This window comes from Coffea arabica, chromosome 2c (genome assembly GCF_036785885.1).
Source record: "Coffea arabica cultivar ET-39 chromosome 2c, Coffea Arabica ET-39 HiFi, whole genome shotgun sequence".
NCBI classification, from domain to species: domain Eukaryota; kingdom Viridiplantae; phylum Streptophyta; class Magnoliopsida; order Gentianales; family Rubiaceae; genus Coffea; species Coffea arabica.
Genome location: NC_092312.1, coordinates 15,585,322 through 15,723,080, shown reverse-complemented (window position 1 = coordinate 15,723,080; position 137,759 = coordinate 15,585,322). Strand labels below are relative to the sequence as shown.

At 36.7% G+C, this 137,759-nt stretch overlaps 21 protein-coding genes and 1 non-coding gene across 36 annotated transcripts in view; 12 read left to right on the top strand and 10 right to left on the bottom strand.

The window, feature by feature from the left end:
- Positions 1-10,435: 10,435 nt before the first annotated feature.
- LOC113731201 (bZIP transcription factor 29) lies at positions 10,436-14,125 on the top strand. Of its 2 annotated transcripts, none has more exons than XM_027256318.2 (5): positions 10,436-10,775; positions 11,001-12,444; positions 12,562-12,694; positions 12,792-12,876; positions 13,557-14,125. In XM_027256318.2, exons 2-5 carry the CDS (start codon positions 11,126-11,128, stop codon positions 13,787-13,789), a joined length of 1,770 nt encoding a protein of 589 aa, XP_027112119.1. In that variant the 5' UTR covers positions 10,436-10,775; positions 11,001-11,125; the 3' UTR covers positions 13,790-14,125. The 2 variants fall into 2 exon arrangements, with proteins under 2 accessions (XP_027112119.1, XP_027112120.1); XM_027256319.2 differs by having other exon boundaries at positions 10,967-12,444.
- Positions 14,126-14,964: 839 nt separating this feature from the next.
- On the top strand, positions 14,965-15,048 carry TRNAL-CAA (transfer RNA leucine (anticodon CAA)). The gene has a single exon. It is a non-coding gene; the product is annotated as a tRNA-Leu (tRNA).
- Positions 15,049-16,003: 955 nt separating this feature from the next.
- Positions 16,004-20,266, top strand: LOC140004105 (tRNA-dihydrouridine(47) synthase [NAD(P)(+)]-like). Of its 2 annotated transcripts, XM_072074564.1 has the most exons (9): positions 16,005-16,450; positions 16,689-17,036; positions 17,191-17,428; positions 17,510-17,769; positions 18,101-18,373; positions 18,643-18,924; positions 19,025-19,145; positions 19,499-19,668; positions 19,766-20,266. In XM_072074564.1, exons 1-9 carry the CDS (start codon positions 16,145-16,147, stop codon positions 19,862-19,864), a joined length of 2,097 nt encoding a protein of 698 aa, XP_071930665.1. In that variant the 5' UTR covers positions 16,005-16,144; the 3' UTR covers positions 19,865-20,266. The 2 variants fall into 2 exon arrangements, with proteins under 2 accessions (XP_071930664.1, XP_071930665.1); XM_072074563.1 differs by having other exon boundaries at positions 16,004-16,450; positions 17,191-17,769.
- A 536-nt stretch (positions 20,267-20,802) lies between these two features.
- LOC140035074 (amidophosphoribosyltransferase, chloroplastic-like) lies at positions 20,803-22,813 on the bottom strand. Its single transcript, XM_072074565.1, has one exon. It carries the CDS (start codon positions 22,712-22,714, stop codon positions 21,032-21,034), a length of 1,683 nt encoding a protein of 560 aa, XP_071930666.1. The 5' UTR covers positions 22,715-22,813; the 3' UTR covers positions 20,803-21,031.
- A 7,817-nt stretch (positions 22,814-30,630) lies between these two features.
- On the top strand, positions 30,631-32,975 carry LOC113731198 (uncharacterized). Its single transcript, XM_027256313.2, has 3 exons — positions 30,631-30,862; positions 30,985-31,050; positions 32,660-32,975. Exons 1-3 carry the CDS (start codon positions 30,815-30,817, stop codon positions 32,705-32,707), a joined length of 162 nt encoding a protein of 53 aa, XP_027112114.1. The 5' UTR covers positions 30,631-30,814; the 3' UTR covers positions 32,708-32,975.
- Positions 32,976-33,858: 883 nt separating this feature from the next.
- LOC113731197 (probable ribosome-binding factor A, chloroplastic) lies at positions 33,859-36,838 on the bottom strand. Of its 3 annotated transcripts, none has more exons than XR_003458512.2 (4): positions 36,310-36,838; positions 35,422-35,595; positions 34,205-34,528; positions 33,859-34,124 (listed from the first exon to the last, which is right to left on the bottom strand). XR_003458512.2 is itself a non-coding variant. In XM_027256312.2 (4 exons), exons 1-3 carry the CDS (start codon positions 36,655-36,657, stop codon positions 34,379-34,381), a joined length of 672 nt encoding a protein of 223 aa, XP_027112113.1. In that variant the 5' UTR covers positions 36,658-36,838; the 3' UTR covers positions 33,859-34,124; positions 34,354-34,378. The 3 variants fall into 3 exon arrangements, 1 of the variants encoding a protein (XP_027112113.1); XR_003458511.2 differs by having other exon boundaries at positions 34,310-34,528; positions 36,310-36,837; XM_027256312.2 differs by having other exon boundaries at positions 34,354-34,528.
- Positions 36,839-50,245: 13,407 nt separating this feature from the next.
- Positions 50,246-51,320, bottom strand: LOC113731192 (auxin-responsive protein SAUR50-like). The gene has a single exon (XM_027256308.2). It carries the CDS (start codon positions 50,960-50,962, stop codon positions 50,645-50,647), a length of 318 nt encoding a protein of 105 aa, XP_027112109.1. The 5' UTR covers positions 50,963-51,320; the 3' UTR covers positions 50,246-50,644.
- Positions 51,321-57,746: 6,426 nt separating this feature from the next.
- On the bottom strand, positions 57,747-63,890 carry LOC140035070 (transcription initiation factor TFIID subunit 14b-like). Of its 6 annotated transcripts, none has more exons than XR_011839038.1 (8): positions 63,214-63,890; positions 63,002-63,090; positions 62,696-62,917; positions 62,253-62,440; positions 62,043-62,164; positions 59,587-59,669; positions 58,488-58,577; positions 57,747-58,404 (listed from the first exon to the last, which is right to left on the bottom strand). XR_011839038.1 is itself a non-coding variant. In XM_072074556.1 (8 exons), exons 1-7 carry the CDS (start codon positions 63,331-63,333, stop codon positions 58,504-58,506), a joined length of 894 nt encoding a protein of 297 aa, XP_071930657.1. In that variant the 5' UTR covers positions 63,334-63,890; the 3' UTR covers positions 57,747-58,404; positions 58,488-58,503. The 6 variants fall into 6 exon arrangements, 5 of the variants coding, with proteins under 5 accessions (XP_071930657.1, XP_071930659.1, XP_071930656.1 ...); XM_072074556.1 differs by having other exon boundaries at positions 58,488-58,573; XM_072074558.1 differs by having other exon boundaries at positions 57,747-58,577.
- Positions 63,891-64,045: 155 nt separating this feature from the next.
- LOC113731189 (putative pentatricopeptide repeat-containing protein At3g23330) lies at positions 64,046-65,964 on the bottom strand. Its single transcript, XM_027256301.2, has one exon. The coding sequence runs from the start codon at positions 65,886-65,888 to the stop codon at positions 64,479-64,481; it is 1,410 nt and encodes a 469-aa protein (XP_027112102.1). The 5' UTR covers positions 65,889-65,964; the 3' UTR covers positions 64,046-64,478.
- A 1,327-nt stretch (positions 65,965-67,291) lies between these two features.
- On the bottom strand, positions 67,292-67,582 carry LOC140035522 (auxin-responsive protein SAUR21-like). The gene has a single exon (XM_072076783.1). The coding sequence runs from the start codon at positions 67,580-67,582 to the stop codon at positions 67,292-67,294; it is 291 nt and encodes a 96-aa protein (XP_071932884.1).
- Positions 67,583-71,409: 3,827 nt separating this feature from the next.
- Positions 71,410-72,666, top strand: LOC140035521 (auxin-induced protein X10A-like). Its single transcript, XM_072076782.1, has 3 exons — positions 71,410-71,737; positions 71,815-71,878; positions 72,513-72,666. The coding sequence occupies exons 1-3, from the start codon at positions 71,434-71,436 to the stop codon at positions 72,664-72,666; spliced, it is 522 nt and encodes a 173-aa protein (XP_071932883.1). The 5' UTR covers positions 71,410-71,433.
- Positions 72,667-75,616: 2,950 nt separating this feature from the next.
- On the bottom strand, positions 75,617-76,087 carry LOC140035072 (auxin-responsive protein SAUR23-like). Its single transcript, XM_072074560.1, has one exon. The coding sequence runs from the start codon at positions 76,015-76,017 to the stop codon at positions 75,700-75,702; it is 318 nt and encodes a 105-aa protein (XP_071930661.1). The 5' UTR covers positions 76,018-76,087; the 3' UTR covers positions 75,617-75,699.
- Positions 76,088-76,191: 104 nt separating this feature from the next.
- Positions 76,192-77,087, top strand: LOC140035520 (uncharacterized). The gene is made up of 2 exons (XM_072076781.1): positions 76,192-76,298; positions 76,565-77,087. Exons 1-2 carry the CDS (start codon positions 76,192-76,194, stop codon positions 77,085-77,087), a joined length of 630 nt encoding a protein of 209 aa, XP_071932882.1.
- A 60-nt stretch (positions 77,088-77,147) lies between these two features.
- On the top strand, positions 77,148-77,657 carry LOC140035519 (uncharacterized). Its single transcript, XM_072076780.1, has one exon. The coding sequence runs from the start codon at positions 77,148-77,150 to the stop codon at positions 77,655-77,657; it is 510 nt and encodes a 169-aa protein (XP_071932881.1).
- A 5,435-nt stretch (positions 77,658-83,092) lies between these two features.
- Positions 83,093-83,616, top strand: LOC140035073 (auxin-induced protein 15A-like). The gene has a single exon (XM_072074561.1). It carries the CDS (start codon positions 83,168-83,170, stop codon positions 83,465-83,467), a length of 300 nt encoding a protein of 99 aa, XP_071930662.1. The 5' UTR covers positions 83,093-83,167; the 3' UTR covers positions 83,468-83,616.
- Positions 83,617-86,236: 2,620 nt separating this feature from the next.
- On the top strand, positions 86,237-86,557 carry LOC113731186 (auxin-induced protein 15A-like). The gene has a single exon (XM_072076779.1). It carries the CDS (start codon positions 86,237-86,239, stop codon positions 86,555-86,557), a length of 321 nt encoding a protein of 106 aa, XP_071932880.1.
- A 3,065-nt stretch (positions 86,558-89,622) lies between these two features.
- Positions 89,623-90,250, top strand: LOC113731187 (auxin-induced protein 15A-like). The gene has a single exon (XM_027256299.2). It carries the CDS (start codon positions 89,777-89,779, stop codon positions 90,035-90,037), a length of 261 nt encoding a protein of 86 aa, XP_027112100.2. The 5' UTR covers positions 89,623-89,776; the 3' UTR covers positions 90,038-90,250.
- Positions 90,251-93,282: 3,032 nt separating this feature from the next.
- On the bottom strand, positions 93,283-110,146 carry LOC113731185 (pentatricopeptide repeat-containing protein MRL1, chloroplastic). Of its 2 annotated transcripts, none has more exons than XM_072074554.1 (19): positions 109,574-110,146; positions 107,908-108,634; positions 107,551-107,788; positions 107,037-107,100; positions 106,808-106,952; positions 106,573-106,688; positions 105,152-105,280; positions 104,807-104,980; positions 104,502-104,660; positions 101,001-101,141; positions 99,818-99,917; positions 98,725-98,833; positions 98,528-98,619; positions 97,448-97,538; positions 96,237-96,468; positions 96,069-96,158; positions 95,718-95,766; positions 94,632-94,725; positions 93,283-93,880 (listed from the first exon to the last, which is right to left on the bottom strand). In XM_072074554.1, the coding sequence occupies exons 1-19, from the start codon at positions 109,889-109,891 to the stop codon at positions 93,646-93,648; spliced, it is 3,303 nt and encodes a 1,100-aa protein (XP_071930655.1). In that variant the 5' UTR covers positions 109,892-110,146; the 3' UTR covers positions 93,283-93,645. The 2 variants fall into 2 exon arrangements, with proteins under 2 accessions (XP_071930655.1, XP_027112098.1); XM_027256297.2 differs by having other exon boundaries at positions 96,069-96,161; positions 109,574-110,145.
- A 1,949-nt stretch (positions 110,147-112,095) lies between these two features.
- On the top strand, positions 112,096-113,657 carry LOC113728641 (putative HVA22-like protein g). The gene is made up of 6 exons (XM_027253025.2): positions 112,096-112,176; positions 112,358-112,425; positions 112,525-112,623; positions 112,740-112,796; positions 113,259-113,322; positions 113,418-113,657. Exons 2-6 carry the CDS (start codon positions 112,394-112,396, stop codon positions 113,655-113,657), a joined length of 492 nt encoding a protein of 163 aa, XP_027108826.1. The 5' UTR covers positions 112,096-112,176; positions 112,358-112,393.
- Positions 113,658-114,457: 800 nt separating this feature from the next.
- Positions 114,458-119,333, top strand: LOC113731182 (uncharacterized). 5 transcript variants are annotated; one of them, XM_027256288.2, is made up of 5 exons: positions 114,458-115,083; positions 117,164-117,460; positions 117,780-117,995; positions 118,337-118,465; positions 118,751-119,333. In XM_027256288.2, exons 1-5 carry the CDS (start codon positions 114,823-114,825, stop codon positions 118,958-118,960), a joined length of 1,113 nt encoding a protein of 370 aa, XP_027112089.1. In that variant the 5' UTR covers positions 114,458-114,822; the 3' UTR covers positions 118,961-119,333. The 5 variants fall into 5 exon arrangements, with proteins under 5 accessions (XP_027112089.1, XP_071930654.1, XP_027112091.1 ...); XM_027256290.2 differs by having other exon boundaries at positions 114,459-115,083; positions 118,643-118,844; XM_027256289.2 differs by having other exon boundaries at positions 114,459-115,083; positions 118,637-118,844.
- A 3,059-nt stretch (positions 119,334-122,392) lies between these two features.
- Positions 122,393-124,134, bottom strand: LOC140035069 (uncharacterized). The gene is made up of 3 exons (XM_072074551.1): positions 123,935-124,134; positions 123,707-123,794; positions 122,393-123,474 (listed from the first exon to the last, which is right to left on the bottom strand). The coding sequence occupies exons 1-3, from the start codon at positions 124,024-124,026 to the stop codon at positions 122,674-122,676; spliced, it is 981 nt and encodes a 326-aa protein (XP_071930652.1). The 5' UTR covers positions 124,027-124,134; the 3' UTR covers positions 122,393-122,673.
- A 12,700-nt stretch (positions 124,135-136,834) lies between these two features.
- Positions 136,835-137,759, bottom strand: part of LOC113731183 (uncharacterized) — a 1,680-nt gene continuing 755 nt past the window's right edge. The window contains exon 3 of the mRNA XM_027256294.2: positions 136,835-137,759. This exon is cut by the window's right edge and continues 227 nt beyond it. Coding sequence (XP_027112095.1) covers positions 137,186-137,759 — 574 coding nt within the window. The 3' untranslated portion in view covers positions 136,835-137,185.

Genomic DNA, 137,759 nt, shown 5'->3' with positions numbered 1-137,759 from the left:
TTTCTAGTCTCAGCAGTTGTCGTCTCAAATAAAGGTCAGGTCAAGCAAAGAAATCTCGGCGAGTCACTGATAACTCGGACCTAAGTTGCATACAGATCATGAGGAATTGCCTGGAAGACTGGCGGATGCTCGGAAATCGAATGAAGGAGCCGCATCTCTTTACCATCATACGTCTCTTTCCAGCTCCGATCTATCCAATCATGGAGAGGTTTTGGACAAAGTAGCAAAACTCAACTCAACATCTTGCAATTATCCATTGCTCTCCGTGACTTTGAGCAAAGGCAGAATGTACGTACGACAAGTGTTTGATGCTCTTGGACTTGGTAAATTTGAGTTCAAGGCCATGCTCTGCGAAAATTTACCTTTTCTTCTTTTTTTCTCTTGGTGAAAATTTGCCTGTCTCGTTAATTTGTAGGACTGTTTCCTAAGAAGTGTTATCTCATCCTCAATTTAAGAAGTGTTATCCCATCCCCGATTTGAGCTACTGCTCTCTAACTCCAATAGGACTAATCGGTTACACGAATGCTTGCAGGAATCTTCTTGTTATCTTTCTTTCGCATTTCTAGTAAATTAAATAAGAAACATGAACATTTTCGTATCCTCCCATCAAAAACTACTAATGTCGTATTTTGATTGCAAGTCCGAACTGCCAGATTCGTAATTTTTTATCTTTAGAATTTTTAAGCGGGGGGAAAATCTGGGAGAAACTCCTGCTTCTTAAATTGCTTGTAACAGAGGAGTAATATAATTATATGCATCTATAATTAGCGCCTTTTCCCCGCCTCCTTCAAAGGTTACATCTAATGAGTTAGTCGGCATTAAGAAGGCCCAATCAAGTTCAAGATACCCTGATATGGCGTTGGAACAATCAGATATCATATTCTGCGTGGGGGAGATTGACAATAGGAAGAAGACTTGGTGGTCGCTCTAGCTCCCAGAATCCAACATCAAACCCCACCACCATAGCTGGTTTACTTTTTACCCGCTTCAAGTGCCACAGCGCTATGAGAAATGAGCCCGGGTGGTAGACTGGGGCAACATTTTAGACTCGCGACCCACAAAACTCCTTTCTCCGTCAATTCTGCTCATGCCCGTCCGCAAGCTAGAAATCGGAGGTTAGAAAAGGGCGGCCAAGGAAAAGATAGAAACTCTTGACAAATATTCTTTTCGAGTCTAGTCAATTGATTGTGGATGGCAGACCAAATTCCACCAAATTTGCGGGGAAGAAGTGAAGAACGAGTTTAACTTGTAGTAAACGTGTTAATACAAAATCTGCATGGCCGCAAACATTGACCATTAATAGGACAAGAAACTGCGCCTATTGCGTCCTTGGAACTCTCGCATGGGTCTGGGACTGGGACCGGGACCATAACCAATGTTTAATTAGGGTTAGGCGATGCAATAGTCTTCAGCTGTCTCCCATCATTCTCGGGAATTTAAGGCTTGTAATTTAGTTCTCATGCATGCAAAACAAAGAAAAATCATTTTAGATTACATGTACACAAATTATGTGAAGGCATGCAGCTGAATTATTTTGAAGCTGTAGCAGCTCCTAGTGTTAGTAGTTTGTTTGTTAATTAAGGACTAGTCTAGTGATAGTTGACGTGCACGTGATTGTAATATTTTAAAATATATATTATTTTTTAGATATTAAAATTTTTTATGAAATTTTAATCATAATATTATTTTTATGTTATTTATTTTGTTTAACTGGCTACTTTTTAAAATTTTTATTAAATAAAAAATAGATAGAAAGCATTTCAATGTAATTAATATGTTTATTAAGGTTGAATTTGGAATCATGAACCAAACACTTTTTAATTTATGGCTTGAACTATAACATATCAATTATTGATAAAATCATGTTTTACCAAAATGTTTGTGTGTTCATAATTCTATTGCATATAAACCACAATTGTTATAATTTTTTATAAACAAAGAATATAATTAAGTTAGAAAAATAAACAGACACGTATTTTGAATTCTTTGTATTATGTTAATTCTATTTTTGTCAATAATAGAATATAAATGATTCACCAGGTAAACATTTTTTTTTTTTTTGTACATTCTGATAATTGAAATTTCATAGATAGAAATAGTTGCTGTTTTTCTATTTTCCTTTTCTTTTATTCATATTTTTTAACAAAATCCAATGCAAAGCAAAAGCAACAGTACAATATTTTTTGTTTCAATATCAATATTTTTTATGATCATAGAATTGGAATGAGAATTATGACTAATTAACAATTTTAATATCAATTTTTAGCATATTGCAGTGTTTTATTTTTTAAATTGCCAGCTTTTAATCCATAACCTCTATTATTATTGTCAATTATTGGAATGCACTAAATTTGTCTAACTACAATTGTCACCATAAATGAAATTTACTTAATTTTAAAAATTTTCATTTCATAAATGCTACTATTATTCATTAATACTGCAATACAATACACATATGTAATCATTAGAAAAATAAGAGGCTATTTTCGACATTATTGAAAACAATTTGGATATCGTTTTCATTTTATCATTCTTCATTTAAAATTTGCTCTTATTATAATTCTCATTTTATCATTGAAGATAGGTACTGGCATGATGGATGTATTTGGTCTGCTCAAATCAACACAAATGAAACATTACTATATTATTGTTAATAACAATAATGTTTGTCTTCATTTGGATATCAGATATTTGGATGTTGTCTTTGGTATTATTTGAATTGTATTTTAACATTTTAATTCATTGCTATTTACTTTGTGTCATTTTATGAATAGTTTTCAGTTTTCAGTTTTTATCATTTTATTATGATAATAATAGTTTGTATGGTGCTATTTTAGATTTTTTTTTTTTCAATTTGACACTACTATTTCAGTATAAATTTTTTGCATTTTGAAATTCCATTAGCTGCAACGTGAAAAATTCTTTATATTGGTGAAAAGTGCATGATTGTGAAATTTACTTATGATATTTGCAGGAAAATGTATAGATAAATAAGGGTTTTCTTCTCCTTGTATATTTCTCTTTTTTTTATTAGAAAGTATCTATTTTTTGACAACAATTTTTTTTTTTTTTTACAATCCCATCTAATGATTAATGAGCAATTTTTCATGGTTCGATTAAGAAATTTTAATACGTAAAATAAGTGGAGATGGAGTTCAAGGGTAGGTAAATAGTTTTTAATGAACAATATTTAAATTAAAATTACTAAAACCATTGAGATGTAATTAATTGAAGTGTTTTATTTCTTTTAATTAGCGACATATTGAAATGTAATAATTCTAATTAAAAAAATATTAAGATAAAAAAAATACTCACGCTCACTAATGCCAAGATTGATACTTTTTATGTAGTATCGATTTTCCAGAAAAGCTTGTGGTCCGAAGAAGAAAAACATGTTTGTTTGGATAAAATAATTTGTCCACTGTATCATTGGTGAATGATTGATCAATTGCTTTTCGACGAAAATTAAAATGGATCGGACCGTGTCAATTCAGGTCGCATGAGTGACCGCTCATCGCGATAGCCATATCACCAGCACTAACAAGTACTCGCGAAGATGACGGGCATGTACATTACATGCTCCTGTGGCTTCCTCGATCGCATCACCAACCGAACCCCAGAGGCCCTCGCGCGTACCTTCAATTAAATTAAAATTATTGTACCTAGTTGCCGACTCCATTCGCCTTAGACAAATACTCTAACAGCATCCATATGTATAGCTCCTTTCTGCTTCCATTTTTCTCGTGAGGAGATGGTGGGGTTGTCGTGGGTCAGGGCATTCTTGGTTTGTTGGCCTAAGCGGAAACGTGGCATGTTTTTCTGAGTTCCTGTCCACAGAAGCATAACAACCTATCCTGGTATCAGAAGAAAAAGGCACGTTTTCTTTTTTTTTTTTTTTTAACAAAATAAAAAGGATTGTCCAACTTGGCAAAAGATTAGTTTGTGACGTGTCTCCCGTTGCTTGTCAACAACGTTGGGAAAGCTTGTCACTTCCTAGTAATTGGGACACACGTCATTTGAAGTTAGGAACATCCTCAGACGCCCTTCCCGATTTGTTCAAATATCCTCCTCAGATGTTTATAGACACAAATTTGGCCATTAATCAGTTTTTTCCTTTTCTCTTTCCTTTGCGTTTGTTCCACTCAATTTTCTTTGGGAACTTCTTCTGGAAGTTAGATATTAATTTTCCTTAACTACATGTGCAACAATTGTCAAGTGAAGTGCAGCCTGGCTAAAAGTTTGCCGTAGGTTCGGCTTGCAACTAGAAAATGAGGGATCATTTCACAAACCTCCCCTGAGGTTTCTCACAATTACAAAGAGCTTCCCTCGAGTTTTAAAAATTAAATATACCTCCCCCACTTTTACTGTTTAGTAACAATATAGGTCAAAAAATCTAGATTTTTCTTTCAAAAATCTTAAATTACCTTTTCGTGCAAAACTAAGAAAGAAAAATATAGTATATTCAATTATTTTCTTCCACTCTCTGCATTAATCAACAAGTCAAATTCTAACAACCATCCAAACATAAGTTCTAAAATCAAGCAGTCATCCAAAATATTCCAAATTGTATATACAGTATTAATACTTGTTACGATAAAAAAACATACACACAAAACCCTATTGACAACCAATTTTATACCCCTAAATTAAATATCAATGCTCAAATACTTTTTCAATATAAGTTCATAGAACCATCATTATAACTCTCCAATGGCCTTAAAAATATTAATATCTCAAAAGTAGAGAATAAATTCTACCTCTACAATAAAATCATAATAAAAAATTTCTAATCCAATGAAAGAAATCATTATGTAATTATTGATATTTTATAAAAGTTTTTCTTAACAATAAACAAAATATGTCAAATTCCGCATATTTAGTTTTTCTTCTTCCTATTTCAATCATAAATTTCATTATTTATTTAGTTATCATTGCGAGTCTCTCCATTTCATTCTAGTTTGAGACATAATCTACTCCCTTTGTAGATTTTATAATTTCAATTTGCTAACATCCACAACATAGAAGATAATAAAAATAGATTATATTAATCAGAAAATAGACAAGTGACAAAAAAATATATTATATTTTTTTTAGTTTTGTAAATTTATTGTCTTGAATTTAAATTTATCTACTAAATGGAGAGTATTATAGGTATTTTACCGTATCAAGGAATGTAAGTGTAATTTTTGAAACCTGAATAGAACCAAATGAAATTGTCAGAAACTTTAAGAGAGTTTTTTGAAATTATCCCAAAAAATAATAATAGGAATATATGTGTTTTTGAACATTCCAAGAAAATTCAAATAAAAAATTATAAGCTACGTACATCGAACTTCCATGAGTTTAGTTGTGAGTGCACCATTTGGCCCTTTAGCTATGGTTTTTTGAATGAGCTTGGGGCTCTTGTATTGTAGATATAGCCGTATACTTATGCTTGAAAAGGATTAATAGTGTAAAGTGATTTTTATCAATAGAAAAAAAAATATTAATTGCACCCTCACTATTTAATTTATTATATAATTTAATAAATAAAAATTATATGATTAAAATTGACATTAAAAGTGTGATTATTAAAAATGCGGGTGTAAATATTTTTTATTTATTATTTTTTTTAATGAAAAAGTAAAAAATTCACATGGGTCTGATCAAGTCATATTCGTAAGTGGGCAGGCCTAGCACACTAAGAGGGCCCATGTCAACTTTTTGCAGTCATGATTGATGTTTGACCGTTGCCAAATGGCTCTCCATCGGAGCGGATAAGTTTTCCCTGGGCCGTAATAGTACTCGCGTACAGCCACGTGTTTGCTAATCCTGGTCCACCAGCTTTAAAGTCAACCTATTGATATCTTTGACGACCGGCCTGATCTCAGCCACGTGGATGTAAATTTATTCTTCGTTTTTTGGGGTAAGAGTAAAATTCATTCACTTCCCACAGCTCTGCCTCTGCGGCTCTACTTTGAAATTGAAATTGTACAGAAATATGAATAATTCATTTGCCACTTGTACAGTGTGTGACTTTTACGATGAAGGTGAGTAGGGGACCGGAGTTTAGGCATTTCAGATCCTTGTTTACTTTTTCCCTCCTCCTACTTCTGTACCCATTTTGCCTAGTTAAGACAGCTAGAGTATGTCTCCTGTGCTGTATAAATATCCACCTAAATCCTCGAGATAGACAAATTCGAATTTGTTGAACCACGAAGCGGTCGGACAAAAATATCTTCTTAGAGCTCAAGCATAATGTGACTCGATATAAAGGCCAACCACAAAAGAATAATCATTTGCCATCTATAAAACTCGTTTGATTTTATACAAATGTCACTTGTTTTGTATAATCTTTTAAATTGACTTATGCTCAATTTTTTGTTTGCGAGACTATTAAAAAAAAAGATAGGATAGATAAAGTCGAGCGTCTCTGTTTTGTAAAATAAGCACTCGGATATATATATATATATATATTTTTTTCAAGTATTATTTTTTACTTTCAAATATTTTTTAATATTTTTAATCACTCTTTTTTATCTCACATGCATTGGAGAAAAAAATTGATATCTCATTTAAATTACTAACACTTGAAGCAGATTGGTGGTATTTCTAAGGTTTCTTCTCCTTATTTTTCTTCCTTTGACATTTCACTCTAAAATTCTTACCACCATTCGTGTTTTGATTGCAATTTTTTTTATTTTGTAAAAAATATACTGTAGTGATTTGATATAAGTGAGATAAAAAAGTGATTGAAAAATATGTTCACAAAAAACGTAGAGATTTTTTTATGAAAAATCCATTTTCAAACAGGGAAAAGACTTTGTGTCATTATTCTTCCCTCGCTTGCTTTTATCTCCATTTGTCAAACCGTGCATAGTCTAAATGACGGACTTAGATTTGGTCTGAATTTTGAAATGGAGAAGAGTTGAAAAAAAAGATTAAATGATTTTTTTTTTAGTAAGTACAAATTAAGATTAGATTTTTTATGTTTCATGTGGTAAAAAAAAAGAACATGGAAGAAGAAAGAATCAGTTGCGATCTAAATTAGTAAATCAATTGCTTGGTTTGCCACGTGCCTCCTCAACGAGCAAGAATGCATCGACGGTCAAGACAACGCAGCATGAATCTTGGCTTAAACTTCGTTAATCATTGAATCATGTATAAAGATCTCCATTTTTTACTGTTGCTATTCAACTATCTCGACTTCCGATGCTACAATATATTACTATTCAACTATCTCGACTTCCAACATTACAATATACTACTATAAAGGTTTTCCCTATTTTGCTTTCGCTACACGAGAATTAGGATGCCAAAATTCATAGAAGATGCAATACTGCATCTTGTTACGAAAGCTCTAATGGGAAGTATTGCTAATAATTGAAATTAACTTAACAAAAATCGCCTACTATTCCCCAATTTTATTTGCTTACATCATCTTTACAATTTCCAATACACCTTTTTATCTTCCCAATAACTTTTTATTTCACATACATCACATCACAAAAAGTGCTACAGTAAAAATATCCCAAATAATCCCAAATAACTTACGATCCAAACAGACCCGAAGTTTCCTCCCAAGTTTCATGTTCAATCCCTCCTCACAGATTTGGATGTCCAAGATGGGGTGGTAGGGGAACCCATGTGCGCTTTCAACTTGACATACTTTACCGGTCAAACTAACCAAAATTTTAAGATAAAAATAAGACATTCCCTCGCCTCCAATTTAGACAACCGAACCCAACAGGAGAAAAAAGAAACTATTGGACGTAAAGCATTGCACCAAATGTCAAATATCTGAGGGCTTGGCAATTGAGCTCTAACGTCGTTATTTGAAATATACTTATTTAGAATAATTATTATAATATTATAATATTTTTTATAATATAATATATATAAAATAAAAAATTTATTAAAAAATATATTTGTAATGTAAATAAATAATTTGTAAACAAATAATTGCCATCCAAATACACCTATGCTGTACATGCTTGTGAGTACAACATCATATGCTTCACGAGGTAAGCAAAAGACACATCGACTAGAGTCTTCAGAGCACAAGAAGATGCATCTACATGTTTTGGACCCATAATTATGTGGCATGTGTGTGATAAAAAATATTTTAAAAAATAATAAAAATGTTTCAAAAGTTCTTTTTTCAAAATTCACAATCAAACCAAGACCTTAAATTATTTGCGGATTTAAACGATTCTCAAGAAACACGAATTTGCACCCAATTATATATTTAAAATGGGATCGAAGTATCGAGTGTCTGCCTGCAATTCACATGTTTGTTATCCGAAAACTTTCCCATCCCACCCCTAAACAAGATTTAGTTAAGCGTGGGGCCCACGTAATCATTGCATGGATGCAAGAAAGATGTTCTTCCTTAACTGGAGATAGATTAATTCCACAAATAATTGACGTGGAAAAACAAAAGTCTGACATCTGAATTTCATGGACCTCAATTATCACAATACTACTGTAATTAGACTAGTCAGGGTAAGCCATGCAATGCAATAAAAGAGCCCCCTTCCAATGATACGCATGAAGGATTAGCAAGTTGCAATTCACTTGAATATTTGTTGGTTAAATTTTATATACATCGACGGCGTGTACACTATTACCGTTAGATTCATAATATATGTGTAAAAATTGGATTTTAATTTCAAATTTTATATAATCATCATTCATTTAAAACTGATAGTGTATACACTGTCAGTCAGTGTAAGAAAGATTGATTTATATTTGTTTGGTGAAACTGCAAACTCAGATTAATTGCATATTGTGTCCAAAATGAAGGTAACTGAAGCAATCGTTTAATGGTTTGCTCTTCTTTCTTCTCTCCGTTTTTTTTTCCTTACCATAATAATTAAACATGAAATTAACGTGTGTCATATCCAATAAAAGTCTTGTACACTCGTGACCAAGGACGGATTTAGGGATAATGTACTGTAAGTTTTATAAACAAAAAAAAAACATAATGTTATAATTATTGTCCTCTCAAAACTTTTTCATGTTTATCCTTTATTCCTCCTTCAGTAAAATTACAAGTTTTTGTAAATTATTTATGTTATGAGATAAATTAGGTAAAGACATAAATATTGCAGGTAAAATTTGTATGTAATTATTAAGGAACTAAAAAAATGAATAATAAATAAGGTAAATCTTGTAAATGTATAAAAAACAAACATTTTTCGAGCATACATCAACATACCTAAATTGCATTTAACTTACTATATAATAAAAACAATTTCATTTCAAAAAATTAACTATAAGGTGCGAGACCTAAGTTGATGAAAGAACCAATTTCATTTCAATGTTATGTCAATTAGAACCCAACTTTTGACTTAAAGTTTTTTTTTCCCCTTGGAACATTTTCAATTGATCAATATATTCCCGTTATTCTATAATATTGGATAATCTTTCTTTAATAGATTTTTTTTTTTCGTGCAAATCAAATTGACATGGATTAAAAAATGGTTTTAACACAAAGTCGCACACTGCTATTAGTCTTTTAAAAAACTCGAGAGTCCAAGAGGAGACTTGAAACTCTCTCTATAAGAGAAAGACCTGAAAATCAAATTATTTATGTGTCTCACAATTACTGCCCAACATCCTTCTCTTTTAATGCTTGTGCTACCCCTCAAAATTAATAAAATTTTGATTTAAAATGTGGCAGGTTTGTCGCAGTACCGCGACGCATGTGTCGCTGTTGCTTTTATATCGTTGAATGAAAGAAATGAAATAAGGACTTATCTGAATGCATTTTAAGATTGCTGTGAACCTTTTTTATTGATTTGTCTCTATCAAAAATTTGTTTTGAGAATTGAAGATGGCATGAAAGTACGTCCTGAAAAATAAATTTCATAATTTTTTTTTAATTATAAATAATGTCCAAATAATGGGCACAAGAAACGGATTAATTATTTGTTTATTTTACGAATAAATTTTAAAAAGTTTATTTGATAATAGAAAAAGTACAAAAAGGAGGTGGCAGTGCCATACTACTTCCATTCGGGAAAAGAAAGATTGGGGGAGTGCTGTTTTTTGTTTTGGGGGTGGGGACGCGAGAGGAGGGAGAGAGAACGTGAGAGAGATGGACGTGAGAGAGATTCGATGCAACAAAATCTGCGGTGATAGAGGGGGAAAGATTTAGGAAATGAAGTCGGAATGAAATTGAAATTCGGCCGAAATGCGGATTCCACCCAAATGAAAATGAAATTCATAATAAATTCACGCGTCTTTTTTGAAGTAGTAACTAGCAAGGATCACTGCTCCTTTTCAGTCCTGAGAACTAAAAGTACGTAAAAGACTTTCCCGGTTAGCTATACCTATACTACCGTAGCAGGACTGTACTCGTACACTATTCATTTGATCTCTTTGGCCAAGAAATCCGTGTTATTGTAAATATAAATATAATACGCTACTACTCAATCCTTTTTCTTTCTGCATCATCACAGACAGAAGTGTCATCGCCGTCCATCTCAGAGAGAGAAGCTGAAGGAGAGCAAAAAAGAACTTTTCAGAGAGAGAAGAGAGAACCCCCACCCCCTCTCCCCCAAAAAAAAATCAAAGAAAAAGAAAACGAGCAGATACACACTAAGCAGGAGAGAATAGGAGAAGAAGAAGAAGAAGACAGAGAGGCTATTTTCCCATCGGTGTCTCCGTCACCACCCTCATTCCTCCTCACTTTGGACGGCACATTTGGCAGCTTCAAATGGGCGGTGGATGTAGCCTGTCTGAATTGGCGGATTTCTTCTGAAAATGGTCGATTTTATCTCGAATTTCAGGTGCCCTTTTTAAGAAAGTATAGTAAAGTTTGTATCTTCCCCACTTGTTTATCGTTTAAGTAGCTACTTTTGGTGCTTTTCTGTTTAAATAAAAATTTTCTGGGGTCTGATCAAGTTGTTTTTGTTCACATGTACGCGACTCCGATTTTAGATCATTCCTGCATGTAATGGGGTTGAATTTTGCCTTGCAGATTTTGATATTATGTTGGGTTTTCTAATATTCAGGTGGTTTTGAACGCTGAAGTGAAGTGCTTGTTAAGTTAGGCCTTTTAGGAGGAGCTTTTGAATAAATTATAGCGAGCGGCGACCGTTTGAAACTAGTGTTAAAGCTGGGTTGTTTTGCGTAGCAAATGGGTGGTGATAGTGATGAGGCTAGCAGTGCTATGATGCAAAGGCTTCAATCATCATTTGGTACCTCATCATCTTCAGTTCCTATACAACAGCAACAGCAGCAACAGTTACTCATGTCCGTGAATCAAATTGAGGTGCCCCAGTTGAATTCCTCGCAATTTCGAGGTCAGATGCGGCAGTTTTCTCCAAGTTTTAGTGTTGATGGTAGCAAAAGGGCTGGCATACCGCCTTCACACCCTCAAATGCCCCGTGTTTCTCCCTATTCACAGATCCCAGTAACCCGGCCTGTAAATCAGCAATCGGGTATTCAAATTTTTGGTAATACTTCAGGTCCAGGGCCCTCGCACGCACGATCTTTGTCACAGCCTTCATTTTTCTCGCTCGATTCATTGCCTCCCTTGAGCCCTTCCCCTTGTAAAGAATCCTCTCCGAGCTCCATTTCTGAACATCATCTATCAGTTGATGTTTCTATGGAGGATCAAAATGCCAATTCACAATCATCATTATTGCCACCGTCCCCTTTCACTAGGGGTGCAAATTCTTTAAGGGTAGGTGAAAATCTTCCTCCCCGTAAGACGCACAGGCGGTCTAACAGTGATATACCATTTGGATTTTCTACTATCATGCAATCCTCACCGCCCCTCGTGCCATTGCGCAGTCCCGGTGCTGCCATCCCTCCAAGAGAAAATTCAGTTGCTAAGCCAGCACAATTGGTGAAACGCGAATCCTTTTGGGAGAGAAGTAGCGAGGCCAATGCAGAGGGTATGGGTGAGAGAAAATCTGAGGGGGAGGTTGTAGATGACCTGTTTTCTGCTTATATGAATTTGGACAACATAGATGCACTGAATTCTTCTGGAACTGATGAGAAGCAGGGCACTGAGAACCGTGAAGATTTGGATAGTAGAGCTAGTGGTACAAGGACAAATGGCGGTGATAGCAGTGATAATGAAGCGACGAGCAGTGTAAATGAAAGTAGTAATAGCATGCAGAGATTAGGAATCTCTTCTTCAAGTGAGAAGAGGGAGGGTTTCAAAAGGAATGCCGGGGGAGATATCGCTCCAGCTTCAAGACACTATCGGAGCGTTTCCATGGACAGCTTCATGGGCAAGTTAAACTTTGGTGATGAGTCACCAAAAATGCCTCCATCCCCAGGAGCTCGTGCTGGGCAACTGTCACCAAGCAATTCTCTCGATGCAAATTCAAATACCTTCAGCTTGGAGTTTGGAAACGGCGAGTTTAGCGGGGCAGAACTTAAGAAGATTATGGCAAACGAGAAACTAGCTGAGATTGCTTTATCTGATCCTAAAAGGGCCAAGAGGTACTCAGTCCCTAAATTCGTCTTTTGCATTTACCAGGGCTTTTGGTTTCTTGCTGCTGTTCCATGGAGTTTAGGATTAATTAGTCGAGCTTAACGAATTCGTACATCTTGTGACAGGATTTTGGCCAATCGCCAGTCTGCCGCTCGTTCAAAGGAGAGAAAGATGAGATATATTGCTGAATTGGAGCACAAGGTTCAAACTTTACAGACTGAAGCAACCACATTATCTGCCCAGCTAACACTACTGCAGGTAAAGAGCGGGACTGTGTGTTTGCACATCTTTCTTTAAAGTATTATCACCTTCTGTATGTCTGATCATTATTATTGCTTAAACGTGCATTCTTCAGAGAGATTCTGCTGGACTGACCAGCCAGAACAATGAATTGAAGTTTCGCTTGCAAGCCATGGAACAACAGGCACAGCTGCGAGATGGTAATGTCCTCCTGTTATTTCCAGAATTCAACATTCATGCATTTTTATTTTGAAATTTGTGATTTTTTTTTTCTTTATCTTCTTGCAAAGCACAAAGAGCCAGCATGTGTTTTGATTGCCAGGAGGGCCTTTTGTTCTCCTTTAATGACAAACTAGCTAATGTTTTTTTTTTTTTTTGAGGGACAAATTAATTAACTAATGGTTGGTGAACCAATTACCCCCAAAATTAATACATGTTTGCAGAAACAGAGTCATTTGGGAGGCTGAGTCCATGTTGGAAGTTACCCCCAAAATTAATACGTGCTGAAAGTACTCTTGGGTAGTTCGGATTTCTTTTTGAAAAATTAGTTTATGTAATCCTGTGTGGTTTGTGGCCATTTATATTGGAAGGTTTTCCTTTAACGATGCCCCCAGCTCCCCTGAAACTTGTACCAACCGTGTATTGCGTACTCTTGTGGCAGCCGTAAATTTCTCGGAGAACATACATGCGTGCCAGTGTTCCGTTTTATCATTGTCTGCTTGTTTTCTATGCAACAGTACTTACAATTGACATTTGGAGAGTTAATAATCTTCTGACACACTGTGTCACATATATATATATATATATATATATATATATATATGTGTGTGTAAACCATAAAATAAATATGAATTTGAACTTGGCTATGTTGTTGGCACAGCATTAAATGAAGCATTAACAGCGGAGGTTCAGCGCTTGAAGCTTGCAACTGCTGAGCTGAACGGTGATCCTTCCAAGTACCAGCAGCAGCTTGCCATGAGCTCTCAAATGTTTCAGTTGCATCATCAGCAGGCTGCCCAACTTAACATTCACCAGCTGCAGCAGCAGCAATCTCAGTCACCACAGCAGCAACAGAGCGGCAGCACGCCTGCCAAGCATGAAACCAACCAATAAATTTGGTGGATGATGGTGTCCTTGATATCCCTTTCTTTTTTTTTTGTTCATCTTGCGCTTTCCTCAATATGATTTCATTCATCAGTTTTTTTTAAAAAAAATTTTAAAAAAAAAGCATTCATTCATTGTTTTGCATTTCAAACCGAAAGGTACTTCTATTCTACAAGAGTTAGTAAGTATTTTGTTTCCATAGCGACCCTACGAATCCTGCATGGTTTTGTACTACTTCGTATCCGTGTAACAAACAGTAGTATATGAATATCTCACTTGGTGTTTCCGCTGCTTTTGAGTGGAGGAGGGGTTGTTCAATAATAATAGCAGTAGTATGTTTCTGGACGCGGCTGCAGCTCTTTTTTACTTTTAATTAAGATAGCAGAGAAGAAGATGTTATAACAAGTGTAGAAGATGAGTTTGGCAATGCGCGACAAAATAGTTGTTTACAAAGTGGTTTTCGCAATGCGATTTTTGCAAAGAGAAGTTTGGCAACGCATTCGTCTTGGTCTATTCGCTTTTGGACTGGGGATTTCGTGCTCAAATACCAGAATCGTCCTAACACGCAAACAGCCGCGGAATCTGGTCTGGTCTGGTCGGGTCGAGTCGAGGGCTTGCACGATCTCACACGACACAAAAAACAAAAAAAAGAAGTCACCGCCCCCCCCGTCGCCAAACTCTTTAGTAGAGTATTAAAATTGACAACCCCTTTTTCTATTACCATTAAAATCATCCAAACGTCCGTCCCGAGTATTCTATTAATTTAAGGGGAAACAATTAATAATAATCGTTCTTCCAAACTTGCATGTCATTATTATTGTTTCCTTTTTTTTTTTTGGAAAAAAACCCTGTCCAAAGTGCTTTTGCAGCAACTTTCAAGCGGATGGATAAAATGGTAAAATCAATAAACTTAGAAAGCCAAACGAGGAGAGAAGCCAGCTACCAATCGTGTGCGAATGAATATGTGCTTTAGGCCGTTTGGTGAATGGTCAAGGACTCCTCACGTGTACATGCTTTTTTAATTGCGTCGCCTTTGACTATGCTGCTTTCCGTAAACGGAGAATGAAACTCCCACGACCACTAACAATTAAAAAAATTGCTACTGGTATTTAGGAAAATCTGTAAGAGTTTATTATTTTTTTTATTATCATTATCAATATAGAGAGCACGATCAACCATCAACTGTCAGGATGGCCGAGTGGTCTAAGGCGCCAGACTCAAGTTCTGGTCCTCGTGAGAGGGCGTGGGTTCAAATCCCACTTCTGACAGGACTGTTCACTTTTTCATTTCTTTTAATCTTGGATCTCTTTTGCTTCTTACAGCTCTGTTTGGATTGTAAATTATTTGAGATTTTTTTACTGTAGCACTTTTTGTGATGTGATGTCTGTGAGATAAAAAGGTAATTGGGAAGATAAAAATGTGCGTTTAAATTCTACAAAATAACTCCTCTGTCTCGCGTTTAATGCCGATTTGCATAAAACTCAATAGTGCCATCTGATGACAACAAGAAAACATAGGGTGTGATGTTTTTTAAATTGCCTCTGTCTCGCGTTTAATGCTCATTTCAATTGTATAGTTTTTTTTTTTAATTTTTTTAATGCTCATTTTTATCTCACATACATTAAATCGATGCAGTACATTTTTTTTTCCTTTTTATACGAACTGCTAAACATAGTAATCCAAACTGACAGGAACTAAGGAGTTCATAAACAAAGTTCCAACGCCATAAACACCTAGGGTAGGCTATTTGATTGCTGAGTTTTCATGAAAGTTTTTGAAATATTTTCTTGACACATTTTTCAATTTTTTTTTGTTTAATTTCACATGCATCAAATCATATAATTTCTTACAAAAACTCCAAAAAAAAAAAAAAAGGGGGTTGCAATCAAAACGGCTTACGTGTGTTGGCAACGCTTCCAGGAGAATATTTGGACTCAAGGCTTAAAACGAGATATTGCAAGTAAAAGAGCTTCAGAAAAAAGCTCAGTGCGAAGATTTTATACAATACATAAAAATTAAAATAGGAGTGTGCCAATCTCTCTCTCGTTTTTAATTTCAAAACTCTAAAATAATGAGAGGACAGAAATTGCCAAAAACTAAATTGGGGTCAATGTTCTTGTAGACTTGTATGAAATGTGAAAAAGAAGTCCGACCAAAGGGCTGCGGCCCACTATACGAGCGAGCAGTTCTTGAATATTAAAGCCCAATAGTAGGACCAGATCATTCGTCCTGGACATTAGACGACGCCGTTCCTGGCGACACCTCCACATTCCACTGTTGCTTTGAGCTGTAGCATGAGCTAGAACCCAAAAACCCTACCTATTCCTCGCAGGCGCCCCCCTCTCGTTGCTAACCCGACCCGTTATGGACGGGTCTGCAGCTGAGGCCAGTGTTCTGGAGCAACCCTCATTCCGGGAGAATCCCCAAAACTCAAAACCTGATGATGATGCTTCAGCTCCAGCCGCGGCTCCGGCTCCGGCTCCGCTCACCCCAGAAGAGTTAGTAGCTAAAGCCATAGCTCCAGTTAAGAGAGAGTTCCTTCGCCCACCACCAATCAGAACATCCAACTCCACCACGTCCCAACATCACGACGCCGCAACGGAGCCCAACTCCGCTCCTCTTATCAAAGAGAAAAAGTCCAAACGCCAGCTCAAACGTGAACGCCGCCAAGTACTCGTACTTTTTCATATACTAGTATTTCATAATCCCTGAAAACGAGAGATTAAAATCTTTTTTTAGTAATGCAGATAAATTAAGAATAGAACGTGAATTGCTGTGATTATTATGTTCCTTTTTTTGTGTGTGCGCGCGGGTGTGGGGGTTGGGGGGGTGGGAATGGGCATTTAAGATGAGGAACACAAGGCAGTTAACTACTGGGTATATTGGTTAATGTGAATGCTGATTGCAGGAATTAAAATCTGCATTGCACTTGTGTCCGGAGGTTGCCAAGAGCGGGGATGTGGGTTCTTGTTGTTACGGTGAAAAGTGCCGGTTTAGCCATGATGTGGAGGCGTTCAATGCTCAGAAGCCGGCCGATTTGAAGGGCAGTTGCCCCTTTTTGAAGATTGATCAAGGACTTTGTCCTTATGGGCTGGCTTGTAGATTCTCCGGCACTCATACAGCTAATGGTGTTGTTGCTGCTGGGACTCTGAGGAATGAAGTTAATTCGTTGAATAAGGATGTCCAAAAGCTTCTCTGGAAGAATAAGATGAGGTTCCCCAAAGCTGACGCTACCCTCAAGCTTCTTGGCCTTTCAGTAAGGGGAAAAAAAGGGTCATTCGGTTTTCGTTTAATTATGTTTGTGCTTTGATGATAACTGAAGGATCATCCCTTGTGAGATTGGACTTCATCAAGTTCCCTTTAGTTTAGTCTGTGTAATGATTGAGAGTATTTTTTAAATGATGGGACAGGGTAAAATAAAAAAATTGGTGGACACCGAGGACAATCAAGTTGCTACAAATGGCTCTGCTGAGGAAAATGCTAAAAAAGATTCTGCTGAAATTGGTTCTGTTAGTGATGTGAATTGCTGTTCTGAATTGCTGGAAGAGGATAAGCCAGAGGATGCTGATGCAACTGAAGATATACGACCTGTCAAGAAGGCAAAATCTTCAAGTGATGAATCTTATGGCTCCACTGAAGTAAATGCTGGTTTGTCTACTTTTGGTATTGATTTATTTCATTTTCACCATATTTCTGGGGTACTAGCAGTTGAAAATTTTATTGGAATAGGTTATGGTGTGCATGGGAAGGAGGATATTAGCTCCAAACCAAATGGATCAAAATCGGTTGATATTGCTGATACTGTTACTGTAGAGTCTGATAAAATCCTAAAATTACACCCACGCGAGAAAAAGCTCATTGACTTCAGAGAAAAGCTTTATCTTGCACCTCTGACTACTGTGGGGAATCTACCTTTCCGAAGGGTTTGCAAATTGCTTGGAGCTGATGTGACATGTGGCGAGATGGCAATGTGCACTAATCTTTTGCAGGTTACCATGCTGTTTTACTGACTAGATTCTTATTTGTGTGATGAGATAACAATACAGATGATTTGTTGTTCTTGAATACGGATATACTTGTACAAGTACTTTGACTTTGATCTTTATTTCCCTAATTGAGGGTCATTTTTGTTTTATATACTCTGCGAACCTTCTTTTAGTCTTGAGTTACTCATGTCACCTACGTGTTGGGATTATTTTGTACACAAATAAAAGATACATGTGTTCATATTCTTTACCTGTATCAGGTCCAATTTTTTCTTTTCTGCAATGAAAATCTTTAGCTGCTTGGTACTTACCTTATCTTGGCCCATGGGAGCAGGGGCAAGCTTCAGAATGGGCACTACTGAGGCGTCATTCGTCTGAGGACCTCTTTGGTGTTCAGATTTGTGCAGCATATCCTGATACAGTTTCAAGAACTGTTGAACTCATAGAGCAGGAATGCTCGGTGGATTTTATTGATCTTAATATGGGATGTCCCATTGATATTGTTGTTAACAAGGGCGCTGGATCCGCTCTTCTTACAAAACCAATGCGAATGAAGAGTGTCATACAAGCAGCTTCTGGAACAGTTGATACCCCAATAACCATCAAGGTATGGTTTAATATAGTAAGTTGACCTTTTTTGGTGTCAATTTCAGCAATTTCTTGCCCTGTGATATGAAGATATAGATGTATTCTTGTCAAATCTTTCATTTGCCACTCTTTTAGACGTTATGTTGATGCACCTATAGTTTTGATGCATATGCCTTGTGTTTCTGCTATGGGAATCAATTTTCTGGAATCTTCTGATTTGCGTCTGATTACGTACTTCTTTCATAGTATTACTGAACACTTATCAGATGCATAACTTGTGTGATGTAGGTGCGAACTGGCTATTTTGAGGGCAGAAATCGCATTGATTCTGTGATTGAAGATATTGGAAATTGGGGAGCAAGTGCAGTGACTATACATGGTCGTTCGCGTCAGCAACGTTACAGCAAGCTTGCTGATTGGGAATACATATACCAGTGTGCACAAAAGGCCCCAGATTCATTGCAAGTCCTTGGAAATGGGGATGTGTTCTCCTATTTAGACTGGAATAAGCACAAGTTTGATTGTCCTCAGCTTTCTGCTTGTATGGTTGCTCGAGGAGCCCTAATTAAGGTTTGTGCTACATTTTGACGATCAACTGGAAGCGTAAAATGTTATCTTTTTTATTTACTGCAGTTTTGTGCTGAAATAAATGGTTTTTGAACTTGTGCAGCCCTGGATTTTTACTGAAATAAAGGAACAGAGACATTGGGATATTAGTTCTGCTGAACGTCTTGATATTTTCAAGGATTATGTGCATTTTGGCCTTCAACACTGGGGATCTGATTCCAAAGGTATGTACCATGCATTTGCTTAAAGTAAAATGGAATGCAAGTCTGTCCTCCTGTTGACTGCAAAAATGACTTTCCTGCTTAATTTTATTGTGCTTTGGCTTAAGAAGAAACGAGGACAACAAAAAATATGACTTTGACAGTGAATGCTAATTAAAATGTCAACTTTGTGGATTGAAAAGCAGTTTAATCCGATATTGGATGAACTACAAATTTGGGAAGGTGTCTTCATGGACTGAAAAGACATGAAGTTGGAGAGCACACAGCTACTAGCTATTTTAAGTTCTGAGTAGTTTCTCAAAGCATTTGTAAGGTAGGAGATTTGGCATCCTCATGTTTAACCTTGACTATCGCAGGTGTGGAAACAACTAGGCATTTCTTGTTGGAATGGCTAAGTTACTCTTGTAGGTATATACCGGTTGGTCTCTTAGATGTGATCCCCCAAAAAATAAACTGGCGGCCTCCCTCGTACTATGGTCGGGATGACCTTGAAACACTGATGGCTTCTGATTCAGCTGCAGATTGGGTATATCATCCTGATTGCTCATTTTTAATGAATTTTTCATTTCAGTACCATCTTGCTACAGCTATTCACCTGCTTTGGCTTTCCTACTCGTGCGCAGATTAGAATCTCTGAGATGTTACTTGGCAAGGTCCCAGCTGGATTTACGTTCTCACCAAAGCACAAGTCCAATGCCTATGACAGCGCTGAAAATGGCTAATATTAGGTTCGATCCACACAAGACAATAGCTATTCCTTGTTCAATGAGTTAGTAATGGGATAATGCCAGGACAGCAATCTGCTGCTCAAAAGCCGGATGAAATTTATCCCTTGTATTTTCTGCAATGGACGGCTTCATTGGGGAAAACGAGCCTTAAATTTGTGCGAGTAACATTTTTGTTCTGCTATTCATTCTAAAGATTTCCAGCGATTCTGAATTTGAGAATTTGCAAATGAGATTGCACCGTCCGTGTATTAATCTTATTTGAAGCATTTCGTCTAGGTTTTGTAGCTCAAATGCTCTCGAGATACATACTCTGTAAGGTTTCAAGTCACGTCCAACATTCTCTTGTATCAGCATATGAGATTTATACAGAAAAACACAGCGTCTACTTCCTTCTCATCTTTCAATTCAATTATTTATGTTGATTAAGGGTTCAGTATTTTATGCAGAATTGAATCATATTGTTGAAGAGCCTGGATAAGTAATGAAAGAAATATCGAATACGTTGCGTTCGAAACCGAATGTGCACAAACCATCCATCCTCCATGCTGTCATAAAAAATCCGAGCCTATCATTTGAGAATGAACTGTAACATAAATCACTGGCTTACATTCTCTGAAGACAAAATTGTTAAAAAGAGTCATACAGATTCCGCAGCAGGGGTTACAAATTTTCTTGTTGCTCGAACTCTTTATCTTCATCATTATAGAATTTCATCATCAATCACAACCTTGCACTGGAGCAACTTCAACTTTATTTTAACATTACAATTTACAACATTATGGTAGAGCATTCTCAACAGCAGTGATGGAAAAAAAAATTCTCTTGTTTGTGATAATTGGGTGGAGAAACAGAAGTGGAGAGAAATGAGATGGTTCAAAGGTTTAAGAAAGTTTGTTCAAACGTGAGACGGGAGTTTGTTCGACGCACACAAATGATAAAACAGAAGCTTATCCACAAAATGTTAAAAGAACAAAAGAATAAAATCTAGTAAGTTCAAAATCATCCTAAGCTCCCGTATAAGATGGATTACAAAGGTAGGTGTCAAAACTCTCTCTACTTTTATTTTCTGTAATAATAGTCTCTCCTCTTCCCCCCTCTCTCTGCTAAACCCCCAAATTGGACCCGATCAAACTAGGTGGGTGATCGGGTATCCTTTTGCTTCTAATTTCTGGTTCCAGAAAGCCAACCTCCATCAATAGACTCCAAACTCCCACTCAATCCATCATCAAGAAAATCACCCACCCTTTTCACCTTTCCCCTTGGCAAAACTGGGTACTTACCAGAAAAGCAAGCATAACAAAAGTTTGGTGCGTCTTCCCGCAAATGCTCTTTCAAGCTATCAATTGGAAGAAAAGCAAGTGAATCTGATCCAATGAACTCCCTAATCTCCTCCACACTCATTCTATTAGATATCAATTCTTCAGCACTGGGAGTGTCCACACCATAATAACAAGAAGCTATAATTGGAGGGCTAGCAATCCTCATATGCACCTCCTTAGCCCCTGCCTCCTTTATCAGCCGAACAATCTTGGAAGAAGTTGTTCCCCTCACAATCGAATCGTCTACAACCACAACTCTCTTCCCTTCCAAAACCGCTTTCACTGGCGAAAGCTTAAGCTTGACTCCAAAGTCCCTAATCCTTTGCGAAGGCTCAATGAATGTCCGCCCAACATAATGCGACCTTATCAACCCCTGTTGAAACGGAACCCCTGCTTTTGCAGCGTAACCAAGTGCAGCCACAACTCCAGAGTCAGGCACAGCTATCACCACATCACAATCAACGGGGAATACAGTGGCCAAAATTTCCCCAAATGCCCGCCTAGACTCGTAAACGGACTTCCCAAAAACTACTGAATTGGGTAAAGCAAAATAAATGTGCTCAAAGATGCAAGACTTGGGCTCCGGATGAGACATCAGACAAAGGGGTCCAACCCCGTCTTTATCCACAACCAATACCTCACCGGGCATCACCTCTCTCTCGTAAGTAGCTTCTATCAAATCCAAAGCACAAGTCTCCGAGGCAAACACCACGGCACCGTTGCTCCTCCTGCCCATAACCAGCGGCCTAAAGCCGTAAGGGTCCCTAACCGCAACCAACTTATCCTCCGTCAAAAACACCATCGAATATGCTCCCTCCAGCTCCCTGCACGCCTCAACAATCCTCATAAAGAACGGCCTCTCCTTCGATATCGCAATAAGGTGAAGAACCACCTCCGTATCGGAGCTAGTGTTAAAAATGGAGCCATTTTCTTCGAGCCGAGCTCGAAGGGATTGATAATTCACCAAATTGCCATTGTGGGCAACCCCAACCGAGCCGAATCGGTACCCGGCAACGAACGGCTGGACGTTCTTCAGCATGGACGCGCCCGCGGTGGAGTATCTGACATGGCCTATGGCCATGTCACCGGGGAGTTGGGATAGCTTGGACTCGTTAAAGACATCAGAAACCAAACCAACTCCAGTAATCGATTTGAGGACGTTGTCATGGACGGAGACGATGCCGGCGCCTTCTTGGCCGCGGTGCTGGAGGGCGTGGAGGGCTAAATAGCACATGCGAGAAGCTTCGGGGTCGCCATAGATGCCCACCACGCCGCACTCCTCTCTGGGTTTGTCGTCATAATCGTCGGAGACATCGGAGATGACGTCGGAGATAGGATTCTTGGAAGCGGCCGAGACACCGGTCCAGTGGACTTTGCGAGTGTGGGTGACGGGGTGGCAGGGTTTTAGGAGGGTTTTTGAGAAGGAAGAGCAGAAGGGCTTGTCATGAGGAGGGGTTGTAAGCGGAGAGAGCTTCTGGGAGGCCGCGGCGGCGGCGGCTGCTGCGGTGGCGACGGAGGCGGCCATGGGATTGCGCAGGGAAGAGTAAGGGAGGTGAGGGAAATCAAATGAGAAAGTTGGACTATGTACGAATAGCCAGGATGTTACGGCTAGGTTTAGGTCCTTTATCCAACTACCACTTCTAGTAGTATTACTACTTGGTAAATGACCGTTTGAGGGCGGCTCCTTTGTGGAGGTTGATTATCCCACATTGGGGTTGGGGTTGGGGATGGGTTTAGGTTAGGTTATAAGTCCTTGGGACACCCTCAAGAGTTGCCGGCTTTTGAGGACTGTTTTGGGATTAAATTTATGATTTTGACAAAAAAACAACAACAATGTTGAGAGAAGACAGTCAGCTTATCACGGGGAGTGAGGGTCCGAATAGTTACGGGCGAAAAGATTCGCGCCGAAGGGCAGGCTCCTTTGTGGAGGTTGATTATCTCACATCGGGGTTGGGGTTGGGTTTGGGTTAGGTTATAAGTCCTTGTGACACCCTCAAGAGTTGTCGGCTTTTGAGAACTGTTCTGGGATTAGATTTATGATTTTGACAAAAAAAATGACCGTTTGAGGGCGGGCGAAGCAACGGGGGAATAGTTTTTACTACTTACTGGGCTTTTAACTACAACTAACTTAATTGGTGGGGTGGGTTCGGGAACCTGTCGGTGAGTCACTGCTCAGTGCTCATTGGCTTTGCAACTTGCAGAACTCTTCCTGATTGAACTGATTGCAACTATCTACTTTTTAGAGTAGTTAGCTATCACAAAAATTTGGGTTAATAGCATTTTATCCCCTTTAAGTATGTGTCATTTTTCAATTTACCCCATAATATTTATTTTTTCACAGTTTATCCCCTTCGTCAATCCAGCTAAGTAATTGCACCGTTAAAAACGTCGAGATGCCGAAATTACTATGGGAAGAGAGCCGTTTGTTTTAGCCGACTAAAATGTCCCTCAATGAGCTATAAAATAGGTTAATCACATTTAATCCCCTTAAAATATATTTCATTCCTCAGTTTACTTCCTAACTTTTAATTTTGCTCACTTAAACCCCTATAGGACAAAATTGTTCTTGCATTATTTTGACTTTTTATTTTCCTTATTTTTTTTTCTTTTATTTGTTTTTCTCTTTCTTTTTTATTTAATTCTTTCTTTTTTCCACAAAAATCTTCACCTTAATGATTGAGATTAAAAAAGAGAAATTGCAGAGATCTATCTTCTTCTTAAATGATTAAAAAAAATATTCAATTTTGAATTTTCCTCTTTCCTTTCTAATTTCTCATTTTATTATCAAGAAAGTATCATAAGATGAAATTATTTTCCTTTCTTTTATTTCTTTTTCTCTTTATTCTCTCTTTCATCCTTCCCAATAGAAAATTTCATTTCAACGAAAATTTTTGTTTTGAGTTTGTAATTACATATTTTTTTGTGAAAATTTAAAAAATATCAAAAACTAATTTTGATTTTTGTATGATGCCACGTGTCACAAATTTCAATTGATGATTATTAATCAGGTCATAATTTCATTTTAAGATATTTTCTTGAAAATAAAATGAGAAACTAGAAAGGAAAGAGAAAAATTCAAAATTAAAAGAATTGAAAGGCTAAAAAAATTGTATTTTAGGAAAGTGATTTGAATATTTTTTTAATTATTTAAGGAGAAGATGGATCTCTGCAATGCCTCTTTTTTAATTTCAATCATTAATGTGAAATTTTTCATAGGGAAGAGGATGAATTAAATAAAGAAAAAAGAAATAAAGAAATAGAAGAAAAGAAAACAAGGTAAATGAAAAGTCAAAATAATGCAAGGACAATTTTATTCTATAAGGGATTAAGTGAACAAAATTAAAGGTTAGGGGGTAAACTGAAAAATGGGATATACCTTAAGGGTATTAAATATGATTAACCCTAAAAAGGGGTGTTTGATGCTTTTTAGCCTATTTTTTCTCTTTCATGCTTCCATCCAATTACAGCCTATTTTTTCTCTTTCATTTCAACAGATCCAACAGCTTTTAAAATTTTTCTTTGTCAACCAAAAGTATCATAAAAATTCCACAAAGTGCTTCAAATAACATTGAAAGATCGCCTTAAAAAATGTATGGATATGGTAAAGAAGCACCATGGTGCACCTCTTGAACACTTGAAAATCCGAGAAGATAATTTTACTGTTGCTCAAATTACAATGGTTTGTTTGGATTGCTTCATATTTCCCCAATTTTATTTGCTTACATCATCTTTACAATTTTCAATACACCTTTTTATCTTCCCAATATCTTTATATCTCACATACATCACATCACAAAAAGTGCTACAGTAAAAATATCTCAAATAATCCCAAATAACTTACAATCCAAATGTAAGAATTTTTCATTAATAATCTGTTATTATTGTCTTTAATTTTGCTCTATACATGAATAAATTAAAAAGAGTTTTAGATAGCTAATTTTCTTTTTATTCAGAGCCCGCATGCATGTGGCACTTTTTATGGATAGAAGAGGAGAGAGAAAAAATGAAGGGAAAAATGGCTAATAGAGGAGAGAGAAAAGATAATCGACAATGACAAAAGGTTCCGTACCTTTTGTCTTCCGAATTTCCTTTTTTTTGTCCCATGTGTCATGACTCATATGGAGGGAAATTTCCCTTCTCCATTATTCGAGGGTAATTTTGGAAACTTTTCGATTTGAATAATAGATTGTAAATGGATCAGTTTGACAATAAATGAATTATTAGTTGTAGAATTTTATTCTCCACAGACTTAAACCTAACTAAACTAAAAAAGGGTTTGGAAATTTTTTTGCCCTTTCGTCAAAGTAAATTAAGCTAAAGTTAAGTAAGAAAATTCGAGTTTGACCTGAATTTTCTCGCTTTTATTTATCATAAAGGAATATTTTCATTCCTTCTTTACTCTTGATAGTTACAAAATTTTCTTTTCTAGTATTTTATGTGTCACAACAATTAGGAATAGGGAATCTATATAAAAGAAAAGTCTAACAATTGGAATAGTGTTATTCATTTCCCGTTAGATATAAATCAAGAGAAAATTTCTGAAAAGTTTGCGTAGACATCTATTTAGATAGTGATCAGTGATCACCCTCCTTCTTTTTTAGCATGGAACAGGAGTAGATATAGATTAAAATCTATCGTATCTGATCCAAAAAAAAAAAATTGAAATAATAGTAGTGTATCAACTTTTCTAATACGGTGCTGATAAAGCTTTGAACGGACGCGGGACACGGACGGTTGCACCTGCAACCGTCCCTGCCAATTGTAGCCATTATCAACTGGCCGTAACTCTCTTTGTACATCGTGTAATTTTTTTTTCACAGGATATATTTTCACAACAGATAGTGATGGGTCCCACACACGACGCGGAAATTGAGTTACATCTTGTTATCTCAACCGCACAAATTTTTGAGAGAAAATCTGGACCGTTAACCCCTGCCCCATTTCCGCTTTGAACGATTCTGCTCTTCAAGAAAGATGCAAATTGCAAAGTCCTCTTGAATGTGAGGGTCGCAGGACAAGCATGGTGTATAAAGCTTTGAACGATTCTACTCTTCTGAAAGAAAGCTGCAAAGTACTATAGCCTTGTGAGACCCGTAAGACAAGCATGGGTGTCAGACGGTGAGGTAATACTACAACGTGGTAGGGTTGTAGCTTTCAATTTTCATAGGGCTTATGATTTTTTTTATAAAAGTAAAAATTTACGTAAGTAAATTTAATTTTACGAAGAAGTTGGTAACTTTTGAAGTCGCGTGAGGAACTTTTCACAGGGCTTATGATTGACTAGGTTTCCTTTCGGCTACACTGGTCAAACACTGCAGCAAATTACTAATAGGCAATTAGGGAATCCAGACCACCGGAGAGAGTTGGGGAACTTGGCACCCACCCCACGCATAAAATGATATTCACTCTGGAGTCTCTACAGGTTTCCGGAGAAAAGTATGCTCAGCATAGCCAATATTCAATACTTGCATCATCATTTCTGCTGTATTACTTAATTGATTTCTAATAATTAATCGACCTCTTCAATGAACCGCACTGCTCAAGTTTGGCGTTGGTCAGCCAATCAAATTGAATTGAACTTTCAAATTGTCAATCCATTCCGTTTTTTTGGACTCGAACTTGATTCAGTCATTTTAATATTTGATGGGCTTAAGCTTGAAAATGTACTTAATTATTTAGTTTTCATACTGGATTATCACAAATATATATCTATATAATAAAATAATAAATGTATAACTCTACATAGATTATTATTATTATTATTATTATATATTTTAAATAAAAGTATTATAAATTATTCTAGCCTTAACTAGCCGGATATATACAAGTTCGAACTCGAGAGCTTTTAACAAATCAAATCGAGCTTGAATTATTTATTCGTTAAGATATCCGTTCATTTACAGCCTTCTCAAGATGCCAATGTTGCCCATTAGAGTTCTTGATTTTTCAAGCTGAAATAACATCAGGTGCATGGGCCAAAAATTGGAGCGCCTTTTCAATAATTGTTGTTTGACTAATCTTTTTTTGTCCACACTCGATATTTATCTATTCTAAATCTATTCATACTTCTATTCTATCTTATTCAAGGAAAGGATTCACCAAGATCTATGAAGAGATCAACGAAAACTGAACTACTATCATATCAGACGAATATATTATACACCCATATAAATTTAAAAAATAACACCGATAACAATTAGTGAGAGACAGGTTTAAACCTTTGTTTCCCACCAACCAAGCCTTAAAAAGGCTTGACGGTGGCCTACTAATTTATGTCTCTCAGTGAAATGTGGAAAAAGCAGAGCATGAAGTTGTAGAAAATTGTAATTGGACGCCAAAGCGGGACGGGAGTCACGACGCAAGACGACTGGATGAGCAGTACATTCACTGGTCAAGGGGCCCAGGAGTCTAGTCAACCACCGCGCCTGTCTGGAAACACTGACGAAGACAGCCAGGAGGAGCATAGAATTGATATAAGAGTAGAAGGCAGGCTACAAAAAATCTCTTCTGAGCCAATGGAAAAGGGTAACAAACATATTGGATGAAGCGAAGGACAGCTCTCACGTTCGCATCTCTGGCTCTAGAGGTCGCAGATCAACCCACTTAACTAGATTTATCCATACTCGTCCATGAATAGATGGGTATGGGTATCTTAAATTTTTATATATGGGTATAAATGGGTTACCCAATAATACCCATTTATTAAATGGGTATTATTGGGTAACCCATCAAACCCAATTAACCCATTTAAAATTCTCTTCCCCCCAAGTCTCTTCTTTTTCTCTACCTTTTTTTTTTTCAAATTTTTCATTTTGTCATGATGTTAACATTATTATTATTATTATTATTATTTGTTGGTTTTATCTTATTATTTTATTTTTTCTTAGTTTGTTAACTTGCTCATTTTTTAGCATTACCAATTTATAATAAATTTTAGCCTATTTTCTTATCTTTATAAAATGAAATTTTAAATTTATATATGAAAAAAATGTTAGGGGTTCAAAATTTTTGGATTAAGTTTTTATATTAATTTTTATAGTACTTAATTCAAATTTTTATATTCGTATTATTCAATTATTAAATAATAGGTAATTTTGTGACATAGAGTATAAATGAAAAAAATTAGTATTTAAGTTTATTGAACATTATAAGTAAATATTTAAAACTAATGATGGGTACAAAGAGTGGTATAAATTAATAACTTAGTTTGCAAAAATGAATTTAAATGAGTTTGCAAAAAGTTAAAATAAATGAGTTATAAATGGGTAATTGGGTTACCCAATTCATTTTTTGACTTACCCATTTATACCCATCTAATTAAATGGGTATAAATGAGTTGACTCACTTATACCCATTACCCATTTTACCCAACCCAAACCCGCCCAAGTCACCCATTTTGACACCTCTATTTGGCTCCCACCTCCAAGATACCTGGACCATCATTCCTCGATCTCAAGGTATGCAAGATATTTCGTACGTCAAAAGGGAAAAATTGCAAAAAAAAAAAAAAATTAGTCTGTATTAATTCTCATGTTTGTATGAGAGAACATGGTCCAGTATATAAAGAAGTTAAAAGAGAAAAAGCTATTACATATGGTAACCTTAAGCTTTCTTTAGCAAGACCTGTATCACAAGAAGAGCAGTTGAATTACGCCTACAAAAGGCATATTGTTAAAATCTGAAAAAAGTGTCGCATCAAGATGCAACCTTAGAACACATCTAGCAGGATAATTTGAAAGGGGAAAAAAACCAGGTCAGTGCTTCGAACTTTCTGAAATACAGCTGCAGCTAAATCATCCATTTCAAATAAAAGGCGAAAAAACTCCAGGTGCAGTATCCGTCAACGATGAGCGGCATTTCTGTAACCAATCATTTCATTGGGTTCTGCGTGTTGCAGTTTGGAGCAATATTACCCCTTACCAGATAACAGTTTGGAGCTGATTTCCTGCTTGGTTGTTTATGTGTGTCAGTACCTGCTCGTTCAGTTGGGTTTTTTTAAGTTTGTCCATCTTAAGCTCCATTACCATTACTCTGGTGCTCATTGTTGTATCTTTTAAACCACAGATGAAGAGATCAACAAAACAGATGGTGCTCAATAAGCACAACGGTATCAGGACATGTATTGGACTTAACTGTAGCAAATATTAAAAGATCAAGATGTTTTCAGTATTACATGTTGACAGCCCTCAAAAGAAGGTAGAACAAATGATTCAAGCCATTTTAGGTTGCTTCTCCATTTGAGAATGATATGTTTCAGGATTGAGAATGCCCAGTATTTTTTCATTTTCTTTGATAATAATGTTTCCCCAGTCACACAGAGCAAGCTATCAGTTGTTTGGTGAAGCTACAGCCCCAAGCCCAGTATATTACATGATAGGGACAAAAATGAGGAACCAGCTACTAGTAAGATCAATCTGGAAAGGTTTCTAGGATACTGAGTGGCTGCCGCGTTAAAATGTCAAGTACAATATCACAGCATTGAACGCAGAAATATCCCTCGAGAAGGAGAGCTTGATCATGAGAAGAAAAGACGGCAACAAACTATCTGAAAGCCGAAACACAGATGTTAGTGTAGTGTTAATTGCATTGTCAAGTCTCAACACGCCCAGCTCATAATACACGAAGTGGTTGAGAAAAAAAAAGAAGCATCAGAATCCAGGCTTCCCTGATGATGCAAGCTTTAGAAATATTCTGATTTGCAATTTCATGCCCAGCTTTTCTTACAGCAAAGAAGGTCAAATACTACAGCAGCTTCTAATATCATTCATTCTAAAGGAATGACTTGAGTTAAGGGCCTTAAGCCCTAAGCCTTGCTTATTTAAAACAAAAGGTAATTAAATTCCCTTTGAATTTCAACAATCCAATCTCGGGTTTAAGCAGCTAATCTCTTCCATTTGCCCTCGTATCTATATAGTATATAAAACCAGAGGAATACGAGTTAGGGTAAATAATTTTAGTCGTCTTTTGAACTTCCAACTTCACCGTTATAAAAAATGAATAACTTTTACCCCCTCATTATCCAATCACAGCTTACCTTTATTTATAGCTACATATAATCAGCCCAGTCTAAGTATTAAATAACTATAACATTATAAACCAAAGTTCTTTAATAAAAAAAAATATTTTAACTTGATTTTTTTATATCAATTTGATTTATGTAAACAACAAAAAGTTTTTGTATAAAACCCAGTATATTTTTCTAATGGTAGGCCCTAATAAACAATAGTAGTACTTGTGGGGTCATAATGGTATGATAAATTGGGCCGGGGCTGGCGCCTGGTTATCAATTTAAAATTCTTAAGAGACGATTTACCATATTTTTGAAACCTTGTGGGCTATGAAACTACTAAAACAGCAATTACGGAAAGTTTAGCGTCTAAACGCTGTCGTTTGGACATGAGAGCGTAGGAGCATATACAATAACCATATAACAGTGGACCCGATCGCACTAGGTCACAGCCGGCACACTCGTAGAACCGCAAAACCCCATCTCCCCAACATTTCTAATTTTCAAACTGGTGTCCGACGAAAATTAGGGCTTTGAGTCTCAGAGAGACCTTAGATTTGGGGCGGTATTCGCAGCATCTGCACTTCTTCTTTCTTTGATTTCAGCGATCAGAAGCAAATGTCGCCTCCTCCTGGACTCTACTCCGGCACCAGCACTCTCGCCTTGGTAAACCTCCCCCCGCCGGATTTTCCCCTCTGCCTAGCTCCGCCGCCAGCTTTAATTTCCCACAATTTCATTGATGTGTGATTTAATTTGGATTTTTTTCGTTTGCGTTTAACTGGTGGCAGGTGGCTCGTGCTTCAGTCTTAACGTTTGGAGTCGTCTATGGAAACCTGAAGCTCAAGTATCTTAAGGTATTATTCTCTATTATTTTTCTATTTTTCTCTAATTTTTTGAAGTTTTCCTTTTGTTTACTTTTGTCTGATTTTGAGTTCTTTTTGTGTAATTATTTTGTGTCAGTTGGTGATTTGGGTTTACATAGTCAGAAATGAACATGTATGGTGTATGTAGATTTGTTATTTTTTGGGGAGTTTTACAGTCCCTTTAGGGTAATGTATGGATGAGATTAAATTCACTGTTGGATATAAAACAAGAGTTATCAACCCGTACATGATTTCAAAAGTTTAAATCACTTATTGATGTGGCAAGATGCAAGTGTATTAAAATCATGGGTATCGTACACAAAAAGGACCGTAGCATTTTGTTGTTTTTTAAACTGTGTTAGAGGGTGGTTTTAGAGGCTAAAGTAAAAAAGGCCCAGTAGTTGATGGATTTAACTTCTTTAAATTTATAAATGAAGATAAGATCAATAATAAATCCCCCCCTTCCAAAAAAAAGGGAAAAAGAGATCGATAATTTAATTGTTACGCTCACTATGATTACAATGGAAAATGAAAATTAAAGAATATGTGATAGTTTACAATTTCTGAGAAAGTGTGCAAATGTAGAACTAAACCGCAAAGATGTAGGATAGAACTTTTTGACTATCCTTTACTTTTAAAGATTGTGTACCTTTTGCCCTTCTCTAGTTTCCTTTAATTGCAAAGATGGGGCGAGAGTGGTACTATGTGTCAAAATAAGTTTATACCAAGTGGTGAGAATGTTAGTTGATGCTTGCTTCTTAGGTGCTTGTTGAGGTTTTAACCTAAAGTGGTGACAAGTATTGGGTAGGTGGTTTTTAATTACCTTTTGTTATTCCTGAAATGAGCTTATTCAGTTAATCATCTAGGTCTTGGATATCCTTTACTCTTGGGCTGGCATTGCTCGGTTGTAGTCTTAATATCTGTAGATGACAGGATTGTGCTAGGTGTCTTCTGTACTTGAGAAAATTTCGGTAGGTTTATTGATCACTTTATCAAGAGGTAGATTCTATCTACTTAGCATTTGTATATAGCTTGGTTAAATTGTAATTTTTATCTCTGATGTACTATAGCTCAAATGAATCTGGCCTTCAAGTAATGTGGCGTTGCAGAATTCTTTCAAGAGTTGGGGTTGGTTTGTGGGGGAACATAAAGTTCCTCTTGTACAATTTATATTCCCAGGGCATTTCTGTTTTTGGTGATGGTTTTGGATTGATTTATGTTCATGGTTTTTGCTGCTGCTTGCTTCTTTTCCACCCTGAAAGCAGGAACAAATTTGCAGGCACGCTTTAAGGTTATTCCCTAGACAAAATATTTACCCTTAATCTGTAAATTTAGGTTACAAAAAACTTGTTTATATGGTATTTTAGTTGTTTGCCGTCTTATCTTGTGTTCTATTTACTTTGCTGATTGTATCTTCAAGATACTTCTGAGTATTATTAAAGTAATTTTGCTCATTTGTTCCTGTTCAAACTGTTAATCTTTTTTTTCTTGCGAGTACATATTCTGCCAGTAGTTTCAATATTCAAGATATCGATGTCGCAGGATACAGTACTGCCTTTTTCTGATTTATGCTGATTTACTGCGTTGTTTTGTATCCCAGGTGAAGGCCAACTCTCTGAAGAAGGCTGAAGCCAAGGCACATCACTGATTTGGAAGATTGCTGGTTTTGCCTGCGGACAGCAATAATATAGTGATGAAAGTTCACTTCGGCCTGGTTAATAGGACCATCATTTTCTACTTACTCTTCAATTGTTTTTTTCCCCCCCTTAAGAGTTGTCGTTTGATCATGGCTTTAACCATCATGACAGTGGTTAAATCTTCTCCATGACAACAGATGGGATGCTTAAGAGTTTACGAAAAATAATTGGTTATTACTTTTAATGGGCAAGGTGATGCTGCATAATTCGATTTGATCATCTCTCCATCACTGGTATAATGCCCTAAATTCTGACACACTCATGTTCAATACTAGAATTTGGGCATGTATCTGCAGGTTGGCCACTTGGCCTCTCGAACCTGTCTGCCAATTAGCATTGAAGTGAAAATTTTTATTTCCGTCGCGTCACATGCAGCATTTGGAGCCTGTCCGCAGAATCATACGATGTTCATCATTGTGGTGGCTGGGAGTAGGCTTTCTTAGTGTCTTTAGTGGTGAAACAAGGCCAATGGGATCTCCACCGAAGTGGCACAGGGTCTAACAGTATAGTTTCCTTCCCATCCGCCTTGAGGAGTGATGTTGAAATCAAAAGCATGTCACGGATGTTGGTAGCTGTGGGGTTAAAGGCGGATGGTCAATGCCACTGCTCTCGACGGAGTATATTCAAGTGGGGCTTTTTAATTAAAAAGAAAAAAAAAATCCCAAAAGGTTATATTTTTCAAACATCTTCTCAAATGGTTAACAGGGCATTTGGTGATTGCGATGTTTCATGACAAGATTAGCCAATACTTTCTTTGATTTACTCAGGCATTTATTTATGAAATGCAATCAATAAATGCATTGTTCGTAAATTTTATTTGTTAAGTACGTTTTTTTTTTCAAAAAAAAAAAATTCACTATTTGGGCGGTCTTTCAAAAAATTATCGTAATTTGGGGAACTTCCTTGCCCTCGACGGCAGTGGCTCTCAGAAATAGTTTTGCCACCGTGTAGTGTGCCAATCTTTTCTTTTCCACGGTTTAGCAATCGCTGTAACATCTCTTCCAGTTTCCCTGGGTATTCAAGCGATATTCATCCGTAGTCTGAAGCGACTGTAACTTCCGAAGATCAGTGGCCTTTCTTCTGTAACAATATAGATGCTCCCTTGCGTTAATCCATGGTTTATACATTTTTTATAGATCTAGTCTTAGGTTTATACACAGAACTCCTACCTCAGAACGGGACATTAAGAGCATGACGACTCAGTGATAACATATTAATCTAAAATGAGACGGTTTATTCTATTGCTGCACCAAAGATGAGCAAGGAAAGAAGGTTTTACGGCCAGGTCCTTTCATCCAGATGCATATTGTCCACAAGTAACATTCTTCACCTTTCTGTTATATAACTTCAGGAAGTCAGCGCACTAATCTGTAGGAATAAAGCGAAGTTAGAGCATGTCTTGACAAAAGCTGAATACTTCATTATTAAGTATTTACAGATTGCTCAACTTGTTGCATGCAAACTATGAAAACACCAGTCCTGCAAACCATGAAATGTTGCTAAATTTTGAGTTGTTGAAAATGATTAATTCACCGAGTCAATGGAATAATAACCATTTAAGAAGCCAAGCATGCTCAACTCTGAAATCGCTACTCACAAGTCACACCCCCCATTCCAAGGAACTACTTGACATAAATAATTCCTTCGTCATCATCACCCTCCCACTCCTCATCTTCTTCAGTTTGATTAGATGACTCGTACTGATCATCCCCTTGACCATTTGCCTCCTTTTCCTCATTCTCTTTCTTTATTCTGTCCAATATAGCAATAACCTGAAAAAGGATCTATGGTTAAGCAAGCACTAAAGCGCATACAGAATGAAAACCACCAAATCATGAAGCTTTTAAGCTTAGGCATAGGATACATTGGTACAAAACTAAAATGCAGTTCATCACATATATCTGTATAAATATATGTGTGTGTATGTTTACACACCCACACAACCACACACCCACATGTACATATTCTACAAACTCACGAAATTCAAAGCCTTTTAAGGACTGCATCATGATCAACTGCAAGTTTTTCAGTCAACATCACATGCCACATTTGTCTTGAAAATTGAGGTATGATAAATCCAAAAATGCATTTCAAGTAATTACATGCTCTTTTTCTAAATTAGAGATTGTATTAGCGAAGTAGTTGAATTTTTGAATATGCTCAGGAAATTACGAGTGAAAATGAACTTGATAGCATGCTCAGACAGGTTGTTGCAATCACAAGGTCTACTGGCCACTGCATATTTAAAATGTCTACTTGTCTCTTGCTCATACAGTAAACAGCTAAGAAACTAATCACAGAGTTATCTGATAAACCCCTACAGGTTTTTTTCTTGACAACTGAAAGTAGCTCTCTCTATTTCTTCTTGTTTTTCTCATTTTCATCAAAATCGAAGCATCACATAAACTAAAAGTAAATGATAGCCAATTAAACCAGACAAGGGAATTAGGATTTGGAAGCTACCAACATTGTGTAAGTAGAGATCTTGATAGGGAATTAATAAAGGTAAACAGAAGTGCTCAAAGCGAAAGCTGCTGAGTTTTTGCAGCAGTGTAAATATTTTGTGTTTATCTCTTGGATAAGCATCAGAAAAAGCAGATGATAACCTAAAAAGCAGGATCAAATGTGATTTCGTTGCATCAGACGAAGAATAGTAACTTCTTACCCTGCTCCCTTGTTCTAGAGACTCATCCTCAATAAAGCGAATCTCAGGAGTCAGCCTTAATTTCATGCGCCTCCCTAGCTCGCTCCGAACATATTTTGCTTTGGACTTCAGCCCTGTAAGTGCTACTTCCTTTCCTCTTTCATCACCAAATACAGATACATAAACTTTTACAACCTACAAAAAGTGCAGGAAGCCTTAAAAGACAAGCCCACAAGTTCTTGAAGCAACAATGACAAGGCCGCCCTTTCAACTAGCATGTTATCAAGGATCACCTGCACTGGTCATCTGACTGCATATTGTGCTACAGATCACAAGAAATCATCATTCATAATCATCCGACATGACTATCAACTATTTGTCCACTTGGGCACATACACAAATCAAATAATGAGCCTGTTGACGCTGCCATTCTTTACTGCTAGAATACTTAGATACAAGTTCACCTGAACGCATCAGATGTCACTGCTAGAATACTTAGATACTGCTCATTCATCACAAGCCTGGTATTCTAAATTTCAATCCTGGTTAAGGGTTAGCTTCAACAGTTCTGAAAAACTTAAGGTTCTCAATTCATTCAACACTAAGTATTATCATACCATGCACATGAGTTGCTAATACACCGTTTATAGGGACCATATATTAAGCGCGAGTACCTTGTTCAATTCTCTTGTGGCGCCTTTGACTACTACGTCAGAGAAAATACTCCAAAATGACTCCGTGTTTCACAATGTACCCTATAGCTATTAGGTAGCAAGACAAGCAGTCCGGTTACACCGACGAAACTTGAACCAGTGGCCACAGGTATTGTACATTTAATCAGCAAGTTAGCTAAGTACACTATTATCTAGGATGCAATAATTCATCCCAAAAGAACAAAGAACAAGGTACCTGCAAGTCGGCGGAGACTTCGACGTCGCTGACAGTAGTGAGAGACGATAGATAACGATCGGCGCCGAGAGCAGCTTCCGGTAGGACGGCACACTGCAAAACCTTGTCAGTGATTAGCATGTCTGAAATCTCTCTTCTTATCTGGTTTGCCACCATTTTCAATCTCCTCGGGTTTGCCATACACTTTATCCTACGTCTCCGACAGCCCACAGGTGTTATCTGCTGCAGCCGTGGTAGTTTGGTGGTGGACATCGGCGGCAAAATCGACGGAGTAAATCTTCCGCTTGAAGCGGTTGTTATTGAACATGTGGTGATTGTTGGAGGTTTCTGAATCAGCAGATGCTGCATTACAGATTTTTTCTTTTCTTTCAATTAAAGTATTAAATTTGCGACTGGAGAATTATTACAAACAGAAAATGAGGAGTGTGGAGTCGCGAAGAACGGAGGGAACAGATCAGAACATCCGTCTCTTCGGAGAGGGTATTTTCGTAAATTGGTGAACTTTCTAGATGGGAAAATCTGAGGATGTGGGCTCCGCTTGTTGATTGGGCCAGATTGCAAGTGTTCTCCCCCCGAAAATGAAATTAGGAGAGTAAATAAAACCAACTACTGCAACTCGGACTCAAAGATAATTCAATCAAGGGTTGGTCGCGAATTGATCCAATTGGAGTCGAGTACTAGAATTCAAATTACTTGACAAGGTAATCGAGTTGACTTCGAGTAAAAAAATCAAAATTTGAGTACTCGTCAAACTTTTATCAATTAGTGTATTTATTATATAATTTTTAATTATTTATTACAAACTTACGAAATTTACTAAAAATTTGAGTTTGAAAACTCCATTGAACTCAATTTGATCGTGTTCAAGTAAAGATAAAATAAGGTTAAACTTGAATTCCAACTCAACTTGAAGGACTTGATGAGTTCAAATTCAAGTACTTTTATTTGAGCACAGTTTGAGTGGTGAGCAGAGTTTGAGTGGTGTGCTACTTAGATTCGATTTGACTCAATAACAACCCTGCTCCAAACTAGCTGTATTTGGGCCTTTTGAAATGGCAACTTTCCTTGGTGAAATTTGCTTGTTTAATTGTGTATTTGGACTTGGATTGCAGCATTTAGAAACAAAACAAGTGATAAAAGGCACACTACACATCTGTATAGATTTTTTAAAGGAGTCACTTATTGTGACAATTGGTGAGAAGCAAGATTTGAAATCTTGACCTCCTATCCTACCAAACCTTAAATGAGCGATCAATCTGATTCTCAAAATTTGAGTTTGGTACCTTGTGCTTGAATTGGTCTTGACGTTAACAATCGAAAGTTATGGCAAAGGAGAAATTGTTTTAAGTTGTCAATATAATTTCTGAAGAGGCGGACTAGAAATGACCTTTTTTTTCAAGAATAATCATTTTAAAGATAGATAAAAAGAACATGATGAAAGAAAATGGCATCTTCTCGTCAAGTGTAATTCAAAATAATAAGTTTTCATCACATTTTTATATTACCAATCATCCTTTTATTTTACATATATCATATCAAAAATACTACAGTGTTATTCTAAAATAAATCTAAATAATTTTTTATCCAAACAGTTGTTTTCTCATAAATCAATTTTATTTTTGCTTTTTCTCTATTGACTATATGTATAACTTGTTCGTCAGTCCAACGAAACGTTGAAATTTTTATAGAAATTTGTAACATTTCTATTTTTCCACGTAAGAAGTTGGTGCAACATATTATAACGGCAATCATGTTTATGGCTGTTAACGGGTCAGGTTTGGACTTGAATCCGGTAATTTTTTTTCAGGTATGGGTTGAGAAATAATTCCGGTATCCAGACCTATACCTGTTTACTCTAACAAAAAAGTGGATTGGATAGGAAATATAGGATTCTGATTGGTATCCGATTCAAATCCGAACAATATATTAATAATTATAAAATATAAATATTTCTAAATACATTCTTTTACTAAATTAACAAAAGTATTTTTATACCAAATTAATTAGATTACCCGTATTCCAAATGAAGCATCTAAGAAATTAGGATTTGGAAGAGGCAAACTTGTTTGATCAGATCTATATTCATCACATGCTGCATATAAGTGCTTTTTACTAAATATCTTGGGATCATGTTGGGATTTTTTTGTTAACATGGATAAAAAAAAAATGAATGATACATGTTGAGTCTTTTCTTTCTGGGTAGACCTGGAATCCCATCGGATTCGATTCGGGAATTTTAAGCACAAGATACATCGGGTATATGGGTCGGGTCCAGATCTAGTACATTAAAATGAGTTTGGGTTTAAAATTTTCAATTTTGATCTAAATCCGATCCGTTGACGAGCCTAATCATGTTGAAACTCTTTTCTATTTTTTCAAGTATAAAGTGCACAATTTCAATAATGACAATTAAGGAAGCAAGAATAATGTATGTGGATGATGAAGCACTAAGAAAGATTTTGTCTTGATTCCGTCACAGAGTAATAAAGCAACTGGAATATCAAAATAGGGAGTTTAGGCTAGGCTGTCCTTGGAATTGAATTATAACATCTAGCTGCCTTTCTTTATTCCATTTTGAGTTGCTTATGGAGACCCAAAATGTCAAATTTTATTGCAACCCAAGTACAATGACTAGGGTTTTCTTGACGTCAACGAATGAAAAACTACAATTCAGGGGGCTTTTAACTACCTTGGGAAGCTGCAGGTGGAGGAGCACATGGGACAAATTTGCTTGAGCACGATAGATCACTGTTGATAGAAGTTTAATATTCAAGATTGTAATTGAGAATTTAGAAGACTGTGTTTGATACTTCCGCCCACAATTTGGTCGCAAGAATCCATAATGAAAAATCCATATGAACAAGAGCATTTTCACGAATTTAGATCGAATTCTTTTTTCTCTACTGATACATTTCGCAATATACCACAGACTCTCCTACGTGGGTGAACACTGTATATGAGTAGTTTGTAGTGGTTCTTTCTTTGGCTTCGTAGTATTACATTCAACTTAGTTTTTTGAATGTTAATTTTATTATTTGAAAATAAAATTGGATCCAGTACTCATGGATTTGTTTGGATAGTGTTTTATTTGTCAAAATTTATTTGATTGCATTATCAACATATTTTTCAATCACCTTTTTATTTTTCGTATATTACGTGAAAAAAAAAGTGCTATAATATTTAGTATTTTTTTTCTTTAGTTCTCCACTATATGTTGAGAAAAATATCTATAGATATCCGTCGGATACTCAAACCCACGAGAGTATGGATCGAAATTTTCTATTTTAAACCAAGAAAAGTATGGGACTGGATCTCGATTTACCAAATTTTAAATTGAGTTTGTTTGGACAAAGATAATTTGGTTTGCAAAATTTATTCTCATAAATCCCAATCACCTTTTTATCTTCCCAATCACCTTTTTATCTCACATACATCACATCACAAAAAGTGCTACAGTAAATATCTCAAATAAATCATCCAAATAAACTCTTATCCAAACAAATGAGTCTGGATCCAGATAAAAGAATTCAATTCAAATTATACCATTGACATGCGTAATTGTGTTAAACATGGAGTAGAAGATTACTCTTTTATATATAAATTTTGTTCGTACATAACAAATCAATATATTAATACACTCGTACATATATAATTGGATTAATCTTATATACATTTTCAATATATACATTATCATCACTAGATATATGACATATGTGTAAAATTTAAAATTTATTCATGCATCATCCATTCAACGGTGATAGTGTATACACAGATACTACATAATTCAGGGAGTAAATACAAAAAGTCCACGAATTGTATCAAAAGTATCTTCTACTTGTGGCAACATATCAGTTATCGGATTACGGCAGTATTATGTAAATCTACTGTACTTTCTATGAAGGGGAAAAAAAAATCCAAAGTACAACGTGGTAAATCCATTACATTCCAAAGGTGTTTTTTGTCATCTGACATTTTCACAAATTCCATAAATAGAGAATTTTCAAGAAATCAAACGTAGATATTCCCCCACTCCCTCCTCCTCTCTACGACTCTATCTCCCACGGTTGACGGTTGACTCTCTCTCTCTCTCGCCCTAGCAATCTAGTACAAGAGGAGCTTTAGCCTCCCTCTCCCCTTTCTCGCTAGCATCTGATGTCCCGTTCAACCGGAAACTGCAACAAAATCAGCCACATTGTCAGAATCCTCCAGATGCTCCGCCGGTGGCGTAAAAAGGCAGCGACGTCCTCGGACGTGCCTGCTGGACACGTGGCAATCCGCGTCGGAAGTAGTTTCAGAAGATTCGTGGTGAGGGCAACGTACCTGAACCACCCCATTTTTAAGAAGCTATTGGTGCAAGCCGAGGAAGAGTATGGCTTCGTCAACCAAGGTCCGCTTACTATACCTTGCAATGAGTTTGTTTTCGAACAAATTCTTGAATTCGTTTCGCGAGGCGGCGAGTTGGGCGACTCAGGCCACTGCATTTGTTATGAGGATTTTCAGCGATTTAATCTCGTCCAATCTCGACCCTTACTTGGCGGGTTTGCCGGTTAGTCTATATATATTTTTTATAACGACTCAACATAGAAGCGCACACGGAGGCGCCATGATCATCATGCCGGCTGAGCGTCGATGATTTGACTCGGGCGAGTTGCCCGAATTCTTTTTTTTTTTTTTCCCTTTTTTCTTTAAGGGTTTAGGGTGAAATAGGCAACTAGCGGCGGCCTTATACTAGTCTCTTTTTTGTTTTTGCTTGTTTTTCTGTTGGGCAAATGGGGATGATGAGAGGTGTTTTGTAACTCAACCGACCGTCCCAACTTTATTCGCGGCCTAAACTAAACTGAATCTCTTGTGAATTTTGGACTTGAAGAAAAACAGAGAGATTTATTATCTAACTGGATTTACTTGTAACGTCATTTTTTGATTAATGACTCTCAATCACCGAGAAATCCGATTAGGATTACAATAATAGCCCGAGTGTGTTTGGTAATTTTGTTGCAATAATTTACCACTCCTTTATGCTCCGATTCTTTAAGATTAATACTTATGTTTGTTTTCCTTTGACTTTATATCTTTTCCATTTTTCCTAGATCAGGAGAATTAGGGGATATATATATATTTTTTTGGGTTGAGAAATTATGTCAGATTAATATCGGTTCAAAGCATTATTTACGAATTCCAATCATCCGAGTCCGTGGTGGAATAAGGTATTATCTTCTAATATCATGCATGCGTTGGCTCGAGTAAGGTGTATTTTCCTGCAGCAGACAGACAATATGGCGTCGCTACTAATTGCAATCATTTCGTTTCTTTCTGCTTAAAACAACGATTTGTTTAATACTACTAATTCGTTCGTAACAAAGAAGCTGTAAAAGATCAGTCGAATCGCAGATCTTTTGTTGCGATCAAAAACTTTTGATTGATTGTTGCATCCAAGCTGGAAAGAATCAAGAATGTGGCGTGACTTTATGTGATTATTATTATTACTCATATATAACTGTGTAAGCAGAAGAGGATGGGATGGACTCACTCATCATCACTGATTCACTGGAGTGCTCATGCTTAAAAGTCCAATTTTATCTTTGGAATGTTGCGTTGGAGCATGATATGATGATAGCGTGCTGGACACTGTGAGACTGGCTCACAACTCTTGAGTCTTGAGCTGGAGTCCCAATTGTTTGCATCTTTCTGTGCTCCAAGTCAGTGGCTTTCTCAATTTCTCCGGAGGAATAGACGTTGAATCACATGAAGGTGAAAGGGCTCGTCGGGATGGAATTTACGTGCTTGGAGTGGCAAGGAAAATCCTTACTAATTTGGTCGTGTGTTGACCCCCTTTTTTTTTTTGGTAAATAAAAAATTTGGATAGATTTAGTTTTGATTATCACCACAAGTCGGAACATATCTCTGAAACCATGGGAAGCTTACATAAAATCGTTCATTAATACAGTACTCACACACATTGAGAGCGAAATTTTAACTTACCATACGATCCTCACATCAATAGCAGGATTTGAACCCATCAACGTAGCCCTCACTTTTGTGAGAAAATGATTACATTCCTATTAATTGAATCAGCTTGTGTTACCACTACTAAGTGTTGACCAGTGATTGATGCCCTAAGGAATTGGCATTTGTGTTACTAGACCACTACTAGAAAGACAGAAACTCCATCAATGGGAAGCAAAAATACAATACTAATAATTTCTTAATTTGTTATGTTTGCTTTGCCTTTTCCTAATTTGATATGGCTTCTAATTAGTCGCGAAGCTTTACTATGGCGATTGTGTTGGCGCATTTGAAGAGTTCCATAGAGCCCAAAATATTTGAACGATAGTCTGAATTTTTTTCATAGAGAACCGACTGCTGTGGGATTTCTTTCACGCTCCAGCTCAACATAATAGAAAGCTGCTGACTCAAATCCAAGCTAGGAAATTGGCGGATAGTGAGATAGCAACTACAACGGAGGACATAAAAGAATGGTGCCCTAGTTTCGAATGTGCTCTTTTGATAGGTTAGATCGGGGAACTGATGATAAGCCCATGTCATAGTTTGAGCAAAATTGCTCTGCTAAATTTCTGTGATGTAGAGTGATCGTATAACACTCAAGTGTGTTAAGTTGCACTTTTTTTGCAAAGATTGGGGCCTTTGCTCCTATACTGTATAATTTTTTTTAATGATATAAAATCTCCTATCGCTCTGGGGGAAAAAAATTCAGCCCCTAACGGCTTGAAAAAATCGTGTTGCCTCAAATATAGGCGTTTAAACATCTAATTAATGAATCCTTCCAACCAAAAAAAAACGGGGGGGGGGGGGGGGGGGGAAATGGTGTCAATGATAGCCCAATCTTCCTCAAGTGAGAACGAAGGACAAGAGCCCAATGAAAATGAAATTTTTGTAAGTGTACAGGAACACGACAGTATGCTGGACTTTTTGACACCCCTTCATAACTCCAAGCTAAAGTCCCAAAATTAGTCGCTTTCTCAAATATTTTGGAGGATCAAACGGTCGACCACAGGAAGGCGAAAGGGCTGATCGGGAAGGATATTTCGTGCTCGGATGGTAAGGATCTTCCTCACTGATTTGGCCAAGTGTTGAGATTTTGTTAAGTGTTGACTGGTGATTAATTCTAGTAGTTCAAGACCATGGCTAGAAGACAGAAATTCCATCAATCCAGAGCAAAACATATAACTACTAACATGTTTGCTACATTGGATTTGCATTTTCTTCCGAGTTTGATGTGGCCTCTGATCAGTCATTTTGTGAACCGTAATCCTTTGTGGGGCAAAAGCAGAAAAATTGGTTTTATGACTTGGACGTGATTTTTTCCCAGTGACAAGATTGGGTTTGGACTTCCAAGCACGGGAGGGAGAGGGCCCTTCCTAGTCCTATCAGGCCTGTCATCCACAACAGTCGGGAGTCTATTGACTGGACCCAAAGTGCTGGCCTCATACTGGGAATATACCACATTTAGAATTCACGAGGAGTGCACTGGCACTGGGTTCGATCGATCGTTTTTTTTCGAAGAAATTATGAGGGGTCATGTCATAAGAACTTGGAACGCATGGAGCATTGCGTTTACATTACGACGAAGGAGTTGCTTGACAACCCCCCCAAATGACGTACGGTCCGATTTAGTTTTTTTTTTTTTTTCCGGAGACGATAAACCTAATCTATTGACTGGACCCAAAGTGCTGGCCTCATACTGGGAAAATACCACATTTAGAATTCACGTGAAGTGCGCTGGTATCGGGTTTGATCAATCTTTTTTTCTGAAGAAATTATGAGGGTCATGTCATAAGAATTTGGAACGCATGGAGCATTGCATTTAGTTCTTATGAACGCATGGAGCATTGCGTTTACATTACGACGAAAGAGTTGCTTGACAACCCTCCCAAATGACGTATGGTCGTCCGATTTGATTTTTTTTTTTTTTTGAGACGATAAACCTAATCTATTGACCGGACCCAAAGTGCTGGCCTCATACTGGGAAAATACCACATTTAGAATTCACGTGAAGTGCGCTGGCACCGGGTTCGATCGATCGTTTTTTTCCGAAGAAATTATGAGGGGTCATGTCATAAGAACTTGGAACGCATGGAGCATTGCGTTTAGTTCTTATGAACGCATGGAGCATTGCGTTTACATTACGACGAAGGAGTTGCTTGACAACCCTCCCAAATGACGTATGGTCCGATTTAGTTTTTTTTTTTTTTTTGAGACGATAAACCTAATCTATTGACTGGACCCAAAGTGCTGGCCTCATATTGGGAAAATACCACATTTAGAATTCATGTGAAGTGCGCTAGTACCGGGTTCGATCGATCGTTTTTTCCGAAGAAATTATGAGGGGTCATGTATAAGAACTTGGAACGCATGGAGCATTGCGTTTACATTACGACGAAGGAGTTGCTTGACAACCCTCCCAAACGCCGTACGGTCCGATTTAGTTTTTTTTTTTTTTGAGACGATAAACCTAATCTATTGACTGGACGCAAAGTGCTGGCCTCATACTAGGAAAATACCACATTTAGAATTCACGTGGAGTGCACTGGCACCGGGTTAGATCGATCTTTTTTTCCGAAGAAATTATGAGGTGTCATGTCATATGAACTTGGAACGTATGGAGCATTGCGTTTACATTACGACGAAGGAGTTGCTTGACAACCCTTCCAAACGACATACGGTCCGATTTAGTTTTTTTTTTTTTTCGGAAACGATAAACCTAATCTATTCTACACTGAGGGGGAGGAGGTGGACCTAAGGAGACTCGAGAATAACCCGGAGGGAGACTGAACCACGACCGGATCACACGGGTGCACAGCACATCCGCCTGAATTTTTTTGGAAACAAGCCACTTCTTGCCTCCCACCCTACCAACTAGGTGGTGGCCACTGAGCCAATTGCCCAGTGGTTACACGGTCCGATTTAGTTAACCCAGCAAAATTTGAAAATACACTGTTTGAATCATGCCACAAAACTGACATGTACAGTACTTCCATGAAAATCGCATCTCGATACAATACGATGACTATTCCAAAGTCTTACATATATTTTGTAATGAATCGCAACCTGCGCAACGGATCTTCTGTCCCACGTCCTGTACCACTCTCTATCCCATTTTTTATTATATTATTATTTTTCCTACATAAATATCACGTTTTAGTTCTTTTTTGTTTTCTTAAGATTCAATAACTGTTAATTGAGTAAAAAATAAATACAGTAGCTTAAAAAAAGTAATATATTAAAAAATACAGCAGAAAATTCATAAAAAATCTCATTTTTTATGCATTTTGGTTTTTTGAATTTGTTAAATTTTGTGTATTACTTAATTAATAGTTATTGGATTTTAAAAAAACAAAAAAGAACTAAAACATAATGTTTATATAGGAGAAATAATAATATAATAAAAAGTGGGACAAAGAGTGGTACAGGGCGTGGGACAGAAGATCCATTGTGCACAACCTGTTCAAAATTGTTATATCATCCATGAAGATTGCATCAATAATTGTTTGCGCCTATCTCCCTTATATTGTATAATAGTTCATCTGGTTGATGGAAAAACATCTTGGAAGGTAAAAGCATCATCGTATTGATCATAATGTTTAAAGCATCTCTTGAGCTGAAAAAATAAATTTTTTTTGAGGTACTCACAAGCAGCTAGCATGTAGATAATCACTCTCTCTTTGAATTCTCGTCGTTGCGAGATTCAGGATTAGGTCTAGCAGTTGGGGGTGGAAAGAGTGTGGGGAAGACTAGGAAATAAAAAAAAAGAAAGAAAGAAAAGGCAGATAATCACTCGAGATTGAAGGAAACTCTAGATCCTGATTAGGAGTTTCTTGCGACTACTAAGGGTAGGCAAAATTATCCACAAATCCAAAAAACTGACATATTTGATCCGATTCAAAAATTAAGATACCCTATCTGTATTATTTAATTGAATCAAAAGAGGGTCAGGTATCCACTAAGATGCGGGCGGGTTAGAATCACACAATCAAAAACCTACTGGTACCCAATTCGCCCTGCATATATATATATATATATATATATATATTTTATACACATACTAGAAAATAATATTTTTAGAGCTAAATAAGTTTTTTCATTGAATAAATTGCATTATAAATATAAGAGATTATAATTTATTTACAAGATTCATTTGTAGAGATCATGATCTTATGTTTTATAGAAAAGAGTTTAATTAATGTGGAATATATGTTAAAAAAATGTGCTACTTATTTCAAACTTTTATTGATTTTGAATTCTTTTAAATTTTTTTTTTTGTATTCTCTTTGCATGTTTGTTTCTTAATGGGAGGCTTTTTTTTTTGAGAAAAAAATCTTTATTAAATTTTAAATGAGTATGTAAAATACAAAATTAAATTAGTATAAATTATTTTTTTTAAAATTAAATGATAAGTAAGGTGGGGCGGGTACCTGTTGACCTGATCCTATCTCAGCGGATAGCTTATAACCGGATATCCACTTATATGCGGGGTAGATAAAAATCAGAAAATGATTGATCCACATAGTATGAGTCGGATCAGTCAAATGATGGACATGACGGGTACCCGACCGCGCATGTCCCTAGCGGCTACAATCTTCCAATGCATTGTACGCATCACACAACACCGTCGCGTGGGCTGGTGTAGCAAAGGAAAGAAGCTATTATCGGAAAAACTAGTTAAATGCTTAATTTGAAAATGGTACTTGGGCTTGCTTTAAGATTTCAGTTTTATCAAACCTTATCCTAAATCATATGTGTGGATGGGGTGTACCGCAGTTCAGATTTGATACCGTGTTGGAGAAACTGCGCTTAATTAGCATTAAGTAAAGTGGTCCAAAATATTGACCAATTTAGTTGAAGACGGGCCAAGTCAACGACGCCCATGCAATTCAATTGTACATTGGCATCACTAGTCAAGGATCAACTTGTCCGGCCTAGAAGACCATCGATACCTATGGATTAGATTGGAGAGACGGCAGTAGTACTCCATTCCATCAGCGTTCCCGCTATGGTGTAAATCGGGAAAGACATCTCTTCACTGGCGCTGGTTAGGTTTCGATTTATAGAATGTATTTTCCCAGTGCTGGATATGCACCCTAAATGCACTGGGGCAGTTGTAGGGACTAGTACTAATTAAGAGAGGGAGACTTGGCCAGGCCATGTCCATGTGAGAGACTGCACAACCATGTTCCCGCAAGTTGCATGAAAATGGACTAAAGAACTGTGGGGTTTAGGCTCACATGACAACCATCCTCCCCCCACAAATAGTACCAAAGCATAGTAGTACAAGGGGAAGGAGGTGGGATCCAACAAAGATATTCAGAGTCTCCCCCACAAAGATCACAGGGTTTGTTTAATGGGGGGAAGATTCCTCCATGGTTTTTTCCTTTTGTTTGCTTTTCTACCCAAAAGGAGAATATGGATGGACATCCATTCCAATTCCATTAGGGAATGCGCTAGCTGGAACTTACTTGGATAACTCTGGTTGTCTGACAAAATATGCATTTGCAACTGCGGGAGAACCAACACATCCATCCATCCCCCCGTACAGGTTTCGTACCCTTTTTTATACGGACTTTTTACACTATAGGATTTCAAAATGCACTAATCTCTCAAAGTGGGGAATGGAGGACATGATTTTACAAGAACGCAGGTTGGGTCAGGTCATTCAAGGTCATGATCTGGATTACATCAGACAGAGAAAGAGAGAGAGAGAGAGGCAAGTGGAGAATGTCAGACAAATTTGCCAAACAAACATCTCTCATGGGCTGGAATGCGTCGTACTAACTGCATAAGCATAGCAAATGAGAGTGAAGAATAAAAACATGATGTCTTCCCCACACCACATCCTACCACAGGATTCATTTGAGAGTGAAGTAGCATTTAAATAAGTCATTCCTGAATTCTGTTGCATGAGACAGAAATGAAATATTTATAGGACAAGATATAAAAAAAAAAAAAAACAAGAAGGAAACATCTCTCATTTATGGTACCTGAAACAAGGGAAAAGCAATAAAAAGCAAATGCAGATATATATATATAGATCTGTATAATGGACGTAGTTCACAGTTCGCAGGACATATATCATACAGGTGGTTAAGTTCTCAACATGACCATGCAAACACGTCATTATCCAATAAACGAACTGAAACCTCAAAAATTGAATAATACTCTACTATGTATATGTTTTCTCAAGTTTTGTTCCTCACTTTCAAATGAACTAAGTAGTGTATCATCACCTGCAGTCATAATCATATATTATTGTCATCTCTCATATCGCATGCCGCGATCTCCGTAAATCAATCTCAACAAGAATAATAATACTCCTCTAGTTGAATTCTTGCAATTGCCGACCCCTTAATTACGCGTTTAGAAGAAAAAGGGACGATGAAAGGACATCTGATGCAAAATGCAGCAGAAAGTAACATGCAGCCAACTGGAAAATTGCCCTTTCAGTGGGCTTACGTCCATATATAGCTACTCTTCTAAAGATGTCAGACGTGAAAGATAGCAGGACCCTTTATAAATATATATATATATATATATATTTTTCCGATGAACAGAGAATGTCCCAAATTCAATCACCCCAAGTTGTGGGGTCCTTCGTACTTATTTTGTTACGGAATGTGGGCGGGCGTTGCAAATTCAAGGACATAATCATGCATGCGATTGCGTGGAAAGGAAATGAATCAACGATCTACATAATCCGATTCTCATCCATTCAGAGGAGAGGAAAGGAAAGCAAAGGAATAGACCACCATCCACTTTTGTGTAGTAGATTTTGTGGACAACTGAATATCACGATGATCTGGAATTGGGTTTCACCTTTAATTTCAAAATGAACAAGCTGAGGAAATCCAGTAGAAATGATCATCTGTCATAGGTTTTCTTTCCATATTCGGGATTCGGGGGGGCTGCTAGCCAACCGTGATTCACGGTCTAGAATAAACCAACCGAACGAGTTTGGCTTGATTCGGGCCATTAATATCAAAAAAAAAAATTTTTTTTTTTTTGCGATCGAAAATGGTAGGCACCAACCACAGCCACAGGTCCCAAAATATTTGTTCATCAAAGAATCAGAGCCATATGATATGTGATGGAGTAACTAACTACATAATGAGCTAGAGGCTACGCTGTGTGTTGGAAGGCAAGATTGCAACATTGATGAGATATTTTCTGAAAATCATATAATGCGGTGGAAATTTGAGCTTGGATGTAGCTGGAACGGCTTGCTTCTCTGCTGCTCCCATATATCACAATGCTGGTGAAGCATCAAAAAGTTTGAACTTTTAATACTCAAATCTATTGAAGAGGTTGGCTAGGCTAGTCATGATGACCTCTCAAAAAAGAAAAAAAGATAAAGTTTGCGAGCATGTCAATACTCTATTAGCTTTTTCTCTTTTTTGCATGCCTGTTTGCCCCCACACACACACACACACACAGAGGAGAGAGAGAGAGAGAGAGAGAGAGAGAGAGAGAGAGAGAGAGAGAGAGAGGCAAGCCGATGCTTGTTTAATGGATCTTTAATAATAATAATATTTTTCCCAAGGGATAATGGATCTCGAGTAATAATTTCCCCCAAATTCTGTTTAAAACATCTTGTTTGTTTGGATTGAGCATTATTTCTTTAATTTTATTTACTTATATCATCATTATAATTTTCAATATACTGTTTTATCTTCTCAATTATCTTTTTATCTCACATACATCACGTCACAAAAGTGCTACAGTAAAAATATTTCAAATAACTTACAATCCAAACAAACCCCATTTTCTCTACTGATTTTTATTTTCTTTTTGTGTTAGTAAAATAAAATTATTTTTTAAAAAAAAGTTACAACAGTTCAGGTTTAAACGAGTGCTGTTAAATTCGTATAATTCCAATGGACGTGTAGCAATTGAAAATTGAAACTCTAAATTTTGATCCGTACTGGGCTGAAAAGAAATTGCTAATTTGGCCTTTAATTTCCACAGGAATTCTCTCGCAGGGTGTTGAAAAAACGCCTCTGCGAGGAAAAGATTCATAACAAATTAATTTATAGTACAATTTTATCCCAGAAAATAAATTCTTGGGTACGGTGTTAGCTTCACTAAATCAAGAAACCCCAGAATGGGTTCCCCCAAAAAAAAAAAAAAAAAAAAATCCAACAATGCTGAAGATGATGGATGAGAAGAGTTGCTAAAAAAAGAGAAGCTGAGACTAGCTACTACTGCTGCTAGCTTCGTCTTGCTTGTGCCATCTCTCCTCATTCACCAAAGAGGTCACCGGTTAATGATCACTTGATTATACTACTAGCCTACTACTATATTATAAGCTAAGCAAGCTCTCTTAATTTCACCGGAGCATTGATGTTAGAGATCGGAAAACAACTTCTTCGCAAGGAATGGTGAGGCCCATGTCATGATCAAACCCAAACTCCTCCTCGGCGCGACGAAGAAGGCATTGGAACTCTGGATGAGTCAAAAATGAAATGGGCACAATGTATCTGCTCCTGTTTTCGCCTACATAAACGGCAAAGTGCCCTTTAGGCACGTCAAGCGGCAGTCCATCTTCATCGTACCCGTGTTTCTTTCCCAAACTCGAGCATCTTTTCAAGATTTGCTTTATCACGGCTGCTTGTGGGAGCTTGCTGCTTGATTTTCTGATGGCCATGCTTATGATTTGCTCGTTCGTAGCTAGTGGTGACAAAGTTGAAGCGAAGAAATTGAAGAATTTGGTAGCAACTCTAGCTAGTGAAGAGTGGGGAGGGGGAGGAATGCACTACACTTTGCTAGAGAGATGAATACTGGTGATGAGGATTGAGGAATGGGGACGGAAATGGAGAGGTATATATGAAGAGGAAGGAGCGTTTCGGGGTCATGGGGGGTCCTGCGGATGCGTAGGAGCAATGGGACAGACCACGGGTGCGGTTTTGGGGATTATTTATGTGTGTGAATGTGAGAAAAAAGGGACAGTGGGGCGTGGGACAAGAAGCCCGTCGGGCGTCCGTTGTTCTGTTGGTCCCTGGTACAACAATACGGCCCCCCTTTCAAATTTCTTTCTTGCTATTGACAGGAGGGATTCATAAATTCTTCCTCTTCATCCAAAATTTTTAGTTGGAGCTAGCCACTAGTAATAACTAATAAATAGCAGCAGCCAGCAGGAATCAATAAGTTAGTGCCAGGCCCTTTTCATTCATATTATTTAGGCTCTGCAAGAGTCGATCCGAGGAGTGTTGCTTGGGTATATTTGGTTTATGATGGTGCAGTTTTGATTTGATGAGCAAAATTGCCGGTGCTGTTCATTCTAGCCATTAACGTAGCTTTCACTGTTGGAATTTGGTACCAAATCTTCAACATGGATGCAAGACATTTCATCGATCTGCTTCTATTTCCAACATTGTGTCTGGTCTCTACTCTGCACTATTGGCATCAACATTTACTGCTACTACTGAGACTTTCAATTTAATGACCACATCTCTATTCGAGTGGCTGCCACTTGCACTTGTCTTAAATAGGAGTACTGAAATGTTCGAAGGAATTACTTAATAAACAACGGAAGCCTATTACTTTACTATATCTACTAGTTTTGTACCCGTCGTTGAACGGGAATCGTTGAAAAATAATAAATTTTAGTCAATTTATAAAAATGTCGATATAAAATACATATTTAATGTATAATCTATTATAACTTGTCTTAAGTATATTACTATGTGCGCATTGTAATGTAAAATATTTTTATAACATAAATTTGAACATCTAATTCAGTGAATAATAATTCAAAAATAGAAAAAATAACATTCAACAATACCATAACATTCAAAAACTTGAAAATAAATAAAAAGTGCAGTAAATAGTATCAAATAATATTCTACTATTCAGAAACTTGTTTTTATTTTTTTCTGTTTGAACATTCTCCTCGATTTGTCCGTGCAAATCAGCATTTATTGATTTTCTATTGTCACTACATGATAGCAAAGTAGGATAACTAAGTATAAAAAAAAATAAATAATTTATCGCATTTAAGTTTGTGTATAACAATACGTAAAAATTATAACTAAGTAAACGGCCAGAGTCTTTTAATTAACTAATGAATTTGCAGATATATCTAATAGAGATATTTATGTCTCTTGTATTTATATCACATTACTTTCCGGTGCCTTTTATTTTTTGTTGTTTTTCCTAAAGACAAATTAACAAACATCGTAGTATATGATCACAAAAATCAATTAACAAATATGTTAGAAAAAATCCTACAAAAATAACGATAAAAGTACTTGTTTAAATCCTATGTCTTCATACAAAACAAATAGAAAATAAAAAAAAATTCAAGATATGTTACTAAACTATTACAATTGAAGATCAACATGCCTTTTTAATATATATATATATTGAAAGAAGATGTACCTGATAATCAAGAGAAATGGAAATTCAAAATCGATACTTTAATATGCCAACCACTTGCACTGAAAATATCTAACCATGAATTTGATGCTTGAAATCAATATATTAGAGGCTATATGTAGTGTAGACATAGGAAATAAGAATACAAAGAAATATTGATAAGAACATTAAAAGTATGTTTATCTTAATTTAAGTTGTTTAAAGTACGTAACTTTGGGTAGGAAATAAGAATCCTATAATATTAAGAATTCTTATAGGAAATAAAATCATAATTGTCCAAATAATTTTGGGTAGGAAAAAACACCTTATGTGACCCGTACTATGCACGTATATAAACTTGTACGTAATAAATTTACAAATGCGTTATCAAGATAGATATTACCTGTGACAGCCCCATCTCACCCTAAGGCGAACCAAAGGGTTCGGCGGACAGCCTGCCCAACTCTCGCCGGGACTCAGTCGTTCACTACGGTTCTCAAATAAATTACAATATAAAATTAGGGCAATTTACGGTTCTCACACTCATTTTTTTTTCGGGGGCGTCACAAACTCCCCCCTTAAAAGAATGGCGTCCTCGACATTCCATCTTGTACTAATCAAGTCAAGACATCCCGCAAGAATCTCTGATATTTCAAACCAAATCCACAGTCCGGCATCCTAAACCTTATGTCTAGGATACATTACAGGAATTTGAAACCTAAGCTCTGATACCAACTGTGACAGCCCCACCTCACCCTAAGGCGAACCAAATGGTTCGGCGGGGCGCCTGCCCAACTATCGTCGGGACTCAGTCGTTCACTACAGTTTTCAAATAAATTACAATATAAAATTAGGGCAATTTACGGTCCTCACACTCATTTTTTTTTCGAGGCGTCACATTACCAACCTTAAAAGACCACCTCTACTATATCGAGTCCTTTAAGTATATGGACTCCTATGATGTGGGTCCACACAGAAATACTCCTCACCATCTGGGTAGAGATGTATTGTGATTAAAGAATTATTAGCAGAAATATATTTAAAAAAAAAACGGCCGGAGGACACTACGGACGGAGGGCTTTCTCTTGGATTGGAGGACACTACGGATGGAGGGTCGGGTAAGGGTCTTCGGGATGCAAAACTTCAACATTAAAAGTACATGTATCATTTTCAAACCACATAACTAACTTTCAAGTACATGTATTATTTTCAAACCTACAATTTTTTGAAATACATGTTGATAAGAGTATGAAACAACATTAAAAGTTTGATGTAGTGTTACTGATGGAACTCACCAACTGCATAGGTATCGAGCAAAATCTAAACTGTAATTGATATATAATTTGTTAGCTCCAATTGTACAAAGTGATGGTCCTGCATAGTATGGTTATATTCGATAAAAAACTATTCAAATTATATAGAGTATAAGTAAAAGCATTTGATTTACTTCTGAAATTTCGTACGCAAATACCACATGCTAGTAAAATATTATTTTTTTGTAGCAGACTGATATTATAGGATTTGTAGTATATTCAATAACTTGATACTCAAATCACCGATGAGACAAAGTTTGTCTAAATAAGTTTTACAGTATCCTAACTCCTTGCAAAAAAAAAAAAAAACACTAAATAGTCCTAATTGGCATCGCAAGTTACGGCAACGTGCCAGTGCCATCTAGGCTTAATGTTTTTTTAGGTCAAAATCTAGTCCTAATTGGTTCTGCTGTTTCTTGATCATGTTGTATGCTTGCGAATTAAAATTGTATTAAAATAGCATATGAATAAACATTTGTCTTTAATTAATGAGTGAAAAGGATTTAAAGTATAAGTAACAAACTATAAACGGTTTATGAAGTAGATAATGGAAAAGTTTTAAATTTTAAATTTGACAGGTGATAGGGTTGGTTATAATCCACTACTTTTTATGTATTAAAATAAATACAAAAATTTATAACCCACTGCTTGTTACGTTTTTGGGATTTCTTTTAGGGTTAAATATAGTAAACCCCTTGACTTTGCATTTACCTGCACTTTACCCCCTCAACTTTACATTTAGTTGCACATTTGTGATTTTTTTTTGAATCGTGATTGTAATTTGCAAAGTTCATTTGTAGGGGTGGTATATAGGGTTAGTGTGGTGACAAATATTTCTTAATTATAAAAATGTAATATTGTATTAAAATAGCATATGAATGAGCATTTGTCTTTAATTAAGAAGTAAAAAGAATTTAAAGTATAAATAACAAACTGTAAACCGTTTATGAAGTAGATAGTGGGAATGTTTTAAATTTTAAATTTGATTGGTGATAGGGTTAGTTATAACTTATAACCCACTACTTTTTGTGTATTAAAATAAATACAAAAATCTAGAAAAAAGAATGAGAAGTTTGGAAGTCATTGGGAAGGTCTCTGCTAAAAATCCCTTCTGCAATACATATAGATATAGATATAGATACTACTCCCTCCGTCCCACTTTGATAGTTCTGTTTTTTTTTTTTCACACAGTTTAAGAAAAAGTGATTAATTTTGTTGAAAAAGTAAATTTAGATTGCTATTTTTTTAAAATATCCTCACATTTAATAGAGTACAATTTTATGGGAACTTGAATTGATAGTAAAAAAATAATCAACTCTCATTAAATGGAATAAGTTTATAGTAACAACAACTTACATTAAATAAGGATATTTTAGAAAAATTTAAATACAACTACATTTTTCAATTGGAAAGTGGACTATAATTTGGGACAGACGAAAAAAGAAAAACAGGATTATTAAAGTGGAACGGAGGGAGCATTATTTATCGTTATGTTAGCGTATAGATTTATTACGTTAGTATCCATATTGCATGCATCGTACAATTGGAATTAATGATAACACAAGCCTTTGATCCGCACATTTACTGGGGTGGTTGAAGGGCTGCTTTACGAGAGACCGGTGGGGGCGGGGAGAGAGAGAGAGAGAGAGGAGAGAGAGTCAGAAATCACGGACCATCGATAACTGTAGTGTACTGAGGAGTACGAAGTACGAACAACTGGTTTTGGTGTTTTGTGACTGTTGGGCTTGTGATTCTTCCACTAACTGTCAGAATAAGGGGAAAGAGAGATAACTAAACTAAACTAAACCAAACAAATACTAGTAGTAGATTTTGCAGAAATTCATGTGGCGAATCCGAATCTATCTTTTGCAGGTTTGACGCCAGTGGTAGTGCATAGCAAAACAAAGACGTTAAATAATTGCCCATTCATTCGTTCAAAGACGTTAAACAAAGGCGTCAAGGAATTTACTGTAGTTTAGTTCATACAGAAGCCAGAAAGAAAAATTGATGGTGGCATCTGATGTGAAGAGAAAATTAATGACTGAATTCATTCATTTATTAATCCATCAATATTATGCTTTTCTGTGAATGAATCTGGACTTTTGCCATTCTTTTGTTTCAACTTGAACATGAATGCATGATGCCACATGCAACAATTTGCGTGGAATTAATGGTCTCTTTCGGTACTTGTGTTTGTTTGCGTGGTAGATGATGGGCATGGAATTTTGCAAAATATAACCCTTTTATTTTACACTCCACCCACCGCCATGCCATCAATACTATAGTCAAAATTTTCTCAAATCAACGTACATACGCTCTGGTATTATTTCATTTGTCATAATACTCGCACAACTCGCGTTTAACTAAACTGACTTTTGCTCACTCAGAAAAAGGTGTGTAGTCTAACCACAGAATTTAGTGCTATATATTTCACCAACAAAAAAAAAAAAAAAAAAAAGACGTAGTGAACCATCAGACCACGTTCTAAGTTCAGTTGTGATCCAATTGACAGGAAGAAAAATATGACAAAGCAGCTTTGCTTCGGTCACAGTGATCCCCAGACAGCCAAATTGCTGAATTCTGCTGGGCGTTGGGAGCGCCACATTACAGCTTCCAAAACTGAATCTCTCTCTCTCTCTACACTATAAATAATACTAATACAGTAAGGTTTTCTACTAAGACCACCACTGAGACCCAACAACATTAGATAACGCTTGACCTTCAACGGAGGATTTACTACTTTGGGGTTGGGGTCCTTGGGGATCTATTACCATGTGCTGTGGTCCTTGTACTGAACTAGCCACAGCAGCAGCAGCAGCACCACCACCACCGCCTCCACCACCAAATAGAATACTAGTAAGAATCAGATAGCGATCTACAATATGAATGATAGCGCCACCCCATGTTCTGAGGCTCATAGCTTGATGCTAGGGACAGGGATAATAATTACCCCCTGCCTTCTTTTTGTTTTCTGCTTTATTTTACTCCCAAGTCCCAAGTCCCAGGTCCCAGGTCCCAGGTCCCAAGTCAAGTCAATTATAGCCCGCCCACCCCAAAAAAAAAAAAATAATTAGTACTGTATATCCCACAATTTCAATTACGAACCTCTTTCAAGTTTCGAGATACCCGGAGATCGGGGAAGCCATTTAATTTAAGGCCTGATTTCTTGCACCAATTCACAATAATGATCCGCAGAAAAAGCGTTCAGTATATATATATATATATATATATATATTTTTGGGCCACACTCTTTTTCTGAGTGGAATCAATATGGAGTTCCCCGAAATAGATTTTCCACCACCATCCAGGGGCATTACTTGATGGTAAACAGAGAAGTCGAGAAAAATATCAAAATGCCATTTTTATCCCTCTGCCCTTAGCAAACAAACAAAGGTACATTATACATACGGACAGAGATGAAGTGCGATAGGCGGCATATGAGACTAAAGAGAAGTTGGAGGTGGTCCGGGTCCCCCATGTCTCAACAAAAAATGCGGTGATCCGTATCCATGAATTGATCATCAGCCGCGGCTCTATTTAGCATTTTCGAGTTGGAGACTGACCCAGCGCCCCCTATTGCACATGAAGGCCATGTTACTCTTGGCCCCCCGCCCCACCCCACCCCAACCGAGGTTTACATAGAATCAACGTATTCACTCACCCGCCCGCACTGAAATAAAATAGGTTCCCGCTGCCCCAAACTCCCTGGCTTAGCCTCTACGAGGTTTGTCATTTTCAAAAGTTACAAAGTTCACAAATATAAGTAGAAGAAATTTTTGTGATTTTTCACTCAATCTAAAAGTGATATACAATCCTTCAATAATCGGCTCTCTGAATGGGAATACCAACTGCTTTTAACATTAGAAAGATATAAATCCTGTACTAGTTTTACAAGCATTAGACATTCTGTAAAAGCTTTACAAATACTTCTTCGTTTAAGCGTGTGATTTCATTAGGTGTGTCTTCCACTTTGTAGAGCGCAAGTTTAGCCCAAAGGAGAGTGAATCTGAAGCCAAATTTTCATTTCTTCTTCACAAATTTATATCCCTCGAGTTTTTACACCAACCCGCCCTATTTGATGCTTTTCCATATTCATACCAGCATAACCACTTGCGGCAATCTTGAATGTTGAAAGAGATTCTGATTTGATCAAATTACAGAGAACATGAGAGAGTCTCATTAAAGTGTCTCCTCGCGTGGTTGTAGGCCTTCTTTTGCCCAGTTATGCCGCGTTGGTGTTTGCCACTGCATGTCTCGTGTGGTGAAAGAAAAGTAATAAAAGGAAAAGACATAAAAGTTTCATGCGAGAAACACGACATTCAAATGTTCTAACATGGGACGCCTTGTGTGGGAGAGATATCGGGGGCTTTAACCAACAACTTGACCAGCATCAACGATATATTGGCAACTTTCTCTGAATCTACATGTGCATTTGAATCAAAGTCAATTTCTTTTCACATCCTAATAGCCCAACTCAATCAAGTGGTCATCCAATCATATCACCATAGTTATGCGAGTTCTATTCTCCAGTTTCACTTGTGAAGGCAACTTTTCCTGTTGAACTCGAGCACCTCCCGCCTATTTTAGACCTGGCTATACCAGTAATAATAAATATATCAGCATCTCAGAGTAACTCCCTTTTTCTTCCTTCATTTGTGTCTCTATACATTCTTCAAAGATACGGACAGAATTATAATCAGTAAAAGCAACCTTATCAAGCCAAGACAGCAACAACTATCCTCCAACTCTTTAGGTGTAACAAGAAGATCAGGGATTGGGGTACATCAACTTGCTAGAAAATGTCATGGTTTCATCTACATCACGCCCAGCAGCAAGGATGATTTTAGGTGCACTAGCTTCCCTTAGTTTATTGAAGTTCCAAGCGCATGACAGTCAGCAATACCTTCAAGCATTTTTAGGTTTTACTCTGTAATGATTGTCACATATCAATGGCTCGGTGGAATATTGGACGAATTTAGTATTTCCTCTGGTTTGCCAAAATTATTCGATCATTAACTCCAAAACAGGGGGAGATAGAGCATCATCCAGATCTCTACTAAAATGCACTTGCTATTGTTGAATTGTTGCAATTCTTAAAATGGGACAAAAGGTATGCACAAGTAGTGCATACAGCTCTCCATTAACGTAGTTAATCTAACAATCGAGAGGCCATAAGCGAATAAAGGCAACTCTCCGATGATATACTGTCTGAATCTAAATGATTTATTTTTAAGGTCAAGATTGAAGAATACTGAGTAACAATTCCTATTGATGCTCAAAAAAAAAAAAAAAAGAAAAAAAAGAAAAAAGAAAAAACTTCTATTGTCCAAGTAGATCAAAGAATAAATCAAGGGATTCACATTCCATCTATTATTAGTCAAATGCCTTGCGTCACGATGAGGATGCAGCATTTATCAACGCAGATGAACAAGACTGAAAGAGTGCAAAAAAGAGAGAACAAATGGAAAAAGGGAAGAGAAATCATGAATTTCCCATCTATGAAAAAATTTATAAACATAGCATTATTCATATTATCACAAAATATCAAATTTTCATAATGGCAAAAATTATATCAATTATGAGAAGTGTGGCATAGGTTTACATGTCAGAGGCAGATTTCAGCTGTTGGTGCTGCCCATCTATCAAACTCAATTGCCTTCTGAGTGTTGCAATATGAGCTTGTACCTATTGCAGTCAAAAGAGCATTTGACAACATTGATCTTATCATACAGATATAAAGAAACCACATACCAGCCAAGCAATTGATAACAAAATACTTCAATGGCAGATATGGACAAGAAAAAAATGCACTCAAAAAGGTTCCCAAATGCTTGACTAATTGAGCACTAAAACCTGCACTGATATTTACTGTACAGAATGCATATAAACTAGATCACAGTTTCAAATCTATGTTTCTTGATCAATGCAAGAAGGAAGTTGGTCAGTTTGTTGATAAAGAAGCACAAAAAAGTGTCTATGCATCAGTAACTATTCAGTCAAATGCAGGTCTTATAATGGTGTCGTCAAAGTTTATGCGGTTCTTATAACCCCGTCGTCAAAGTTCAGAACTCAGCTTCTCAAAGGAACTATGAGTATCTTGTCTTCCAACCACTCCACTGAACGTAGTCGTGACACTCAAATGGGACTAAAATCCATGTCCACCTGGTATTCACTACTATAGCTAAAGCTTGTCATCAACTATCAGATGTCACCAGGCATTAAACATAAGTTTTGTCCGGTATAAATCATAATCCAGTTCATTTTCAAAATGTGCACCAGTATGAAAAAAGACCAGAGTTGTATCACATGTTAAGCTACACTACGGGCTCTCCTGTATCAGGTGCTTAATCCTGGTAATACTTGGCAAGGACTTTTACTGTACAAACACCTTATACCATGATTAACATATTCAGAAAAAAATAAATATATCCATAAAACATGAATTAAATCTATATCACACAATAAAAGATACTAAATTTTAAAAATTAAAATGCAGCAGGACTAATTAACCAAAGTGAAATTCTGAATGAATTTTGGGATGACACAACTTCTATGATAATGAAAAATTGGAGATACATGCCTTAACTGCAGAGACTATTTGATCTGTCTTCATCCTTTGTCCATCCCAGTCATAAAAGTAGATTACTCTTTAAAAAGAAGAAGCCTCATAACCAAAGCATGAAGCTATGGCATACATAAGAAAGAAACAACAAGAACAGCACTCCAAGAAAAAGAAAAAAGCTCATAGGTAGAATCACCTTATCCAATTAAAAAAAAGAGCCCAAATCCCACCTCTCTTTATTGTTTCGCTAATTTTAGTGCTGGAAATTCTAGCATCTAACGCTTGCAGATTTCCCAAGCTGTATACATTGAAGGCACAAGTGGTTGTGCAACATTGATCTTAACCCCCTCACACCGAAGAATATGAAAAACCTTGTGCAACAGTGAACCCTAGTAAGCAAACAAGGAGATTGATCTTGGAAGCACATCCAAATCAGATCTCTAGTCATGACATCGAATTTTGATAGAGCAGAAATTATGCCCTTATTGTTCAAATTTTGCCAAGCGAAAAATACAGATGGGCACACCCATCATAATTCTTCACATTAGTCTACATCATCCACAAATATTGAGTAAGTAGTCGTGATAGTATCTTTGATTTTACATCTGGAACTTCATTATCAATGTCTACAGCGTCTACATACTATACCATCTATTAATTTAGACACATGGCTTTTTCAGCATTCAAGCCTTATCATGGGAATTCATCAACTAATACACTATTAAGCTTCTATTAGAACTAATTAGAAACTTGAACTAGTACTTCAAGTCATGCTATGAAGATATTGCCTTCACGTAATTGACAGGTAATAAAACAAGTTGATGCGCATAGGCACTCAAGGGCTTGAAAAAAACTTGACCGGTGAACAAGTCCTATAACCCAACAGAAGAACTAGGAACCCTAAACTGAAATTCACTTTAATCTTCCTCTGTTAGTCAATAGAAGATCATAATTGCTGCAAACAGATTTGCAATTAGTTACCAATTTCACTATCTTTACTAATCAGAAAGCTATGTCCTCAAGTTACTTCCCCAAGACAAAACACTCTTGTGAAGTTTTCTGCTTCTAATGGCAAACTGGTTTCGGAAGTTGATAAGAACTCCCTGCTTTTGTCAAAATGAAAGAGATCCTAGATGTGAATTTGGTAATTTAGTTCTCATTGCCCTACTTTAAATTTGTTTTCATTAAACCAATGCATAATTATGTTTTGACTTATTATTGTTCACTACTAATCCTTTAATATTTGAGGAGCTAAAGAACTAAACTATCACCATATTATCGTGCACGCTCAACCAATAAGATGCATATCAAACAATAAGATTTGAAGGAGACAGGCATGTGGTATTCTCAATGATTTCAAGCAAAACTAATACACTTGCACGAAACAAACTGGTGCACTTTGTCATTCAGTTGAAAGAAAATTTAATATTTTTGAGAATGTTTATAGTTTAGACAAGCAGGAGGAATTACCAGACCTAAAAAGAAATCAAACTGACCTGCTGACGAGCTGCTGCAAGTTTTAACAGTTCATCAGCCTCTGAGAAATTTGAGAACCACTGACTTAAGGTGTGATCTTTAGTGTCGCCTCTTCTCCTTTTATCTGCATCCTCCAATGGCACTGCAAGTGAACAGGGAGAAACTCAGTACCTAAAAGGACAGTGAAAAGAAAAAGTCCACATATTGTGCAACAGAGAGGGAAAAAGCACCAGGAGGAGGCAAAGCAAAACCAGCGGGCAGTCTAGGCACAACAACAGCTGGGTGATTCTGCACGCGAGAGAAAAAACCTTCTGAAGGCTCAGTAAATACAATTTCATCATAGGATTCCACGACGACTGGTTTTTTGGTGGACATTGGACCAGAATCCTCCTCTGGATACAACTTCAAATGATGGTATCTGTTAGGAGACTAGCATCAGCATCTCAGCCTTTTAACATGGACAACCCAAAACAATATTTCGATTAAGTACAACAAAAATCACAGAGAACAAGAATGTTGAAAAGATTAGGAGAAAGAACATATAATTCTTATGGTTTTATGAAGTTTTTAACTATATAAACAGGATCTACAACCCTGCATTAGCTACCTGAATTTAAGATTTCCAGAGTGTCCAATATACAACACAGAAAGATGATCAAGGGGAGAAACTCACAGGTGCAACGGCTTCTCGCAAACATCATTATGGAAATGAAGGGTTATGACAATTTCAAATTCACCCCACCCTGATTCAGACAGCTCGAAAGGTGGGCCGTCAACAACCCTTGTGGGATTATTAAAGCTGGAATGCAATTGAAAAACAACACGCTTCACTACCACACTGATATCCTCATTCGTTCCTCCTCGAACATAAACAGTCCACTTGTGAGATTGGTACCTAAATAAAACTTTATTATTTACTCAGGCATTTCATCAAACGTTCAGCAGACAACAATAAAACAACGACTTTATCAATACTCACTCGCTAGCCTTCTTACCGAGCCAAAATGCAATATTACCATACACAATAGGCACACTTATTTCCAGCTCTTTGAGCTTCTTAGCTAAGTTCTGCACACATCCCAATAACGACATTAAGGCGGATACGGTGAGAAAGCCCTTGAAACAAAGAATGCCGCAAATTGAGATTTTTAATGCTTCAGTTTAAAATACTGGGAATTCAAAACATTAAACCTTTTTTTCAGTATCATCGGAAGATTTAACCATTTTGGTCCTCTGTGATTTGGAGGCGGGCCCACCAGTGTCCGGCTGATCGGTCCCGTGTTTCTTCGATGATGATGAGCTCTGAGGCATTCTTTCTACGCTGTTCAGGGCTTTTAATCCGGTCTGGGCGAATTGGAGAAGGGCGAGGGTCAGAATAAAAAATCGGCTACGCCCAGGCGTACGATTGATTTGACAGGAGAGGCAAGGGTTCGACCTTGTTTAGGCCTTAGGGGCTTTTTGGTCATTTTGAATAGAACTCGCGCCAACAAGCTGATGCTCTTCCAGGTTTTTGTTGTAAAAACATCCGAGTTAGACAGGAGGATTCCCCTCCCCCACCATTACCGTTGAAAAAGGTCGTGCACGGGCATCGGGTGCATGTTTGAAATCGAAACGTCGACGTTTTGTGCTGTAAACCAACCCTCCGCTTGTGAATAAAAGAAAATTTTCATTTGCTTGGAACTTGAAGCGCAGTCAATCCATTAATGAAAGACTGTAGCTCCCATGGTTCCCTAGTACCAACATCCCATGCTAATTTTTGGCGCTATATTTCTGTCTCTGTCTTATACAGCTTTGAGCTTTCAACTGAAACATTTTTTTTTTAACAGTCAAAGCTACAACTATCTCCTAACTTTTGAAAAGAAAATAGTTCTCTATTTGTCGATCATAAAAAGTCCTGCTTGACCCCGGACTGCCCCTAAAAATGTAAATGATCAGACCTAGAGCTTACTCATTCTGAAAAGTTCACGCTACTATCTTTAAAGAAATCCTTGAACTCGGGGAATTAGAAAAACTTGGAACCGAGTTCACAATCCAAACTTTTCACAGGAACTTTACTGATGATGAGTTCAATGAAGTCTTGTGTCAAATAGGAAATAAACACTTTCCTGAAGAAGCAAATAATCAATCGCATGACCATTCCAAATTCCACCATTACATCTCCTGTATTTTATTTTGGTAATTACACAAGGATTTTCAACAACCAATACATCAATGCTTGCAGTTGAATTTAGCGGCAACCTTTGGTCAATTGCGAGAGTGGTGTGCTTACGAAAATGCTGAGCAAGAGATATTGATCTCCAAAAGCTTTTCTGCAAGTAACTTGGTCACAGTCACTTGATCATCTGCAACAGTGCATCCTCCCAGTTTGTAGTCTAGTACTTTCTTCAGCAACATTCCATGTGACGTTTCTCAGTGACTGAGAAATTTTAAGTGAATTAATATGAATTATCTCCAAGTCATCTACCAACATCTATCCAACTGCATCCAATATCTTTCTTTAGTTTTCTCCCTTTCATCGACTCCCTCAACTGTCCAATTTCGTCCCACATGCCATTGCTGGCATACATGTTAGATAGCAAGACATAGATTCCAGTATTATGAGGCTCCAACTCAAGTGCCCTTTGACCGGCCAATTTACCCAAATCAACATTCCCACACTCACTGCAGGCATTTAGCAAGGTCCCCCACATTGAAACCGTGTATCTGCTATTTCCTTCGCAAGGCATCCCATTTATCAACTTCCATGCCTTCTCCAGCTCACCAGCCCGACACAGCGCATCAACCAAACAGCTATAATGCTCTGGGCTTTGTTTTAATCCAAAGTCGCGAGCCATGGATGCAAAATATTTGAACGCAAGATCCACTTGACCTGTATAACCACAAGCGGAAATGACAGCTAAGAAGGCCACTCCATCGGGCCTAATTCCGTTGATCAACATGTCTCTGAACAACATAATCACTTCTTTGTAATGGCCATGTTTTCCGTAAACTCCCAGCAGTGAAGTCCACAAGACAACATCTCTCTTTCTCTTCCCTTCTTGTCTGAATCCTGCCATACTAAATATGCGTTTAGCCTTCTCTACTAGCCCACACTTGCCATACATTTCAATTAACAAACTCTGCAGAAACACGTCATCCCCAACATTTAAAACTTTACGTATAACACTTGCATGAATCTGCCTGCCCAATCCCGTCGCAGATAGCCCTGCACAAGCCCGCAAAGCAGCAGAAAATGTGAAATTGTCACAATCTAAGTAGAACGCTGGCATTTGCCTAACCAATTCGACTCCCTCACTCCACATCTTAGCATCAGCATAACCTGATAAAAGTGCATTCACACAAACAGTATTCTTCACACGAATTTCATCAAACACCATTGCCGCATCGACAGTGAACAACATTTTCCCGTATAGATCAATCAAAGCACTGGCCACAAAGACGCTACAAAACCACCCTGATTTTTGAACATGGGCGTGAATATTTTTACCGAACCTCATATTATTATCACAAGACGATGACTTTAAAGCGCTGCACAAGGCATACGAGTCTACATGAACGCCATTAAAATGCATGAAAGAGAAGGCATGGAGAGCAAGAGAATGGCACCCATTTTGAGAGAAATGGGAGACAATTGAATTAAAGGGCAATGGGCTTCTGGGGTTAAGGAACTTGAACAAGTTGGTTAATGTTTGAGTGCTGTTTGTGTTAAGGCACGAAGTGTATGTGAAGATGACCTTGGCCTGAAGATTGGGCGAGAAAAAAAGTATACCTGTTCTGAGCAAATGTGCATGAAATTTCTTAACGGCCTTGAGATTTCTTGTTTGGGAGCAGTGGTTTAAGAATTGAGTGATGGGTAGAAAGTTCATCAGAATAGTAGTATGGGCTGGACATGTGGCTTCCCGGCCGTTTGTGCGGATGGTATTATATTTTAGGGTAAGAACAAAAAAGCCCCCAGATGTAGCTATCCTACCCAAAAAAATCTCTCGTGGTTTCAAATCATACGTGTTGATATTTCATAGGTTCCATCGTTAAAATAAATGATTCTGAATGAAATGACAAAAATATTCTAATAATTTAAATAAAAAATGGCCTAAAACAAACCGTTTTTAATTCATTAGTTTCATTCACTAATAATATAAACAAAAATCATCAGTTTCACAAGTTTGGAGCAAAATTGAAGAAAAACCATGGCAGTTTTATTAAGGTCTGAGGGGCAAAATAGATATATTAGGTCAAAATTTGTCTTAAAAAACTATTTTTCAGAGGAACCACGCACAATTCCAGTGCATTTACATCAAACACGTTAGATCCAATGATTTTCATCATAATTTCACTTTACTTTAAAGTATGAGATATCGACGCGCATGATTTGAAATCACATGGGATTTTTCTGTAGGATAGCTATATCAGAGGGGTCCTTACCTGTTTGGATTGCTGAGTTTTTCAAAACTAGTTTTTTAAATACTATTAAAATTTTTAAAAAATATTCTAAAAGGTACTCTAAAAAGTAATCTAAATTTTTTTAATGTTTAAAAAATATTCCAAAATATATTCTAAAAACTCTTCTACTCTTAAATATTTCAAAATATTTTTCTAAAAATATTCCAAAATATACTATAAAAACTATGTTACAGTAGAATTTTTCAAAGACACCTCTAAAAACAGTAATTCAAATGACAGTGACTAAGTTAAACAAATAGGGTAGAAATATACTTACACCGTGCGTATCATTCTAGTATTTGAGACACCAGCTTGCACAGATAAAATTGGTCGGCCTATAAAGTTTTAAGATTGGAGCAACTGAGCAAGTAATGAAAGAACGCACGGAAAAGAAAAGTAGGATGGAGCAGGAACAAATAATAAGCATAAAACCTGCTCTCTCTGCCAAGAGACAGGAGATTATCGATGATTTACTACTGGGAAGCTTTACTGTCTATTTTAAAGAGGTTGCTTGGTCACTTTTACTAGGTTAACTTGCAAAGCTATGTACTCAGTGTTTTTTTTTTTTTTTTTTTTTAACAAAAACCTTTAAGCCAATTTACAGTCTAAATGCAAATAAGCAAAAGAAGAAAGCGATCGAAAATTTTCGAAGCAAGATGATTTAAATATTTTCATCTATTTGATAATAGGTAATATCTACAGCAGTCAGCAGTAGTGCAGAAAAAGAATCTAGTTCTCCTTTGTGCAAAATTGGGTTGAACAGGATTCTGGTTAGCAATGCTAAGATGCGAGTCTCCCATCAGTAAGCTATATAAGCTTCTCTTCTTGCTTAAGGGCCACACAAGTTACAGGTGAGATTGATGAAGGTTTCTTCCTTGCATGGAATTGTCAGAGCTCCCATAGGATGGTGGTATCCAAACTCTTCCTCAGCCTGGCTTAGTAAGTGCTGGGATGAAGGATGGTTAAGGTAGGATAACGGCAGCACATATCTCTTCCAACTAGTTTCCCCTACATAAACAGCAAAGTGGCCTTTCGGTACTTTCGTAGTACCTCCTGGATTTGCAAGAATTCTGTTTAGGATCTGCTTAGCAGGAAAAATTCGAGGCACCGCAACACCCATTATTCTTTGTAAACAACTGAAGTTCTAACTTGATTGACGACACTACTTGTGAATTGCGGATAAGATGCTTCTCTGCTCTGGTTAGGCTAGCGTTGGAGCAGGTATATATATATAATCTATGAAAGAGGAGAAGTTGGTCGCCAATCTTTCGGCGCAGTCAGTATGAAACTTAAAAAACCATGCTTTCTCGTTTTACCACAATATTCAAACTTAACAAAAAGATTAAATGGTTGTCGGAATCTGATTCCATTATCAGCAGCACGTCTATAAGGCTATCAATTTCTTTTCCCTTTTAAATTTTCAGACAGAAAACGCGTGCTTTTCCTTCCCCGGTTAAAATGGATGCTATCAGGCATTGGGGAATAGTGATATGTTTTGGAGTTCTTGAAATGACAAAGAAATGTACAATAACACAATTAAAATCAAATTTAATATGCAAAATCATTGGTCAGTAGAACTTAAAATCAAATTTAACACAATTAACTTATATATTCATTTCAAACAGAAAGCAAAGTTAAAATGAGAATGTCATGTAATGTCTGCACTGAACATGAACATTGTTGAAGCGCCAGTAAAAACCTTTTTCTGAATTTTCTGAGGTAGTAAAGTCTGTCTACCTATCGAATTTTCATTTAGATATTTACAAGGTGACTTTTTCTGACTTTTTGCATGATTTTAGCAAGAAACAATTCCAGTGATGAGAGGAACTGCAACCCAAAGATCAGTAGTTTGAGTAACTCTTAAAACTACAGATATTGAGCATCATATTGACTGAAACACCAACTAGATGGTGGCGAAACCAATTAAGATGTGTCAACCACATATTAAGTAGATAATACGGACACATGCTTTTTGCAACAGAGAGAAATTTACACAACATTTTTTTTTGAGAGAAGATCCACATTCTATTTTCAAGTGGTTGCTTGATCACAACCACTTTTGAAAATGTGCAGCCATGTATTTGCTGCTTCCTGTTTGACTGCAGATACTAATTAACAAACGAAGAAAGGGAAAAATGCTAATATAGAAGTCAATATATTCCATCAAGTAATATTTACACGGCCATCGCCCAAAAGAGAAAAAAAAAAAAAAGATTAGTTTCTCCTTGTACAAAATCGGATTAAACAGATTCTAGTCAAATGTGCTAAGACATACGCCTCCTATTGGTAATCCATATCAGTTTCTCTTCTTGCTTATAGTGAACATAAGTTACAAAGATTGATGAAGATTTCTTCATTGCATGGAATTGTGAGTGCTCCCATTGGATGGCAGAAGCCAAACTCTTCTCCAACCTGGTGTAGTAAGTGGCAAAATGATGGGTGGTTAAGATAGGACACTGGTTTCACGTATATCTTCCAACTGGTTTCACCAACATGAACTGCACAGTGGCCTTTTGGTCTATCTGTACCTTGGGGATTTTCAAGAATTCTATTAAGGATCTGCTTAGCATGAAAAATTCGTGGCGCCTGGATACCCATTATCCTTGGTAAAATACTAAGACTCCAACTCTCGGTTGATACTTGCTGTTTGAAAACAAGAGGTTTTTCTAAGTTGGCTTTGGCTTGTGTTAGAGTAGATATATATACACTATGAGAAAATCAATCTTTAGATATCAGGGAGTGGTGAAAAAAATTCGACATGGTGGTCCAGGCAATAACATATATTATTTGGTCTAACATGGCTGTGCCTTAGCTTCCTGAAATAGACATCAGACCTTGATGGTGGTAATAGATAATTGATGACCTAGGTGCCAGATGCTATTTGCATTAACTTCTCCAGTTGTTTAATTATTTTGTTTTGTTTGATTGCAATGACCAAGTAGCCACATAGATCAAAAGTTTTATAATTTGTTACAACTACTTACAAGCAGAGAAGGTTAGGGTAGTAGGCAAATCACATGAAAATGTTCTTTGGATATAAACTAGTGAAAAGACTAGCATCACTACTTATGCTGAGACAACGAAGGCATATCATGTTGGTTCATGGCTCCACATATTAAGCAAAGCAGGTTGCCTTGCAAAATGGGTTTCAATCTATTCTGACCTGAATTAGTTAGATAATGAGCAGTTGAGCATCACACAGTTCTGCAAGAGACAAACGAGGAGGCATGCCATGTCCATTGGTTGTTCAACATATAGTAAGCAAAATTTCTTACACAAAATATTTTGCATTAGCGTGTTCTTGACATAAAAATAGAGAGGTGATGGAATTATCATTTCGTTGGCAGAGACAAGTAAGGCATATCATGTCCGTTGATGGCTCTACACAGTAATTAGCCAAATTGTTCGCGTGGCAAGTTGGGCAATGTACTGATTGAACCCTGCCATCATCTGCCACTGGCCTAATATGTCTTTACAAAAAAGGGAAATTCAAGGTCTTCAAATTTTCATAACGTATCCAGATTGATGACTTCCAATGTCAAAAGAACTCTAGACTCAATAAATGCATCAGAGAAGTATCTCCTTTTCAAATTATGTAGTCATTAGTAGATAACAAGGCTTCCAGAATCCTACCAAAAACATGCTGTAGAAAATAGGCAAAATGCAGTGATGGAAGACATATTCCCCATCCAAGGAATCCAATGGGAAAAAAATGTCAAAAGGACAAGAACTGCTAGCACAAGTATGAGCATGAATGAAGTGGCTGATATGAATTACTAACCTTCCTTCATTCCATAATATGGTAGCAAGCCTACATGACAACTCGACAAAAATGTTGAAACTTTGAAGTTGAAACCTTTTATGGGAACATGCCACGACATTCCAGGCCACTCTAGCAGTCGTACATGCTCGTGTAGGCATCGTAAACATCAAACTTCTAGTTTGCAATTCATATTAACACAGAGTCATTACAAAGGCAGTAATGAATTATTTACTGGCACAATGTTTATCATGGGAATAACATCAAACAGTTGTCAGTCTTCAAGGTTTTCAGCAAGAGACTCGTAAAACGACCAACGAACCAACTCGAATATTTCCCATTGAGACCAATTTTTTGCTCGCGAGAATTCATGAGCATATTGTTTCTGGGTTCTTTACATTTAGATGGTGAAGAGTTTTAAGAGAAGAATGCCCGTCTGCGCTCTCAAGCTCATGACTCGAAGCTTCTCAAATCAACTGTAAAGAATTTGAAGGGTCTCCGGAAAGCCTCGCCGTTTCAAAGCCAAATCCTTCGTCATCTTGAGTCCTTGACTCAACAATTCTTTCTGTTAAAGGCAACCGTAGGCGGCCAAACGGAATCAGGAATAGGGAAAAAAAACCAGTTATGTGAGGAAGTACATTGTGTACAAAAGAACGCTGTAATGCCCTGTATATCTCTTTGATACAGTCTCAAAATAACTGCAAGGACGAATGGTGAATAAACACAAATTCCATTAGGTACTAAATTTCATCCTCCAACGTTTGCCAAATTTATAAATTACCTTGAGATTACAGTAAGAATTAGCTGGTAAAAAGGTTTTTTAGCCTAATAAATTCTGGTGTGCAATCATTGAACCTCTCAGTCTTGACACTTCAAGTTCAAAAGGGGTCCTCCTTGCTGTATGTTAAAGAAAGTTGTCGGCCCTGCTACACTTCAAAAGGATACGTGGTTCTAAAATCTTGATCATTAGCTGAGCGGTGAAACCATGTGATAATGTTGATGGCTCAATCTCATTACTCCTGTCTTTGATGTCCAAAGAAAGCCTCTTTAGTCTTTACTACATAAACAAAATGGTCATGCTTCTATATATACGCTCATAACTTTCTTGATTAACACAGCTCTTCGTAAAACATCATACAAGCTTTCTTTTTCCTTTAAATCCTTCTATTTTTGTTCGTTTGATTTAATACAAGGAAGCATCTTGTAGAACAATGGCTATCCGTTTGCCCCGTATTATTCAAGCTAAGCAAATTCTTAAGCGCTCTCTGTTGACATCTAATGCTGCCATTTCAGCTTCTGTAGATGTTCCAAGAGGCTATTTAGCGGTTTACGTTGGAGAAAGCAAAAAGAAACGATTTGTGATTCCCGTTGCTTACTTGAATGAGCCTGAATTCCAAGAATTACTAACCCAAGCTGAGGAAGAATTTGGTTTTGATCATCCGATGGGGGGTTTGACAATCCCCTGCAGAGAAGACATTTTCATTGATCTCACTTCTCGCCTGGGTAGAAATATGAGTTAGCCGAGACGGCACGCGGTATTAAACAATACTAGTTGTTAGCTGGTATAGCAAAACACAATTTTTGCACTGTAGAGCAAGCAGATTGTTTTGTACAGTTGCCTTTGAATCAGAGTTGTGAAACTCTTTTACTCAAAAGGTACCATTTCAACAGGATTTGACTTTCCAAACGTGGGGCTTCTGCATCTACGAGTTTTCTTTGATGAATAGCACAAAATTCTATTCCTCAATTATGTAAAAAATCAAACATGGAAAAACCCGTGGTGCTGGTGCCCCAAATATCCCCTCGAGTACCCATAGCTGCCTCTGTAGCATAGAGGTGCGCATTATATATAATTTTTGCTATCACTTCCCTGGTGAAAAGTTTATACACTGCATCATGTCACATTTATTCTCTTCAAATTTTTCGCTTGCAACTGGAGTAAGTATTGTGAGACAGATGAACTGAGGCGAAAAGGAAGAAAATGGACCAAAAAGTTTCATAACCGAAAAGCAAGTATCTTGCATCAGATCTACAACTCCTATATAAACTGAAGAGGTGATTTCTGGCTTGGAGAGCTGCACCGGATGACTGGGGTAATCTCCTAATTGAGGTGCAGTGGCACGGATATTACCTGCTCAGTTTACCAAAGACGGGGCTAAGTTCCTCGGTTTTTCTCTCACGATCTAGCTAGTTTTTTTTACAAACGAAAGTGGAGTAGCGTTCTTAGAAAGGTAATAAGTTTTTCATACCCCTCTTCTTAGTGGGACATGTTGATATTTATATGGGATAGGGTGGAGGGAAAGGACAGTGGGATCCAAGTTCCCATAAATCCGATTGAGACAGCGTATCAGTCTGACTGGACAACTCTGGGTAGTGGACAGTGGGCAGAGTGTGACAGAGGTCCTGTCCACTCTGCAGGTGTCAGGACACTGGATAGGATCTAAGTTGTCATGTCAGATATAACACCACTTCCAGATATTGGGTACGACCACCTCAATCATCCGTGGGCGGAGTATATCCGAAGTGACCAGGACGGGTAGACATCCCCGAGTAGTGAAAACCTTGGCTCGATTGGTCAGGGCCGAGGTGACCATTATTAGACTGACGGGGAATGGGGCTCGGCCGGACTAAGTCGAGTCAGAATGACCATCCTCATAAACCAAATGCACATTTTCAATTGTGACAGTGTAACTAGGAAGTAAGACCAATGAAGACTTTTTCCCTCCATGGCATAGTAAACAACCCCCTCCCAAACCGCCTTCCCCCTCTTCTTCTTCCCGGTATTATACACAAATCCAAACTCTTCTTTCAACTTAGCAAATTCTGGAATCAAGGAGCATTTGGATAAGATTAGAGTATCATGAAGAGGTGATTTCTGTCCTGCTGGGTGAACCTTCCGAACTGAAGGAGTGTTTTGTCCTCGGCAAGACACTAGGACGAGGTCACCTGCTTAGGTTACAGGAGAGACTGAATTCCCTGGTGTAACTCCGATGCTTAAGTTAGTTCGGTAGTGAAAAAGTAATATAGTAAATGAGATCAGTATAGTTTTACCAGAAATTGGTCATCCCGCTTTTTAATAGAGGTGTTGAGTATTTATAGAAGACTGATTTGAAGAGGGATTGCTGGCACGGGTTCCGAGAGATCTGATACGGATATCATATCAATTTGACATGATATCCTTGCGAAAAGGTGCGCCGAAACAGGTATCAGAGTTAGGCGGCGCGTGTGTCAGAACAGCTCTCCGCCAAGTGTCAGATATGTCAGGGGTCACATCATCTTTCCACAGTTGTCAAGTCATTTGGGCATCACCTCGGCTCACGCTTTGAAGATCTCCGCCGAGGTGATAAACGGGGCACGACCACCTCGCTAAGTGACGCGCCGAGGTGGCACTTCCAGTAATCTCGCAGGGTGAGGCCCCAGACTATCCGGGCTGAAACGATCATCCTCATATCACAAAATGTTTCTTGGTTTCTCCAGCATAGAACGCAAAGAGGCCTATTGGTACATAAGAAGCTACTAGTATAGAAAAAACATGCCCCAGAATTCGCATGGCTTGAACAATTTAAGGCATCTTGATAGCCAGCTTAACCATTGTTCTGCAACAGAAGTTTTAGCGGTGTTTGATGTCTCCAAGCTTACAAATTGCAACAAAAGAACTTGCAGCAAAGTTTGGCCACTTTGAACACATATATATGACTAATGACTAGGTATCCCATGACAGTGCCTCCAAACGAAAATGAAACCATGATATGTTCTATGCCACACGTATCCCTTGGCACGTACCTATTAACTTGATGCAGGTGATGTTTTATCTAAGGCCTGTTTGATAATCTAATTTAGCACTTAAATTTAATGGATTCAAATCTTAACATATTCAAGCTATTTGATAATCAAAAATTAAACATCTGAATTAATTAAGTGACACTGAATTTTGTAAGCAAAATTTGTTACTAAAATTAAGTAATAAGTTATTCACTTAGCACTGAATGTAATATGCACTCAAATGTATTAAATTTAATACTTAACAATTCAATAATTTAATGGATTTAGATTTCAGACTTTAGTTTTATCAAATGCATTCTAAGTCTCTGTTAAATTAACTAAGACAGGAGAAGGCATCTGAATTTCCATTCTTCTCATGTGGTGATAATTGGTTTAGAGAAGATGACGCTTTAACTGCAACCCTAAGATAGGAAGGTCTATATTAAGTCCTATGGTACATCAATAATGAGCCATATTAGTCAAAAGATCAAAGCATATGAAACTTAAGTTGGAAAAATATAAACTCTTTACCTGCACAACAAATAATTGAAAAAAAAAAAATTGAGATAGCTTCCATTTGATCTTGGTCTTCCCAAGGCAAGATACCAATACAGAAGGGGCCAAAAAAAACAATCAAATCTGTTTTGAAGATGAATTCCTCCAGAGCTTAGTGAGCACTCTAGCACAATGAATATCTTCTCCAAATGAGACAGTGTCACAAATTAACTTTAGGACAAAGATTACATGCTTCAAAAGACTTCATCTGACGACAGCTTCAACAAAGTACATGCTTTTTAGTGCACACACAGAAATTAAAAATAACACAGCCACTGTGGAGATGAACCGCATTATAAGTTTTGAACCATCACAAAGACTATTAATCAACATTCAATTTCAACGTTGGGGATTCCCTGCAAAGTAAAGTATACTATTACCTCTTAAAAGAATATTACAGAACGATGAATGGCAAGGCTGAGAAAACAATGTGGTCGATAAAGGAGAATTGATTCTGAAGGAGTCAATCCAAAATTGTATCTTTTTTTTGCTATTTAAAGAAAGGATCATGCAATGGGCCTTGGAAGAAGTTGGTTTACAGGAGGATCTATTCTCCAAATTAAAACATCAGCCTTCACTGGCTTTCCACAATATAGATGTTAAAGTGGCCGAGTAGAAGGTTTACCGGGTACTCCGAAGAAACAAAAGAGGTGTAAATTTAACGAAAATTTGAAATTCATGTACTTTTTTTGCAAGCCATCTAACGAGGCGTGATGTTCATCCAGCTCAGGAAGACACGCCTTCACTCAAATCTAGCGGGAAGCCCACTATTCCTGGTCAGTAGAAGACCACGCCTTTTTGTTGTTTGACAAAACTTTCAGCGTAAAGCCTTGAGGTTTCCAAGGGGATTAGTTCACTAACTGCAGTATCATTGGAACTCCAACAATGTTTATTGGAAGCAAAATAATGCTAATCATTCATGTTCTACCGTCAATTTTCAATATGGAATAGAATGAATACAAATTTAATATTCGATCACGCGGCTTCAGGAAAATGAACAAATTGTTTTCAGACTGTTGAGATGGTATTGTGTTGTCCACAATCTTCTATTGCGAAGATTGAAAAAAAGGCTGTACAACAAAAATTGGCTTGCATCAAGCTACAAAAAAGTGCCTAAATTTGCTAGCTTAAGCAGTGCCGAAGTTGTACGTCTGGCTTGGCTAACTCATGCTCCTAGTCAAGCGAGCAGTGATATCAATGAAAGTGTCTTCTCTGCAGGGGATTGTCAGACCTCCTATAGGATGGTCAAACCCAAATTCTTCCTCAGCTCGATTTAACAGGTCTCGGAATGAGGGCTCGTTCAGGTAAGCAATGGGAATCACAAATCGTTTCCTTTCATTTTCTCCAACATATACAGCAAAATATCCCTTTGGGACATCTAGGCAAGCTGTGGCACTGGCAGCAGCATTACATTTTGTGAATGAATACTGCCTAAAAAGTTGCTTAGCTTGAACAATTCGAGGAAGACGGATGGCCATTCTTCAGGCTGGATTATTTCTTGTATAAGATAAGGAAAAAGAAGATTTACTGGACAAAGAAAAAATTAAGTTTATGATTTTAACACTTTTCTGTGCTTATGAATCATGTTTATGAGGATATATATATATATATATATATATATAGAAGAATGACAACTTTGTATCAGATGCTTTATGTTGGCCAGGAACGTCATTGATGGATGCCCGAAAGATCTAGATAACAGCAGGCAGGGTGTCACATGGTTTTGTCTCCCAGCTCATGGTCAAGAATTCAGAACCATGTAAATTGGTCAAAGAGTACAGGCAATGATGGAGCCAGGGGGCAGAGGGGGCCATGGCCCCCTAAGTTTTGAGAATTTTAATTCATAATATATAAATGTGTGTAAAATAAAATTGGCCCCCCCCTTAAATTTTTATAATTTAAGTTTATATTATCAGAATTGATATATATATATATATGATTAGTCATCTTTGAATGGAATGGCTTGCAAGCTTTAATTTGCCATGAATATCCATATGCCCGTTACATTCATTGTTTGGCTCATAGGCTTCAATTTGTTTTAGTTGCAGCTTCTAGAGAAGTAGTTTCTGTTCACCAATTCTTCTCCAATTTAGTTTTCATCAACATTGTTACTACATCTAGCAAATGTAATGATGAATTAAAGGAGACTCAAGCAATTGAAATTGCTACTAAGATTGCTAATGGTGAACTTGAAACTGGAAGGGGGCTTAATCAAATTGGCACTTTAAAACGAGCTGGAGATACTCGTTGGGGTTCTCATTTGGATTCTATTTCTAGTTTACTGAAAATGTTAAATGCTACTTGTGTGGTTTTAAGTAACATTGCAGTAGATGGAGGTTCATACTCTCAACGTGGAGATGCAAATTTTGTTTTAAATCAGTTGTTATCTTTTAAGTTTGTTTTCACTTTGCATCCTATGAAAGACATTGTGGAAATTACTCATCTTTTTTGTATAGCATTGCAACGTAAATCTCAAGATATTTTGAATGCAATGTATCTTGTCTCAAGCACAACAAAGCTACTGAAGAATTTTCGAGATTTGGGATGAGATGATTTCTTGGTGAAAGTTAAATTATTTTTTGAGCAACATCAAATTGATATTCCATGTATGAATGCTCAATATATTGCAAGACGTGGTAGATCTCGAAGTCATCATGATGAGATAAGTGTGGAGCATTATTATCGAATGGATATATTTCTTGCAACAATTGATTATCAATTGCAAGAGTTACATAGCATGTTTAATGATCATACCATGGAATTGCTTGTTTTGAGCACTGCTTTAGATCCTAGAAATGGATTTATGCTGTTCAAGATTGATGATGTTTGTAAACTTGCAGAGAAGTTCTATCCGAATAATTTTATGGAGCAAGAACTAGTACGTTTAAGAATAGAACTTCAACATTTTGAACTTCAACATTTTAAACTCGACATTCCAAATCATCCTGAATTGCAAGAATTATCTAGTATTCATGAGTTATGTCAAGGCTTGGTGAAGACAAGAAAATCAGTGATATATCCTCTTATTGATAGATTGATTAGATTTGTTCTTACTCTTCCTGTATCAACCGCAATTACAGAGTGGGCATTTTCAATTATGAAAATAATCAAGACATAGCTCAAAAACAAGATGGAAGATAATTTTTTGAATGATTGTCTAACTGTGTATATAGAAAAGGAAGTTGCTGAAAAATTTAGCAGTGATTCAATTATAGATGAATTTAGTTCTATGAAAGAGCGTAGAGCTCAATTTACTTCTAAGAAAAGATGTTGAAATTTCAAAGTATGTTAACATAACTTTTATCTTCTTTCAATTGAAAATAGTTATATTTATATTACATGGTTATATATATATATATATATATTGCATAGGTGACATATTGGAAAGCATCTTCTCATAATATGCAAATTGGATGGTTTGTGATGTTATAAGATATTTAATCAAAGATTATCTTTTTTGTTAATTTTTGTTATGACTGTACCGCATATTTATGAATAGACGTACCTTTATAATTAAATTTAATATTTGATATTTTTAGATGTCATATATTTAAATAGAAGAAAATTATTTTGAACATAATATATTAAGATAATTTTATTAGGAAAAAATTTTGGCCCCCCCAAAAAAAAATTCCTAGCTCCGTCACACTGAGTACAGGGTCTACCACTTCCTTGAACATAGAGAATAGAGGCAGAGGGCCTCCTTTGAAATTGAACATATTAAGCCCGGGTGGCCGCTTTCATTGACTGCATAATGATTTTGAAGCATCCCAAGTCCAGATTTCGTCCTTAAAAGTACTTTATAGTTTGGCAAGCATTCGGCGATGAAATAATTAATCTTTCTTAGTTAATCTAGATTTTACTGTTTTTGAATAATACCAACTAATCTCCATGCTGAAAACCTCGCTAAATCATGTTTCATACGCATTTCAGAGCAGAATTCAACAGTTAAGACAAAACCTAAATTAAGGGTATTTGTCGACGTTAGAACTCAGAGTGACGTGTAATTATTGCAATGCATTATGAGTGCTGGTAAAGGTAACACCACTAATGGCATCCACTGTGCTGAAAATCTATATTGAACAACTAAAATTTCTGCAAATTTTGTACTACAAATTGGAGCCCTAAAGGATTCCCTGCTACCACCCTATCTGAAACAGAATGATTTCAGGAGAAGAAATCGAGTATAAGAGAATGATATATTTGATCATCCTATAGGCCTGGTTCATTTCATCATTAATGAAAAAAGAAAAAGAAAAAGAAAAAAAGGCAACCATTCACTTGTTCAGACAATAGTGATGAATTTAGCCCAACAGGAACCGCAATCGTTGCTGTTGGATTTCGCATTTGTTACAATGTTTCCCCTATTGATCGACTTGGATGCTCGTCTGTCAGAGGCAAATTTCTGGTCAAAAGGTGCTATGGTTCCCCCGGAGAGCAAAGGAAGTTGAATCAAGTTCTTTAAGATTGAAGTAACACTAGTGATTCCTACTGACTCTGAAATTTTACACCCAGGAGGGAAAACTGTAAATGAACTATAAGAACGGTTGTTAGACCCATCGATTTGTGCATTAGGATTTATGATGCTACAAGGGCCAAAACTGGTGGCCCTCATATGCTGAACGAACGCAGATGTCGGTGTCTAAATATCATGTATACTACGTAGTACTGTTAATTTGTTCTGGTATCCGGCTTACAAAGACATAACAGGGTGATCTCAACATGCTGATAGCACTTACTAATAGCGGAAAGGTTTGTTGACACATGCAAGAGAAAATAATAGAAATATGTCGTTAATCTGGAAGGTATAAAACCAGTTGACAGAGTGCTGGCTTTTTGAGGCATAAATTAGTAACAGCACTTTAATGTTACAAAAATGGCTTATAAAAGATTTGTATGAAGTTAAAAAATAAACTTGTTTCTTCATTCATAAACACCTATTTATAGTGTTTACAAGGAAATAAATCAATACAATTCAGCTAATAATTCTCTAAAAAATCTTAACAAAAACATCAACCAAAAACTATTTGATAACATGATATTTTACGTAATAAATCATAGATAAAATATTTATTAACAAATATATATATATATTTGAACAAATATCTTAACAAAACTTATTCTTCTACTAACTAAATTATTTTGATATCAAACATAATCTAATATTAACACTCTTTCTTGTCACTTTTGTTGCAAATTTTGAATTGGCTTCTCAAATTTTTGAATCTTGTTTTGGACAAGACTTCCATAAAAATGTCTGCAATCTGATCATCAATCTTGCAATGTTTTTCAACACCAAATTTTCTGATATATCCAAATGATTTCTTTACAACTTGAAAGTGAAACTCCTATACATAATAGACGAGCGTGAAGAAGAAATTCACAATACAAAAAATGATTGTTATTACAGATATAAAACAATTTTTCAAATTTTTGTATGGTTTTTTTATCAACTTTGTCACCCCCATTATCTTTGGATAGCTTTTCATGAACCTTCACAACGTAAGCTCCTTCAATTGCCTCATCAATGATTTCTTCCTGAATTTTAGCAACATCTAAATTTTTTAGTTCACGATACTGTACTTTAGAATTGCCAATTTCTGACAAATTCAAAGAAAATTTTTTGTCTTTTAGTTTCATTGAGAAAGACTCATTCCCAACGGGATTATATATAACACAAGTCCTATTTTTGAAGATGATAGAATAATTCTTCTTCAATAGCTGTTTAACACTTTACAAATTTTGATTAATTTCAAGTACATACAAAATATGAGAAATAATTTTAGTACCAGAACCATAATCAACAGCAACACTACATTTGCCTTTCACCTCAATATAACCTCCATTTCCAATTTTGACTTTGAAGATTTGCGATTTGTCAAATTTTCTAAATAGAAATTCATCATATGCCATGTGATGAGTGCAATCACTATCTATTAGTCAAGTTTCAGTACTGAAATTATTGCTTGCAAACAAGTGGCCATGAAAAGTTGCTCCGCATCTTCATCAATCATTTGGCCTTGATGTCCTCTTTTTCCTTAATTATTGTACACTTTCTTCATATGTCCCATTTGCTTACAAAACTTACATTAAATGTTAGGTTTAAACCAACAATATATTGAAAGATGTGAGATTTTCTTACCGTGTGAATATGGAGAACTTTTGCCAGTTTTCTTTTTATCTTTGCTATTTTTCTCTTGATTGTTTTTGTCACTTTGTCGAATTTGATCTTTATTTATTGCTTGAAAAACACCTTTAATGACTTCTTTAATTCTTATGACTCGTCTTTGTTCTGATGCTTCTAAAGCATTGATCAATTCTAATAAGGTCATTTGAGAGAGATCCCTTGAATCTTCAACAAAAGAAATCTTGACTTAAACTCTTTGTAGTAAACTCACCAAGACTTTCTCCATAATTATGTTATCCGAAAGTTGTTCTCCAATCAATCTGATTTTGTTCACAATATTTAAGAGTCTATCAGAGTACTTTTTAATGTTTTTTGTACTTTTCATCCTAAAGAGTTCAAATTCTCTCCTAAGATTCAAGACTTGCATCTGTTCTGTTCTGTTCTGTCATTATCTTGAAAAGTCACCTTGAGAGTATCCTAAGCTTCTTTTGCAATTTCACAAGCCATAATTTTTATGAATACTGTATTAAAAATTGCTGAATAAATGTACGTCATGATTTTTTATCTCTTTTTTACTGCATCTCTATGAACTCTTATCTCTGCAATAGTTGGATATTCTGACAATTCAAGAACTAAATTTGTTTCCACCACATCCCAAATATCACCCGCCACCAAATAGGATTTCATTTTGACAACCCAAATTTGGTAGTTGTCACCAATAAAATTTGGAGGATTGGATAAGATGTTGTTTCCTAACATTTTTTATGTTGAAAGCTTGAGTGTATAATTTTATAATAAAAAAAGCGATTCTTACCAGATTCAGTCACTCTCAGAAAAAGACTAAAACCCTTAAGATATAGGCTCTTGATACCACTTTATGGATTTTTTGGGGCATAAACTTAGTAACAACATCTTAGTGTTGCAAAAATGACTTATAAAAAGACTTGTATGAAATTGGAAAATAAGTTTGTTTCTTCATTCATAAACACCCTATTGATGGTGTTTACAAGGAAACAAATCAACACAATTCAACTAACAATTCTCTGAAAAGTCTCAACAAAAAATTACTTGATAACATGATTTTCTACCTAATAAATCATAGGTAAAATATTCGTTAACAGACTAATATATATTTTTTGTTAACAAATATCCTAATAAGACTTATTTTTCTACTAACTAAATTATTTTGATATCAAACAATACCTAATAAAATTTGTAGAAAAATTGGCATATATCAACACTAAGTATGTCCTTTATCATATAAGATTGATCTTATCCAGAGATATGACGAGTTGAACAAGTCATAAGCTGATTGCCTTTTCTGGTTCTTAGGTCGTTATTAATTTACGCTATTTTCTGAACCACTTGTCTTTCTTGTTCATGTTCCCACTCCACAACCAGCCATATAACTGAGTATTGATTGTAATCCTAGCGTGAACCAAAGAGAGGGCTAAAATCTGAAATTCGGAGTCAAATCACGGAATGAGGGCGGGCACCATATTGTCTGCACAGGAGCAGTCAACTGATCTAACATCAAACGGCAAACGCCCCTTTCCTTTTAGGACAAACTCATATTTTTCTAAGGCGCCACATACTTTTGAGTTCATTTTACCATATTTTACAACTTAAACTCGTTAGTTCTGTGGATTTTTCAATTTACTCTTGAGCAATTTCCATCAGCACTAGCAGAATAATTAGCAGTTTTACTGCAATAGGCTTACTAGCCAGCCAGCTCAAATTACAATTTTAGGACCGTTGGCGACAAGCATAGTAATGGTTACCACTGATCACTATGCCAAATTGACTGAAGGGATGAACTTTTTATAAAAAAATTAGTTAATCTGGCTTTGGTAGTTTTCTGAAATTGTGGTTATACTTTGTCTGCCTTTGTCAATCTTGAGGAGTCCAAATCATCTAGGTACTTCTCTGTGCAAGCAGATTCCAAACATATGTAATATTGAGTCTTGCACATTAGACAAGCCCCACGAGTCCTCGACATAATTGGCATAGACATACCACCTGAATATAAAAGTCTAGGTTCAATGTGTTTTGGAACTGGAGAATATTGTTTGTGATATCAAGAAGTGGTGTTTGGTGTCAAAAAAACAAACAAATCTTCAAAGGTTAGAGAATGCTTTCCTAGTGCAACAGATGTGGCGCTATTAGCGAAAAAAGTAGTCCTATCAAGTTGCATTACTGCTTGTGGTTCCTCAAGCTCAAAGTGGTAGGGCAATGTGTCTCAAAATAGATTAGGCAAAACCATGTGATCCCTTGCCAATTTCCTCACCTGATGTGCTTGCCAACTCTCATAATTCAACTAGCTTACACTCCCCAAGTGCTCGCCGTTTCTACCATTTCCAGATGCTATATATGTTGAGGCGTCTAAGATGACATTTCATCAATTAACTCGCTTTCTTTAGCTGTCATCCACATTTCAAGGTACTTCAGAGTCTTCATCACCTAAGCTTCCTCTATTCCTTTCCGTTTGATCTATTCCACAAATGGGCGTCCAATTAGCCGGAATTGCTCAAGCTAAAGAAAAGCTTCGCCAGACTATCTCACCAAAAAAGGGAAGCATTTCGAAAACTAATGACGTTCCTAAAGGCCATTTTGCAGTTTATGTTGGGGAAACATACAGGCGATTTGTGATACCAATTTCTTACTTGAACCACCCTTTGTTCCAAGACTTGTTGCACTGGGCTGAGGAAGAGTTTGGGTACAGCCATCCCACGGGAGGTCTCACCTTTCCATGCTCTGAAGATTATTTCATCAATCTCACTTCTGTGTTGAATTCTTTATAGAATGTGCCCCTTGCATGGAGGCCTGCAGCTTTAACCTATCCGTTGGTACATTACATTTTCATTAGTGTTAGGATTTCACTGATTTGTACGTCTAATTTTAACAATAGAGACCTCTAATTGAGTCTCTTCAATTTTGTATACAGATTGGGAATGCAACCGATTGTGTCATCCACATTGTACAATACAAGTGTTGCATATTGCTAAAATTTCTGCTTTAAGACCCTCCATTTTTTGAGCTGAATAGCCTGAATGTGTACCCTTGGAAGATAAACACGAAAATTTTGTAAAACGAGAAAATAGTTTAATACATAAATTATTGATCTTTTCTTCTTCTTCTTCTTCTTCTTCTTTTCTTTCAAAAAAAAAAAAAAAAATAAAGAGTTAAAAGTTGAAAATGTTGAGAATTTATTATGGATGCAAGTTAGGCTTCATTTGAAACATATTGCAATAGCAATTTAAGATTAAAATAAAAGAAGTCCAATTTTCTACTATTCGGGAGATTTTTGGTATTGCAGCTCATAAGGAAATAGATTAATGAGAATCGGACCCACTACTTTGACATGATAGTTCCGCTTTGCTAATTTTCCCCGAATAAATGGAAATAAAAGAAGAGAAACTCTAGCCCAAAAATTTTTACTGCAAAATGGGAAGAAATGGTGAAAACCACTAAAAACCGAGAGAAGTCTTCTACAACAAGAAATTACGTATAAAATCTCAAAGAAGTAGAATGCAATAAATGACTTTTCTTTTGTCAACTTCAGAAAAAAAAATAATTTTAAAAATTCCTTTCTTTTCATTTTTTTTTCGTTTTCTCTCATAAACTAATGGTTCTCCTTTTTTTTTTTTTTTTTTGGTTTTTTTCACTTAACGACTTTGTTTGGGAATAGACTTGACAGTTGTGAGAACCAAGGGCAGAAATCAGGCTTCACAACAACGCTCAATGGGATCCTCCCACAGTGAAATGGAAACCAAGGTAGGGCAGCTTCACATTTTTGCTCGCGGCCTAGACCCGACCGTGGCTATTTCATCAAATCTCGAGGTTCCCGGCCGCGGCCCCGGCGCCGGCGGAGAAAATAAACAAAAAAAAAAAAAAGAAAGGTTATAAGTACAAATTGTACTAATTTTTATAGTTACAAACTTCGTATAGGAGGAAAGCTTTTCGTAGATGTATGAACCAAAATATGTTAGAAGTGTTTGGGACGGTTAATTACCATCGCAGCCCACACAAATAGTAGGCAAATACGTACGTCCCAACTCCCGGAGATGCGCCTCATCTCCGCCACAGACTTAGAGAGAATTTATCCGACGACATTAATTGTTCGACTGGCATCTTCATCGCCTTTATCTGTTGACGCCCCTTACGTTAAAATAAATGAATATATCATCTGTCGGCTTCTTCTTCCTTACATTTATCATATCTTAGAATTTTGCAGTGAAGATTTTTGCGTCCAATAAAGTCCCGAAACCTGATTTTTCAATAATTAGATATAGCTAGTTTGGGTTCTTCATCCCACACGCGAAGGATGGCACCTAATATTTGTTTAGGTAGCTTTCGGAATTTGAGTCAGAGACCTCACTTAAATTGCTTGCTCTTAGGATAATGGTCAAAGTGCACCCGTACATTGCACCAGTATCATATTTCTCGCTTAATTTGAGAATCAACGCAAAATTGCACCATGAAGAGATCAGTTTCATGTCTGAAAATATCTATTTTTTTTTTGGATACGATAATATCTATTCTACACCTGCTTCTACTTTACACTGAAAGGAAGAGTAAATCTAAGAGGTCAATGAGAAACTTAGAGAAGACTGAATTGTCACCGGATCAAACAGGTGTCCTTGCATCCGTCAGTCAAGTTTTCAAAAAGTCTTGGAAAAGGATGCGGGCTAAGGGATTCGATCCCTTGACCCACACCCATGGATTGGTGTTCTTTTCAGTTTGTAAGCAGCCAGCTGATGGGTTGATCCAAATCCCGTACATGCTTCAGTTTTGGACCTCAAGCTCCAAGTCAGGATGAACCCACCTCCATCGAAGCTGACTTAACATATATGCTTCAATTCTTATCACCTTACTGATTAGAGAGACAGAATTAATGCACAACAATATTTTTGCCACTCGTCTAATCAGGGTCCTCACGATGGTGAGACACAACAATGCAAATGGCTTAATTTGGTGGTAAAGGAAGAAATGTACGTAGATTGGCAGGGAACATAATAGGGCCCGTACGTACAAACGTAGAATGCTTTTGATATCAGCAACACATTAAGGATATATATAATTTGATGATCAGGAACACAGGAAATGCGTTACCAGCCGCGGTCGCGGTTCACCCCTCAAAACCGCGGCTAGAAAACACTAAACAATTATAGCAATAAATTAAGAAGAGGAATTTCCTCACACATACAAGTTGGGAAAGAAGGGAGTAGCGTTGTGAGGATGAGCTCTTCCTCCCTGGCTCCCTGCCTCAATAATGCAAGAAGCACAGTCTTTAGTCTTGTTGTTTAGGGCGTAACTTGGTCCCACGATATTGGGCATGGGGTTCAATTTGCTGCGGACACGTCTGTTGCATGGCTAACTCCAGGGGCCTTTGTAGCCATAGGACTACCATTATTTATTTTTTATACTACTCGACCACCATTATTCCCTATAAACAAGAACTCAGTTGCAGAAAAATATGCAGCAACCCCCCAAGTATTAATTCTTCTTCAACCTATACATCAAAGTCCTCATATATACATATCCTTCTCTTCAATCTAGAGAATTGGGCTATGGGAATTCGCTTGATAGCTGCCATGGTTCATGCAAAGCAAGTGTTTAGGTCGAGAGCTGGTGTGCATGGCGGCCATGCATCACCAACTGCTGTATCCAGCAATGCAGATGTCCCAAAGGGTCACTTGGCAGTTTACGTTGGAGAGCCTTATAAGTACCGCTTTGTGGTTCCTCTGTCCTACTTGAAGCATCCTTTGTTCCTGGATCTATTGAGGCGGGCAGAGGAAGAAAACGGATTTGATCATCCCATGGGAGGCCTCACCATCCCATGCAGCAGAAATGCCTTTCTTGATATGGCGTCTCGCTTGAATGACTGCTGAGCTTACGAGGAAAAGCAGAAATTAAATAGGGTTCTTATTTTTATTTTAATTAATATGACACACATAAGACTGTTACTCTTATTTCATTGTTGGGAATTTTACTGTTACAATGCATATTGCAGCCCCAGGCCAGTCCATATATTGAAACTTGGGTTTTTCTGGCTGAAAATTAGCGTCATTTTTGTTAGCAGCAAATAATTTTCTGCGCCCAGCATGTTGGAAGCTTCGATGGCATACGCAGTATTATGGCCCAGAAAAGAAATAATTATAAGGAGGAAAAACAAAATGTTCCAATTATCATATTTCTGTTCTTATAGAAATGCATTTTTACACTGCAATTCCATGTTTATCTTTTCTCCTACACAATAACGATTAAGGGATTGCTCGATACTGCTATACCATGCATATAGGTTGTAGTTCCTGTACTTAAATTCCATTATCTACCTAGCTCTTATAATTTGAAACCCCTAGTTTTCCTACTTTATTACTTTGAGGAGGACTTGTACATGATTCAGAAGTGCTTAAATTTGATTGCCGATTGGCAGTGATAATTTTTAACTGCTGGATAGCATATAAATTTCAAGCTAATTAGTAGTACTACACCATTATATATGGATGATCCTTTTAACAAATCGAATCAGTACTACATTCTTATTTCTACATCAATAAATATTTTCTTTAGAAAATCTAGTCAGAAGTCAACAGTCAATGAGGGTATATCTTTCTTGAAACACAAATGCAGATATAAAATATTTTTTCCAAACGCAGATATTTGATTACTTAATACCAGCATATTTCCTACCCCAAACAAAAAAGGCCATATATATATGGTTTAAACTTGTAAAGTTAAGAGCTGTCTTGGTGAATTCTTGTTGTGTAGGTGTGTCACTAATTGAACACTAGCCAATATCGCAACGGATCTTCTGTCTCATACCCTGTGTCATTCTCTGTCCCACTTTTTATTATATTACTATTTCTCCTTCATAAACATCATGCTTTAATTCCTTTTTGTTTTTTTATTTTTGTTTTCTTAAGATCCAATAACTATTAATTAAGTAAAAAATAAATACAATAGCTTCAAAAAAGCAATATATAATAGAAAATTAAAAACTATAGCAGAAAATTCATAAAAAATCTCATTTTTTATGCATTTTTATTTTTTGAGTTTGTTAAATTTTGTGTATTACTCAATTAATAGTTATTGGATCTTAAGGAAATAAAAAAGAATTAAAACATGATGTTTATGAAGGAGAAATAGCAATATAATAAAAAGTGGGACAGAGAATGGCACAGGATATGGGACAGAAGATCCGTTGCGAGCCACGCCACTGTCTACCTATCATCTTCTCCTAAGCTATACATGATTTACTTGGACAACAATAGTCACTAGCATGTATCCAGAAAAATTTATCACCATAAAAGGAAAATCTACTTTCCAAGAAAGAAATCGTTGGAATTTCATCATCTAGACAGAGCAAGAGGAAAGGATTGTCCCAAATAAAATAAAATAAAAAGGACATAAATTTTTTTTTTTAAAAAGACGGATAGGAGCCAAGTACTAACAGGAAGAAACAAGTAACTTGGCGGTGCAAAGCGCGTTTTAGCAGTTCATAATTCCTGAAATGCTTGCATAATATATACTACTTGTATTTTTGGGGTAATTTCTATTGTAGTAGCGGATTTGGATGCATGACCTGTATGTGAAAAAGGAATTTAAATTTTGAACAGAAGTTAAGTATCATCATGCATTAAAACCTATGTGATGGCGTGAATGATAAATTGAAGTCTGTCACAACACCATTAAATACTGCAGTAACGAAAAAGCCGTCGGAAAAAGGAAAAAAAAAAAAAAAGCAAATCGCATTCGGATAGGAAGGAAGGACCCGGATTTCAGAGTCCCCATAGCAGCAAATGGCATCAGATAGACAGTACTTGGATAATTGGGTAATGATTACACACAAAAAAAAAAAAAAATCGCATGTACTTGGAAGGACGTGTGCATTTGTGACGGAGAATGGAGGAGATGGTGCTCATCAGGAGGACTAAACTCGTGAATATGATCCAATTATTGTCTCTTTTTAATGGTTGGTGGGGCAGGTATGGACGCCCTTATTTCAATCCAACATTGGATTGGACGATTTGATAGTCGAAAATCTGTGTGAGCAGTGCACTCGATAAGAAAACGAATATTATTAGCTCATTGAGTCAGTTAATGATTGATCTGCAGAACGTGGAGAATGGTGGGCAGGTGGCAACTGCATTTGGAGATGGGAATACTCAATATGAGAAGCTGATTTTTGCTTCTGGCATTCCGAATAAGCAACTGAAATGAATTATGCAAAGGTCTCATTAAGCTCCATATATTATACCCTCGAGGAATCTCAATCCGCCCTCTGTGAGGACTCTACTCATTTGAGAGAGATCCACAGTGCCGTACAAGATCAAGAAGCAAAGTAAATTCCTGGAACGGAACGAAACGGAAGAACAGCTCCCTCAGACAAAAATTATTGGATAGTTTTCAAGAACACGTAGTAGTAATTCATGAATCCCCTCCGACTATTATACATATCCAGTGTGAGTAGTATTAGCAATCAGAGAGCTTGATAAATGTCCTGAAAGCAGCACATGGCGCTCGGTTGTCGGCCACAAATTAGTTTGCATTCCTTCCGCAGGCAACTTGTCTAATAAAAAATCAGAGCCAACCCACATGAATAATGGAATTATATGTTGTCAAAGCTTTCCGTTGTACGATCGCCGGTTTTGGTTTTGGAGGCATTAGCAGCAATTGCGGCCCGGAATGCTTTCTTCAGTTCAGAAAAATAAAATATGACTTCAGCTGGGGCAAGTGGGGTTCTGATGGATGATGCATGGAAAATTGGAGTCTTGGGCAGAGCCATGTGAGGCTCTAATAATTGAGGCTGAGGCCCCTCTCCATCATGATTCATGATCACCAACCCCTTTGATAGTTTGATACCGCGTCATCTTTCCACAACGGTTGCAGCCCCGTATTATTTTACGGAAAAGGCAAAAGTACCAGTAATATATAGCAGATAGCAAAGGAGGCTATAAATACATAACAATCCACAAACCCTCCAACTTACCATACCACCAAGAGCCACTCGATCCACTTCTTTTACAAATCAAGCTTCAACTTTCAAGATTCCCTTTCTAACTAGAAAAAACAAGAAGAAGAAGAAGAAGAAGTAATTACTCGTTCTCATGGGGATCTACAAACTGCAATCTCTTCTGCAAAGAAATCGTCAATCAGATGTTCCTAAAGGCCATTTTGCGGTGTACGTAGGAGAGATGGAAAAGAAGCGATTTGTGCTTCCCATATCATACTTGAATCATCCTACGTTTCAGGATTTGTTACGCAAAGCAGAGGAAGAGTTTGGCTATGATCATCCTATGGGGGGTCTAACAATTCCCTGCAACGAGGATGCCTTTGTTGATCTCACTTCTCGACTCAACTCCCTGTAAAGGCTTAGTTAGACCACAAGTCTCTGCAGTTTTGACAAGAGAGCTTTACTATCTTTATCTTTCTTCTTCTTCTTTTTTTTTTTTTTTTTTGAATTTTTTTACCTACAAGAGATCAGGGCTGTAAAGCCCATGTAAAAATCTACCTTTAGCGAAATTCAGAGGCTACAAAACAATTATACAAGTTAAATCAACTTTATCCATTTTTTTGGTTTCTATGGATTCAGCTCATCTGAAAAGCAGAGTTGGTATGAATTATAACTTTTCACCCAGGCCTCAGCAATCGTGCTCGTCTAAATAAATTTTTGTAGACGATCATACATAGAGTTTGAAAATAGTAGGCGTCAATTAAGATAAATCCAATGGACGAGCTCAGAGTGGATATTGAATCACAAGGCAAGGCAATAACATGTGAAGAAACTCTCAGAGTGGATATTGAAGGGCCATCGAGTTTAAAATCCAGATTTGTAATGTTGGAAAAGAGTAAACTAATGAGACAGCTGTGGTTTAAAAACCTATACGATCTGTTTTGGGAGTCAGCAGTCTGCTAAGCTGCCTAAACTAGCCTTGCCACTCCATGGCCACCAAGATACAATGCGCAGAAGGTTCAAATCTTCAAGAAAGAAAGCTCTCTGCAACCTTACAACAAGAAAAGAACCATGGTACCTGTCTTTTAATCAACAATGTGTAATCTGCCTCGCAGATGGTCAATCAGATGATCAAGTGCTTGCAAAGGTTCATATGACGAACCTGACGCATACCGAGCATGGTTCAAAGTCGCGGTCCCGGTTGCGGTTGCGGTCGCGGCCTGAATCGTTTCATATCGATCTCGGTGTATTGTTAGCGGTTTCGGTGAAATGCGAATTTTTGAAATATTTAATATTCTAAAAATTGTAAAAAAATATGATAAATAAAAATAATTAAAAATTAGTAAAAATAATAAAAATTCGAATTGACTCAGGATGGGTCGGAGTGATTCGGTGTGACTCAGCCATTTCAACCCTTCACGGTAACGTCTCGACGAGTCGAGTATCTCGAAATTATATCGTCCCGATATCGTATCAAGTGATATCAAGTGATATCGTACCAAGTGATAATAAGGATGGACTACAAATTTTTGAACCCAAGAATTGCCAACGATAATGAGGATATGAACCACACAATATAGACGAAGGATTGCGGGAGTCTACTTCCTATCTACCCCCTCCGGGGCCTTCTCTTTTTCTGGCAAACACATTTACCGTCTGGCTGGGATGCAAGTGTTTAAGCAAAGTGAAGTGACGATCTTAAACGTATATTTTCCCTTTAATTTACTGGTGAAAATCTCCACCCATTTTCATCTAGCAAAATAAAGCAGAAGCATTGATTTATCCTCAGCTTGTATGGTTAGCATCCAAATATTAATGCACTCGCTGCAACAGAAGACAGTAAGCAATCATATGGACAAGAACAAGGAACATGTGGGGTCAAAGCACCACAGGTTAGTGAGGTGAATGAAACAAGGTGGAATGATAGGTTCATTAGCAGAACCATCTGATCAGTAATGAAGCAGGTCCTAATCCAATGGCTTTCCTACAACACCTTCGCTAATTGCAGACAAGAAATCCAACAAACAAGTAGGAGGAATCAACTACGGGGCTGTTATTGATGCTTCAAAAATTTGCTAGAGTTTCACAAGCAAAGCCATGTGACAGGTTGTGATCATTGTCGATCAGAGCAATTTCGCCGATTTAGTTGCTGGAACTCTACTGCAATCAGGCGCCAGACAAAAATTCAATCTTTTAGGTTTTTCAACATTTGGACTATGTCTACATATACGCAGTCAACTAGGAGGGTAACCATGTCCAGTTGTCTCTCACACATCCTCTGTTAGTACTCGGAGCATTTAAGGATCACAGCTTCAGCTCTTATTCCGTACCAAAGCTTCTCTTCGTCGCATTGGAAAGGATTTCTTTCTCCACCTTACACCCAATAAAATTAATTTTAAAAATATGTTTGAAAATTAACACTATTCATAGTATATTTCATCAGTTGTGTTGGCTATACACAAAATTTCATATATAATTGACTAAATTTTACCCTCTGATCAATCATTACTTTGACTCATTTTCTACCGTCTAAATGTTTCGTGTAAATTAAATATCAAAATATTCTTAAAAGAATATCAATTTTTAGTATGTTGATCTAAAAATTAAAAGAAAAATAATAACACAACTAGATGATTTATAGAGATAAAATAATAGATGCGAATAAATGGAGGAAACTATGAAAAGAAATTCAATGGAAAAGATCCTAATCCCTGACATTCCAAGTTCTACATGCGTTCGGAAAGTAACGGAAGTTTAGTTTATAAGCTTGGATCCGTGAATTATTATATCATTTCAATTAATCATTTTGAGTCCGCAGTTTACTTTAAAAAGCACTGGAGCAGTTCATCAGCACGTAAAGAAGGCGGCGAAAGAGTTTGGCCAATCCTCAGCATTTTTAGCTTTTTACACAAAAGAAAAGTGTATTAGGTCAGTTCTTTTCTGGGACAAGTAGAAATTTGGATCTTTCTTCAATCCGTCCGGCACCTAAGTAATAGTTAAATACTTGTCATCCTGTTAATATTTGACATAATGATACCTTCCTACATAACTCTTTTTTTTTTTTTTTGAAGGAGCCTTCCTAAATAGTTAAATGCACATTCTGAAAATCCATTCCTTAAGGGAGAGCACACAATTAGGTAATACGTAAAAAGGAATTTCACAATCCGCTTCGAGCAATTGATTCAATTTAGCTTGAAATGCCAAGTCCCTAAATTTTTTTTAAAAAAAAAAAAAGAAAAAAGAAAAAGGGCTAACAAGTGCCCTTGTTAAAAGACTCTTGAGGTGTTTAATTTTGTTGCAAAAGAACAGTTAATTTGACAAGGTATCTAAATGCAAATAGTATAATAAATGTGAGTGTGTGCATTAATATGAAAACTTAGGTGTAGAATTAAAAGTATGTTAACCAAAACTCCCAACAACAAAATAAAAAAGCAGCCCAATTTGTGGCAACAGCATCAGGTGCCGTGCATAACTTGCCTTTGACATAACTGACGCCTGATACATGAATTAAAACTTCAGTCTTTTACCTGCCTTGTTCTTCAATGTGTTTGTTCCTTTGTCTTCAATGTAACTCCGTACGCTCTGAGATGCCTAGAAATCAACTAGTAATACAGCCTAAAGTAAATATTTATGTATAACTATATTGACAGACAGTAGACGAATCTCAACAACCTATACTAACTAATAAATGAATAATATATCTCCTTCATAAGTTTATACAAAATTCTCTGAAGACTTCGTGTCTTCATAACGTCCAAGGAGCATATATACTATTTTTAAGAGGCTACACGCATCTCAACTCGTTTAGGAGATGTTACGATGCTAAAACCAAGGACTAACTCTACTATTTTCCTGATAATAACATCTTAACCTTGCTTGAACTTACAGTATAAAGTATTTAGAAGTGATCATCCCATAAACCTTTCCACTCCAACTGCCCGGCAATGCTAATCAACAGGGAGGTCAAACAAGGCAGTGAATAAGCTAAGCCTCATGCATTGCCTTGGACCATACACAGACTGACTAGTCTAAAGACAAATCACCTGTTCTAATGTTTCTCTGTTGATACATGATTCCTTTACCCAAACGCCTTTGGAATGAGCTCCGATCCGTAGGCTTTCCACTAAAAGGAGAATCAAGCTTTGGCTGGAACCATTTTTTCACAGCACCGCCATTAATTCTTACTTTCCCATGTGATTCATTCCCTACAAAATGTAGTCCAAGCCTCCTCAGCAATGCTGCAACTGCTTGGCTAATCCTGTCAACCAAAATAGTGCATTACATATAGTTTTTACACATCATAGAATCAGGTTTGCATCATTTCTCCACACAGAAGAAAAAGGGAAAAAGATGAACTAGCCAAAAATAAATGGAACAGATGCCTATTGGTGGTATTTAGCAGTTGGCCATGACATAAGTACTCAATGAGAATTGGGAAAACCATCTTCCTTCCAACTTTTATATTTGATTCAGTGAGAATAATTTAACATATTTGAGCTAATAAAACCTTAATTAGAAACAACTCATCCATGCTGGTCTACAGACTGCCAATGGGAAGTCAGATGCAGCAGTTCATTTCATGTCATAATGTCTTTAGTTCCTTCAACAATTATCTTTACAGCACCATGGTACAACACCCGTATCTGATATTTCATACTTAAAAGAAGTTCAGTATTTCAACATTTTTAGAGGAGATTAAATGCTTTTAAGTGAATTTTCAAACCAAAAAAATAAAAACAAAAAGAGGAAATTGTTTTTCTAATTTAGATTGAAGATGCCATGCCCTCTACGCAAGTAATATAAAGTATAAACCAGTATGGTTGAACCAAATTAAGACACCAAATTAAGATACATAATGCATCATGACATAATATTTACTTCACCAAAAATAAAGCAATCTACATGCGCAGCACTAATCCTATAACTGCTTTAAAAGTATCAATATGCAAAAGTATCATGAAGTAAATAAACACAAAAGTCAGAAATTTCCCAGAAAAGAGAACTGATACCTTCCAGCAACTTTAATAGTTTTCTCCCCTGATGGAGTTTGAATTTGTGTCTTCTCCAGTGGCAGTAGAATAGACAAGTTCGGCAACTTTACACCTACAAGAATGAGTGCACGTAAAGGATACAAAAGCAACAGTTGCTTAAGCTAGCATATAAACTAATTTCACTTCGCACTTGACATTTCCTTCAATACCTTCAATGTTTTTTTCCCAAACACAAGCCATATTACGCTTTACATAGAGTAAATGATTCAAATGAGAAAATTTTAAGATATGATATATACAACAAGAGAAGGTAAAACTTGACGCCCCAAGAAAAAGTCATAATTTGGCAAAATACAAACTTGGACTTTATAAGACTTATTAGCTCTTTTGCTTAAACCATGCTCCATCAAATAGATAATCTGGTAATGTTGGCTATAAGCTTCAATTGTTGGCTGTTGCAGTAGGACTGCATATTTTGTTGCATTAAGGAGCAGCTACATGGCTGCCAAGTTTTACATGGACAAGTATTCTTCATCTCCAATTCTATCTGCCTTATAAGAGTGGGATATATGGGGCAGCTTATGTAATGAAGGATATTATGGTTATTCTTTTGTATTCTTGTTTAGTGCCTTTCATTTCCCTTTTTAGCGATACTTGAAATTTGTACAAAGTTCTAATCTCCGATATTTTCATCTTCGTCAAGTACTAAGAATCCATGAATCACTTGAGGTTACCTTGTTTATGTCTTAGGGCATTGAATTTGGAGGTGTTTTGGAAATCCATTATACTTACTGTGATGATATTCGTTCATACAGGAATCAAGTTATCACTATTTCCAATTCAAGTTACAGTTACTTTAATTTTTTTTTTTTAAGAACTTCTTTGATGCCTTGTGGCTTTTGATATGTTCAAAACCAGTTTAACCTCTAAAGTGCTGCAATCAGATACTAGGAAACAAATAGAGAGATACACAGACGCACGCACACGCATCAAAGAATTTGATCATAATCTTTGGACTCAACTCTAAATAGTCTAAGCTCAAGCAGTAATAGTAATTTAGAGTCTAAGCTCAAGCAGTAATAGTAAAAAAATGTGTTGTGGTACCAGCTGCGAGACGGTGCTTGAGACCCTTCAGTACCGTCAAGATATATACCTGATCAAATTTCACAAAATACTATTATTTTTTCATTTGGGTAAGTAGAAACTAGTGTTATATGTGAATTTAACTGAAGAAGCATGTCAAACAACCCACCCATCTCGCCCAACACCTAAATGAAAAGGCAAAAGAAAATAAGCTTCATCCCATGAAAATGTTTCATGCATATGAAAGAGGGGAATACAAATTTGAAGAAACAACTTGAGGAAGGGAAAGATGCTTAACACTAGGAAACAAAGAGAAGTTTAACCTTATTCCAGTTGCAGGACTACCAGAAAGCAATTAAGAAACATGCTCACCTCAGCTGCATGGATAGGCAAATTCCTCACATCGACAATAATCGGGCTTCGTTTTAAAGAGACAGCAGGTACAATCCCAAGTGAAGCAGCCTCCTTCCAACACAGAAAAGGTTTCAGGAAATGTGACCTCAGGTTAAAGTGAAGAAACATTATTATCTTTTCACAAACCTCAAGAAGTGAAAATGCACGTGGATCATATTCCCCAAATCCATCAACCAATGAGAAGAGTTTTGAGCCTTTCGATGTATCAGTACTAACACCCAGATTCTCAATGAGTCTGTTCCTAAGGGATACATCATGAGGAAGTTGCAAGCATCCCAAAACTTGTGAAAGTTCATCCACAGTAGGAGCCACACCAGCTACAACTGCTTCTCTGTAAACCATTAAGGCCAGTGATGTCCTGCAGAGAATTTATTTTTTTATTAACGACCATGTTCTTCTCTGCTGTCTGTCATGCCAACAGCCCAATTAATTCAGAAAATCTTTATTCTTTTTATCAGGTTGAGTGGACGAGTATAATATACGGAGTATTAGGTGGCATTTATAGAGCAAACGATCAGAAAATATCAACAGTGTCAGCTTGACCTTTGCTGGTTCCAAGAACCGTGGACCAATATAAGTTGTTGCAACAGTAAACTGGGTAAATTCATACTCTTATACACACAGCAGAACAACACAAAAAAGAAACATATATCAACAACTCGCATACTGCAGGCAGAGGATAAAGGTCTTAGTGACATATCAAAAGTGGAAACAATGAGCTAAAGTTTCAACCAAGCAGATAGAATCTCCAGGAAAACGAAAGGCAAAGATGCTTATGAGCACACCACATACATACTTAAAGTTAAGTCTCTGGTAAAACATGCAAATCAAAATATCAATCATAAATAGATTCAGGTCAGCATATTTGAGGTTTCAGACCATCTCTCTGATATTGGACAAATATACCAGACTCCAAAAACTTAATACTGAGTTGCCTAGAAAACCTAAAAGTTACTGGAACCTCCATCAAAAAGTGAAAGCAATTGCCTATAACATTTATCTCAAGCAAGTCTTGAAGTAAAATCCAATTAATTACAAAAAGAACATTCTAAGATGAGGTCAAAACATAATTCGTCAGCTGATCAACTATTATTTCATAAAGAAACAAATACTTCCAGTGTCATGGTGCCTGGACAAGTTAATAACCTAGTACTGGAGCCAACTTGTTCCCTATAAAAATCCAAAGAAAGGATGCTCGCTTAAAAAACTTAACGCCAAAAAAAAAGTGCCATACCAATATGACTCCCAAACTGACCACTTCTTGTTTCTTACAATTTTTAATACTTGAACAAAGCTTCTGAGACAGATAAGCTAATTAGGAAAGAACAGGAACCAACCATTTACTGTCAAGCTGTAGATAGCCAGACTTGAGGGAAAAGACCGGCTCACCAAGTGCACAAGCTTGCTGGAATCTCCTTAAGCACATACCTTCAAGAAAACAAATCAACTAAATAATTATGAGGCTTAAATAATTTTAAAAAAACTGCAGCATTAATTTATGAAAGAGTTTTCTGTAAATGTCAGCATTTTGAATCTTGTGCTAACACGCATGACATGTATATATGCCACACAAAAGGAAAAAAAATCATGGTGACAACAGTACTATTTTATCAGGGCTGACACTAATCAGATTGTTGCGCCAAGGTCCTATGTTACTCATACTTGGGGATAGGAGTCCCATGGACACGAATTTTCTTGAGCAAAATGAAGAGTCTAACACAGGAATGGGCCCAATTACAAAGCCCAATCTGCCAATTCTTAATTTCCTGACAATAGATCAATAAGTGCCATGAAAGGAACCAACTATCTGATTTGCAAACAGTATTAGGTGCCAAAAACAAGTAAATCACAAAGTTCAAGGACATCTCATAATAAGGCAGGATGACAGTACAGAACCATCAGTTTACTGAATCACACATGTTCTGTGGAAAAATAGAATTAGTTATCAATTTAACCACTTCCACAAAAATGCAAGGAGTTTTCTATCAGTTCAGCAGCATCGTTCTCAAGAAGTTTGAACAAGGAAGCATGCTTCAAAGGTCTACATTTAGCTTTACTTCCATTCAAAAACTTTTACAAACTTCAAGTTTCCAGAGAAATAGAATTATTTTCTAGTATGAGAAAAGTTGCTAACTGAAACCTGACAATTGATTAGACAACAATGACAAATAACTTGACTTCGTCGTATGAAAAAACAAAACTCCCAGATAATAAAAGACAGCAAAACGTGATTGAGATTCAAAAGTTGTCAGAATATGGTGCCACTTTTACGACTCTTATACTTTTAGCACCCAATATGACAAATTTAACATACTTGCTGACACAAATCAAAACTAGAGAAAATAACCACAAGAATCATTTTCTGAAATTTTTAAGGAAAATTGTCAGAAAGATCTGATAGCAACCCTTGATCATACCAATTAGACACCTGCACATAACAAGGTTAGGGGCAACACCATCCTTCTTGGCTTGAGAAAAGAGCATTAGGCCAACTTCCAGGTCATCCTTTCTACAATAAGATCATACCATATATATTATACAGCTGCAGATTTCACCAGGAAATCCTTGATTTTTCAGTGGTAGTGAAAAGACTATTCAAGACGAGAGCTATTACTTTTCACTTGCAACTAGTAAAATCGAGTATGTTATGGTGTTTGGGCATAAGCCCCGCATCTTCATTTCAAATAGGACTTCTGTAGCCTTCTGTAGTTGATCTGCTTCACCTGTAAGATAGTTTGATCTTATACACGAGTCCCAAATAAATCAAAAAATAAGATTCTGAAGCTATAAGAAACCATGCATATCCCCATCAGAAGGAAAATGGGGTTGTTTCTGTTACTCAAGTATCTCGTTGAAAAGCTGAGAGCAGAGAAAGATAAATGAAGGTTGGAACAACACCTTTTCTTTTGGTGCAGGTGTTGAGGGTGGAGGAAGAGTTAAGTAGATGACAGCAGTAAACCGGTTAGACATCTAGCCTGAATCCTATTTAGTATCATTTTTCTTTCTTTATTCCCTCCAATTTTAATAGCAGCTTTTCCAAAGAGCTCGAAGAGCACCAACTGAAAGAAAATGTTTCTGATGATATAGCTTTTAAAAAAGCATGAACCAAGAGAAGAAACATTTTAAAACCTAGCCAACTAAAATAAATATCATTTACTAACAAAGAGTCGTATTAAAATAGGCCAAGAAGGCTAAAACCCGAGCCAAAGTATTTTCCTTTTAACGTTTAGAAGCTATTTATTTCACCCAACCATGTGATAGAATAGCTTTGCATCCAAATTTTGACAGCTATGCAATAACCAACCTCCTAATGGTTAGATTTCGTTGTTTTTCTCCCTTTCAACCTAACGATCTTTTTTTGGTCTCCTTCTGCTTCTTCTTCTTCTTCTTCTTTTTTTGGTGCAATAACAACAATTCTGAGGCTTTTCAGTAAGTAAGTGCATATTCTTGGAGAATGAACCTTATATACTAGTAACCAGGTAGAACGAAATTGACTCTGATTGGAAAGACCAACCATCTCTTACATGCTTGAATAAAACTATAACCTGTTTTACTTGTCTAATTCTGCATCTATGAGTGGCTGGATTATATATCGCCTGATGAAGTAATTCAAAAGTGACTGGAAACCGCAATGCTTGAACATATCAAAGTGAAATTGAATTTATTTTGTCTAAACCGAAATGACCTGAGGAAGCAAATAGACTTACATAAGGCAGTTACCAGGGCATTCATCATGGAAACTGTTGGTTTCAAGTTGATGTCCTTAATATCTTCATACAGCTGCAGAGCCTTCTGCCAGTCTTTTGCCTAAAGATGTATTGAACAAGCACGTTGTTACCAGAGAAATATTAAACAAGCATATGAATGTTAAAGATGTTGAACATTATTGTGGACCAAAATCACCATCCACTTAAGAAGGCTAAACTGGCTTGCATAAACCAGTAACATCACGATGATAGTGCATTTGCAGGTTAGAGTTTCTCTATGCTCATAAGCCCATCTAAAGCAGTGATTAAAATTGATGTAAAAATCTCTTTGCTAAAATTGCCTTAAATGCATTTTCTCCTGTCCTGGTCTTCTTCACATCATGTAGTGAGAATTTCATCACGAAAATGACAAGATTTATCGGGAAAAAAAGGTTAAAAGGGAGGTTTTCTTTTTCTTTTTTTTTCTTGTTAGATTTCTTTGTCTAGAGCAATTATTTTTATCCAAGTGACATATTCCCTTCACAATTGACACATTTTGACAATTGATATTTGGGAAGGGGAAGCACCTTCATGAAAAGCAGGTTCTTCTAATCCATTAAATGGTCTAAGTTTTAAACTAAAATCAAAACACAGAGAACCCTAAAAGCAGCAGAGGGATATATGTGCTTCCACAAGTTCATTGTTTTGCTGTCAAGAACTAAACTCAAAGAATGACTATTTAAACTTGACATGGCTAAATTTATGCTTAATAAAACTTCAACAGACAGAAATAGGAAGCAATCCTGACACCTAAGATTTTACATCTTTTCTATCCTTTGGTCATAAGACTGTCAATCTATACTCATTATAGATTCTCAATCCTGCAATGCATCTTATTCTTAGTGCATTAGCGTATACCAAATAAAAACATGTCATGCAAAAATCTCCTCTTTACATAAAGAAAGGACTCTGAAAGATGATATTGAACATCTTAATGTTGTTGAAATTCAGCCAAGTTTTCTTGCCATAGTTGTGACCTCTTTTTGCATGAAAAATTCTTAATACATTGAAGAATATAGGTACTTACACCTAACCCCTCTAGCAAAACATATGAATCTGGTATTTTAATATCATACTAAAATTGGGCTCATATGTAACAGCACCAAGAAGACTATATTTTGCTAAATCACTTGACTATACATACATTGCTGCAGGCTCCCATCAATGAGCTATATGATATGCTTCCAGAAGGTATTCCGTTAGCTCTTGCTACCTTTAGAATTTCAAATGCAGCATCCAGATTTCCAGCATGTCCGGCAACATCTATCAATGCACTGATAAACATCTACCAAAAAGAAAACTGAATTAAGTGAAATGATCAAGTCATGTGACTTCCAACAGACTGGGGAAACCTTTAGATTGACTACTTTACAAAGGTAAGCTCTCTGTCTAGCTGCAAGACTAAAACATGAAAAAAGCACACCATGGAACAACTATGTTGTTGTAGTGTCCTTACCAATTCCACACATTTTCCTTTGAGAGTTCAAGTTATGCAGTAAATATACCAGTAGTTATAAACAAAAGATGATTACTTAAAAAGGCTCCATCTTTAAGGTTAGATGTTGTGGCATATACCTGGCAATCCATGAATTCAAAACAAGATAGAGAAATATAGCTTTTTATGATTACAAACAAAATGATAGGTAAAAATTTTTTTTTAAAAATCATGAAACCAGAAAGTTTAATTAGTAAGCTCCAAGATTGCAGCCTCAACATGACAACTTAGAAGCCAGTCATACTTCAACAACAAAACATACCCAATGAATGATGTAGCAATACCATCATTCATAACCACATTGACATAGGACTTGATCTTTCCTTAATCAGAAGGATAATAAAAGGCTGTCATATTTTCCAAGCACTCATTTCTCTTTCACTTCATCGATCTCTAGGCATTTGACAACCGCAAAACAAATCATCATTCTTAAACAGAAGCATTTCATTAATTGTTCTACAATTCATCATTTCTTCTTTTATGTTAGAGAACTCTCACAATTGAATCTCATAGTGGGAAACCAATACTAAATAGGGATAATTCAGAAATCTCCCCAGAGGTTTCTGATAATTTCACTTGGCTCCCTTAAGGTTTCAAAAATTACAACCACCTCCCCTGCCTATTTAAAATGACAATACTGACTTTAATATCTTAATAAAACTCCCTTGTTGCCATGTTTATACAAAGGATGGATTTTAAATTTTTTCCTTTCTCCTTCTTATTCATTTCTCTAATATTTCATTAGAAGTATAAAAGAACTATCAATGTTATCCCTCAAATCTATCCAAATCAAATGTTAAAGTAGTAATATTTTTTTGATAACTTTTAATATCATACAATTTTTTTAGCTCTTTTTTTCTTGGTATCAAAATCAAGAATAAATCAACAATAATTAAAAACAAATGGTCCAAAATCACTACCAAACTATGGTAGTTCCATCACTAAACTAGTCCATAAACTTTTATTAAAAAAAAATAGTCCATAAACTTTAAAAGAAAAAACAAGATAGTACTTTCTTCTCTATCTTAAAAAGAATCTATATCCCCAATAAAGCACTATAAAAAATAGCCTATTATAGCAAAAGATTTATTGTTATAGTTGATTATCAAATAACAAATATTGGCATGAAAAACTTGAGATTCTTTTTCTTTTATAATTGGCATTTTAGGGTATTCATTAAATTTTTTTACCCTATTTTAAGGTTTGTTACCAAAGTGTCAAATCAAGGGAGGTAAGTGTAATTTTTTAAACTTCAAAGGAACTAAGGGTGTGTTTGGTTCTCACAGAATTGGAGGCTTAGAATTAGAATTGGAGCACCAATTCCAAATCTTCGATTTGGACGCTACCAGTGCGAGAGAATTAGAATTCAATTCGAATTCTATGGGCCATCAATTCCACAAATTCAATTCTTTGGCAAGACCTAAGAATTACAATTCCAATTCCATACTTTCACCTCCTATTCGGGTTAGTACGCGGATCCTAGATGGATTAAATCAGTAAATTTACGGGTCTCCATATAATGAACAAAAGCAAAACTGAAATGAAAGTCTCTCTCTCTCTCTCTCGTCACAGACCAACCACCGTTTCTTGTGCAGCTCTTTATCCTCCGCATCTTCCTTCTCCGCCTCCTCCCATACTTCCTCCTCTGCCTCCACCTATACTTCCATCGCACCGTTCCTGTTTTCGTGCGCTGATGCGTTGGAAATTGACGGGCGTGACTTCAAGATGGCGGAAGTTTGTGGGGCCACGACTGCTAGCCGGGCCGTGGGGCTGAGGTCAACGGATGGGAGAAAGAAGATGGGGGGCATTGGTGGTGGGGTGGCCATGAGCAATCCAACGGCTGCAGCTATCACTCACGTGCTGAATAACAAGCAAGAATTCTGCAAGGGAGTGGAGGATTTAATAATGGTGTCTTTGGGCAATGGTGAAATGGATTGCGCTGTCGGAAATCACTGGAATTCTTCCCCGGCGGAGTATTCTTAGGAATGCTTTAGCACCAGCAATGTTTATTGACTATCAAATTAGACAAGACCATCCTGAAGTTGAAATTTGATAGGAACCTATTCGGATTTAATTTAATATTAGAATGGCCATTTATTAAAAAATAGTAATAATGTAAAATTGTGCTTTTCTTTCTCTTTTTTCTTTTGGCTAAAATCACTTTGTTTGCATATTCATCTATTAAAATTTCTTGTAAGATACAAAGTTCAAACATTTATAATAGGTACAAGTTATGACTTTCCTTCCTTATTCATATCATAGAGTAGTCATTTGATTTTCTAAAATTTAAAGTTCTTAACTTTAAAAAAAGTATCAAGGTTTTAACTTGATAAATATTAACTACATTTTAAGTTAGAATATACAATTATTTTTTATTTAATATAATTTAATTAAGAAAAAAACAAGAATAATTTTTTTTTGCAGAGAAGGAACTAATTTGTTTTTTTTCTTTAAAGCTTTAGTAACAATTAGTTAAATGCAAGAAAAAATAAATTATTAAAGGCACTAATTGGCTTTTTCCTTAAAGCTTTAGTAACAATTAGCTAAATGTTAAAAAATTATTATATAGTAAAAAAAAAAGAATTTTTTTATGTAAGAAAATGTTAGTTGGAAACAATTCTAATTTTTAATGAATTCTTCTCCCATCCAAACAAAGAATTTGGAATTCCAAATGAATTATGTATCAATTCTATGCATTACCCAAACAAAAGAATTCCAATGTTTTGGAATTCCAATTCATAGAATTCTAATTCTATAGAATTCCAATTCCAATTCAATTCCAATTCTGTAGAACCAAACGCACCCTAAGTGAAATAGTTAAAAACCTCAGGGGAGGTTTCTGAAATTATCCCTTTATCAAAATGGATGATAACCATATTCTAGTCAATAAATGATCCTCTATGCCACCAATTACCATCTTGATGGCAATTTCAGAGATCTCTAAGAAACTTGCAATGATAATACAGGCAAGTAAAAGAATGCCGACCACAATGACAATATAGGTCTCCATTCTCTCAACTCTGATTCAGGCAATAAGCACTCTCTGAGGGAATAGAAGAAACAGATTCAAGTAAAACATCACCAGAAAGTCATAAAAAGAGAAACAACAGCATGCACCATATTTAAATGCTGTGAATTTAAAAACAGTACCTCATCAGGGGCAACACCTCTTATTGTCATGTCACTATAGACAGCACAAGCAAACTCCCAATCAGCATTTTGGCTATTAACAGCAATGGTGTAAACCTCCGGAGTTCCCTTGATATTATATTCATCAAGCATTTTGTACACCTCTCGCGCCCGATCAATCTATAAATTAATCAAAGGAATCAAATCTAAAGGAATTCATTGACCTAGATGAATCACGGAACCAGTGAAGAGGTTGGACCATAAAATAACTCTACAATCATAAATTCGGTAAGTTCTTTCCAGAATAGACTGACAGACCTCCTTACCTGACCAGATCTAATGCATGCTTTTATCAAGGCACCAACAGTAATGTGATCAGGGTCTATGGGGCGTATCTCTGACCTCATTTCTGCCAAGACATCAAATGCACGATCCACTGCTCCTGATTCGCCACATGCAGTGATAAGTGCATTGAAGACAACCCGGTCTGGCTTGACATTCTACTGCATACAAAGTGCAATACATATGAAGACTTCTTGAGAGTCAACTATATTTGATAAAAACTGAAAATGAATCAAATGAAAGCAACAACTAACAAAAGTAACTGGAAAGCATATTTAAGAGTCATCATATGCTATTCATAAAACTCCAATAAGCAACAGCAGTCATACCTTTGACTGCATAATTCCATAAGCACCAAAGGCCTTTGCAACTTGCCCAGCTTTGGCACAACCATCAATAAGTGCACCATATGTATGAACATTTGGTTCCACTCCAGCATTGACCATTTCATGGAAAACCTAGAATGTTGCGCAATTTCAATGACTACATAATAACCATAGGAGAACAAATAAAGAGTACAAAAAGAAACAGAATCCAATACTTAATAATCAGGAATTGTAGCATTCAACATGTTCCAGGAAATGCATTCACCAATATCTACTTATGCCAAAAGAATATAACCAACAATCAAGGTGACATTCAGCCACTAAATCAAAGAAATTATTTGTTGTCAGTTGTATGTCTATATTCTACTATCTTCCCTGTATCATCATCTGAATGATGCAACAAAATTCAGCATTAAGTTTGCTTGCTAACAAGCTGACCACACCAAAAAATGGCATTTTTTACTAGGATCCTAAAGTTTGAAGAAAAACAGCTTACACTTCAGGTGAACGCCCTTAGGGCTGAAAATTAAAACCAAAGAAAAGTTCAAATAAAATTATAATATAAACTGTGATAGACAGCTTAAAGAAACATCCAATCGCTTTGGGAACCACTTTCATTAAAAAATAATATCAAAAGCACTTTCCATTCACAGTGAGCCTCCACCATTATTAAGCAACATAATTATGAAATAAATTTCAAGTATGCAAACTCACTTTAGTTACAATCTAATTACAGTGTGGATAAGAGACAGCATTTTTTTGTTCACAAGTCAAGTACCATATGATAGAAAACCATCACATAGTTATGGACTATTTTCCTGAAATACTATCTGACACTGGTAGCTTGCCATTTGTGTGGATACATTCTTGGACAGACAGAATACTAAACCATAGGGATGAATATAGAAAGACCTTAACGCTTCCATGTGGATTGGCTATTCACCGCCTTTATCCACTTGGTTAGCAGTCCCCACAGTGTAAATATCCAATATAGTTTGATATACCTCAAAAACGACATTGACGCATACTGGTAGTAAGTGAATGGGCACCTCAAAAGCATCCATACCAACAGAATCCCAAGATACATATTTACATCAATAGAAGTCTATCGGGAGAAATAACATCTGATCACGAAAAAGACTTATGACAAGAGTATCTAAAAACTGCCTACTTATTTCTCCTGCAAATAGCATTTTTCTCATATTACAAAAAGAGGAAAAGCAAAAGCTACTGCAAATTTCAGTGTTATTATTTTGAATGAACTAGATGCATACAGTGGTAATGAATAATAATAACTTTCGAAGAATCAGACAAAAAAATGAAGCAACTACTTTACTAGAGGTGATAAAAAGAAGTCAAAGATGAAGACACTAGCGAGGAGGTCTGAGTAGCAAACTACAAGGACTGACAGCAACAGGAAGCACCTTGAACATTGTATCAACTTTCCCAGCTCTAGCACAAGTAGAAATGAGGGTAGTGTACAGTTTGCAGTCTGCCTTCAACCTGGCTTCCTGGACTAGTTGCAACACTTCAAAAGCTCCTACATTTATTGACTATAAAATTAGGAACTTAAGTTATGACAGTAAAATTACATTACGATACTGAGGTAATTCAAAAACTTGAGATCACCAAGCAGGGGGAAACATGAGAGCGTTTTACCCTCTGAATCTTGAGCACTTGCACAGACAGACATGAGCATATTGAATGTGCTTAGAGTTGGATTTGGGATAAGCTTTGTGAAACGAAAAGCTTCCTTGACAGCCTTTTGAGTTTTGCAGGCTTTAAAAAACCCTGCATGATAAACCTGAGACAAACAGTATTTATTGGATATCAGCACAGAGGAATGTGCACTAAAATAGAACGTGGAAAAATGCTCAGAAAGTCGTACTTTATCCATATCCAACAAACCCTTGCTTTCCATGTCTTCAAGCATCTCAATGCAATCATTTAACCTAAAAGAGACAGTAACAGAGGAAAGTGCCTTAAGACAATGCAAAAAGATCACAATTGATGCTCTGTTTCAGTTTGTTTATTTTCAGATATTGACTAGCCGTTTTGGCAGCTTCTACATCAGCTATGTATCTCTTATTTCTTGATTTGTTAAAACTTCTCTAGTGTGAAAGTAAGGAAATTTGGTATACAAGTGAAAATGTGTCCCTCCAATTAGAACAGGACACCTAGAGAATTTAAAAATTAAGAAGGAAATCTGGTTTACAAGTGAAAATGTGTCCCTCCAATTAGAACAGGACACCAAGAGAATTTAAAAATTAAGAAGCAACAAGCCAAGAAGCGAACAAACAGGATGGTTACGTATTGAAACGCCCAATTAGACTTTCATTTTCTGTGAAGCAAATATCTCAGGCATGAAACTCTTGAGAAAAAATATGAAACAAAATGGTTACCGTCCATCTCTTAAAAGTTTACTGTAACCACCGAACAGCTGTGGTGAACGATTTCTGTCATGCATGTGCTTCCCTTTCAAATTATGGGTTGGAGACAAACTCTTCGATCTATTCTCGTGAAGTTTTGCATTGTCCTTATAAGCAGGAGACTCTTTTCTCTTTCCCATGTCTTCTTTCCAATGGGATGAGCCATTGTTATAATATGAAACGTGTCTTTTTTCATGGCCTTCAGTTTCCTCTGAAAGAATAAGCATACTTCAACTCAGACTAGTTCAGACAATTAAATTTTCAGCAACTTGTGAAAAGAACAAGCCATGAAAATCATGCTGGTTTAGGGAAGAAGCGCCAGGGCATAACCTGCGCGGTGAGAGAGCTGTTGTCTAAGAAATTGTTCTCCATCTACAACGGAAGCCTTGAAGAGTGATGAGTTACCATTCTTGTGCAGAGAAATACCAGAGGATAGTGCTCCAAGACCATTCAATTTTGCCATAGGTGCCTCATAAAATGTGTAGAGGTCTTCACGGTGACTAAGGTCAGGCTTTATTTGTTGACCTTCTGTCAAAATTTCATGGTCTAGTCTTCCAAATTCAGTAACTCTACTTTGTACATTAACTGGAAAAAATGAAGCAATATGTGGCTTTTTTACAAGAAGTAGCTTGGTCTCTTTACTGTCACTTCCACTTTCATGTTCACACCTCTCCAATTGCATTTCACTTGGCTCTATATTAAGAGTAGGTCCTGCGACTTCTGGTTCTGATGGCAATAATGGGAGAGAGGATACAGACAAACCTTCAGATTCTCTTGTGTGCAGAGAATCATTGACAACAGAAGCAGTCATTTCACAAATAGACAACTCAGATGTGTTTGTAGCAATGGTAGCTCCATTCATCACATTGATGTCATCAAGATGCATCTCAGCCACAACGTCCTCATGATGAAAAGTATTGTTGCTCATTTCAATTGGTAGGTCTACTTTTTTATCAATAGGAATGTTCCTATTTAGAAGTATAAACTCTTCCATAGACAAGCTGTCCATCCTACTCTTGATATGTTGAAATAGGGGATGTGTCAGCCTCCCTGGCATCTGAAAAGTTTCAAAGTGAATAAGAAAGCTAGGCCAGCATAGAACTAAAGCAAATTCAAAATTGACTTGCACAGGTTCACCAAAAGCACAACCATGTTCAAAAGAATAAATTTCATTATTATCAGCAAGGCAGTAGAAAGGACTTAAGAGAAATCTTAACTCATAGTACAACACAAAAACAGGTGAGACCGAGTAGGAGAGCAAGGTTTCTTATGATCTCCATCTATGACCAGAATGCAAAATTAGGAAACATGTATCTATGATCAGTTAGTGACAAATAATTTCGAATCAAATTATCCATCAGATGCTAATTTCACTAAATCCATCTAAAATTACTAAACCACTGAAATGGCTGACACAAGGAGCTAAACTTCTCAGAACCATTTACCCTACAGAGTGAACATAGAATCCATGAGCCACAAGCAAAGAAAGAGTATATCACATGTGCGGACAAGTATCAAAATGGGAAGGAAAGGTTCTTTTTATTTCTTCCCCATGTTAACTTTATCAGCCTGCCAGCCCTGCTGTGAGAATGGAGAGGGAAGGAGCTACAAGCAAATAAAATAATATAACTCAAAAGAAAAAAAAAAAAAAAAGAGTTCCAGACTTCCAGTGATGGCAGACGAACATCCTCGAAAATGTTCAAACTAGAATTCAAGTAAACTTGCTATGCGTGTCATAGAAATCCTAATGTTACTCACACTGTGCACGATATAATTTAAAAAACTGGCATGCACAAAATTAATGAGAATATCCTAAGGCTAGAACACCTACTAAAGGATGCATTCTTGAGCGCATCAACATTCATCAAAAACTAAATGACAGAACAACATCGTATCACAAATGGAAGATCATTTTCAGCAAAACCGTGATACACGAAGAATGAAACAGAGTGCAAGACCACACACTGCAGTGAAGCTTGTAAGAGCCGGAAAGTACCTGGTTGTGCTGAGCATTATTCCTTCTTTTGGAATAACTGTGAAAGACAAGGATGAAGGCAGAGACGGCAACCGCGGTGACAGCGACGACAAGAACGACGGAGTGCGAGTCGAGTGAAGCTCTCAGTAGAAAATTTCTGGAGTGGAAATGAAATCGAAACCCTAGCTTCCTGCATTGTCGTCGAAAGCGGAGGCCTGGAGGCCTCAGATTGTGGCCACTGCCGAGGAACTCCTTGCGAAGCAATGGAGCACAGTGGCAGCCAGGGGAGCGGAAGGAAGAGAATGGAGAGGAGATCGAGGACGACAAGCTCAGTTCCATTATTGATACTGCGGCTGCGGCAACATCGATTTAGGAACGAAAAGATTCATTTAAAACTTGAAGGAGAGGAGTGGTAGACTGACTGGAAACGATCAAGTAAATGGGAGTGTTAGCCTGTTGCTCCTGCGAATAAAGTTTCGTTGTTGTGGATAAGACGAGCGCAAAATACAGGAGGGGTGAGGTGCAAATTCCCACCACCCCCTGCCCAGGGGTGCGCTGACGTGGCGTGACTTTCTCTTTAGCCTTGAAGATTATCCCTCTCTCCTTTCGGCTTTCCCCTTTTGGATCCATCCACGGCCTTCCATGGGAAACATTCTTGGCTCTATGAGCATGTGATATTAGGCCTCTCTTCTCCATCTAAGGCCCATTTGATTTTTTAATTTTTTAGTTATAAAGATTCAATTTTTTAGAATGCATTTAACGTCAAATGTACCTTCTTTTCCTTAAAAAAATAATGAAGTCCACATGAAAATTGACTTTCTTAAAAAAAAAAAAAAAGAGAGAGATTTCAAACGGTGAGTGAATCGGATGAACTTTTGGTTGATGATTTAAGTGACTTATATCAGATCAATATGTAAAATTTTTTAATTATAATATTAATCATCGAAGATAATACTGAAATATATGTGTAAAAATGTGGCAACTCGTTCAGTTCATAAAGTTTAGGAACTAGATGGAGACGAAAAATTTTTAACCTATTTGTAGTGATATACATAGCACTTTATTTAGTTTTGCCCTATGTTTTCAGAACCGGACCGGATATCGACTCGGCCGAGGTCAGGGGTCAATGGTTCGATCGGGGGTCGATAGGGGTCGAACCGGATGACGTCATAAATAAAAATTATTTAAAAATTAAATTATTGTATATAAAATATCCAATAACATATTGATATTAATAAAGGTATATTCATATATATTTGATGTTTCAAATATATTTAACAAGAAAATACAAAGAAATTAGAACAATCAAGTAACAATTTATATTATTTAATAAACATTAACAAGTTTAGAATTAAAATTATGGATTTAATTGAAAAATAACATCAAATTTTAGGACAATATTTATAAAGTATGAAATATTTGAGGTATATTAATAAGTTTTCACAATTTAGGGGCCAAAACATAATATTAAAAAAGTTTGAACTTTTTTTACAAAAGCTCCTGTTGGACCGGTTTTTCCGGTTTTATACCGGTCAAACCCGATTTTTTACCGGAGTTGACCGGATCTTGAATCTCCCGGTTCTGATGACCAACTCGGACCGGACACTTGACCGGTTCCCGGTTCAACAGTCGGACCGGCCGGTCCGATCCGAGTTTGAAAACACAGGTTTTGCCATCTCATACTCAAATATCTTATGCTCTTTTAGCTTTTCTTATTTTGGTCTTCAAATATTCTTTGTGGTCTCAAAGCAAGTGATTTTGTCTAAATGGCATCCCCTCTTATTAAGGGCAATGTACGTTACCCAAAAAAACAAAATGTAAAAATTTTGACCGGCAATATGCACAGTGAGTATTTTACTACAATAACTTGTGAAAGAGCATAAATGCCATTTTTTTTTCTTTATTTTTTCTTTTGTGCATGCTTATTACACTTTCTCACATTTTTCCCTGCAATAAAAAACTACCAAGTGTCTGCCAATTCAGGTGTCAACATGTCATGAATCATGGAAGCCAATAAAAACTATGGATAAATATTTTATATACTGACGCTGTATAGATTAATAAGTATAGATATATGTCATATATATATAATTTGATATTTAAATTTAAATTAAAATGACGTGATATACATTCAATTCAATCCGTCATTATATAAGTGGACAGTGCGTAAAATATTAATTCATAAGATGCATATGGCCTGCGCAAGAGAAAAAATAGCGCATGGATGGAAACGGCAAAGATGAATATCCGGTTCCAGTGACCAGGAGCAAGAAAGCCCATGCACCAACGACTCTCGCGAAAGGACGCATACTTCGCAATTGGTGTCAAGTTGCCGACTCGGCCAATGCGAGGCGAGTCCTGCCCCGGACTCCCGGCGTCTTTGCAAGGTCCCAGAGGATTGTTCAAGCTTAAAGGCCCCAGCCATCCCGAGAGTAGTGACGCTTCACCGCTGCCGTCTCAAAAATCTTTTCCAACCAAGAATACGCGACGATTTGGTTAACTGCAGCAAGCAACTCATGTTTTTTATCAGATTGTTAAGACGAAGAAGCGTAACCCAAACTCACTCCTCTCCCTCGCTCAAGAAAAGGGTGAAATTCAACTTCTGGCTTCGGGAGTCGAAGTATGTGAGTGATTTTCATTTTCGGTTAATCCACTTGCGCAATTGATTTTCACTGACGTAGAGTGACCAAGTAAAGAATGGTTCAAGACTTGTACATAATTAATCTCACCATGCGTTATCCTGTTACTACTTAATTTGATTGAATTACTAGTGCCTTTTGTTTTGAATCTAAATCGAATGAACAGGGTTGACATCTGAGATTCAAGAACGAGAGATTAAAGATGATGGGTTCTTTGCTTACGAGACCACTATTGTACGCTTTAGTCACTCTTTCAGTACTACTCGTGCTAACTTTTTTTTTTAAGTCGTTCAAGGAAATACTTAAATAACCAAAAAGTTTTGAACTGTGCAGGATGGTTTTCGGATATGTTTATCCAGCATATGAATGCTTTAAGACGCTGGAAAAAGATGAGCCAGACATCGATCAGCTTCTGTTTTGGTGTCAATACTGGTACATGAATTGCCAGTTCATCTACTCTTGCATTTTTCTTCTACATGTTAGCAAGTCGTATAGTATGCTAATGAAATCCCTTTGTTTTTTTTTTATTTTTTCCCTTTTCCCCTTAGGATTTTACTTGCAGCCTTCACAGTATTTGAAAGAGTTGGAGACCTGTTTATGTCATGGTAAGAATTCCCGCTATTTTTTCTTGGTGTAAGCCATTTACGAGGAGAAAACAATAATAATAGTAACATACTTAAACCTCATTAGTTTTAGGGTTAAAAACAAAAAAAACCCTCTATGGTATACCTAATATACAAAAAAAAGCCCCTAATGATTTCAAAACATACAAAATGACATCTCATGTTTTGAACTAAATTGTAAACTAACAGAATTCGTTAAACTTAACGGAATCCGATAAATTTACCGAAAAATTTAACGGAATCCGGTAAAATTAACGATAAACTTAACAGAATCCGGTAAGTTTAACAGCCGAGACCGTCATTTTCGTTAAGTTTAATGAATCCTGTTAGTTTACAATTTAGTTCAAAATATGAGGCGTCGTTTTGTATATTTTGAAATCACCGGGGGGGCTTTTTTGTTTTTAATCCTTAATTTTATTGTTGACGATGGATTTGTTGTTGAAGGTTACCTCTGTATGGTGAAGCTAAGTTTGCATTGTGCGTCTACCTGTGGTATCCTGGAACAAGAGTACGCACTAATTTTACTCAAATCTCTTTTTAAGTTTACACATTTCATGTCACTAACAATTAGCTGCATTACATTTTAATCTCGAATTGTTTCAGGGAACAACAAATGTGTACAGTTGTTTTCTCAAGCCATGTATCGCCAAGCATGAGAAGGAGATTGATCGCAATCTGCTACGCATGAAAAATAGGTTGATGATGCTAGGGATGTTGCTTTGGCAGAAGGCTGCGTGTTATGGACAGACTAAATTCTTTGAGATTTTGCAGTTTGCTTCTTCTCAGCCAGGGTCAAGGTCTCCACCAGATACAGCTCATAATTCCAGGGGGAAGGAAAACTAATCGGAACTTGTTAGATGTGTAAATTTATTTGTAATTTAGGGACTTAATTTGCCTTCCTATATTCAGTAACAGACCGAATTCTTTTACTACAAACCTAGATTGTATGTTAAAAGAATTTGTTCACAAAGTAGATATGTTACACTTACTTGGGATGTTGCGCTTGTATTCAATTAATCTATGTGCTCACAAAACGCAACCAAGATTAAGACAGGAAGTCGGGAAGCAAATCATATCCTTGTGTCGTTTAACCGGTGACAACTTAGTATCATTCTTTTATTTAATGTCAAGTGTCCGATTAATTTAAATCAAAATTAGATATTACACTGATAATTTAAATTAATTGAGTATTTGACATAATTTTATGAGTGACACTAAATTGCCACGAGATTCCATGCCGAGGAATACGTAGAAAACAAGAATTTGCCTAGCGGCCAAAAAGTTAGGTGGTAGTAGTAGTAGCAGTAGTAGAAAAGAAGCCAACAAACAACTAGCAGAAGCAATCGTCGTGAGCCCGAGGGCCCATAGCCCAGCAAAAGGCCCCAAGAAACACCTACCATTCAGAGTCAGCTTCTGACCAATCGTCAGGCTAGAGACAGCCCACCGTTCCACCCAGCCCAGACAATTTGACACGGCCTCTCCTTTCATCACCATCTGCCACGTACCCAGTCTCGTGCATCATACGACACCCAAGAAAACCAGCGTCCTTTAGACACGCGTCAGCCGGTGACCAGCTCCAGAGTAATCAAAAATTTCTACCCCAGAAAAGGCCAAAAAGCACTAGTACGACTTTTCCAGTATTGATATTCTTCCTTGCTTCCTTCGACAACCGCCCCAGGCGTCCATACCACAAACTTAACTTGAAAAAAGCAAAAAGAAAAAGTAAAGAAAGCCAAAAAGGAGGTCGGTTTCTACTAGTAGTAGTAGCTCCTTCGGGTGGTGCAATTGGAGAAGAAGCGCAATCAGAGTCCAGTTGTGTGTGCCGCAACAAGTAGTACTATTTCTGCTACCACTAGTATTTAAGCTGACAGAACCAAGAAGAGGAGGCTCACGGGAGTCGCACCAAAAAGATAAACAGAAAAAAAAAAAAAATAAAGGCAGCAGAAAAAGAGAAAAGGAGTGGCTAGGGGCTTTAGTGGTGTGGTGTTAATCAAAAGTAGGACGGAGGATGATGGAGGAAATCTGCGATAATGTGATGAAGAAGAAAAGTGGGAGTCAGGAGGTAATGGACGGTTCAGATATAATGGAGTTGGTTGGAAATGAGCAGGTTTTTAGTAACTTTGTGGATCATAAGTTTCAAGAACTGGACAAGGATTGTGACGGTAAACTTTCTGTCAAAGAGTTGCAACCGGCTGTGGCTGACATAGGTGCTGCCCTTGGATTACCCGCTCGGGGATCTTCTCCTGACTCTGATCACATTTATTCCGAGGTTTCTCTACCCCCTTTTTTTCTCTTCTTTCTTTCGCCATTTTCAACTAGAGTTACTTTTTTACTAAGCTATCTTTTGTATGCCAAGACTGCATCTCCCTTAACTTTTTAATTCACTCATCAACATTCAAGATTTTGGGCTCAACAGGGTCAAGAATTTGCTGAGGGTTCGCGATTTCTTGCCAGCATAAGTCTTGTCTTCTTTGTTTTTCTCATTTTATCTTCTTCTTTTTTTTCCCTTGGGGTTTTTCAGTCCCGTTTAAAGCTGTTTAAGGAGTAGCCCTCTCCCCTATAGAAAAATGGTATGGCTTCTGTTGAAGATAAACTCTTCTTTTTTCGTGTTTTGTTGGGTTTTTTTTGGGTCCCCTGTTGGGTTCTTTTATATTTATATATATATATATATGTATATGTATGTATGTATGTATGTATGTATGTATGTATGTATGTATATATTTCGGCTGGTGGCACAATCTTGTCTATCACTTTCTGGTTAACTCTTTGCTACTTGTTTTTGCACACTTCTATATACCGAAAGCTGTAGCTCTTGTTTTTATGCGACATATATGGATTTAGGGCAGAAAATTTAGTACATTTCTTGGACGCCTTATTGTGACTAATATTTTCCAACAAACAAGGTCAACTGGCATTTCTCTCTTCTGCTTTGTTTTGTGTGGTCTAATTTGTATTGTCAAGTTTCATCACTTAATTAAATTATGGTTGAAGCGTCTAGAGTGGGCGCTCTCAAATTACGTGTATAAACTTAGTTCCTTTAGTACTCTTTGGAACCCTCTAGTAGATTATCCTTATTCCATTTCGAGATTAATGATTTGCATTATCCTTGATTATGAGTTTATGTAAAATGATATGATTGTATGGTATACGACTTCATGACTTGTTTTCTTTATTTCTTGATTTGATTTCATTCTTTTTTGGGGCGAATAGTGTGCCAAAATGTGGATCGCATGTCCTTTATTGTTTTTGTCCTTAAAATATGGGGATAGAGGCTATCCAATTCTTTGTAGCTGGAGAGTAGTGTAACTGAGTGACACAGCACTGTTAGTCAATTTCATTAGACTCCCCCCTCCCCCCCCCCCCCCTTCTTTTCTTTCCCCCCCAAAAAAAAAAAAAAAATCCTGTCAATTTTTGGCCTTTTCTGTTCATCTAAGTGTCTTGTTGAAGAAATCGGAATTAGGAGTATTATTATATTGTAACTTGTAATATCTAGAATTAAGATAACTTGAGCATGGTTCACTGGTGGAGCCGTTTGCTAATGATGTGACCTTGCACACACGAATCCAACCTTTTGTTTAGATGTCTTGCGCAAAAAGTCTCTTTTACTGGATTTTTTCTGAACTTTTATACACCAGACATGAGGAAGCAACACTGTTTACTTGCCTGTAGATAAAATACAGGACCTTTGTGGTACTATGGTTGCACTTGGACTAGGGCATCCTATATTATCTTGGGCTTACTGTTTTCTTTAATTGCAAGTTGAACTAAAGCCTGATGGTTGAACATTGTTGAGGATCTAATGGACTGGATATCAAACCTTACACTGTTCACCGATTTATCTGGTTCCTTTTAGGATGCTCAAAATATTAATGCATGCGGGACGTGCTTCAAAAACCGCAGCGCCACTTGGCAGCCTGTGTGCTAAACTTGCACCGTTTTAACGTGTGCATCCCGTCTTGTAAGAGTTTCCTAGACATTGAAAATACTGGATTTTACTCTGTTGAATGCTTGTTTGGCAATCTCATGCATTCAGTTTGGTTGAATTTATTTTCTTCAAGCAGGAGTAAATGTTTTTTAGTCAATTGAGATTAGGGATGAAGATAGCTTCTTAATCTTTCATCGGAAGTCTATTTAGACGGGAATATTGTGTCATTCCTTGAATCACATTGCCATGTACGACAAATAAAGCATAATATTTTAAAAGAGGAATGTTGATGCCACCTTGGAAGGTTATAGATCTTATTTCGGGGGAATATTGTATTTGGCACCTATTACTTCATGCTCTCTGTTATTTGCTTCGTTATTGTCTCATAGGTTGCTTTAATTAACTTGTTTATATTTTGATCTAGGTTCTTAATGAGTTCACCCACGGAAAACAAGAGAAAGTAAGCAAGAAAGAGTTTAAAGAGGTTCTTTCGGACATTTTACTAGGGATGGCAGCTGGCTTAAAACGAGATCCTATTGTAATTCTTCGTATCGATGGTGAAGACCTCCTTGAGTTTCTTAAGAGCCCCAGTTTTGAGTCAGAGGTCCTTTCCATTTTCTCTGAGATAGAACTACCTAATGCATCTGTCCAAGATTACATCATTAAGGCTCTTGAGAAACTTACAGTTGAACAAGGAGTGCCACCTGCTTCAGATTCCTGGGTAAGAAGTCAATCTAGTCCTGTTATAGTTTTTCCTTATGAATTTCCTGTATTAAAGGAACCATGCCTAGCCAGTGTTAATTCTTCTTCTTTCAAGTATCTTGACCATTTCTACTGCTGTACACCATGCAAAACATTTGTGAGCATTGTGATGTGCGACACATAGCCAATCTCAAAGTTACCTTTTTCAGTTTCTTGCAATGTGATGGTTACTATCTCATGATGGTTTTAATATAGTCGATTGTTCAAGTTAACTGCCTCCAAGTTGGAACCTGTAACTATGTTATTTATCAGATTAACAGAGGTCTTTACTTCTGTAGGTTAGAAGCAACATCATAGAACCAGCGCTGCAATCTTGTGGTGGTGTCCCTGATCACCCTGTTTCACAAGACACATTTCTTGGTGAGCTCAAGAATGTTGCAGAGACTGTTGCAAAACTTCTGAAAGAGCAGCCTGTGATTGTTGCGCATACTGAGAATACATTTGATGGAAGTGGTATAAGAAGATTGCTATCCAACAAATTTGAGCTGGATAAGGTTGGTAAAGTGACATAATTTCTGCTGGTGGAAAATTAAGAGCAGTTGCATCCAACTTGTGTTGTCTTCTGAGCACTTTATTAGTGATATCTCTGTTTCTAGTGGATTCTAGTTTAGCTATAGGCCCATGCAAATATTGGTATCTTTATCATTTTCATCTCAAGTTCGTCCAACTGATTTAAGAAAAGATAAATTAAACAGCAAGTCTTTTGAACGTGTTGAAATGATTTCAGACACTGTGCTTGGACATTGATGTGCATCAACTTGTTCTTCAAAATCATAGTTCAGGCTATAGCTTTAGTGTTCTGCATATTAACTCGACATATGGTATCCTTATACAGGCTCTGGATACTTCTTTACAAAGTATTCCAAGAGATCGCAGTGGAAAATTGTCAAAACAATATCTGCGTGTTGCTCTTGATATTCTGGCCCCATCATCTGGCTTACCTCCAGTGGGTGGTGTTGATGAGGTAATCAGTCTTTCGAGGTTAGGTCATTTTTACTAGTAATTATGACATGAGATTTGCCTTTCCAATTGGGAATTCAGAGTAAGGGATAGTTGAAGAAATAGCTATGTACAAGTTAATCGATTAGCTTTTTGACCTATTTATAGAATCTGTATTTGGCTTAATGTGCAAAAGGAACAGTCTTCAAGCTTGGTGCAGTTTCAGCTCGAACCTGGGTACTTCTCAGGCTGATTAGAGGATCTCCGGTCTTAAGCTCATCTTACCAAACGCTTTATCTGATCTCTGCAGATCGACAAAATCATAAATGAAGCTTTCAAGATGTTAGATGCGGATGAGGGGAAGTTGGTTAAAGAAGATGAGTTTAAGAAGCTTCTGACTGAAATACTTGGGAGTATCATGCTGCAACTGGAGGGCAATCCAATATCTGTTTCCACAAACTCTGTCGTGCATGAGCCATTTGCCTCCTCCTCCACGCTTTTGGATGCTCCTCCTTCGTAATGCAGAATTATGAAGAAAGCAGGAATAATAGGTCTTGTAAATTTTGACGACTATAAAACAATACTGGCAAGAAAGTTACTACTGATATCCAGTTCTCTTGGTGGTGCTGTTGGAGTGCATATACACTAGAACACAGATGACTTTTATGCTGGCTGCGTACATGATTTCGTTCTGGATACAGAATATGGATGAGGTGCAAATTTACACTGCTGAAACAAATCCGTGTTTCCAGGCCTGCTACGATATGACAATCTTCCTCTCACAGATTTGACGTTCTAGTCCGACCCTGTGACCAGAATTGAAAGTATTTGATTGTGATGAGAAGAAATATTGCGATACTGATTGATTATCCAATAAGAAAGAGTTTAGAAAATCTGAAGAGCATTTCATTTTAATCCTTTTTTTTTTTTCTTTTGTTTTTGTCTGTGTGTGTATGTTAAGAGATAATTGTTCCGCTGTGCTTGGAATTCGTACCAATATTAAATTAAACCAATATTACACCGTACTCCTATTTACCAGGGGTAGGGCAAGAAAATCAATGCATCCGCTGGCTCTCCGTTCTGAATATTAGGATGGTCGTATTTTTTGTTCGGATCATAAGAGGGTTCGGTATTTGTTTATATACAAAGTGAGTTAGGTCAACTTCAGGAACCATGGTTGGGTATTATTTTTTTTGATCACTCAGTCATGCCATATTTTCAAAAAAAAAAAAAAAATTTTTTGAGATGTGATTATAAGGTGATGTGTAAAATATGATCAATTTATATGAATGAACAAATTTTTCGCAGGCCCGTCTAGTTGTCAAAACTCCTGATGTTTAAACAGTCCAAAAGATCCGTCTGTGGACGGTGGGTTGGATGGATGGGCGCCTGAAACCACAGGAAATCCAGTAAATGTACCCGTGTACTTGGTCGGACTTGGTAGAACAGTGAGACAATCCTGACCATTGATCATCTATTCATGCCTTTTTTTTTTTTTAAAATTAATCTTTTCTACACTGTCAATACGTTGACAGAATAATAAATAGCACATCATCTAAATTTAAATTTAAATATAAATTTAAAAAATGTAACATACATTTAGACCCGCTAATATGTATACTGTCAATACATAAAATATTTACCTTCTTTTTTTCTTTGAAATAGTCTGTTCATATATGTTTTGAATATCAACAAATCGATCTCAAAAATTAAAACAGCTTGTGATAAAATTGTCTTAATATTTCTACCCTGTTAGGACAAACAAAGCTTAGTTGTCCAAAATAATTAAGATGATCACATCTTTTTTTTTTCTTCTCTCTCTCTCTCCCTTTGATAACAAAATTAGAATAAATCTTATATACAGTGCATACATTATCACCGTTTGATTTATTGTAATTAAGGATGAGTGTATAATCCAAATACCCGATAAAAGTACAAGGGCGCATAGCCATTAGCACAACTGAATAATCGAGAAACCAATTAATGTCTTGACTTTGGGGATGCAAGGAAAGCAAGGAGCAGCGACTGGTAGCAATGAATGCAAGAGTCAAAAGAATTCCGGAACCAACATGCCACCTTCATTTTCGCTGATGCAGCCATGGATTGGACCAGGGACAGAAGGGGAGTAGGTATTGCGGTCAAAGATGAGAATGGTAGCCTTGTCACTTCGTGGGCTATTCCAACAAGGCGCAAAAAAGAAGTTGCTATCCTAAAAGCAGGGGCATTAAGGACCGCACCACCGATGAAGGCATTGGAAGAGCACTGGACAGAATCAATAATATGGGATACAAAGAAATCTCTCGGTTAGATGTCTTGGTAGATGATATTCTACGCCCGAGTAAGTGCTTTTGGCGATGTATCTTCATATTTATTTATTGCGAGGGAACGCAATCAATCGCACTGGTCATGGTTTGACGAAATTTGCCATTAACCTTATTGATGTTACCAGGTGAAAGTCGTGCTTTCCTGTGTGGCTTGTGAAAGAAGTTCAAAGTGATTCTTTGACATTTGCCACCAATAAGTGAATATTTTTGAAACTTATTACTCAATACATAAAATGATGACCTTTTGAATTAAAAAAAAAAAAAAAAGAAAAGGCTTTGGGGATTTCCTTAGATGGCGTTTATATGCAACCTAAACACGAAACAACCGACAAGGAATTTGTGACGATTCCGGACCTCAAAATGTTTCCGGCCCGAGCCGGAGGTCCTGGCTCTTTTCAAGAGTCATGGTAAGTGGTCCCTGTGGGCCAGGTGCAGTTACGGTGATGGTGAGCCAGACGTCAACTGCGACGAACCTTGGTTAGTGGTCCCTGTTGTTTCGAGCTTTTTGTTTCCTGATGGAGATTCTAAACCTTGGGGAAGAAGGAGCAGGGAAATGGGGGGCCGGTGGTGGGGCGGGAGAAAAGTCGAAGAAGAGTTGAACGTTAAATCAGGACTTTCAAAGTTACTTGGTTAATGTTACAGTTAAATGATTTGGGTTTTAACACATTTAGTGAAAAATCCATACATGTTAAATTTCTGAATTTTCGAGAAGATAAACTCATACCATACGTGTTGAATTTCTCAATTTCCAATAAAATAAACTTACAATTGTTGAATTCCTGATTTTCCAAATTGATAAACTCATGATGTGATTGTTGAATTTATAAATTTCCAAATTGACTTGCCCACAAAAAGGCCACTTAAAGGGAAAATTGTGAAAACATCCCTATCATTTCATTAAATGAATTTTTTTCATTCATCGCTTTAAAATGCATGTTAATTTTATAAAAATTTAAATTAATAAAATTCGGCCACAATCTCTAAGTTTTCGATCACTTTTTAATCTGAAATTACAACATGACCCACATGCATTTATTTTTAGTACACAAAAAGGTGCAGTTATTTTTAGTATACAAAAATATGTGGCAAAAATGAACATAGATTAGGTTATCTCCCACTTTTTAGGAGAAAAAATAAATTTGACTCAGGTCAGATCCTGCTTTTTAGAGATAGAAGTGAATATAGATTAGATCATATATTTAACTACAAATGGAATCTAATATTTTTGTCATTAAAAAAACTGCATATAGGTCATGCGATGAATTTAAGGTAAAAATCAAAATTTATCAACTTGATTTTGCAAGGGACGTAAATTTACTATTTAAGTGAAGAAAAAATTCATTTGACAAAATATGATAAGAGCAAGTCTGGAACGATTTTTCCAGCTTGAAAGTGCTGATGAACGAGTGGGTCGGCGGCTTTTAACAATTGTAAGGTATATTCTCATTTCCATGTTGAAGATTCGTGATATTCTATTCTTGTGGGCCTTGGAACCTTACTGATTTCTTCTCAACCCAAAACCAAAAGACGAAAAGTTAAAAGGAAAAATGCAAGGGCGATCGTTAGCAACAGGAAGAAATTTAGACATTAGATATGCAACTAAAAATTTTGAACTTGATGATCAACAATTTCGGCAGGCAAAATATCTTTTTATTTGGGACATGGCATGGAACCCTTTACATCCAAACCTCAATAGTTGATATTTATAACCTGTTCTCCTGGAAACAACATCAGTTCACACCCGACACGACAGGAAGCAGATACCATGCAAGCGTATACTCCATAGAAGAAATTCTCCGATCAAAAAAAGAAAGTCCACTTATATTATATATTACATATGACACTATCATACATCGCCATCCCCTTATTAGATAGGCAACAAATCTATCCTTGTAAATTGCTCCCATGTTTAACGTTCCAGTCCGCTAATAGTCCTTAGGATGCCAAAGAAATCATGTTTGTACCCTTCTACATGAAAATGATCATCAGGAATGATTAGCGTGTAAACGTAGAACGCAAGACAAGCCACGGCAGGCCCTGCCCAGAATATCCAGTGCCCTTCCCACAGGTGGCCTCCTCTAACAACTGCTGCACCAAAACACCTAGCAGGGTTCATCCCCGCCCCCGCATAACCCTTAGTGGCAGTGACCGTCGTCGATACAAACACCAGAAGACCCAGCACGATTCCGATGATTGAGAAAACACGAATCATGCCAATGGAGTTTCTCTGACGATGGTCGAATAAAATCCAGATTGAAGCGAACAAGAACACGAAGCTACAAAAGGCCTCGAGCCAAAACGCCTGGGCGGCCTCCAGGCCTTTTGTGACTGGCCCTTCGGGACCTGGTGCAATTACGGTAAGGGTGCAACCTGCCAGTGAGAAGGTTCTTTCGATGTTACTGCTAACCACCGCTTTCAGTGCTAGTGCTCCCAGCACCCCGCCCGCACATTGAGCGATGATATAGATTATGGCACGCGACATTGAGATTAGACCGATCAATCCCGCAGAGAATGAGACGATGGGGTTTATGTGGCCTCCAGATACTGGATCCACGGCTAGTAGAAGAATTGCGATGATAATGGCCAGGAGAATTGACAAAATCAGGTTTGGCATTTTCACATCGGTCTCGAGGGTTGATATGACAATGGTGTCAAACATGAAGACCAAAACTGCTGTGCCAAGAAGTTCCCCTAGAGCTGCTCTCCAGACCTGCACCAAGTTATATATCAACCCAACGTGAAATTTGATCGATCACACCAGCAAAAGAAATATTGTCTTGTGTTTGGTTCTTTATGAGAGAACTGGAATTGTATGCCATAGCATTTGAGTTATGTTTCCTCCGTAGCATACAATTCCAATCCTTATTCTCGTGAAGAACCAGAACAGAGCTTGTAGTCTTGAACTGAAAAACGGGTCAGTCCGTTGAAAGAGCATCACTAACATTTAAGGAGAGAAACTCGTCCAAGCCTAGCCTTTCACTCAGACTGAAAGCTGTTTGCTTCTTTTCATCAGCAGTCCACTGTGCTGGTCTGCAAAAAAATATGACGCAAATTCGTGCAAGAAGCCAGCCAGGAAGTTTTTGAATAAAGCTGATAAAGACTAAACATGGAGACCAGACAAATTAATTAAGTGCAAGTGGTAGTAGTAGTGGAAGTTAAGAGATACTTACACGGGAGTAGTAGACATAGGTTGCATTCTATTTCCAGCAGCTTGGCTTTCTTCTTCCATGTTAACGTATACATTTCCAGCATCTGCAGCCATCTACTCAATCAGCTATCAGAAATTTGCTACTAGCATATATGTTTCATTTGCTAGTTGGTAACTTATAATTGAGCTTGTTGCGCTATTTATAGCAACCAAGTCCACTGTCTAGTGGCATAGAGGTTATCCATGAGGACTTGCTTAAAACAAAGCTGTCAATACTCAACATTGATGTTAGTTAAAAATAATTGTACTAGCACAGAATCGTGGAACACACATTATTCACAAATGACAGGTAATCCAAACCCTACAATTTGATTTCTCGTGCTTGAGTGGCTCAGAATTTATTTGTCCACGATTCATTAGTGCAGTTTTTTTTAGTGCAGTTTAATTACGTCTCTATGTTCTTCATTAATATTTATATTTGTTGTACGTCATTATCTTTTCAGTAATACAGTAACCATTAAGTGGGGAGCATAGAAAATTCAGAAAAGGTATGCTGCATGCATGCTCCTTGACTAAGGAGTATTAGTTGTAATTTTCAGTGCTTGTTATAATTCCAAGAAAAGTCTTGCATAATCGGATCAAGATACCCATTGAGTGGTCCAGCAATAGGTATGGAATTTCTATAGTCAACAATAATATGTATTCCAACTTTCTGTTGTCTATGATTCCTTAATTGCAAATATTTGACACATGAAGTAATTTGGCCACAAGTGGGCAATGATTCCAACTTTCAACACACATAAGAATAAGGGGGCACGCCTTTACCGTTTGTTTGCTCTTGCACCAACTGACGATTGATCATCTTGACCGCCATTGGGTTCAATCTGCTTTGCTGATACTTTCATGAGCTAACTGTTGTTATAGTTGTAATTCGTCAGGGTGCATGTTCAAGTTCAGCATACCAAACCTTTCGGAAAAGTAATGTCTAGTGCTAGTTCACATACTTTTGGCTTAGCTAGAACGCTACTCTTGAAAGCTGAAAGGAATCGGAATGAGAAAACTCATATGTCTCCCATATAAATATATAGATCTGAACATAGTCATTAAACCCAATCCCAATCTCAATTTGAAGAGTGATCAAATCATTGGTTCAATCGTCAGTTGCACAATAATTATATTATATAATATAATAATATATTTTAAATTATAAAAATAGTAAAATGTTTAAGTTAGTGGTTTAACCGGCGATTTTTTTTAGTTCTTAATTGAACTATTGGATCATTGATTGGTCAACGAATTTGTTACTCAACTTGTGAGAACCCGTAACTTTTCAAATTTTTAGGTTTTATTATCTTTAATGGCATGTTTTCTGCATTTTCTTGCTTAGGAAAAATTTCTAGATAATTTTTATGAGTAAATAGAGTTTTTAGGTGATTTTTCTAGTATCGAATAGTTTTTGAGAAATTAAGAGTGTATACCGGATGTGGGACTCACTAGGACGAAAAGTTCGGAAAAATTCGGCCAACTAGGTTAAGTTTTGGATACTGGAATTAAATTATCAGGTACTAAGAGATAATTAGAGGTTACCCAAGTGGATTGGTGAGAGAGGAAACAAAGAGATAGAGATGCATTAATTAGGGTGACAAGTGTCACCATATGATTCAATCTTGCTGTAAGACCACTATTCATTCTTTTACCATTTGACCAACTAAACCAATAAAACAAAAATTACCAAAATTCACCCTTATTTCAAGCTCTTGAAGTCGGCTCTCTCCAAGGAAGAAAGAAAGAAAACCTCTCCAAATTCTTAGCTCTACTCTTGCTCAAATCCAAGAACTCAACCATTTAATCTTGCTTTTGCTTCATAGAAACACTTAAGGGAGTGATAGTGAGGTGTTTTGTGGAGTTGTTTGGAAGGCTAAAGGGATTAGTTGCTCTCTCTCTTGTGTTGCCAATGTGAGTAGTTAAGGACCCCTTTCCTCCCTCTAATAATGCTTAATTCATGATTGGTGGTAGTATAAGATGCACTTTTATGGATTATATCTTGATTTTTGGTTGAATTGGTGAAATTTTGTAATTATTGGGGATTTTTCTGTTTTCATATGAATATGATTATGTGGGCATGTATGATGATTGGAATTGGTATGCAATGAAACTAGGAGGTGGGAAAAGTGGTTAATTGCAAGCAATTTCTGTTTTGGAAGAAAATTGAAAAAACAGGGTTTCAAAGTTATACATTCTGCCCGATTTTGTAGCTCATGGTTAGAGGCCGAATTGGTTTTGGGTTAAAACATGAAAGTTGTAGGAAATGACATTTTAGGGGTCCCTACAAAATTTTAGGTCAATCGGAGTAGCGTGGCTTGAGAAAAGTCGAAATTACCCTTGTTGTCCTGGTTTTACCCGAATTTGGGAATTGCTTCTGTAATGGGTTATTTTGGTTGAGAATGCTTTGGAATTGGTTGTTACGGTCTTCTGATGTATTGTAGCCCTATTTCTTAGCTTTCGGATGGCTTTGGAATTACTGGATTTGGACTTAGGTAGGCTGACTTATGATGTTTGAACCAGAATGCGTTTTATGAATCTGTTTTTCCAGTTCTGGTGTAGTATCTTGTATTTTTGACCTGGTTACACTCAAAATTGAGCTGAGTGACCTTCTGCAATATTGTAACCCTATCTCTTAGTTTCGAAACGGTGGGTCTCGCACCTTCATCCGATAATCGTAGTGCCATTGGTACCAAAACCGCATAATGACGTCAAAAACTATTTTTTTCGGGTTAACGCTTAACTACATTTCCGGATTTTTCTGGTTTCCTCTAATGCTTATGTATGCTTATGGAGCCCTATTTTGGTGGTATCTGGAATTGGTTTATGACTTGTAAGCGAGTCTTATTGTGGTTATTTGAATAGTTTTAGGGCTTGACTTTCGTTTCCAGTTATTTTCCTAGCTAAATTTTGTACTTGAATGACTTTAAACTTAGTGAACGGCTTTTGGAAATGAGATTATTTTTTGTATGAGATATTGAAACTGATTTGAGGAAATAATGAAACCATTAATGGTTGGAAAATAGGTAAACACAAGGGACTTGCTGCCAAAATTTTTACTTGAAGGCTAGTTGGATTTACTTGTGATTTGAGCGAAGGGTTTGAGGGTTGTTCATGTTTTTGATACCAACCGCTACCTTTTTCTCCAATTTCATTGTTATTTCTTTGCACTGGTAGTTAAAGTGATCGACACACGACTTATAATTAAGTCTTAGTTATGCATTTCGTGTACTGGATTTGTGAAAGTGGGAACCATAATTGTTTTACCTTGGTTATTTTAGGGTTTCTTGGTGACTAAAGCCCAAACTTTTGAGGTATCTGTACTGACACCGGTGAGTGTACCACTCCCCTCCATTGCTGTTTAACTTGATTTCTGCCCTGCAATCTGTGATTTAAATGACTGCACCATCTGTTTAATTTGTTTGAGACGAGAGTGTACTTTATCACACTCGTTCTCTTGTCTGTTTATATGCCAATTTTGGGGCGAATCTGAATCTGAATCTGTATCTGATATCTGAATCTGTATCTGATATCTGTATCTGTATCTGTATTTGTTCGGACGTCGTTTGGAAACTTGTATCCAACGACCTTTCTGTGACCTCTGAGCTCAACCCCTGTGGCAAGTTACTCGAGTCGGACCGGCAAGGGTCTAGTCGATTAGATAACGAACCACGGTAGTCTGTTTTGAGATCTTTGGGTAGTGAAACCTTTGATTCCGGGTATACTTGAGTATTACCATTTCTGATCTGATTGGTTTGCGGGGCCGGTAGGGGTATGTGAGGTGGAAGGAATTGGAGAAAGTGGGGTCTACGGTATTGGTTACTCCTTTAGCGTTAACGGAGTGTCAACTATTATTTTGATCAAGCTTCGGTGACGCGAATAGGAATTTGGCTCATGAGAGCCATCTGTATCCTTCCTATTTGAATCATTGGTTCTTTTACTTACATCTGGCATGTGTACCTGATTTGTTAAATGTAAAATGCCATGATTTTACTGTTATGTGTCTGGTACCTCATTGAGCGCAAACTCACCCCTTTCTGTTCCTTTTGTTTTCCTTACAGGAAAATAAATCCTTTTTGGATTGGATTTGATAGTTGGTTGCCGAATTGAGTTAGATGGACATATCTTTTGTATAGCTCATGGATTGAAACCCTAAATGTATTTTTGAGTCCGTTTCTCTTTTGATTTGGCAAACCGTACATGTATTCACTTTTGACTAACTTTTGTATGCCCCTTTGGGTTGTATATGATTAATTTCGAGATGTGAATATTTGCTCAACGTTTGGTTGGGTTCAGACGTGTCGGTTACTATTCATGGCCGTTTCCGATTTCATTTTTTTTTATTTGACATTTTGACTTGTTTACGCGCGGTTGTAAGCTCCGGAACGTTAGACCGCTTTAAACTGAACCGTTAATCCTGGCGAGAGTTGGGCAGGCAGTCCGCTAACCCCTTTGGTTCGCCTTAGGGGAAGGTGGGGTTGTCACACAATTGATTTAATTAGCAGTCCAACCCCATCTGTGGCTGAGCCGGGCCGGGATTTATAACCATGGCACTGAAAGCACTTATTCAGTGCTATGTTTTCAGACTCGAATCGGGCATCGACTCGGTCAAACTTAAGGGTCAGGAGTCAAGGGTTAATGGAGTCGATCGTAGTTGAATTGGATGACGTTATAAATAAAAATTATTTAAAAATTAAAATATTATATGTAAAATACTTAAGAGCATTTTAATATTAATAAATGTATATTCATATACATTTAATGTTTCAAATATATATAATAAGAAAATACAAAGAAATTAGAATGATCAAGTAGCAATTTATATTATTAAATGAACATTAACAAGTTTAGAATTAAAATTATGGATTTGATTGAAAAATAACACCAAACTTTAGGACAACATTTATAAAGTATGAAATATTTGAGATATACTAATAATTTTTAACAACCTAGGAGGCAAAACATAATATTGAAATGCTTTGAGCTTTTAAAAAAAAAAAGCTTGACATCAAATCGGTTCATCCAATTTTCTGGTCAAACCTGATTTTTTGCCAGGTTTGACCGAGTTTTTATACACCCAATTTTTTAGAGTAACTTGAATTGGACACTTGGCAGGTTCCCAGTTCGACTGGCCAGTCCGGTCTGAGTTTAAAATCACAGATTCAGTGGCCCTTCTCCTCCAATAAATTCGGTCCTACTTTTTGGTGGCTGAGGCAAGGGATGAGTGTATATACCTGAAAAGAAGGAGCGTGAGACCAAATCTAGAATTAAAAAGATAGTATTAGGACAGATTTGAAGTTGAGTGTTAATCTTTTGCCAATCACTGCGAAATAGTACTCAAGCTTGGTTGCATTTACTAACTTGATTCATTCTTTTTTCAAAGAAAAATGTATTGGTATGCTAGTGTTTATCTCCAATATCACTCAGTTTTATCGTTAATAAGAACTCAATTGAAAAAGAATAAGTAATGAGTTAAAAGCTACTCCTTAATAAAAGTGAAAAAAGTGTCAACTCGACAGACCACAACTGTAGCGATGAGTAGAGGATATGTAATTAATATGTTGTTGTAGATCCGTCTCCTTCCCAACTGCAAATAAGTATGAATGGGGATGATTAATCTGAAAAAGTGGACCCAGATCGTCAGAATTAAATAGCTTGTGATGATATGCAATGGTAGAATGCTAATAGTTTTTGCCTTTTCTTCTATCTTCTATTCTTCTTTGGTACTTTGTGCTTGCTAGTTTTTCCTAGGGGAGAGGTGCGTGACGATTGAGGTCTCAAACATTAGTGACAGTTTTATTGTAAATATTGCTAATGCAGGATGTCACTACTTTTACTTCGCCAGTATAAATCAGTTCGATTTAACCACGCATATGAAGAGTACGTTTAATTACACGGTCAAGAAATGTTAACTATTGGACATTTCGCATGAGGATACAAGGACCTCACCTTTTTATTAGAAGAGAGGGGGATGATGTTAGGGTAACTTGGCAAGATTTATCACTAACATGCATAACGCCATTAGGTCAAGAATACTCTCCTTTTGTGACTTGAATCGAAGGTACAGAATGAAATTGTGGCAGTTGTCAACTGAGTGTATATTTGGTTCAAGTTATATAACACATGCTGCTGTTTTGGGAAGGGAGTAGAAAAAGAGAGAGATAGAGAGGAGAAGGAGAAGAGAAAGAAGAAGAAGAAGAGGAAGAGGCAGAGGACGAGGAGGAAGAAGAAGTGAATATGAAATTTTAATAATACGAAGAAAGAGTGAGTCAAAATATGTGTTTCAGGCTTTAATTATCCCGAATGAGATGGGGAAAGTGTAAGAAAATTAAAACTAAGTACCTAACCAACGTCTTGGGATTTTCCTCAATTTCAGTTTCGTTGTATTTTCATGTCAATGGAGTTGCAGATTATTAATTACATCAAGTGCTGTCTCTAACATGACAAAATTAAGGGTTAATTACATTTACTTCCCCTGAGGTTTGACCATATTACCAATCAATCCCTATAATTTGTCCAAATAACGGTCTCACCCTTTGAATGATCAAACATTTAACAAAAATTCCCTTAATGCCGAAAATGCCCTTATTGAGACCATGTTGCATTAAAACAAGAACATATTTTTATTTTATTAACCTTGAAGCAATCCAAAAAAATAGAAAAAGTTTTTGCTTATTATTTTATAAAAACCATATCTTTGCTTCCATAAATAGTTTTGAATCAATAATTATTTTAAATCTTAAAAATAAATATTAAAAATTAGATAAATTGAAAGAACAATAAAAAAAGAAGAAATTATTTTAATTCCTGAAATATGGTTCAAATTGAGGAAAACATGTCTTGTGCTCTCCGCAACATGCCTTGAATCACAAATTCGAACCATACTTGAGAATTTAAAATAATTGTTTCTTTTTTATTTTTCTTTCAATTTATCTAATTTTTAAGATTTAAAATAATTATTGATTCAAAACTATTTATGGAAGTAAAGATATGATTTTTATAAAATAATAAGCAAAAATTTTTTTCTATTTTTTTGGATTACTTGAAGGTTAATAAATAAAAATATGTTCTTTTTTTAATGCAATATGGCTTCAAAAAGGGCATTTTCGGCATTAAGGGGGTTTTTGTTAAATGTTTGATCATTCAAAGGGTGAGACTGTTATTTGGACAGATTACAGGGATTGATTGGTAATATGGTCAAACCTCAGGGGAGGTGAATGTAATTAACCCTTTTTTTTAAGCCTGAAAGATACCCCGTTGTATAAAAAATTAGCAGGGGAACAAATATTTTTCTTCTTTTTCTTTTCGTATTCTCCTGGAGGAGGGAATATAACTGCGCAATTGATGAATTACGAATTTCCTGGCTATGAACTCAATGATATAGAAATCAAATTGTGGTTCTTCGACGATTTTTCTTACTCATCATGATTCACGAGAGACTGTAAGTGAGTCATAATTGATTAATTTCAAAAGACTGGCTTACATTTGCAACCTTACCTTCGATTATTAAAATGCTAATCTTTTTCGATGCATTTCACCCTTCACGTAAACTTCATTATTTAACTCGTGTAATTTTTTTTGACTTCTAAGTAAAAATCAGGATTAATTAGCGACCTCAAAAACTGATTGATCCCAGTTCGGGAACAGGCGAAATGGCTAGAGGCAGCATATGGTTTTGGCTTATTCATGCAACTACGTAATTACCAATCTTGACAGAAAAGAACGAACTTGTCTGATTCTAAATTCGTTTGCCAGCGTTCTACAATTTTTTTCTTCTAATCTTTTGATTCCGAGAAATATTCTTAGGGGGATTCCTTTTCATTATAGGATATTTCAGAAGCCGTGAAACAAAAAACCAAGATTCAAGATACGCTTGAGTGAAAAAGTCTTGTCATACATACTTCCTGTGTACAGCTTAAAAATTCAAACGATATTTAAAGAAGAGACAGTTTCAACTAGTGACTAATTCTTCTCACCTGGTACAAGTAACAGCACCAAGAATATAGCGTACTCTAATACTAGAATTATGTAAAGTCTTCTGCTGGTGACATCCTCCATACTTTAGTCTTCTGCTGCTTCGTGGAAAGTCTCGTCACAGAGGGAATCTACGTTGATAGTATGGAATTTACTTTGCCTGTTTGTAACGGGTACTCGTCACAGAGGGGCTATTTTTCATTTTAAACGATGGATCTTTCTAACGAGTGCCCGTCGAGTACCCAGTAGAAAAATTAGAGTTTCGTAAAGCATGAGATCAAGTGATGGACTTATCTAGACAGCATTTATAGAAAATCCGGTACCTCGGTGATATAGCGGCTCATCTAGGTGTTTTCTGTCTCATTTGACTACATTCTTGGTGAGTTCAAGAATGTCGCAGGGACTGTTGCAAAACTTCTGAAAGAGCAGCCCGTAATTGTTGCACATACTGAGAATACATTTGATGGGAGCGGAATAAGAAGATTGCTATCCAACAAATTTGAGCTGGATACGGTTGGTAAAGTAACATTAATACTAATATTGAGATATTTTTACTGCAGCACTTTTTGTGATGTGATGTATGTGAGATAAAAAGGTGTAATGAAAATTGTAATAATAATGTAAATAAATATATTTGGGCAAATAATTTCCTGTCCAAACACACCAATAATTTCTGCTGGTGGTAAATTAAGAACAGTGGCATCCAACTTATTCTGTCTTCTGTGCACGTTATTAGTGATAACTCTTTTCTAGTGGATTCTAATTTAGCTATGGGCCCGTGCAAATATTGGTATCTTTATCATCTTCGTCTCAAGTTTGTCCAACTTATCTAAGAAGAAATAAATTATATGGCAAGTCTTTTGAATGTGTTGAAATGATTTCATACATTGTGCTTGGACATTGAGGTGCACCAATTTGTTCCTCAACAGGCTCTGGATACTTCCTTACAAACTATTCCAAGCATGGTTCCCTGTCGCCCATCATGATCACCTCGCGGTCGTGATTGTTTCACATTCGTCGCAGCATTAAAAATTCTAAAAAAAATTACTAAAAATAAAAAATAGGATAACAAACACAATTATCAAATTAAGTTTACTAAATATCTACATTATCATATATAGTTACTAATTATTTAAATAAAGTAATGCTGCCATTACCATAAACCTATAGCATTAGTAGTAAAAGATTTTAGCATCAAGTGTGTCTTCTAATCCTATTTTGTATGACATCAAAAATTAAATATAAGAGTAAAACCATCATATCTTAAATAACACAATGAGAATCCCAATACATAAAGAAAGTAGCAGTGTTTACTTCAATAGAGCAAAAGAAACAAATACCTATCAAATAAGGTTATAAAATATAAAGACATAAAGAAGCAAGCATTTTCACCATATTCTCAATAAGCATTTTCACCTACATTGATCAACAGAAATGCCTAGGTGATTGATCTCAATTTTCTAAAATAAAAAAACAACAATAATAAATGTCACGAAAATATTAAAATTCATGAATTATGTATAACTTTTGAATTCTATCAAATATAGTAAGAACATATTTTTATTCTTTTTACATACCTATCAAATTTGCTTTGGATACTGTTTGTTTTCTTTTATTAGTCTTGTGCATGCAGAGTTATCATGTTTTGGCTGGGAAAGTGCGTTCATCGGATGAGCACCGGAACTGGTTTAGATTTTCATATACATTTCGGGACTTCCTTGATTGATATGTACGTGAAATGTGATGCATTCATCGGCTGAAGTTGCAGGAATAAAAACTTTCCAGAAGCTCTATGAACGTCCTTTTGCGTGACATTTCATTTTGTTTTGTTTCATGTCACAGGGGTGGGAAAGCTTTAGTATTTAGCTATAGGTTTGTGTCTTGAAATTTTCCTTTCTCTTGTTTCCGATTCATAACAGTAGATATCGCCAAGTTCTCGCCACTATTCGACGATTCTGTATCATATTATTGCATATCGCAGAGTTCTCCGCGATATGTATCCGACTTAGTTTCAGAGGCGATGCGGGTAACGGTATCATATTGTTAGCCCCGTTCCGGTCATGACTCGGCCAAGTTGTTGCAGCCGATATGGCAAGCCTTGATTCCAAGAGATCGCAGTGGAAAATTGTCAAAACAAATCTGCGTGTTGCTCTGGATGTTCTGGTCCCATCATCTGGCTTAGGCCCACTGGGTGCTGTTGATCAGGTAATCAGTCTTTCGAGGTTAGCTCATTTTTACTACTTATTATGAGATGAGACTTGCCGTTCCAATTGGGAAATCATAGTAAGGGATAATTGAAGAAATAGCTATGTACAAGTTAATCGATTAGCTTTCTGACCTATTTATAGAATCTGCATTTGGCTTAATGTGTAAAAGGAACAGTCCTCAAGCCTGGTGCAGTTTCACCTCGAACTGGGTACTTTTCAGGCTGATTAGAGGTTCTCCGGTCTTAAGCTCATCTTACCAAACGCTTTAGCTAATCTCTGCAGATCGACAAAATCATAAATGAAGCTTTCAAGAAGTTAGATGCGGATGACAGGAAGTTGGTTAAAGAAGATGAGTTTAAGAAGCTTCTGACTGAAATACTTGGGAGTACCATGCTGCAACTGGAAGGCAATCCAATATCTGTTTCCACAAAAGGACCACAAACTCTGCCCTGCATGTGCCGCTTGCGTCCTCCTCCACGCTTTTGGAAGCTCCTTCTTCATAATGCTGTTGACAAATATGACCTGTTGAATTATGAAGAAAGCAGGAATAATAGTCCTTGTAACTTTTAACGACTAAAATTGAACACAGATGAATTTTAAGCTACGTAGATGATTTCGTTCTCTATACAGAATCTGGATGAGGTGCAAATTTACAATGCCAAAACAAGTTGTTCTTGTTTCCAGGCCAACTACAATATGACAATCTTTCTCTTCAGAGATTTGATGTTCTAGTCCGACCCTATGACCAGAATTGAAATATTCGATCGTCATGAGAAGAAATATTCGAGTACTGGCTTATTATCCAATAAGAAAGAATTTAGAAAATTTGAAGAGCATTTCATTTCATTCCTCTTTTCCTTTCCTTTTCTTTTTTTGGTTGGGTCATTGTCATGCTATTTATTCTTGTTTTGTGTGCGCAGGCCTTGTGCGTGCGTGTGTGTGTGTTGAAAGACTTTGAACTTTAGAACGGTTGAATGGGCTCGTATCGTGTTATTAAACCGATTTTACCGATTAGGTTAGGGTATGCCGATTAGGTTAGGGCCAAAAATCTGTTAACCCATTGATGGTGGAATCCGTACCAATCCATTTCTAAAGATTAGATAATCTTTTGATCGGATCAAAAAAGGGTCGAGCCTTGCATATATATATATATATATATATTTTTATATATGTACAAAAAATATTATTTTATGAGTTAACTAATTAACTTTATTGAGCAAATTACAATCCAAATACGAAAGATTATAATTTGTTTATAATATTCATTTGTAGAGATCATCATCATCTTCTTTTTTTTTTTTTTTTGAGAAAAGAGTTTAATAGATGTATAATAAATGAAAGGGATTATGCTTATTATAGTTTTTATTGATTTTGGAATCTTTTATTTTTTTTCCCTTTTTCTTTTATTCCTTTGGATGTTTGTTTCAGGGCATGAGAATTCTTTTGAGAACAATCAATGATGAATTTAAGATGAACATGTGAAATACAAAAATAAATTAATATAATTAGCTTTTAAAAAATAAATGATAAGAAGGGCGAGACGGATCTGCAATCGTCTTCCAAGGTACGCTAATACACAAGAGTAATGATCAAAAAATGATTGACCTAAAATGTACATTTCCGTCAGTGGGTGGGGACTCACCCCTAATTATTTACCAATTATGCCAAGCCTTAATAAGTTATTTCTCCTTTATAAATATCATAATTTAATTTTTTATTTTTTTAAAAATTTAATAATTATTAACTGAGTAATATACGACGAGATCCGTTGCGCCTTTCGATTGTGATTGTGGGCGGACTGTGGTTGATACAAATACAAGGACGCATAGCACAGCTGAATAATTGATGATTAAGCAATCAATTAATGACTTGACACTTTTGGGATTCCCATAGAAGAGGGTAAGACGCAGCTTAAACACGAAGCAATATCGACAAGGAGTTAACGATATAAAGGACCTCAAAAGTGTTTCAACTTTCAACCCGAATGGCCCCCTGCAATTATGGTGATGGATGGTGAGCTAGAGCAGACGCCAACCGCAGCGCTGGACCTTATTTGGAATGTAATTTTTATCCAAAATTTTTTTTTATATTTTTCGTAAATATATTTTTCAATCACCTTTTTAGCATATATATACATTAAATGTATTGGGTTTGTTAAATCAGGGATCTTAAAGCTATTTGGTTAATGTCCCGGTTGTTAAATGTGTTGGGTTTCGTAACATTTAACGAGAATCAGTACGCGTTAAATTTCGAAATTTTTCGAAAGGATAAACTCATGCAAGTTGAAATTCTCAATTCCCAAATACGATAAACTTATAATTGTTGTATTTCTGATTTTCCTAATTGGTAAACTCATAAATGCGATTGTTGAATATATATAAACTCCCAAATTGACTTGCACATCAAAAAGGCCACTTGGAAGTGTTGATGACTGAGTCGGCCCGATTATTCAGACGGCCTATTCTCAATTTCTCATTTGCATGCAGACGATCTGTGATATTGTATTCTAGTCTTGTGGTGGGCCTTGGAACCTTCCTGATTTCTTTCTTCTCAAATCTCAACCCGAAAGACGAAAAAGGTGAAGGCAAAATGCAAGGGCGATCGTTAACAAGAAGATGAAATTTAGACATCAGACATGCAACTAATTATTGAGGCGCCAGCGGTCGCGTATTAAAAATTTTGAACTTAATGCTCAACAATTTCGGCAGGCATGGCAACATTTACATCCACACCTCAATAGTTGACATTCATAATCTGTTCTCTTGGGAACAGCATCAGTTTACACCCGACGGGATAGGAAGTTTGACATTCATAATCTGTTCCCTTGGGAACAACATCCGTTTACACTTGACACGATTGGAAGTAAATACCATACAAGGGTTTACTATCATAGAAGACATTCTCCATCGAAATACAGAAAGTCTAGCTTGTTAGTACGAATATGATCACCGATCACAATCACGTATATATAGGAAAGTATCATACATCGTCTTCCCCTTTTTAGCTATAGGCTAAGGCAACAACTCCATCCTGGTAAATTTCTACCATGTTTAACGTTCCAGCCTGCTAATAGTCCTTAGGATGCCAAAGAAATCATGCTTGAACCCTTCTGCATGAAAATGATTATTAGGAATGATCCGCGTGTAAACGTAGAATGCAAAACAAGCTACAGCAGGCCCTGCCCAGAATATCCAGTGCTCCTCCCACAGGTGGCCTCCTCTAACAACTGCTGCGCCGAAACACCTAGCAGGGTTCATCCCTGCGCCCGCATAACCCTTAGTAGCAGTGACTGTCGTCGATACAAACACCAGAAGACCCAGCACGATTCCGATGATTGAGAAAACAGGAATCAGGCCAATGGAGTTTCTCTGACGATGGTCGTATGCCATCCAGACTGAAGCGAACAAGAACACGAAGCTACAAAAGACCTCCAGCCAAAACGCCTGGGCAGTCTCCAGGCCTATTGTCACTGGCCCTTGGGGACCCGGTGCTATTACGGTGAGGGTGCAACCTCCCAGTGAGAAGGTTCTTTCGATGTTACTGCTAACCACCGCTTTAAGTGCTAGTGCCCCTAGCACGCCGCCCGCACATTGAGCGATGATATAGATTATGGCGCGCGACATT

What these genes read in the sequence shown, in the direction of transcription:
- LOC140035070 (XM_072074555.1), bottom strand. Translation starts at nt 63,333, where the DNA reads ATGCCTCAGAGCTCATCATCATCGAAGAAACACGGGACCGATCAGCCG. An exon ending in CCGATGATACTGAAAAAAAG is followed by an intron (nt 63,091 to 63,213) that starts GTTTAATGTTTT and finishes GGATGTGTGCAG; the next exon opens with AACTTAGCTAAGAAGCTCAA. An exon ending in TGCGAGAAGCCGTTGCACCT is followed by an intron (nt 62,441 to 62,695) that starts GTGAGTTTCTCC and finishes GTCTCCTAACAG; the next exon opens with ATACCATCATTTGAAGTTGT.
- LOC140035521 (XM_072076782.1), top strand. Translation starts at nt 71,434, where the DNA reads ATGGCTATCCGTTTGCCCCGTATTATTCAAGCTAAGCAAATTCTTAAG. An exon ending in TCGCCTGGGTAGAAATATGA is followed by an intron (nt 71,738 to 71,814) that starts GTTAGCCGAGAC and finishes TTTGCACTGTAG; the next exon opens with AGCAAGCAGATTGTTTTGTA. An exon ending in GAAACTCTTTTACTCAAAAG is followed by an intron (nt 71,879 to 72,512) that starts GTACCATTTCAA and finishes TATATGGGATAG; the next exon opens with GGTGGAGGGAAAGGACAGTG.
- LOC140004105 (XM_072074563.1), top strand. Translation starts at nt 16,145, where the DNA reads ATGGACGGGTCTGCAGCTGAGGCCAGTGTTCTGGAGCAACCCTCATTC. An exon ending in TCAAACGTGAACGCCGCCAA is followed by an intron (nt 16,451 to 16,688) that starts GTACTCGTACTT and finishes TGCTGATTGCAG; the next exon opens with GAATTAAAATCTGCATTGCA. An exon ending in TCAAGCTTCTTGGCCTTTCA is followed by an intron (nt 17,037 to 17,190) that starts GTAAGGGGAAAA and finishes ATGATGGGACAG; the next exon opens with GGTAAAATAAAAAAATTGGT.
- LOC140035074 (XM_072074565.1), bottom strand. Translation starts at nt 22,714, where the DNA reads ATGGCCGCCTCCGTCGCCACCGCAGCAGCCGCCGCCGCCGCGGCCTCC.
- LOC113731185 (XM_027256297.2), bottom strand. Translation starts at nt 109,891, where the DNA reads ATGGAACTGAGCTTGTCGTCCTCGATCTCCTCTCCATTCTCTTCCTTC. An exon ending in AAACTTTTAAGAGATGGACG is followed by an intron (nt 107,101 to 107,550) that starts GTAACCATTTTG and finishes TGTCTCTTTTAG; the next exon opens with GTTAAATGATTGCATTGAGA. An exon ending in GTGCATTTTCACTTCTTGAG is followed by an intron (nt 96,162 to 96,236) that starts GTTTGTGAAAAG and finishes CTGTGTTGGAAG; the next exon opens with GAGGCTGCTTCACTTGGGAT.
- LOC113731201 (XM_027256318.2), top strand. Translation starts at nt 11,126, where the DNA reads ATGGGTGGTGATAGTGATGAGGCTAGCAGTGCTATGATGCAAAGGCTT. An exon ending in GATCCTAAAAGGGCCAAGAG is followed by an intron (nt 12,445 to 12,561) that starts GTACTCAGTCCC and finishes ATCTTGTGACAG; the next exon opens with GATTTTGGCCAATCGCCAGT. An exon ending in CCCAGCTAACACTACTGCAG is followed by an intron (nt 12,695 to 12,791) that starts GTAAAGAGCGGG and finishes TGCATTCTTCAG; the next exon opens with AGAGATTCTGCTGGACTGAC.
- LOC113731192 (XM_027256308.2), bottom strand. Translation starts at nt 50,962, where the DNA reads ATGGCCATCAGAAAATCAAGCAGCAAGCTCCCACAAGCAGCCGTGATA.
- LOC140035522 (XM_072076783.1), bottom strand. Translation starts at nt 67,582, where the DNA reads ATGGGTGTTGCGGTGCCTCGAATTTTTCCTGCTAAGCAGATCCTAAAC.
- LOC113728641 (XM_027253025.2), top strand. Translation starts at nt 112,394, where the DNA reads ATGATGGGTTCTTTGCTTACGAGACCACTATT. An exon ending in TTGCTTACGAGACCACTATT is followed by an intron (nt 112,426 to 112,524) that starts GTACGCTTTAGT and finishes TGAACTGTGCAG; the next exon opens with GATGGTTTTCGGATATGTTT. An exon ending in TGTGGTATCCTGGAACAAGA is followed by an intron (nt 113,323 to 113,417) that starts GTACGCACTAAT and finishes GAATTGTTTCAG; the next exon opens with GGAACAACAAATGTGTACAG.
- LOC140035519 (XM_072076780.1), top strand. Translation starts at nt 77,148, where the DNA reads ATGAATGCTCAATATATTGCAAGACGTGGTAGATCTCGAAGTCATCAT.
- LOC113731182 (XM_027256288.2), top strand. Translation starts at nt 114,823, where the DNA reads ATGATGGAGGAAATCTGCGATAATGTGATGAAGAAGAAAAGTGGGAGT. An exon ending in ACAAATTTGAGCTGGATAAG is followed by an intron (nt 117,996 to 118,336) that starts GTTGGTAAAGTG and finishes ATCCTTATACAG; the next exon opens with GCTCTGGATACTTCTTTACA. An exon ending in CAGTGGGTGGTGTTGATGAG is followed by an intron (nt 118,466 to 118,750) that starts GTAATCAGTCTT and finishes TGATCTCTGCAG; the next exon opens with ATCGACAAAATCATAAATGA.
- LOC113731189 (XM_027256301.2), bottom strand. Translation starts at nt 65,888, where the DNA reads ATGAACTTTCTACCCATCACTCAATTCTTAAACCACTGCTCCCAAACA.
- LOC140035520 (XM_072076781.1), top strand. Translation starts at nt 76,192, where the DNA reads ATGTTGGCCAGGAACGTCATTGATGGATGCCCGAAAGATCTAGATAAC. An exon ending in GGTCAAGAATTCAGAACCAT is followed by an intron (nt 76,299 to 76,564) that starts GTAAATTGGTCA and finishes TTTGGCTCATAG; the next exon opens with GCTTCAATTTGTTTTAGTTG.
- LOC113731197 (XM_027256312.2), bottom strand. Translation starts at nt 36,657, where the DNA reads ATGCAGCATCTGCTGATTCAGAAACCTCCAACAATCACCACATGTTCA. An exon ending in AAGTCTCCGCCGACTTGCAG is followed by an intron (nt 35,596 to 36,309) that starts GTACCTTGTTCT and finishes CACTTTTTGTAG; the next exon opens with GTTGTAAAAGTTTATGTATC. An exon ending in CTCTAGAACAAGGGAGCAGG is followed by an intron (nt 34,529 to 35,421) that starts GTAAGAAGTTAC and finishes ATCCTTTTTCAG; the next exon opens with GTTATTGCTATATTGGACAG.
- LOC140035073 (XM_072074561.1), top strand. Translation starts at nt 83,168, where the DNA reads ATGGGCGTCCAATTAGCCGGAATTGCTCAAGCTAAAGAAAAGCTTCGC.
- LOC140035069 (XM_072074551.1), bottom strand. Translation starts at nt 124,026, where the DNA reads ATGGCTGCAGATGCTGGAAATGTATACGTTAACATGGAAGAAGAAAGC. An exon ending in CCTATGTCTACTACTCCCGT is followed by an intron (nt 123,795 to 123,934) that starts GTAAGTATCTCT and finishes ATTTTTTTGCAG; the next exon opens with ACCAGCACAGTGGACTGCTG. An exon ending in ACGAGTTTCTCTCCTTAAAT is followed by an intron (nt 123,475 to 123,706) that starts GTTAGTGATGCT and finishes AACTTGGTGCAG; the next exon opens with GTCTGGAGAGCAGCTCTAGG.
- LOC113731186 (XM_072076779.1), top strand. Translation starts at nt 86,237, where the DNA reads ATGGGAATTCGCTTGATAGCTGCCATGGTTCATGCAAAGCAAGTGTTT.
- LOC140035072 (XM_072074560.1), bottom strand. Translation starts at nt 76,017, where the DNA reads ATGGCCATCCGTCTTCCTCGAATTGTTCAAGCTAAGCAACTTTTTAGG.
- LOC113731198 (XM_027256313.2), top strand. Translation starts at nt 30,815, where the DNA reads ATGTCGCCTCCTCCTGGACTCTACTCCGGCACCAGCACTCTCGCCTTG. An exon ending in GCACCAGCACTCTCGCCTTG is followed by an intron (nt 30,863 to 30,984) that starts GTAAACCTCCCC and finishes AACTGGTGGCAG; the next exon opens with GTGGCTCGTGCTTCAGTCTT. An exon ending in TGAAGCTCAAGTATCTTAAG is followed by an intron (nt 31,051 to 32,659) that starts GTATTATTCTCT and finishes TTTGTATCCCAG; the next exon opens with GTGAAGGCCAACTCTCTGAA.
- LOC113731187 (XM_027256299.2), top strand. Translation starts at nt 89,777, where the DNA reads ATGGGGATCTACAAACTGCAATCTCTTCTGCAAAGAAATCGTCAATCA.